A 144,179-nucleotide genomic window follows, 5' to 3' on the forward strand; every position below is an offset into this window, starting at 1 on the left:
ATTCATTTTAAAAGATATTAAGAATATGCATGAATAAGTTCATAATTCCGTTTGATGAGGTTTTTTCCATGTTGGCAGTGGTCTTGCATTATATCTAGAAGCAAAATCTTGTTAAACCTGGAGCTATTAACCTGAGCTGCATAGGTGATGGGTTGGAAATGAATAGTATGGCTTTGATAACCTTTTCTGTGACTAGCCTAACACTACTGAATGTTTTCCATCCATGGAGAGGGACACAGCATCATTTGAAGACAGCTTCATGTCAAAGTTTTTGTGTATATTTAGAACATGCAAAATCAATGGAAATGCACAATGAAAATCCTTCTGCAGAATAATTTACATGCCGAAGTCATTTGTCCAGGTTTAATATCTAGTTATTGATATTTCAAAAGTGATTAAATGCTGGATTGCTTTTTGGAAAAATTTTTTTCAAAGCAGCCCAATTTTTGTGTTGGGGGGCAGATCACCTCTAGGGACCTAAAATCCCACGTTTGGTAACTATTAGAAATGAATTCACTAGGCTAACCCTATTCCTCATTTGTCTGCATTGCAAAATCATCACACGATCCAGCACAACATGAAATCTGTGTTTAAGAGAAGTACACCAGTGAACGTTCAGAGGTGTTACACCAGGTCACAATTGACAAGCCAGGTGAATTGTCAGAATTACAGATGAGAGGTTGCAGAACATCTGCTCACGCTTTGTATAGCTCAAGCCTATGCTATTAGTCTTTCTTTTTAATGAATTCACCCAGTAAAAAAGTGCAAAGAGTAGCAATTATACTTCAAGGGAACTGAAAACAGAATTGCTTAACTGGATTCAACAATGAATTCAGAAATATTATTTCCCACTTAACAATGAATCACCTTAAGTTTCTTCTTTTTCATGATCACTTCGTCTCAGCATTGCCTCTTGACCCCTTATCATTGAGCCCTTCTGAGTATTCCTGTCTGTCAATATCTGCAACTTCTTTGATGGCTTTTAGCTCTCCCCATCTTCCCTTAGGAGTGGGTTAACAGCCCTCTGCTGTTTAAAAAAAAAAGTAAAGCCATAACAGAAACCTATGCTATTGCTCAGCTTTCCAGCAAAATACTGCCAAGGGTGGAAGACAGTGGTGAAGACTCTACGTTGCACATGGAATACAGATGCATAAGTCAAGTAAGTAAGGTTATGTCTACACTACAGCTTATGTCAGCATAATTTATGTCACTCAAGGGTGTGAATAAACCACTCCCTGAGTGATGTAAGTTACACTAACATAAGCGCTTGTGTGCACAGCACTATGTTGGCAGGAGAGCTTCTGCCATTCGTGAAGGTGGTTTTATTATGCTGATGGGAGAGCTCTCTCCTGTCTGCATAGAGCATCTTCTTTAGATAAACTCAAACAGCACAGCTGCATCAGTACACCTGTGCCGCCGCCGCACTGTATGTGTAGACATGCCCTTAGTAAGTCATCCTCACTGCTCTCTTTTATGCTTGCTGTGGTAGAATCCCTTCATTCCTCTCTCCTGCATCCTATGCTTTTTTGATTCTTTTTTCCTCTGCAAATTCTGTCCCTTCAGACCTCATCTGCCGGGACTATTGAGTGTTTCCACATCTGTCTCTTCCACTCCTTCCCTTGAGCCACTGTGCACCTCTGGAGAAAATCCCACCTTTGTCCTCTACAGGTTTACACTTTCCTCCTCCTATTGTGCTATGTTCACTTCCTTCAAATGAAGCTGTATCCAGATCTTGTCACGGCTTCCTCCATAAGAAGATTTCTAAGATCTACCCATTGACTTCTGTCCAAGCAGCTAAAACTCTCATCCAACCCCTCGGCATGTCCTGCCTTGATTACTGTAATCTTATTCTCTCAAGACTACAGCTGAGTGAAATTATTAGGCCAAAACAAATTTCCACCAAAAAAAGAATATTCAGGTCAATAAAAATAGTTTGTGAATTCACAGCAGATTTGCCAAATTATTTTGGCGGAAAATGAACAAAACAACCTTTTCATTTAAACTTTTGCTTCAATTTTTTTGTAAGGTTAAAAAAATCCTTGAAAATTAAACAAGGCATTCTGCTTGACCAAAAACAAAACATACAGTCTGACCTGAAACACGTATTATCTTTTATTTACTTTTTCATTGCAGGTTGACTTGAAACTTCCCTCCCTGCCTCCCATTGTTTTGGTTCAAGCACTGAACTGTAAAACTGGTTATTCATACACTTGTACACAAAACCTACATAACCATCTCTGGTCTATACAAAACACAGCTGATAAATCATCCTTGCTTATTACTCTGACATCATCCATCTCTGTGAATCCCTTTCTTGGCAGCAAATTTAAACATCTTATCCTAACCTTCAAGGCCTTTTATAACTGTGCCTCTAATTAGCCACTTGTCTCTACCAAATCCTCCAATCCACCAACGATACCATCCTACCCCATCCATTTGTCAGCTGTGCATGCCATCACCTCTGTACCTTCTTCCACTTGGCTTCTTACACATGAAGGGCTTGTCTTCACTGCAGGCTAAATCAACACCGCTGCAATCGATGCAGTGGTGTCGATTTAGTGACTCTGGTGAAGATGTGGTAAGTCAGTAGTAGAGCGCTCTCCTGTTGACTTCAGTACTCCACCTCAATGAGCAGTGGTAGCTATGTCAATGGGAGAGCGTCTCCTGCTGACTTAATGCACTGTAGACATTGCGGTAAGTCAATGTAAACTACATTGACTTTCATTACATAACTTAACTTGTGTAACTTACATCAACTTACCCTGCAACGTAGACAAGGCCAAAATTCCCCACCAAACTGATCAGAAAGGCCACTTCCCTTTCCTGCTTTAGATCCCTCATCAATACCTACCTCTGGCATCATGCCTAGGTTGAGCAGCAGTTGGGGACAACTGACTTTTGCTTTATATATTTATGACAAAAAAAGCAAATGTATCTCTGCATAGAAAATGCATAGATTTGAGTATTTCTCTCATCCTTTGTATGTCACTTAGCTATAGACTGTAAATCCTCGGTGCAGTGACTGACTCTTACCATATATTTGTATAGCATTCATCACTCTCTGGCCTCACTGGGACTTCTAGAAACTGCTGCGGCGTAAATGTTACATGATAATAGTTATAATAATAATTGCCAAATTACATTGCCCAGTTTACAGCATTATCATTCCCCCTGTGGAACAAATCAATGAAGCAATATCCCAAGGCCTGCCTCATCTTTATTCAAAATGAAATTCATTCTGAAAGCTGCAAAGCTGGGTGAAAATGAATGCAGCCTTAAATTATCTCTTTCCATAAGCACACATTATTCAGAACCAGTATTAAGTCTGTAAGCACTTGCACTATAATGGATATCTCCTGCCAGATGTATGTGTTCTTTACCTCATCTAGCCTTCCATTTTTTTTCTTTTTACAAGTCATCCATATGGCAGGACCATTAAACATGTCATAAAAAGACTGCTCAAGTGGCAGTCTTGTTACCCTAATGAAATTACATGTTTTTTTAAATCCTTGTCATTCCTACCGCCGTATGGTATGAAAACACAGGCCTGCTAGGATGCCATTTCATGTAAAGTTCAAGTGTCCCACTAGTGAATACATTTAACTGTAACAGCACTTCTGTTAACCAAAGCTAGAATGCAAGTGTGGGGAATCTGCTAAGCAGGAAACTATTATTCCCATCAACACCTTCATTACGGACCTATTGCCCTCCAGAGTGAACACATAGGTACATCCTTAGTCAATAGGGAAAAACTCTATAAAAGATGTTGACACAGGAAATAATCTTTATCTATAGGGAGGGCAGTGGCAAACTGGGAGCAAAACAGGGATGCTAAGTACAGGTGGAGCTGCTGTGAAATCCAGTGAATTGGGCGGCAGCAAGGTATGTGTGGAGTAGACCAGTGACTCTCAACTTTTTCAGACTACTGTATCCCTTTCAGAAGCCTGATTTGTCTTGCATATCACTTAAAAACTACTTGCTCGCAGCACACAATTACTGAAAAATTGCTTAGTTTCTCATTTTTACCATATAATTATACAATAAATCATTTGGAATATAAATATTGTACTTACATTTCCATGTACCATAGATAGAGCAGTATAAACAAGTTATTCTCTGTATGAAAGTTTAGTTTGTACTGACTTCGCTAGTGCTTTTTATGTAGCCTGTTGTAAAACTAAGCAAATATCTAGATGAGTTGATGTACCTCTGGTTGAGAACCACTGGAGTAGCCAGTAACTGGCATACATTGCAACCAGATTCAGGTCTGTGCAGTACTTGTGGGAAACAGATCTAATTTATGTGCAAAACAGGTCTAATTTATGTACAGTATGCAGTTCTCCAATGGCTACAGTATGTGCTTTTCCCAAACAAATGTTTCAATAGTGTTTCTATTACAATAATACTAAGAAAACATTAATTAGCTAATCAGTAGTCACCTTTGAAAATCATAACCCAAACCCACTGGAGGTTTTATGGTCAGGGGAATTGCCAATTAACTTTCTGTTCTCCAACTCTGCACTGGGCCAATGTCTACTAGTAAAAAAACCCACTTATTCTTTAGTGTCTCAATGATAGCAGTATTAATGACATCAGTGGGGGAATTTATGTGTTTATGTGACAGAATGCACCTCTGTATTCACACCCTACACACTATTTTAATAATCTTTGTACAAAATATGCCTTGTAAGGCATCATTTGAAAACTAATAACTCACTGGTCAATAATATCTTGGTGAAATGTATGTAACAATACTACATGTAAAGTTATGAACATAAGCTGAAATCATGACAAGTGTGGTTACCAGGCAAGTTTGAGAAGTGGGTAATCTGTTTCTCAAAGACAAAGGACAAGTTGATGCCTAGCCAATGCCTTCAAAGTGGATGGGCCATGACCTATCAAATGGCCATTCTTTGGCAAGGAAAGGGGATAGGAACAAACAGATCTGAACAAACAATTTAGCAAACTTCCCTCCTACATACACACACCAGATTCTGTATCACCTTGCTCTCAGTTGGAAAGAACTTTATCTAGGGGTCACTCTCAGGGAGATTCATTTCAAAGGGTGACTGAACTATAAAAGTGAGGAGCAAAAACCCCTCAAGTTATATCTTTCCCTGTCCATCTCCCTCTTTGCACTTAAGATAAAAGATACAGCTGTTAGACTTTGGGGGAGGGGTCCTGACTGGAAAAGTTTGGTCAGTAATGCTGTTAGAAGGATGTGGTAAGGACTTGACTTTGAATTAAGTATAGTTTGTTAAGTTAGGTACTAGGAAGCATTGTATCTTTATTTTTCTTGTAACTATTTCTAACTTTTTTATGCCTCATTACTTATACTCACTTAAAATATATCTCTTTATAGTTAAATACATGTGTTTTATTCTTCAACTGAAACTAGTAGAGCGTGTTAAGTTAAACTGACTGGATAACTCCATTTAAGGTGGCATTTTGTATTGTTTCCTTAAGTAACAACAGACCTACTGTCTCTGGACTGTCCAGGAGAGGGCTGGACAGAATAGAATAGAGGGTTTTTTAGGGGAAATCTGGACTGGGAGTGTCTTAGGGTCACTCAAATACTCAGGGGCACCTGCATGCTGGTGGATGTTGTGAGTGATCCAGGTTGGGAGCTAGATGTTGGATCAGAGCCCGGTATGTCACATTTACGCAATTTCTTTTTTTTCTTTTTTTTTTAGTGCCTGCAAGCTCCTTCTTGAAACTCTTCTTGTTGAGTGCTACTGACCACATGGCTCTTGATTCAGTCCATAAAAATGCATTGCAGTGAGCGCAATCTTTTTGCTGTTATGCTTTTGTTTTTATTTATATATACATACATAGATATTATATTATTAATATATAAGAGAGAGAGAGAGAGAGAGAGAGAGAGAGAGAGAAATATTTTATTGATAAAAGTTCCTTTTCATGTCTGGTTAACATTTTTTGAAAAATTTGATAGATTATATGTGAAATGTTTAACCCAGCTGCTGTACTTCCTAGCTCCTCCATAAATTAGGCCCTACATTATGTGATCAACGCACATTTAGAAAAATAATTAATTAATTTTATTTATTCAAGTCCCAGTTGAGTAAACATGAGTAGTCCCATTGACTACAATAATACTACTTCTATATTTAAATTTATGCACTGGCTTAATCACAGAATCGTAGAAATGTAGGTCTGGAAGGGACCTCAAGATGTCTTCTAGTCCATTCTGCCACACTTAGGCAGGATTAAGAATACCTAGATCATCGCTGAGAGGTGTTTATCTAACCCGGTCTTAAAAGCCTCCAAGTATGGGGATTCCACAGCCTCCCTAAGTAATCTTTTCCAGTGCTTAACTATCCTTGGAGTTAGAAACATTTTCCTACTATCCAACCTGAAGTCTTTGCTGCAACATGATTCAGAGCCACAATGCATGAGACAATGAAAATGGCTGAAGTTGGTGCGAAACTTTTGGAGACTATTTTATTACATATGGTCTGATTCTGCAACTCTTATTAAAGCTCAGCACCTACCCAAGACAAGCCAACTCAAGGTCCAATGGCTGGAAGCTAAAGCTAGAAAATTCTGACTAGAAATGAGGCACACGTTTCTTTTCACTGGGAGGGTAATTAACCACTGGAACAACTAACCTGGGGATATAGTAGCTTCTACATCACTTGAAGACTTTAAATCAAGATTGTATGTCTTTCTAAAAAATAGATTGTAGTTCACCCAAAAGCTTGATGCCGGAACCACTTGGTGAAATTATACGGCCTGTGCATACTAGACAATTACAATGGTCTCTTCTGGCCTTGGAATCTATAAATACTGAACAGAGGCTCTTATATTAATTGATCTATGATGTCGCTGCACACAACATTTATGAACCATCCAAAGACATTTTAATGGAGATTTTCAGTAGGACCTGTAGGTTGGAGGGGAGGGGGAATTCCTTGTTTTGTCCAGGCTCTGTAGAACTCCCCAATGCACAGCAAAATCTTGTCCCAAAGTTGTTGCAATCATGTGAGCAACTTTATTTACATGAGTGTTCCCACTGAAGTTAATAGACCACTTGATTTAAGTGAGCAAGGTTATTTCCATGCACAAGTGTTTGTAGGGTCAGACCTGAGAAACAAAGGCAAGACAAGGCATGGAATAACTATTCAGGAAAGTTATAATATAGAGAATATTAGTGAGGGTAGCAGCATTGCAAAGATTCCTGGAAAAACAGGGTTCAAAGGAGGGATTTTTAGGAGAGCTGCTCTTGGTTAGAGGTAAGAATAGGGAGCTAGTTACAAGCATGCAGAGGCGGGGGGGGGGATTAATTGAAGGTACAAACCTGAGAATGAGAGACGGACATGAAAGATTCAGTGAGGGGAGAGGATTAGGAAGATAGTGGAGGCATGTGGGAAGCGAAAGCAGAGGTGTAATTGAGGACAATTTTAGGGAAAGGACTCATACTCTGTGAAGGCACAAAAGAGGAATCCAACGTATTAGATTCTTGACTAGAGCAGGACAAATAATTCATTTTTTTGTTTGGTGGGTTAAACTGAAAGATTAGGGAGCAGAGGGAATACAGATTGACCCAAAATTAATTTTTTTTATGTTTCTCACTGAAACAAAAAACTGGACAAAATTGAAAAATAAAGAGGTCATTAGAAGACCCAGAAGCCTTCAGGATATTCCTTTAAAACTTAAATAAAAAGCATCTGTCCTCTCACTCAAGCTCTAGAGGTGAGTCTGCACAAAAATCCCAGTCCCAAAGAAATCCTATATCAGGGTAGGCAACCCATGGCACACGTGCCAAAGGCGGCACGCAAGCTGATTTTCAGTGGCACTCAAACTGCCCGGGTCCTGACCATCCATCTGGGAGAGGGGGGGCGGCTCTACATTTTAATTTAATTTTAAAAGAAGCTTCTTAAACATTTTTAAAACCTTATTTACTTTACACACAACAATAGTTTAGCTATATATTATAGACTTATAGAAAGAGACCTTCTAAAGATATTTAAATATATTATTGGCAAGCAAAACCTTAAATTAGAGTGAATAAATGAAGACTCGGCACACCACTTCTGAAAGGTTGCCAACCTCTGCGCTATATTATGAGATGTTTGAAATCTTTGGCATTCGGAATGTATCTGATTTTACATACAATCTCTGTGTTTATAGTGGTCAGAACCAAAACCATGGATCTAACCAAATCCAAAATTTGCTATGTTTACAATCCAAATCCTGTTATTAATTTTGTGGCATGAAACTATCTTGTACAAGGTTCCCAGCTTCTTTTTGCTTTACAAGTCACTGCAAATGACGGGGCTGATCCTGCTCCCACATAAACCAAGGATAAACCTCCCATTGAATTAAATGGGAATGGGATCAGTCTCTGGGATTGCTTTTGTCTTTGCCTGTTTATAAACTGAAAGAGAAGATTTTCATGAAGTCCCAGCTGCAATCACTACACTCTTCATTTATTTACATTTATTTTAGATTTTTATAGCCCACTTGAGCCTACCCAGAAAATATATGATAGTGAAGAATCCACATAATACACTATTCAACAATAATAGCTAAAACTGTATGTGTCACTTCTCAAGTCACAGAAATGATGGTATATGACTAACTGGTCTAAACTAAACCATAGTCAATTGTCAGGCAGGATGTCAGAAGAAGGGAAAAGATAAGATAAAGGAAAAAGGAGAAAGCTAACAATGAAAGAAGGAAGTGGGGAGCAGGGTAGGGATGAAAGGTTCATTTTAAAGAAAAAGAGAAGACAATATTTTGAAGGAAATTAATGTGTTACAGTTGTTCCTGAAAAACAGTGTCAAAATCTGTGCAGTGTCACATGCTGTGAGCCCAATATACTGTGACTGCATCTTCTTGATGCCATAGACATTAAAACTTGACAGTATCAAATTAGGCCTCAGCAAAGACTGGGAGTGGCTGGGTCACTACAAAAAATAATTTTCCCTGTGTTGATATTCATCCCTTCTTGTCAACTGTTGAGAATGGGCCACATCCATCCTAATTGAATTGGCCTCATTAGCACTGACCCCCCACCTGGTAAGGCAACTCCCATCTTTTCATGTGCTGTATAGTTATACATGCTTACTGTATTTTCCACTCCATGCATATGATGAAGTGGGTTTTAGCCCATGAAAGCTTATGCCCAAATAAATTTGTTAGTCTCTAGGGTGCCACAAGGTGCATTAAATGGCAAGAGGCAAAGAAGTTTGATTTATGGAAAAAATGATTTCTTATGTATCTTTCAGTTTTGTGTCAAATTTATGTACGTCTATAAAGGTCTCTGGGAACATTTTGAATGAAGATTGTAAATGTAAGTTATAATAGAGATGTGTGACAAATTAATAATGAACTCAAAATCTAAGTTCAAGGTATTTTTGCATTTCATTGTAAACTCAAAGTGGACTTTGCTTTTTCAAGAAAATTTTGTAAGGTGCCTGAATATTTCAAGTAAAACTGATCTCATCTTCCAGTGAAAATATGATTGTGTGTAGCCAAAAGAATGACTATTTCTGAGTAAACATTGGCCATTTTTAAAATGATTTTTCCCTCTTGATCTAAAGAACTCTGAACATTTCTAGTTTTGAAAAAAAAAAAAAAAAGAGGCCAAAAAAATAAAAAAGCTATTTAGGAAGATAGGAATGGCCAGGATGGATCAGACCACACGTCCACCTTCTCAAGTGTCCTGTCTCTGACAGTGGCTGGCACTAAATGCTTCAGAGAAAGATGTAAGAACCCATGAAGGTAGGGGTCCGGGCAGAGACAGATGCATCGTGGAGGTGAATGCCTGGCTGCGAAGATGGTGTCGCCAGGAGGGCTTTGGCTTCCTCGACCACGGGATGCTATTCGAGGAAGGACTGCTAGGAACAGATGGCGTTCACCTTTCGAAGAGGGGAAAGGCCTTATTTGCGCACAGACTGGCTAACCTAATAAGGAGGGCTTTAAACTAGGTTCGACGGGGACAGGTGAGCAAACCCCACAGGTAAGTGGGGAACAAGACCTAGGAGATGGGTTGGAAACAGAGGGAGCACGGGCAATAATGGCAGAGAGGAAGGAGGGTCAGGGCAAAGCTGGGAGGCAAGATCAAACCAGTATCTTAGATGCCTATATACAAATGCAAGAAGTATGGGTAATAAGCAGGAAGAACTGGAAGTGCTAATAAATAAATACAACTATGATATTATTGGCATTACTGAAACTTGGTGGGATAATACACACGACTGGAATGTTGGTGTGGATGGGTATAGTTTGCTCAGGAAGGATAGACAGGGGAAAAAGGGAGGAGGTGTTGCCTTATATATTAAAAATGTACACACTTGGACTGAGGTGGAGATGGACATAGGAGACGGAAGTGTGGAGAGTCTCTGGGTTAGGCTAAAGGGTAAAAAACACGGGTGATGTCGTGCTGGGAGTCTACTACAGGCCACCTAATCAGGTGGAAGAGATGGATGAGGCTTTTTTCAAACAACTAACAAAATCATCCAAAGCCCAAGATTTGGTGGTGATGGGGGACTTCAACGATCCAGATATATGTTGGGAAAATAACACCGCGGGGCACAGACTATCTAATAAGTTCCTGGACTGCATTGCAGACAACTTTTTATTTCAGAAAGTTGAAAAAGCTACTAGGGGGGAAGCTGTTCTAGACTTGATTTTAACAAATAGGGAGGAACTTGTTGAGAATTTGAAAGTAGAAGGAAGCTTGGGTGAAAGTGATCATGAAATCATAGAATTTGCAATTCTAAGGAAGGGTAGAAGGGAGTACAGCAGAATAGAGACAATGGATTTCAGGAAGGCGGATTTTGGTAAGCTCAGAGAGCTGATAGGTAAGGTCCCATGGGAATTAAGACTGAGGGGAAAAACAACTGAGGAAAGTTGGCAGTTTTTCAAAGGGACACAATTAAGGGCCCAAAAGCAAGTTATTCCGATGGTTAGGAAAGATAGAAAATGTGGCAAAAGACCACCTTGGCTTAACCACGAGATCTTGCGTGACCTACAAAATAAAAAGGCGTCATATAAAAAATGGAAACTAGGTCAGATTACAAAGGATGAATATAGGCAAATAACACAGGAATGCAGAGGCAAGATTAGAAAAGCAAAGGCACAAAATGAACTCAAACTAGCTATGGGAATAAAGGGAAACAAGAAGACTTTTTATCAATACATTAGAAGCAAGAGGAAGACCAAGGACAGGGTAGGCCCACTGCTCAATGAGGAGGGGGAAACAGTAATGGGAGACTTGGAAATGGCAGAGATGCTTAATGACTTCTTTGTTTCGGTCTTCACTGAGAAGTCTGAAGGAATGTCTAGTATAGTGAATGCTTACGGGAAGAGGGTAGGTTTAGAAGAGAAAATAAAAAAAAGAGCAAGTAAAAAATCACTTAGAAAAGTTAGATGCCTGCAAGTCACCAGGGCCTGATGAAATGCATCCTAGAATACTCAAGGAGTTAATAGAAGAGGTATCTGAGCCTCTAGCTATTATCTTTGGGAAACCATGGGAGACGGGGGAGATTCCAGAAGACTGGAAGGGGGCAAATATAGTGCCCATCTATAAAAAGGGAAATAAAAACAACCCAGGAAACGACAGACCAGTTAGTTTAACTTCTGTGCCAGGGAAGATAATGGAGCAGGTAATTAAAGAAATCATCTGCAAACACTTGGAAGGTGGTAAGGTGATAGGGAATAGCCAGCATGGATTTGTAAAGAACAAATCGTGTCAAACTAATCTGATAGCGTTCTTTGATAGGATAACGAGCCTTGTGGATAAGGGAGAAGCGGTGGATGTGATATACCTAGACTTTAGTAAGGCATTTGATACAGTCTCGCATGATATTCTTATAGATAAACTAGGAAAGTACAATTTAGATGGGCCTACTATAAGGTGGGTGCATAACTGGCTGGATAACCGTACTCAGAGAGTAGTTGTTAATGGCTCCCAATCCTGCTGGAAAGGTATAACAAGTGGGGTTCCGCAGGGGTCTGTTTTGGGACCGGTTCTGTTCAATATCTTCATCAACGATTTAGATGTTGGCATAGAAAGTACGCTTATTAAGTTCGCAGACGATACCAAACTGGGAGGGATTGCAACTGCTTTGGAGGACAGGGTCAAAATTCAAAATGATCTGGACAAATTGGAGAAATGGTCTGAGGTAAACAGGATGAAGTTCAATAAAGATAAATGCAAAGTGCTCCACCTAGGAAGGAACAATCAGTTTCACACATACAAAACGGGAAATGATTGCCTAGGAAGGAGTATGGCGGAAAGGGATCTGGGGGTCATAGTGGATCACAGGCTAAATATGGGTCAACAGTGTGATACTGTTGCAAAAAAAGCAAATGTGATTCTGGGATGCATTAACAGGTGTGTTGTAAACAAGACACGAGAAGTCATTCTTCCACTTTACTCTGCGCTGGTTAGGCCTCAACTGGAGTATTGTGTCCAGTTCTGGGCACCGCATTTCAAGAAAGATGTGGAGAAATTGGAGAGGGTCCAGAGAAGAGCAACAAGAATGATTGGAGGTCTTGAGAACATGACCTATGAAGGAAGGCTGAAGGAATTGGGTTTGTTTAGTTTGGAGAAGAGAAGACTGAGAGGGGACATGATAGCAGTTTTCAGGTATCTAAAAGGGTGTCATCAGGAGGAGGGAGAAAACTTGTTCACCTTAGCCTCCAATGATAGAACAAGAAGCAATGGGCTTAAACTGCAGCAAGGGAGATTTAGGTTGGACATTAGGAAAAAGTTCCTAACTGTCAGGGTAGTTAAACACTGGAATAGATTGCCTAGGGAAGTTGTGGAATCTCCATCTCTGGAGATATTTAAGAGTAGGTTAGATAAATGTCTATTAGGGATGGTCTAGACAGTATTTGGTCCTGCCATGAGGGCAGGGGACTGGACTCGATGACCTCTCGAGGTCCCTTCCAGTCCTAGAGTCTAGGAGTCTATGAGTCTATGCTAGGCAGCTGTGGGATAATCTGCATCCCACATAGGTCTCAGATAGTGAAAGATGGCTTAAGCCCAGAAACAAAAGGTTGACTATCCCTTCCACAATTTTTGTTGACGTTAATTATAACTCCGGAGGGTCTTCAAAACTCTGGATGAAATGATGTAAAATTGTATCCTTTTGATATTATTATATAAGCACGGGGCCACCTTTACTTAGATTTAGGTGAAACAAAAGGAAAACATTATGTATATGTATATTTTTGTAATATTTAAACAGAGACCATTGCTTATTATGCTGACCAGTGTTGTCTCATTGTTTCCCTGTATTTCCCCATCTGTCTATCTGCATCCATTTGTTATCTCTTGTCTTATCCTTGTGTTGTAAGCTCTGTGGGGCAGAGACTGTCTTTTTGTTCTGTGTCTGTGCAGCACCTAGCACAATGGAGTTGACATCCTGACAGAGATCCACTTGTTTGTGCACTGAGTTGACTTTCCACCTTCCATCCAAATCCAACTCCTGATCAAAATGGCAGACATTGAGCACAGACTGGACACAGGTACAAGCGAGAAGATTCAGCTAAGCTCCCTTATTACTGCTTTTCAGGTCACTAGGGACTTGATTATAGCTGAGGCTTAGGTCCAGTGGCTTCCTGTGAGCACAGTTTACACTCTCACCCCTCCCGCTAAGAAATAATCACTAGGGAAATAATAATTTACAATACAAAGTGGTAAAAAAGTATGACTTTTTCAGGGAAAGTTCTGTGAAACCATTTTTTTAAAACTGGTTATAACTCTAGTTATTACTTTCAAAGAATGCACAAAAAAAAACCGCAGCTCAAGGAGAAGAAATATGGCACTCACAAAATAGTTCTCTTTGCACATTATTCTCTCCATATTTAGCTTAAGTAACTTTTGAATTGATGAAAATCCTAACCCTTAGTTAGCAGAAGTGCCTAGTTATATATACAACATGTAACGCATTGCAGTTGTCCATTTTGCAGCATGCACTCAGTACAAGACACAGTGATTAGAATCATGAAAAGGAAAAAAAAATGTTACAGGGCCAACAGCTAAGCAATTAAAATAACACCTATGTTACGCAAATGGAGATATTTTACATATGAATGCTCTGATTGGGAAAACAAGCTTCCCGGATAAAGTTCTGTGGTACCCTATTGTATCTCAAATGCAAAAAGCTGCTTGACGCAGCAGATAAATGGTACATTGCTGCCGCTGAAATAGCAAAGTGAACACAATCAATGAAATCAAATGAAGCACTAACCACTATGGCTTACCTGCAAGTGGCCTGATACTAATGTGATACGGCAGCTGAGAGCAGCTTCATACAACTTTCTCAGCCTCCCTAAGTAATTGGTAACCTCTGACCTATCTCACATGAGTAGCTGGGGAGAACTACTCCCAGTTAAGCAGACAGGTCAAGCCGAAGCCTGATTGTCTGAACCTTCAAACATGTGACCCTCTTCCTCAAAACTTTCTTTCTCACACCTAAAGATCATGCCACTGGCCCCTGATATTGCACTTTGATCACTGCTTGGAGTCCTTTGTTTACCTTATATATTAGCCCAGTCAAATGTGCATGAACTGTACACTATCAGTTTTTCCCTGGTCCTTTAAGTTTGTGTAAAGAGAAACTAGCCTGATCTTAGTAAACTTCTATCTTGTTTAGCACGGATCTTAGATATCTGCAAAACTGACGGCGTCACTAATATAATCCTGATGTTGGCATCTGTGACTTTAACACTTGGAGCATCCGAATGTAGTTTAACTGAAGTGATTCACTGAACTTTGGATACCAGTGAAAAAAGGATTGCTCAGATTTGGGAAGCAGATTAGGTACAGTGATCTGCTTTGCATATTCAACCTCTAGATGGAATATGGCCAAAAGTATCAATCATGCACTAGTTCTGTGAAAGCAGAATTGTAGTCTAATTGGCCAGTATTCGTTAGTACACACCATAAAAGCATGCTCCCACTGAAGTTTTGTAACTGACTTCAATGAAAGCAGGAGCAGGCCCTGGAATTTGAAAGGAGAACACAAAGGGTACATCTACACTGCATCTGGGAGTGCTTCCCAGCAAAGGCAGACAGACATGCACTAGCTCCGCTCCAGTTAGCACGACAGATAGTAGTGTGGCCACAGCAGCACTGGAAGTGGAAGCTGCTCCCCAGGGCTCAGATGGGTTTATACTGTAGTGACTGGCCCGAGCTGCCACCCATGCCATTGCAGCCAGTGTGCTAACTCAAGCGGAGCTAGCTCATATTTGTCTCCCTTGAATGGGGAGCAGGTTCCCAGTAGTAGTGTAGACTTATCCCAAGGTTTTGAAAGAAGCCAAGGAAAATTAGGTGCTCAACTCCTATCCAGCTCCAAAGGCTCTGGGTGCCTTTAGTCTCTTTGCAAATCTCATCCAAAAGATCTATAAGTGATGCAAGAAAGTTTGGCATCTCCTTCTCCTTTCCAACATCCCCTCTTACTTGTGGGTAAGTGCTAGGTTGGAATACTTTGTGTAGATATGATTTAGTCTCTGCTCATGTACCTGCATTTAAAATAAGCTTTTGCTCTGTGGTTTTCTAATGCACAAACCCTCTCGTTACACAGAATCCTCTGCTGTGGCTCATGTTAAATAACTAATTTTCTTGAATAATTGAGCAGACATTTTGAAAGTAGTTATTTATATTTGCTTCATACCATAAGGAGAAATGATATTTGTCTGCTCTGCCATAATTTACTTTTTCCTTTTTTTTGCTTTTTATAAATAGTTCTCAAAGCAGGCCAGTAATAAACTAATAAACAATACTGTTTGCAATGTTGTTAATAATCATTGCTGTTGTTACACAATGGTGAATTTCACATAGGCAATTAGTGGTGGGCTTTATCCTCCTATGTCACATACTGCTTCAGTTTAGCACAAATGCTATCATTCTGATTTTAGCAGTAAATATGAAACTTCAGGACTCCAAAAATTTAGTACTCACTTAAACTAGTCAAATCCTTTCATAGTTTAGAAAGCCAGCTGCCTTGCAGTGACCATCAATTTTATTGTACGAATCAATTTGTCTCCACTGACGGAAAATAATTGCAAAGCAAACAAATTATCCATGGTACATTGAACTCCATTCACTCCAGGGACTCTGAGCTTCCAGCTTTAGAAGATTTTTCTTTGCATCTCTCAAAAAATAACCCCTTCATAAAAAAAACCAAACAAACCAAGACTCTTATTTCTGGTAGAAATCCTCAAGATTTTTATCCTTGCTTAATTTTACAATATTTGACCAGGCATAAACATACTACACAATACAACTAATCTGGATACAGTAAATCCCAAATCTGCAGCTTTGTGTGGCAGAAGTTTAGTAAAAGCAAAGAAAACTGTAGCTGAAAATGAAGAATCCACATGGAGGGTGAATGTTTGAAAGGCCACACTCAACCTTCTGTATAAATACAATCCACAGGCTACATATAATAGTACCTAACCTTAACTGATATAGATTCACAAATACAGGTTTAGGTACCTACATTTCTGGGCCTGGGTCTGAACATTTTGGCCTTATAACCTATCTTTGATTGTTGAGAAGCACCACTGCAGGGTTCTCAGGGCACTCCAGTTTCCAGCATGAAATCTTTAGCTCCACCACTCAGATTTCAATTGGTGGAGGTGAACTCATTCCTGGCTGCATGACCAGGTCACTTCCTGATATCAGCTGTGGGGGTCTATTTACATCTAATCAACACCAAATGGAGGGGTAGAGGGAAACATATGGCATGTAGGGTGCTCTCTGACATTAGTTAATTAGAAGAGAACATTAAAGGGGCAGTGCCTTAAAAATGTATTTCAGAAAAGAAAAAATGCAAACACGGTCTCATTTCCATTTTTTGCAGTATACAGGCCCAGTCCTGCCATCCCTTTATAACAGTGGCAGTCTCTACTATCTACTGTGACAATTCTCCCCTATGTAAGGACTACTAACGTGAGAGTTATAGCAAAGCCTTCTCTTTGGTACTTAAAACTGAATTTTTGAGTGCAGTTTACTTTGAGCATCAGTGCTTCTTTAAAAAAAAAGTGGCTCTGTAAGCATCTTTAACCAGCTGTGTATTTAAAATAACAAATAAAGTAATGGTATTTTTTACTATTTCCCTGTTTATTGGAGGAAGTGTGATCGAGTGGTTAGAGCATGAGCTTGGGAGCCAGGGACTTCTAGATAGACTTCCATGGCAGTGGGAGCCAGGGCCTGGGTTCTACTAGTCTGGCACTGACTCTTGGTGTGACCTTAGGCAATGGATATAATAATACAGGTATAATAATAATAATAATTAATACTCACCTACTTTGCTCTGTGTTGTCTTATTTAGGGCCAGTTAATTAGGGACACATTTTGTTCTCATATACATCGCTGTGAATTGAGCATAATTACATTGAAGTAAGTAGAGCTACTCTGGATTTAGACTGATATAACTTACAAGAGAAACAAAGCAGGTGATGCAATACCTATAGAAATCCTATAGAAATACAAGATATTAATAAACATCCTATTTCCAATCATCCCCTAAATAAAATGAAATATTGCTATAAACCTTTATAATATACAATATATATCTATTATATTATATAATAGTATATAATATATACTGTACACTTACTCCTTATTTAAGTGGTAACAGTTAAGGTGATGGGAATTTATTAGAAATCACTAACTGGCATATGAGAGCAGGTGGACAAACAGATAACCAAAAGTCATTCATTTCCTCTAGTCTTTAATTCCAGGAGAGGACATTCACTGACCTTATTATGGCTGTAAATTGATAATACTAAATATAGATAGATAGGTTTAAGGATATTTTAAAATGTACTGGAATTAATTTTGATCTGTTCTGTGCACTTTTAAAGAATTAATGGTCATATATTAAATTATTAGGCATTTTTATCCATCTTCCACCATTCAAATCAGCTGATAAATACAGAAATCTGAATTGTGTGGTGGTCATCATAGGTAACCTGGCACCATTATGTAATGGAACCAAAAGGTGTCTGTGTCTAAACTCTGATATGTATAAAGTGAATAAACCACAAACTGGCAGATGGTACATTAGGGACTGATTCTCCTCTATGTAATCATTTACTGCTTTAAACCAAAAAACAGTCTCCACCTATGCTTTGTCAATGTCACTGGCTTAACTAAATCAATTTAAAATGGCACCTTCATTTAAATAGCCAGGACTCTGCGTGGTGATTGTCCTGCTTATCGGGCTATTATACGAATATGCTGGGCCTGATTATTCACTGATTTACAGCAGTTTAACATCAGCATAGCTCTATTAACTTTAGTGTACTGCAGTTACCCCTGATTTATACTTGCAAGAGTGAAAGTATAATGAAGACCATTGTGCTCATTTCAAATTCATATTTATTTTATGGAGTTTTTAAAAAATCATTTCAGGGGAAACACTTTACTACGGTAATTTTGACTCATTTACCAGCATAAAATGAACAAGGAGCCAAACAATTACAAAGTTAGTAATAGAAAACACCAATTCATGGCTCTTTGACTACTGTGAATAGACTACAGACAACTCCAGGAATGAAATGTAAACAGACTTTTCCATTGTTTAGAGTCATTGGTTTCTCTCACATTGGTTTTTACCCTAAGCACTCATCATAATTAATTGGGTATGCCATTTATCATGGACTAATTAAGTGGCTTCTACTGTATTTGTCATTGCCAGCAAAGGAAAAGAGCTCATTTCAGCTTAAATTTTTATCACGGGTAAGCAATTTAAAACAAATAGCTTCACAATTTCCAGATAAAAGACATGTTAACTCCCAGCAATAAGCCCTGCCCATGGCAGAGGGGTGACAGCTCATTCCAATGCTCTGCATCTGAGCTATTTGCATTGCAAACTAATTTTTACAGCGTCACAACTTTCCGCAACAGCAGGATTCACTCTGATGGTGCTGCTATGGGAATTTTTCCCTGAATGCTCTGGTGTTTCATTGTTGCAAAGTTAGAGGAGCGGATAATAACAACTACAAGAGTTGTAATAACAACTAAAAGAGAAATCCCTACAGGTGACCCAGACCCATGCCTTGCCACCGTATTGCTTAAAGGCATGGTGGGCTAGTGGTAACTGCTGCTAGTTCTATTACTCCTTTTGTAGTCATGACAAGGCAATGTTGTTTCTAAGGGCTTGTCTACACTAGAATGTTTTACCCACAAAAGTTCTGCCGGCATACTGCTGTCACCATAGCTATTTCACATTTGGCTGCCCTTGACTGTGCAGTGTATACTTTCTCATAACATCAGGTTGGTTCAGCAAAAGATGTTTGTCACTGTGGGTAGGCATCCCAGTGTCCCCACTGTACCATCTGGTGCACTGTCTTTTGGGAAATTTGTGCAGTGTATTGTGGGATAGCGTCACTTCTCTCAGGAAACTGTGGTAGACTGGAGTCAAAATTCTCACAATTCCCTCTGCTTGCACTGTTTTAAAAAAAATTCCCACAGTTCCTTCCCATAATCCACTCTTTTTTTTTTCTGTTTTCTGCCAAAGACATGGATGCTGCCCAGATCAGAGGAGCTCTCTTGTCTATTTTAAGGCTCCGCCAAATTATTTTTATTTTCAGAACCAAAGCAACTACTACAGCAGACAGTCATGCAACTGAGCTACTGAGGAGGAGTGGATGATAAAGACAGTGAATGAAACTGACCAGCTGTGGATGGTGGAACAATGGTTCTGGGCCCATGAAATGAACATTGTGACACCTTCCATAACCTTGCCTCTGAGTACATATGTTGAAAGGTTTCAGAGTAGTAGCCGTGTTAGTCTGTATCAGCAAAAACAATGACGAGTCCTTGTGGCACCTTAGAGGCTAACAAATTTATTTGGGCACAAGCTTTTATGGGCTAAAACCCACTTCATCAGATGCATGGAGTGGAAAATACAGTAGGCAGGTATAAATACACAGCACATCAAAAGATAGGAGTTGCCTTACCAAGTGGGGAGTCAGTGCTAATGAGCCAATTCAACCTAAGTTACACTACTTCAGTTACATAAGTTAGATAAGAGAAGTCGACATAATTTAGGTCAACTGACAGCCGTGTCTACACTGTGCTTCCACCTCTTGGGGAGGTGGAGTACACACATCAACCAGACAACGCTCTGCCATCTACGTAGTTTGTCTTCACCAGACCCACTACATTGACACCTCAGCGTCGATCACAGCAGTGCCGATTTAGTAGGAAGTATAGACGAGCCCTCAGTATAAAGATGATTTATACTGGAATGTTAGTCCTCTTCCAGTATGGGAATAGCTATACTGATATAAAGTGCCTTTGCATTGATAGAACTGCCTCATTTATTTAGGGCTAGATTGAGTATCCTTTACTCACCTTGGACTACTTGAGAGTGTAAGTGTTCTCCATGGTGAGTAATGGCTGCTTGATCTAGTCCTTTAATAATTAACTCATGATTTTAAAAAGACTTTTTTTCTCCATTACATTCATAGACTGTATGTGCCACCTGAGTTTCTTTCTTTGTGTGTATTCAATTCTATTTATTAGCAATTTACTCCTGCAATAGATTGAAGGTTTCACCTTTACAATCAGATTTTATGGATTATTTGTCAACTGGGTTTTGAATGTGTGAGGCAAAAGGTGATTGAGCCAACCAGAATGTGACTTCGGAACATTCATTTGAATACCGGACACTTTAAAAGTAAATATACATTTTGCTGTAATATCATTGCAGTGACCTTCTATCAGCATAACAGCGATAGTGCATGGTCTTTGTTTTAGCTTTGAGGTTTGCTATTTACTGTGCAAATTTGATTGTGATTTTTATCTATGCAGTTTTATCTTCTGCTGACAAAAGTTATCTTTATTTCCAGTTAAAGATGAATAAAGCAAATAGTCAGTACTGAAGTCATTTTTTATTACTCTAACTTATGTAGATTTTATCAGTCATGTCCTCATTAACCATATATTATTGGTGTCATCTGCAGTCACTGTTATATGTTTTGTTGGAATATAAATCATCATTTTTATATGGCCTTAAATGTAATTACTGTTATTGGACATAAATTTAATATTGTTTAGAACATTTGGGCATCAGTCTGCAGTAAGAATTGGTTGCACCTGGCTAATTACATCTTTTCTCTATGAAGCAGAATGGAGATAAGCGGAAGGGTAACTATGGGGTTGTATTAGCTAACGAATCAGTTATCAGTTGGTTACTGATTAGACATTGAAGCAATGATCCTACTGCACCAACTTTGCTGGGCTGGGCATTGTGTGTGGATGCCAGACTCTTGCCTCCCAAAACAAGTCCTCTACTCTCAGCTTACCTCTGGTCAGAGATCCCATGGTGGTCAGAGGAAACGCTACAAAGACACACTGAAAGTATATCTAAAGAAAACGGATTTGGACATTGCAAGTGGGCAAGAGCAAGCCACCAACCGACCCCAATGGCACCATAGCTTCTATCAGGCAGTGGCCTGCTTCAATGAGAAGCGCCTTGCTCTCCAAGCTGAAAAGAGAAAGAGGAGGAAGGAAAAATAAATAACTTTCTCCCAGCAGGCCGCTGGCCTGCCACAAAATGTTTGTACCTACTGCAGGTGGATTTGCAGTTCCAGGATTGGGCTCCTGAGTCATCTCAGGACCCATATGTAAATCTGTGGTAGAGATCATCCTCGAATCGAGGGATCCCGAATCACTGATTAAACAAAATCATTGATGGACATACGTAATGGATGAAATCCCAGGTGTTTCGCCATTTACTTCAATGAGGCAAGGATTTCATCCGATAAGTTATAATAGAAACACATAAGAACATAAGAACGGCCGTACTGGGTCAGACCAAAGGTCCATCCAGCCCAGTATTCTGACCAATGCCAGATGCCCCAGAGGGAGTGAACCTAACAGGTAATGATCAAATGATCTTTCTCCTGCCATCCATCTCCACCATTTGACAAACAGAGTCTAGGGACACCATTCCTTACCCCATCCTGGCTAATAGCCATTAATGGATTTAACCACCATGAATTTATCCAGTTGTCTTTTAAATGCTGTTATAGTCCTAGCCTTCACAACCTCCTGAGGTAAGGAGTTCCACAAGTTGACTGTGCGCTGCATGAAGAAGCACTTCCTTTTATTTGTTTTAAAGCTGCTGCTTATCAATTTCATTTGGTGAACCTTATTTCTTGTATTATGGGAATAAGTAATTAATTTTTCCTTATCCACTTTCTTCACGTCTCTCATGATTTTATATACCTATATCCCCCCTTAGTCTCCTCTTTCCAAGCTGAAAAGTCCTAGCCTCTTTAATCTTTCCTCATATGGGACCCATTCCAAACCCCTAATCATTTTAGTTCCCCTTCTCTGAACCTTTTCTAGTGCCAGTATATCTTTTTTGAGATGTACTCAGTATTCAAGATATGGGCGTACCATCAATTTATATAAGGGCAATACTATATTCTCCTTCTTATTCTCTATCCCCTTTTTTATGATTCCTAACAACCTGTTTGCTTTTTTCACTGCCTCTGCACACTGCATGGACATCTTCAGAGAACTATCCACGATGACTCCAAGATCTTTTTCCTGATTTGGTGTAGCTAAATTAGTCCCCAACTCAGACTTCATATAGTGAACTGAACATGGGAACGGAATCCAGAAGCTCCCAAATTCTAATCTGGGTTCTAACACTTACTTGATATGTATGGCTTCAACAAGTCATTTAGCATTGTCACTGGACAATTCATTGGAAGGATTCCCACAAATCAGTGGGAGTAGTTTCAGTGTGTGACACTGGCAGGCCAGCTGCCAGCTCATTATTAGGTCCCCATGTCTGAAATGAACACTGACAACTACATAGCTGGAATCAATCTAGCTCACCTGTGTGTTAATAGCGCTAAATGGGTATTAGAATTAGAAGAATGTGTTTACTGTTTAAACTCTATTGAATATTTGTGAGTTGCTGCATGCATAAATCCAGGGGTTGGCAACCTTTCAGAAGTGGTGTGCCGAGTCTTCATTTATTCACTCTGATTTAAGATTTTGCGTGTCAGTAATACATTTTAACGTTTTTAGAAGGTCTCTTTCTATAAGTCTATAATATATAACTAAACTACTGTTGTATGTAAGTAAATAAGGTTATGAAACATTTAAGAAGCTTCATTTAAAATTAAATTAAAATGTAGAACCCCCCCACCCCCCGTGCCCGGATGGTTGGCCAGGACCCAACTGAAAATCAGCTCATGTGCCACCTTTGGCATGTGTGCCATAGGTTGCCTACCTCTGCATTAATCCCATTTAGATAACATCTGTATCCCATACTGCAAGATAATATTTGAGCGGTTGTATTGTAAACCTCTGTGACTATATTACCTAGTGTGAAGGGCTGATCTTCAACAGAAAGTTTTATGTCCTTCCCAAAAGGAAATGTCCATCAATAGCAGCTTGACCATTGTGGGATGTCACAACTGGAATGTCCTACCTACTGTCAACAAGAGGACAAATGCCTTTTTTTATTCTGCCCTCCTCCCTGTGAAGGTGAATCATGCAAGTGGACTTTTCCCATCACCTGAGCTTGCAGCTCAGAGCATGTGGCAGGAGGGGAATAAAACCCCTAACAAGAAGGAACTCATTATCTCTGCTGCTTGAACCTGGAGGGCAAAGTGTTTCTAGCCATAAGAGAGAGATCCCCAGCTGCTTAGCGTGGGTTAGTCCTCTAAAGGACATATAGAGCGTGCTTATTATAGAAGCTTCTGTTACCTTTTGAAACATAAAACTGTAAATCTTGTGTGTATAACCTGCTTTCATCTTGTAAATAACTCATTTTTTTTTAGTATTGTCTTTGGTATAGAATCTAAGATGCAAATTGACCTAAGGTAAATGACTGGTCCTTTGGGACTGGTGGTAACCTGAATATTGCTGTGTTTCTTGGTGTAACGGACCATCTATCACAAAAGTGCACTCACCTCTGGAGTAAGATAGAGCAGAGTACCAAAGGGGACTGTCTGTGACTCCAGGTTAAGACTGTTATAGAGCATGAGGCATTTTCACTCGGTAATTCATTTGGTGAAATCTAAGTATAGAACTCACAACCCATTTGGGGTTTGTGCTCTTGCAGTCTGCCTTGAGGCAGCTATTCAAGCTTTTGAGTCACTGCAGGTAGCATTGCACAGGGCCTTAACCTCTCTGAGTTAATACTGTCATAAACAGATAGCTAAGGGTTAATGTCTCTTTCACCTGAAGCACCTGACCAGAGGACCAATCAGGAAACAGGATTTTTTTTCAACTCTGGGTGGAGAGAAGTTTGTGTCTGAGTCTTTGTCTGTCTGCCTGCTTTTCTCTCAGCTTTGAGAAGTGATTTCTGTTTTCTAATCTTCTGTTTCCAAGTTGTAAGAACAAAGAGATCAAATAGTGAGTTATATGATTTCTTTTCTTTGGTATTTACATGTCTATAGTTGCTGGAGTGCTTTGATTTATATTCTTTTTGAATAAGGCTGTTTATTCAATATTCTTTTAAGCAATTGACCCTGTATTTGTCACCTTAATACAGAGAGACCATTTTTATGTATTTTTCTTTCTTTTTATATAAAGCTTTCTTTTTGAGACCTGTTGGAGTTTTCTTTACTGGGAAACTTCAGGGAAATTGAGTCTGTACTCCCCAGGGAATTGGTGGGAGGAAGAAGTCAGAGGGAGATCTGTGTGTGTTAGATTTATTCGCCTGACTTTGCATACCCTCTGGGTGGAGGGGGAAAGAGAGATTAACTCTCGGTAATTCTGTTCTCCAGGACTGGAAAACGGGGAGGGGGGAGTCCCTCTGTTCAGATTCACAGAGCTTGTATCTGTGTATCTCTCCAGGAGCACCTGGAGGGGGGAAGGGAAAAAGGATTATTTCCCTTTGTTGTGAGACTCAAGGAATTTGGGTCTTGGGGTTCCCAAGGAAGGTTTTTGTGGGGACCAGAGTGCCCCAAAACACTCTAATTTTTTGGGTGGTGGCAGCCGTACCAGGTCCAAGCTGATAACTAAGCTTGGAGGTTTTCATGCTAACCCCCATATTTTGGACGCTAAGGTCCAAATCTGGGACTAGGTTATGACAAATACATATATCAAATACAAACATGCTGATTAAGACAACTTCAAAAGAAGGGAAGGCCCATATACATAATTACAGTTGCCTTTCAAATATATATTATAGTTATGTTACATCCCCTTCAGTAATTCATGTTTTCAATGATGAGCAGTGCTGAGTGCCCAGAAGTAATATCAATAATATAACAAATTTTCTTCATTTCAAAATGTTGTTTCCCTGTTCAAATAGTTTCACATACATTTCTAATAACTGGCCTTTTGTACTACTTAAAGTTTGAGGAAAAAGTCAGAACTGGAGCGAAAAGTGATGATAGTGGGGGAGGGATAGCTCAGTGGTTTGCGCATTGGCTTGCTAAACTCAGGGTTGTGAGTTCAATCCTTGAGAGGGCCACTTAGGTATCTGGAGCAAAAATTAGTAAGTACTTGCTTCTGCTAGGGAAGGCAGGGGGCTAGACTTGATGACCTTTCAAGGTCCCTGCCAGTTCTAGGAGCTAGGTATATCTCCAATTATTATGTTCTCCCAACTCTGCACACAAACCAATTTGGCTCACTCATGACACCAAAATGTGACACCAATTCACAGTATACTGTGCAGTTCTTAATAATATAATCATCCCTCTTCTTTCATGCATGCAACAGTGAAAGAGTTAATGGTGACATTTAGAGTAGCTTCACCTGGGTTCTGGGGTTAACCCACTGAGATGAATAAGGACAATGCCCACCTCTCAGAGATATTATTTCAGTCTGTTTGCAGCCATCATTGGATCAGTTTACATTCTGCTCATATTTTGAAGGCTGTCTTCACTGCCATTTAAAGCAATTATTTAAAAAAAAAATAAACTAAGATCCTAGCAAATGATTGCTTCTGGGAAAAGGAATTGGCTTGCTGAGCTGCTAAAAACCTGCCCACTTCAACAGCTACTTCATAGGACTTTATCAGCATGCAAATGGAGAGGTCATTTAAAAGCAGCCCAGTTCACCTGTGTGATGGAAGCATAGTAGATAGGTGTGAAAATTAGGAAAGCTATGCAAATATAAACATTATATATTAAATTCAAAGAGAAGTGGTCAATCAAAAGTGGCTAATGATTTTGGGTGCCTCCATTTTTGGATGCCCAGCTTGAAACATTTTCTTCTCCTTCCTTCTTTGGAAAAGCAAGAGAATCCTTCAGGAGACTGCAGGGACCATAACTATGGCCACCTCCTTCACAGGGAGGACAAAAGAAAGCATTGCTGCCTGCCTTGCCCCATCACATTGGTGCAAGGGACAAATATTATCTGACTCAGAGTTTCTTTAGAATAATAGGAGTTTTCACAATTCTTGTAAAGTAGAAATTAATTTTCCTTTTCCTTTGGCATTTTTGCTTATTCTGAATTATCTCTACTGTATAATTAAAAGAGAAACTTCAAATATAACAATAGCAAACACTTCTCCCTGTTCTTCACCTTTTTAAAGGCTGTTAATTACATCTGTATACTGTGCATCCATTGCGGAGTTTCTGCACCGGCATATTAATGCTGAAGCTCTCTGAAGAGTGTTCCCTAGACCTTTAGCGGTTCCAAATGCTTGTTAATGAAACAAGCTTTGTGCATGGCATCCTGCTTGAAATGAACAAAAGTAACAATGGAGACTGGGAAATTAATTATTAAGGAAGATGCTACAAAAACATAGGTCAATAATATTCAATATGTGGTTGGAAGGTAATTGAAAAAACCATAGGCTTTGACTTAGAAGGAAAAGAAGTCTCACTAGCATGTGATGTAATTCACATATAAGATGAGCTATGTTTGGGTGTAGAGTTTAGACTGATAGTATAGACCCTCTGAGGGACATGTCACACTCCAAAGTAGTTCTGACATTCTGAAAAAGAGACCAGTCAAGTCTAAATTGAGGCTGTCAGGTAACTTTCATTGCTCTGAATTTCTTTTCTGGGTTCCTAAACCTTTGAGCTGCATGAGGCCCCCCAATTCATCAAAGCACTTAAACACCTTTTTAAATCCATTCCTGTTCAGAAAAGCAGATAAGCATGTACTTAACTTTAATTCCAATTCCATTTAGCATGCGCTTGAAGTTAAACACACATATAAGGGCCTTCCTGAATTAGGGCATGAGGTTTTTTTCATAGTGTCCATTCTCATGCATTTATTATAGTAGTGCCTAGAGACGCCCCAAATGCTGAGCACTACATACACACAGGCCAGGTCTACACTCAAGCTAGGGATGTGATTCCCCTGCTCATGTACACATACTTGTGCTAGTTCTCATCAAGCTAGCACGAGTATAAATAGCAGCATAGCCGCAGTAGCACAGGTTGTGGCAGCAGAAGCATGGCTGACGTGTGCCAAATACAAACCTGTCTGAAAACTGGTAGCTGTGTACTCAGTAATCATACCCCTAGCCCACAGTGTAGACACAGTCATAATAAGAGACAGTCTCTGCCCCACAGAGTTTACACACTAAATAGATAAGACAGACCCAGGATGGGAAATATCATTACTCTCAGTTTATAGATGAGATTAAGATCCCAATTGTAGGGACTACAATCATTTTTAACATCTAACTGGTAATGCTCTGAAAGAATTCGTCAGCTTGCTCAATAAGTGAGTTTGATGGCCCCTCATCACTACATTTAAGCCTGCTACTTACATGTCCACTTGTAATTGTTAGGAAAAAATAGCCCTTCACAGATTTTAGTGTTATTGACTATTATCTTTATTTGTGGTCCTAAAAGAAAATCCTTTTTGTGCTTGTTTATTTAATGTGGAAGCTACTGCATTCTCAACAAGGCATGTTTATTCTTCTTGATTTTAAAAAATATTTTTAAAAAATTGAAAATTATGTTTTCCCCAGAAAATTGTTGTAACTAAAAAGGGAACTGTTTATCTTCCGGAGAATGAAATAACTTAGGAATTCAGGGAGGTTCAGGCTTCATTTCCAAGATTCTATCTGTTGTTTCCTGCTGATGTGCCATAACCCAACCCCTGTATCTGGACTACCTTCATGAAACCCATTAGAGCTTCAGTTCCAACTCCTGATTGTGGTTTGGACAGATATAGCACAGGGAAGGTTATCCTCGCTCTATTTCACACCTAATTCAAATTAGGAAACCCTTGAAATCTCACTCACAGGAAAAGCTTCTTTGCAATATTTCCTGTCAAATTATCTTGTTACATTTTTTGCTGCTGTTTGCCATTTCAGGGGAGGATTTAGGGAAGGAAGTGGATTTTCTGACATGGTCATGCTGCTTTCAGGTTTTCTATGAGAGCTTGCAAAAGGTCTAATTAGCTCTGTGAGATTTTGGAGAATATTAAAATAGCATATAAGGGAAACTGCCACAGAGAAAGTGAGCAGCTAACAGTAAGTAGTTCTGTATAAATTCTGAGTTTGTCAATTCTACCAGTCAATAGGACGGTGGCATTGAAAACTCTATTATAGTAAATAGTTGTAATGGGAGACAATTTTTTTGTCCACTATAGGGAGACGAGAGCATTTTTAGTTTGGAGACAAGAATCTTTGTTTGCTTAGTTTTGTTAAATTTATGTTTCAATAATTCATCTCTATCTCTTAGCTAATCATGGGCAAATGACAGTGATTTATATGGACTGCAGTGTGCTACAAAGTTCACCCTGTACACAAGTCAAAATGTTCTTTGTTGTTAACACTATAAAGTTGTCTTTCCTTCTATCTTAGACTCCGATCCTGTGAACACTTAAGCACATGAGTAACTTTACACATGTGAGCAGATGACTCATTAATGTCAACTGGATTACTCAGGTGAGTAAAGGTATGCAGGATTGGAGCTATAAAAGCATCTCTCTGTGTCTCAGGTAACCAAGGCATGAGATGTGTGTGCACATACCATCCATCATGAAAGATACAGCCTACGCACCATTGACAGAGATGAGGAAACCAGGCTTTAGAGATGACAAGGTGATCTTGAGTCCAGTTAATAGAGCAGTATCTGCATGAAGTATAACTCCAAACAATCAGCTTTTTCAGAAACCATGATATTGGGGCAGATCTGCACATGGTCTGAATTGATGTAGTTCCCCTGACACCTGTTCATGCCTGCTGAAGGTCTGGACCTCCTCATTTCATCCAAATTAAAGATATTTTTAATGGTTCCAAATAAAATACTTACATCAACATGTCTTATAAACCCACTATTCACCCAGCTTTTCTTGTGACTCTCTTGAACAGAAGTTTTATCTGATGATCTTGTAGATTTCTTTGATGTTTACTAAGTTCCATTAACAAATATGTTGAATCCAGGCACACTTCTACAATTAAGTCATTGATTACCCTGGTATGACATATGTCACATTTTAACCTAGTTCCCTCATGAATTAGACCATTTAGTTTTCACCTCCTAGTACTTTTTACTAACAAATGTTTTCAGAAATACAAATATACCTTTAGTATTAAAACTATAGTAGGGTCAAATACTCTGACTCCCATGAATAGTACCATACTCTCCAAGTATTCCCATTTATTTCAGTTATCTACTCACAATGTAAGGCACTAGGCAACACATGGGAGAATATCACAATCTGGCTTTTATCACTTTTATAAAATTGTATGGGTCCTTTTCAAGCATTACCAGATGGAAACTGAATGAGAATTTCTCAAATAGAATTTGGGAAAATGTGACTTTGTTCAATAAGTTTCTTTATTAAGAAATGTCTCTCTCACAAGTAACTCATCCTACTGTAAATGTTCCTAATTCAGAAACACAGATTTCTTCTTTCCATATTTCTCATTTCTAGTGAGTCTTTTCCAAAAAGTAATCCGGAGATCAAATGAAGATTGTTTTTCTCTAAAATCATTTTAATCTATGTTGAAAGATTTATTGTACTAAACTTAGTATGCAGAAATAATGTATAAAGGAGAAAAAGCTTTTCCAAATTTTCCTAAAGGTTGTTTTCAGTTTGCAATAATTAATGTGATAAGACATGTATGAAAATGCATTAAAAGATCAGGAAGATTCCTCTGCAGGTGCTTTAGAATCTAATAAATAATAAATCTGATGATTAACTGCATGGGCATAAAGAAAGCACATTACTAGGAAACTGAATAGAATCCGGCCTTTGAACAAATGCGTACTGTTTTTTTAATATATAAAAGTACTTGAATATAGTCAATTCTATGAAAAGAGTGAAAAAAAGAATTACAGAAATTGATATTGAGTTAACACTGTATTTCCAAATTAAACAGATTTAAATATTGCCATTAGCAATCAGCGTATTAGGATTTTGATGGAACAGTGTCATAATAAGGCAAACAATGATCTGACTTAACGCTGTTTAAGCAACCACAGTGGCTTATGTTGGCCTAGAGAGCTGAAGTAAGACCACCACCAAGGCTTCTCATTGTGCTGTGTAGGCTGCCCTCTTCCTTCTCTTGGTTCTGACTGTGCATGTTGGGCATGAGGATCAAAAAGTTCCAATGGGTCGTATTGTTCATATATGTTTTCCATGGGTCCTAGGAGAAAATTTTTAGGTTTTGTATCTAGAGATCGAAGGACAAAATCTACCCTCCCAGCTCTTTTCATCCTGGCAGGCAGAGTGACCCTCTTCATCACCTTGCTGTATCCGACAGCATGAGCACTGATTATGTATCTTCCTGGAGGCAGGAGTCTCCAATAGTCTCCATCAGCAGCTAAAGAAAACAGGTATCTCAGTCCTTTGTCCAGCGGCATACATGCATAAACACATCTATACACAGATAAGCATTGGACATATGAGGGCAGATTTTGAAAAGAGCTCAGCACACTGGGTCTTCCCCTCTTTTAAAAATCAGGCTGCAAGTGTCAGAGTGGGAGCTGCTGGGAATTAAAAATCTGGCCCTTAGAAATAACTATATTTCCGATCTTGTGAATTGTATTAATATCAGGATAGATGCAGTGTATGTATTACACAGTAGTACGGCACGGCAAACAAAAATGGTGCCTGATTCTGTTTTTGCTTGCAATGGTATGTATACGAAGTAGCTCCAGTGAAGTCAATGGATTTACACCTGTCTGTAGATGATGTAAGTGAAAGAAGACTCAAGCCCAATACAGAGATATACTGTATGTCCAAGGGCATAAGAAATTCCTATTTGTAATATATAATACACATGAGACATGGGGCCAGATCCTCAGCAGGTATAAATAGTTTGTCTCTGATGCTGAGGTGAAAATGTCCCATGAGATGACTACCTTGAAATCCTGCAAGTTGGTGGGCCATTGACTTCAGTGGAACTATAGCAATTTCCTCCAGCTGAGGATCAGGCCTGTGTTTTAATGCATATGCAGAAGGAAGCAGTGCAAACAATGAACATTTATGCATAACTTTATATTTCCTGGATTTTTAATGTTTATTAGCTCAGTGAACATTGTATTAATGCTATTTTTCATAGAATTTCAATGTCTATCTGTTTTGGTTTTTTAATGTGAAAATAAAGGAAAAGGAGGGGAAAGAGAGTTAAAAATCAAAGGCATTCAGCTCCTGGCAATCATAATTTCCTTCATTCATAGGTACTGGAACTAGAGGTGCTGGGGGTGCTGCAGCACCTCCTGGCTTGAAGTGGTTTCCATTATTTACAGAGTTTATAGTCTAGTTCAATGGCTCCCAGCCCCCCCTCTCTACAAATTGTTCCAGCACCCCTTCCTTCATTTTGAATATTTTGGCTTTGCAACTGTTGGGCATATTCTCTCTTAACTAAAGCCTGGTCACCATGAAATTTCAGCTGTACAAACTCTTGTCCATTCTGAAATGAAACTTAACACTCCTTTTTCCTTCATATGGGCACAATATTTGTTGGTTAATTCTTTAAGGGCCTTATTCATAGCCCATTGATGTTAATGGGAAGTTGTTGCCTAGAATGAGGTTTGGAACAGGCCCTAAATCAGGGGTGGGCAAACTTCTTGGCCCAACAGCCACATTAGGGTTGCGCAATTGTATGGAGGGTCGGGTAGGGAAGGCTGTGCCTCCCCAAACAGCCTGGTCCCTGCCCCCTATCCGCCCCCTCCCACTTCCCACCCCCTGACTTTCCCCCTCAGAACCCCCAACCCATCCAACCCCCCCCCCCCCCGCTCCTTGTCCCCTAACCGCCCGCTTCCGGGACCCCAACCCACTATCCAACCCCCCTGCTTCCTGTTCCCTGACTGCCCCGACCCCTATCCACACCCTCACTCTCTGATAGGCCCCCTCTGGGACTCTCAGCCCCTATCCAACAGCCCTCTTCTCCTCATCCCCTGACCACCCCCTCCTGGGACTCCCCACCCCTAACTGCCCCTCCGAGATTCCACCCTCTTATCCAACAATGCCTTCTCCCTGTCCCCTGACTGCCCTCCCAATCCCTATCCACATTCCCACCCCCTGACAGGCTCCCTGGGACTCCCACCCCCAACCCTCCCTGTTTCCCATCCCCTGACTGCCCCCCCCCGAACCTTCACCCCATCCTCCCTGACTGCCCCCCAGGAACCCCTGCTCCCTTACCCAACCCCCCTGCTCCCCACCCCCTTACCAGCAGCAGGAGCTTGCAGCCATGACACCCGGCCAGAGCCAGCTGCGCTCCCCATGCTGCCCAGCGGGAGCGGCGGGCCAGAGTGCGGCCCGTGCGACGGCATGGTTGCGGGGAGAGGGATGACAGCAGGGGAGGGCTGGACAGGCTCCCCAGCTGGGAGCTCAGGGGCTGGGCAGGACAGTCCCGCAGGTGGATTTGGCTGGCAGGCCGTAGTTTGCCCATGTCTGCCCTAAATCATGCCCCAATTTCAACTTCAAAAATTTGCACCATCTCCAGTCTAATTTTTAGGTTTACTCAAAGTAGTGCAGTATTCACTACATTATAAGCCACTCTGGCTTTCCACACTGCTATAAAGCCACCACCAGAGCAAAATTTTACCCCACATGTGACACAATGTACTTCTGGGGTCTAATCCTATTCCCATTGAAATCAGTAGCAAAATTCTCACTGATTTCAGTGGGAGCAAGACTGAGCCCTAAATGCTCAGAGCTTTACAACAGCTGAAAATTAACAGTTATGTATGTTATTGATTAGTTAATACAATTAACATAATGTGTAACTCAGTATTCCACTCTTTTTGCCTCTGACCTACATACAATCAATCATTCATATATATTTATAACATACTATTCACCTGTGCACAGAGACCAAAATATTGCTCTTTCTGAAGAAAATTTCAGTTTACTTAGCCTAGCAAGAAATTTAATATGAAATTAGAGAGATTCTGCAAAAAATTCTGTGAAAAATTTTGCACTCAGTTACAGCCATGCAACTTCATTGGCACTGATAATGGTGTGGGGGAGGGGGTAGATTTTGACCTATGGTTTTTTCTCATAATCCTAGGTAAAGTCACACAGCCAAATCCTGCAATTCTCTTCAGGCAAAATGTCCATTGAATGTAATAGAACTTTTGCCTTAGTGAGGATTATGGTTTTTCGTTCATAGTACATACCATTATTATCATATGAGAAAGATCCAACCAAAATAACATTACCTGTGATAACATCATGTCGGATCCCTTTGACTGTAATTCGGGCATTTTTTATTGGGTTACCAAATGTATCAGACACAATACCCTTTATCCCACGGTGCACCTAACAAGGAAAGGACAAGTTACACCAAATGGTCATATTTTTGTGCCTGCTTATCTTTTCCTGCAAGAAAACCTACAGGAAGAGGAAGTGTAAGAATCTGCAAGGGATACTGAATTGCTGCCAACTCCACATCAACACAAAAGCATAGGCCAGCTCTTGCAGGACGACCTTGTGAGGCTGGGCTCCGCAGGAAGTACTGCCCAGCAGGAGCTGAGTGGCAGTTCCTTGCAGACCACTGATTGGCTGGCACTAGTACTTAAGCCAGGAAGCCATGACAGGAAGCTGTCTGAGCAATAACACAGACTGCCTGCCTGTCTCTGCTTCAGACCCTGTGTTCAAGAGACCCCAGATTCTGACTTTTGATTCTGCATGTCTACAGATACCTGGTTCTTGGTTTGCCCTCTGACCTGCCTTGGACTCTGACCTTCTAGTACCTGATGTGGCCTGACTCCTGCTCTGACCTTTAGATCTGACTGCCCATGTCCTGGTTGTGATAGGAAGCAATCCTCATGAGATTCTCCTCAAAATGAGTCACCATCCTTCTAATTGAGAAGGGTGGTTTGCCTCTTAGGACAACAACTTGGAGGCCTGTGTACAATCTCAGATCACTCTCCCACTCAAGGATCTCCAACCTACAAGCAACTTTCTATTGGACCTGGGGGCAAAGGGAGATGTGGAAGCAAATCACCCCCCTTTGATGATGGGGGAATATGATCTATGCATGGAGCGTTCCACCTGTATATAGATCACGGGTGCATGACCCTATAACCATTATATTCAACTAATATTTTAAAATTTATGACTTAAACTCAACACAGAAAAGAAATTTAGAGTTAAAGTTTTTAAAAGTGACCTGATACTCCCTATGTAAAGGAAAAACACACTTTCATAAACTATGGAGTAAATGAGGCCAATTTACACAAGGGGAGGATCTGACCCTCTAATCTACTAATGGAATTTCCTACAAGGAAAAATGCAGCATTAAAGGATATATAGAATAACTAGATAACTAATAACTAACAGTCAAACAGCATGCTGCCATCATGACGGTGCAACCAATTAATTCAGCTCGCTGCTATGAATAATATTTGCATAAGAAAATCAGAGGCATTAAAACTTGTTGCAATAAAAATAAACAAGCAAATATTTTTCAGTTATATAGTACCTCATATTCAAGGATCTCAAAGTGCTGTAAACTGTGCATTAATTAACTGAACCCCTCAGCAATCTTGTGAGGCAGACATGCATTATTACTATGTTAAAATCTCTCCCTGTCAGAGATAACAGTGATGGAGATACTAAAACAATGACAGATGTCAATAAAAAAACCAGATGTGAATATTTATATTTAATATAGAGAGAGAAAGAGAGAGACACTAGAGCAGCAAACTTGGACTTCAGGGTTGTCATTGTGCTGAACAACATGGCCATTCAGAATGTCATGGTAATAGTGGGTATAGGATTCTGAGGGCTTGTCTCCACTTACCAGTGGATTGACATTGCAGCAATCAATCCACTGCGGGTCAATTTAGTGGGTCGAGTGAAGACCCGCTAAATTGACCTCAGATCGCTTTCCCATCAACTGTGATACTCCACTGGAACAAGAAGAGTAAGGGGAGTCGACGGGAGAGCGTCTTGTGTCGACATAGCATAGTGTGGACCCCGTAGTAAGTAGATCTAAGCTACATCAATTTGAGTCACACTACTAACGTAACTCAAATTGCGTAGCTTAGATCAGCTTTCCCCCGTAATGTAGACTTGCCCTGATTCTCCACCTCTAAAAGTGCAGGATCCTACTGCTTGAGCTAAAAGGAAATACCCCTATCTCCTAGCAAGACTAAGCTGGTGACATACATCAGACTAGTTTTAATTCCATGCACAAGAGGGAAAAGGTGCAGATACAAAATTGCCAGTTCATAACAATCTGAGACGGTCAAAAAGTGGGGGAAAAATCATTTTTTTAGCATTTTAGTCATTTTTGTTCTGCAGGTTCCACAAATGGACAGTTTTTTATTTATTAGAAATTTTTACAAATATTTATTGAAAAAATTCAATTTCAAAATTCTTTTTCTGAATTTTTTCATTTTTCTGAGTTTTGTAGGCTTCCTATTTTCCACTCCTTTTTCTCCTCTTTTCCTTTCCCCTTCAGTGTTTCTCCTTTCCTCTTCTTTCCCCCCCTCACCACTCATTTTGCCCCAGGAAAACCAAGAAAAGCATGAAAAACTAATAAACGATGAAAAAAAGATGATTTTCCCCCCCAGTGGAATTAAAAAAATGGAAATTTAAAAAAAATTATTAACATATACAATTTTTTAAAAAGGCCATTTTTTGGATGAAAAGTTTTTTTAATCTAAAAATGTTGACCTGTTCTAATTACAACATTTATTTAGGACCAGATTCTGCTGTTCCTACTCATGTTGAGCACTACCTTACCCTTTCCATAGTTTAATTTATTTGAATGGGACTGCTCAAGGTGTGAGGTACTATTGAACAGAAGGAACCAGAATCTGTCCCTTCAGAATTATTATAGCAGATTGGTGCAGTTTTCTTTCCAGTCATCCTGCAGCATCAAAGTATGGAAAAATCTTAAATCAGCACGAAGTGTTAAAAATAGTGGGCCTTTCTCTCCACTAATTTGCACCCTCATCATTAACACTCATGCAAAGTAAATGGAAAACACTTCCAAATCAGAAGGACAGAATTTCACTTTCTGAGGAGCTGTACATTCTGTATACAGGGTACAAGGAAAAAAGAGAATCTGCCCCATAATGCAGCAATTCTATTTCAACTTTGCTTTGCTGGATTTAGGACAGATTCTGTTTTAAGTCCCATTTCTGACATCTTTTTCTGACATGACTTCAATAATTGCTAGGCAGTGCAGGTAAGAGTGACAGAATTGGGCCCTTAATTACTTTATTGCTATTGGGTTTATTTTGTTTCCATGAATACAGGCCTGATCATGTATCATTACAGTCAATGGGAGTTTTGTAACTGCTTTCAATAGGAGAAGGATTAGCACATAATTAGCACATATAAATATATGTTTAACTTTTCCTAGTTAAACCAAGTAGATTTATGCACACACCAAATAATCTGGTAAATATCAGAATGAGAAAAGTTTCAATTGCTTATGGCAGACTTAATCCTTATCAGGAGTAATTCAGTCAATCTTATCTAGAGAGTTTTCACTTACTGTTCTGCATTTGCTCAAAAGGCTTTTCCAGCATAGACTTCTACAGTATCTCACACTATAAAAATCTTTACATCTTAAAGGCTTCAAGTGCAATATATATGGATTTAATCCAGTCCCATTTGGACCCACTAAAACTCATTTTCATCAGACAGCTGTAAAATGAAATGAGGTTGGTGGTCTGGATTGTAGTCTTTATCGAATGATGATACTTACCACAAGTAGCAAGAGTTGCTTAAAAAGGCCATAAAAAAAGCTAACACACTCCTAACAACTTTAAATTACTATATAGTCTATCAATATAAGGCATGACAGAAAGCTGATCTGCTAATGGCTGAGAGAAAGATGTCTGCCTTGAGTCTCTGTGATCAGTTACCTGTTACTAGTGAGGCATTTGTTATTGCTGAGTGAGCCTACATAAATTTGGTTTGCTTATTCCTCCATAAGTTCAGGGTCCAGACATTTATCCTAACAGCTTTTGTTCAGAAACTGAGCTGAAATATTATAGGAACAGGATTTCCAATGAATTGTTCAAGATTTCCTAGTTTCAGATGGGTCAAAAACAACACTTAAAAGGTCTCTGTTACAGAATAGTGGAACTTCAGACCAAAAACATGGAATCGGAGAAGCATGTAAAAGTGAAAAATTACCTAAACTTATTGGAAATTTAAATTAAGTTTGGTTTAGTTCTTTGAGAGAGAGGTTGAGTCTTATTTTTCTGAATGAGTTAGTCTGTCTCTAGTATTGGGTTTTGAAGAGTTGATTCCTGAAACCCACCTGAACTGTTTATAGACATTTCTTCAGTCCTATTTTGTGTTGTACTTAAGCACATCTCAATCTTCAACCCATCCACATGTGAGTTAGGGAAATAATATCCACTTTCTTAGACAGCTAAACTGAGGGACAGAGACTGATGTGGGAATATCTGAAGATCAAATGCTGTCATAAGCATCCTCAACAGGGAAAAAAATAACAATGGAATCCCACCAAAGAATGCAGAAGAAAAGCCACAAGCACTAAAGGAATATATATAGAAGCAGAACTCTACCATTTCCATAAAAGTCAGAAGGGATTCTTTGTTTTCATGCCAGGCTGAATACAGTTCCTCCTCCAAAGGAAACTTTTCACATCCCAGCTCCAAGGTGATTTCAAAACAGTTTGTGTGAAGGTAATTAAAATCTGCCATACCTAAATTAATAGAGAGGGAAAAGGGAAGATTATGAACAATCCATGTCACATTTAATTAGAACTATGTTGCTGCAATTAGTTGAGTACCAAATGCAGCCCTGTGGACAAGGATGTATATGTTGTGTAGAACGACTGCATCTACCATATGTACAGTATTCTGTATCTTTGGAGCTTTACTAGCATTATTTTAAACATCAGTTAACTAATGCTCACAACACCTCTTTGAGATGGGTAAGCACTATTATTATTAAAACTCATTTACATTTGTAGAAGCTAAGGGTATGGCTACACTTGCAACTTCAAAGTGCTCCCGCGGCAGCGCTTTGAAATGCAAGTGTGGTCGCGTTACCAGCGCTGGGAGAGAGCTCTCCCAGCGCTGCAGGAACTTCACCTCCCTGTGGGGATTAGCTTACAGCGCTGGGAGCCGCGGTTCCAGCGCTAGGGCACTGTTTACACTGGCGCTTTACAGTGCTGTAACTTGATGCTCTCCGGGGTGTATTTTTTCACACCCTTGAGTGAGAAAGTTGCAGCGCTGTAAAGTGCCAGTGTAGCCAAGGCCTAAGACAGAGGGATGGGAGTTGTACATGATCAGCTTTATACCATAAGGTACCGCTCACAGTCACAGGGAAATCAAGGTCAGAGCTGGGTTTAGAACTCTGGAATTGACTTCCAGGCCTGTGGTCTGAGCATGAGACTTGTTCTTGGACTGGGGAATAAAGAAAATGTCTTTGCTGTCTTATGGTATCTTCTTCATTATTATACCATCTAGCAAAGGTACCATACCCTGTCAGCAGTTCCTTTGGTGGCAGCAAACCTCTAAGAGAAGCTAACATCATGAGAACCCTCTGCCTCTATAGGAAAGGTCATGACATTATTTTGTACTAAAATGTTAATCACAGATAACAGACACAATTTTCAAAAGCACCCCATTTCCAAAAGTTATTAATCACTTAGGAGTCTAAATCACTTTTGAAAATAGGACATAGGTGCTTTTGAAAATTTTACTCAAGTATCAAAAATAGAACAAGCCTGAAAAACCAAATAATGCTAATGATAAAATTGTATTGGAAACTTGAACACCAATGAATTGGATGTCAGTTGTGACATTTTTGCTTATCATGCCTACTACTAATAATCAATTATAGTTTAGTCAATACAGATTAAGCACACTTCAAATCCATAATGTAGAATATATAAAATTCTGCATTATGGATCTGAAGTCCAAATTCATGCTGCTGTTGAGGCATTAATGTTTCATTCCTATGTGCTAGAAAATTTCAGATTTTAACACCAGAGCAGCATTTCATAAATACACAATGCCAAATTCATCCCATGCATAACTCTATTGATTTCACTGGAGTTATGTCAGGGATGAATTTGGCCTGCTCTATTTGAATATAGACTTTGCCATTTAAATCCTCTAAAGACATTTTTGTGCACTGGGGGCAGGGTCTGATCCAAAGCCCACTGAAATTAATGAGTCTTTCCATTGAGTTCACTGCCTTGGATCAGGCCCTTACTTGTCTCTCTTAAGGGTCTTACTCAGGTTTTGCTTCACATGACATAATGGCAAAGAGATTTACCTCCAGTAAAGCTATACCACTGAGCACCGTTTATAATGCCTCCTCGTTTTACGAAGTTTCCACCACAACGGGCTTCCGATTTGTCTGAGATGATTGGATGTGCACCTGCATATGCTTTAGACAGCAATCTGAACATCTGAAATGAAGGATTTTGAAAAATATTTACTTCTTCTGTGAACTGTAAGCACTTCTTCCACTTATCTTCACATCACTGAGATCCATTCCAGCACAATCTGTTCCTGCCCACCAGATGGTGTCCTCTAGACCTATGTGCACAGAGGGAACCTCTATACAAGGATCTCCTTCTTAGATAAAATTGACAGAAGTTCCTGAGTCACCTAGGAGTCCAAATTCTGAGACCTATGCTCCTAAGTCACCAAGGTGCTTCAAAAAAAAAATCCATTATCTGCAATGCAATGACAAAGGATTCTAAATAACGGAGCCACTTTTATCCTAGTCTCTACTCATCTGTGATTTGAGGAATAAATAATAATAACGATAGTAACTTGTTTTCACTTTATCCAAGGTGCCAATGCTCTGGGGTCTAAACAGTTTTTCCACAATGCCTGTAACCTGAGGTAACTAATGCAAGTTACAGGCCTCCTTATTTCTCCTGGTACAAACTAAAATGTTTATAACAGCTCTAGCTTAGTGTCATTAATACTCGGTTGCATGAATGCTGCTAACAGAGACTGAAAAGTGTTACAGAGAGACACTTAGCAGTGCATGTGACCAGGTAGAAGATTCTGATGGTGAAGAGTCTGCTTGAGGGAACTCAGCCAATGCTATAGGCCCATAAAGAGCAAATGTGCCATAGCGATTAAGAAGTGGAGACAGCAAGTCTATGAGTACATGTGACTTCTGAGTCAAGAGCCTGTCTGCAGCTTGGAGGGAGACTGCAAGGAGAGGATAGGCTGCAGCAAGGAAAGAAGAGGTTAGCCTGCAGCTTACAGGGGCCCCGCGCCCGCTACCCGGAGGAACCACTGGAGCTTCCCCGCACCTGCTACCTGGAGGAACCGCTGGAGCTACCCTGGGCCGACTATCTGGAGGAGTTGCTGGACCTGCCACCCAGCCCTGGCAGCAACGAGCCCATGCTCCTGGACCCTGCAGAGGCCAATGTCAGGACCCAGGTAAGCTCTGACAGGGAGTTTGGAAGTAGCCCGGGGGCAGCTGACCCCAGTCTGGCTGCAGCCTTACCGGAGCCTATGTCAGTGTGTTGTGGCCAGGATCCTCGCTGACTAAGCAGTGGATCCTTAGCTGCTGCTAGGGCCCCGGGCTGGGACGCAGTGGAGTGGGAGGGCCTGCGTCCTCCCTGCCACCCAACTCCTGGGTGGCAGACTCCCCCTCTCTGTGGCCCGAGGAGGCCAAAGCCTATCACTGCTGCTCAGCCCTGCCCAAGGACCTGAGCCTACTGACTCAGTGTTTGTTGCCCCGCCCTGACCGAGGGTCAGAGCCTTAACTGCTATTGTTACTCAGCCCTGCCCAAGGGCCTGAGCTTCCTGACTCAGTGTTTGCTGCCCCACCCTGACCTAGGGCCAGGGCCTAATGGGTATTGTTGCTCAGCCCTGCCCCAGGGCCTGAGCTCCCTTGCCCTGTGGAGCAGGCAATTGCCGCGAGGACCGCCAGACTATTTCCCGGACCCACCAGTGTGTAGTGAGCCGGTGTGGCTCCCCTTCACCCCGGGAGAGGGTCGAGTCCCGGCCACACTCGTTTACACTCACCCTCGATATCTCATTGAGGGTCAGACTGAATGAGTGAAGGGTTTGAGTTTGTTATTTATTAGTATTTCTGCTAATCACGTATCAGTGTTGGCAAAGGGACAAGTGAGATAATTGTTGAATGAAGACAAATGAATATTCATGTAAAATTTGAAGGAAGTCCATCACATTGTTTCTGAGTTACAGGACATGAAAAACTACCCCTATTTCAACATCTCAGACAAAATGTTTTTGAGTTTCCCTCAAGCTTAACTGTGATTTGTTGCCACTCTTTGCCCCTTCCCAGATAGTTAAATCTCCTTCATAGTTCAAGGCTGTGTTGGAAGAAAATAGCTAATAATTAAGTACATTTACAAAAAATATTTGTGGATAGTTTGGGATCCAATCCTGATCCTACTAACTTCTACTAAGGGAGTTATGGGCTCAATCCTGCTCCTACTGATGTCAATGGGAGATGTGGGGTAAATTTTTTAGAAGTGCCTGAGGGCTTGTCTACAGTGCCTTGCTAGTGGCTGGCGGCTGCCTTGCTGGTGGCTTCTACTCTGCACTGGGCTCAGCTGCTGGTCCCGGCTAGACTGGGGAGGATGGGACTTTCTCTTCTCCTGCACGGCATCCAGGGCCTGGTCAGACCCACCCCCAGGTTTTCCCCTCAGTTGCAGGAAGCTATACAAACTCTTCCCCACCTCCAATGCCCCTCTTCCTGCACTCCTCACCTGCAGGGGAAAGAATCTGTGTACGGAGAGCTGCTCCGCATCTGCCCAACCCCCGTATACCCTGATCCCTTCATACCCAGACTCCCTCAGCAAGCCTCACCCAGAATCCCCCAATGAGCCCCACTTCCCCTGCACCTGGACCATCCTGACAAGCCCCCCACACCCAGCTCCCCACTCCACCAAGACCCAATCAACTGCACTTGGATTCTCACCCAACTGAGCCACACTGTCCCTGCATCTGGACCCCCCACTGAACCTCCCCAGACCCGCGTGCTGAGATCTATCCCCCACACACCCATACCCTTTCCTGCTGATTCCCAACCACCTTCACCTGGACCCCCTGCAGAGTCCCATTACCATTGCACCCAGAACCCCGCAACAAGCCCCTGTGCATCCAGATCCCCCCCACACACACACCCGGATCCCCCACTGAGCTGCCCACACTCAGATTGCCCCACACAGGACCCCCCTCAACCCACACCTGGATCCCCCCACACCCAGCCCCTTCACACCTGGATTCTGCCTTTCTGAGCCTGCCTGCCCACACCTGGTGCATTTGGTATGGAGGGGCAGGGCCCTGGGATGTTTCTGGGGCAGGCCCGGTCCTTGTGCTGTGTCAGGGTTGGGTGCAGCCTCACTGCTGAGTCTGTGTCCTGGGGTGGGAGCTGCAAAGTGATCTCCCACCTCTGTGCAGCCAGTAGCCTGTACTCCCCAGTGCCATGCTGGAGCCTCCACATTTATTTGACAAATACATTTTGCAGAATTATAAAATAGTGTGCAAAAAATATTTTTTGGCACAGAATTTTTAATTTTTTGGCACAGAATGCCCTCAGGAGTAACGAGCTAATCTGGCAGCTCCCTACATAAACCAGGTACAGCAGTGTCCCACATCCCCAACACCAGTGGAATCAGGAAGGGGTAACATAGGGGCCAAAATGCCACCAGAGAATATATTTACATGGAGGGAGTATCACTGCCTATTTCAGTCTGTTTTAAGTACATTTTGCCACATTGGCTCAGCCAAGAAATGACTCAACAGGCTGGAGAACCTGAGCCTTCAAGTTTAACTTCAGCAGTACTGTGGTGCTTTACTTTTTGCTGCAACCAAGGATGCAAATTTGCCCTATTCCTCTTTGCCCAGGTGATTTCCACCAGCAGTCAGAACAGAGGTTACAGCTAACAGAACAGCAGCTAAAACAGAGCAATGATATTTCAGGATGCAGGTCATCAGACAACAGCAGCTGCAGAGGAGATTAGTTAAATGCAGGTCACTTAACAGGTGTGGCTTTATAACTCTGACATTTAAAGGGATACTGCTTACATTGCTCTCAAATTGGCTTTAAAAATTTATTTTAATCAGAGAGAGATCAACATGTACTCTTCTGCCTGCCATGTCTTTTAACATGGTAATTTTTCCAGTCCTTGTAGCAATGGTGGATCTAGTGAACACTGCTTTGGTGCCCTAGATTTAAATGAGACTCTCTAGGTGCAGAGTCCCTCACACAGAAAGGGGCCTGATTCTCCTTTCCACCTCCCGAGTGTGAGTCAGGAATCAGGAATATCTCCGGTGCAGTCTGTGGAGTCCCATAGCTGGAGAGCTGTTATGTGAGGAGAAGGAAGCTCACAAACATCAAGTCACAGGTTACTGTTTATTTTAGGGGGATTTTAAATATTTCATTACAGCCCAGTATTGGTCAATACGGGCCCAATGCTGCTCCTTTGGAAACGGGTCGCAAAAGAGGGATAAGAGGGTAATTTTGACCTAGACCTGAGCCTCCAAAGGGCTCAGGGTATGTCTACACAGCAAGGGAAAACCCACAGCTGCTGGTGCCAGCTGACTTGACTCACAGGGCTCAGGCTGCGGGGCTGTTTCATTAATCTGTAGGCTTCCAGGCTCAGGCTGGAGTCCAAGCCCTGGAACCCTCCCATCTCGCAGGGTCTGGAGCCTAGATTTCAGCTCAAGCCCAGATACCTACACAGCAGTGAAACAGCCCCACAGCCCAAGCCCGAGTCAGCTGGCACAGGCCAGCCATGGATGTCTAGCTGTTGTGTAGACATACCCTTAGAGGCCCATGACATCACTGGAAGTTGAAAAAGAACAGTTCCTATGCAGGAGGCATTCAGCACCTGACCGTTTTTAAAGGGCTGTGACAACATTGTTCATGTGTAATGATACCTTACTCCACAAGACAGTGCCTCACTGATAAAGAAAGCAAGTGAATGGTGATTTTACAATTCCAGTCACTAAAACCTCAGCTCTTTTCTGTTCTCCAGTGACTTTTCTGAGGCTAGCTATGCTCACCTTTGATTGAAAGTGATTCGCAGAACATGCAGCTGGGTGCTAAATTAGAAATCTTTACCACAGATCAGTGATTTAACATAGATTAAAATCCAATAAAATCCCCTAAATTCACTGGCTATAAACCATCTTCTCCTTACCAGATAAAGAATGGATTTCCCCTTCTTCTTCATAATGTCCCATAGTTTGCAATACCATTCAGTAAACCTATTTGTGACATGCTATGTTCAGCATCCCTACTTTGTGTGGCTTCCCCTGCTAAGTATATCGCTGAGTATCCAAACAGACTTTATGCAGCTCAGAACAAGACACTTAATACCAGTTTCCTAACTGCAGATCTCTGGTGCCCAGCCTGCATAAGGAATCAACCCAGTCCTGTACTCCTCAACACAAGGATCTGTGCATCACACTAAGGAAAAATGGTTTCTTTGTTTATTTGCAGCACTGGTTTGCTAAAGAAAGTGGTGCTTGTTAAGACTGCCAGGCATTTCTGACATAAAAGCAAAAACTTCTCATTACTTGTGTCAAGGACTAGTTTTAGGAAATCAAAAAGAAGTAGAGAAGAGGGCTGAAAATTGTGCAGCATATTTGAAGCTCCCAAAATAAAGAATAATCCAAACCGGGGACTGGAAAGAAAAATATTCACTAATTCATCTTAACCTGGAATAACTATTACAATATTGCCCCCTTCTGGCATCCTTTATTGCCTTTACTTTAAATGAAGATTAGAACTGTATGTTCAGGACCTGTTCTTGTAAAGCCAGTGGGAGTTAGATTGGCCCTTAACTCCTTAAATATTAAGGGGCAGTTTCTCTGTTCCCCTACACTTGGTGGAATTATTTGCACCGGTGCAAAGTGGATGTAAAATGCTACCAAAGCAGAACTGTAAATATGCAAGTGACTCTAGAAGGTGCAGGACAGTGGACAGTTAGGCCCTCATGTATTGTCACTGAAATGTTACGTTTATTGGTTTGGCTACAGGAAGTAAACTTTCTTATGAGCAGATCTGTAAATAGTTTAACTCTGCAAGTCTTATTCTTTATTTCCCCTGAGTTTGACAATAGGAGCACTCAGCATTAGCACATCTCTAGCCCCTTAGAAGCCAATGCATAAACTCCCATTGATTTCACTGGGGCCATGTTTACACTCTGATGCCTAAAGCTGGTGCTATAGCGCCCTAATGTAGACACATCCAATATCGATGGAAGGGTTTTTTCCTTCAATGTAGGTAATTCACCTCCCCAAGCAGCAGTAGCTAGGTCAGTGGAAGAATTCTTCCATCGATCAAACCACATCTAGACCAGGGGTTAGGTCGCCTTAACCCTGGCACTCAGGGGAATGAATTTTTCACATTCGGGCAATGTGAATAAGTTTACCTAAATTTTAAGTGTAACTAGGCCTGAGAGTGATGTTAGACAAACACTGAGTGTTTGATTGCAGAATTACATTCACCCTTTCATGGCATATTTAGAGATATTGTTGCAAGTCAGGAATTCACAAAATCCACATCAACTCAGCGTTAAAAGGATTGGTTCCAAGTAGTTCCATATCTGGAACTGTACTAGTTTATATAGCCATCTGAAAGAAGTATTACCTTCTCATCAGGTGTAGGGGAGAACATTTTCTCTTCCAGTGGATGCCTTGAGAAGTCATAAGGATAGGTAACAACTAATTCACCTCCATGGAGACTGGCAGACAATACAAATGGTATAGCCCTCATCCACTTCATAACTGCTTTTGTCTCCGGTGCTACCTGAAGAGCAGAAAGAAAAATCACTTGAGTGAACATTCTGTTTAGAATGGATTCACTTAAAATAATTTGGGTCCAGCATGGCCCTTCTCATAGAAACACCTGCAGATAGCAGTGTGGTGGGGAAGAAAACTGTGTATGATTCCCAGCTCTCTTGTTAGGGGATGGGGTGGTGGTTATTTGTCCCATGTAACAAGCATGGAGTTTGGACCCCAAAATCCAGGGATCTTCCCTTTCTCCAAGACCAACAAAATTGTTATAACAAAATTGAAAGTCAGACTCACAATTCCTAGCCATCCAGACCCCAAAGGCAATAGCCATTTTTGGAAAAAGAACACAACCTGGAGAAAAGACTGATCTGAACTATCTTTTTGTTCTGTGTTTGTACAACAAGTAGCACAACGGAGGACTGGTCCATGACTGGGGCTCCTAGGTGCTACAGTAATACAAATAAATAATAATATATGATTTGAACTAAAATTCAGATTGCAACAAGATTAAGGGCCATAACAGTGGTCACATTTTAATGAAAATGTAACATGTTGCTTTAAAAATTTTCCCTGGATACACTGGGACTCAACTGCAAAATCCTCGTGTTCACCACCTGTTGAAAGACAAGGTAGAAAACAACTTTACATTGACTCTTGTAAGATAATTAAGGATACGATTTAGTCACAGAAGTCACAGATTCCATGACTTTTCCGGACCTCCGTGACTTCTTTGGTTTTAGCTGTCCATGGCTGTCGCCAGGACTGGAGCCGGGGCTGTGTGCCCCCGCCCATCGGCTTCAGCAGGGGCCAGTTCTGTTCGTGCATGCCCTTGTAGTTTGGGCTGGGGATGGGACAATGTCCCCCCTTCCTGCATGGCAGGGAGGCTCAAGCTGTCAGTCCCCACTTCACGGGGTTCCAACTGTAATTCTCTCCCCATCAGCCCTCCCTCCTGGTTATTTTTAGGAAAAGTCACAGACAAGTCATGAGTTCCTGTGAATTTTTGTTTATTGCCCATGACATGTCCTTGACTTTTCCTAAAAATAACTGTGACAAAATAGACAGAAAAGTGTCTCCATGTCCATGATATGCACTGGTATAGCCATGCATTGCTTGCAAAAGAGTTCAGTGTGTTGAATCTAAGCCATAGGATTCTTCATGTTGCCGTTTCATGCCATGAAGTAAACAGTTTCCTTTGAAGCAGTGAGGGCCTTGTCTGGCCTCAGTAGTTACTGAGGAATAAATTTCATTCAGGGCTATATTATAATTAGCTACTCCTTAAATGCAACAGTGACAGCTGGTGGCCAGTTAGGGTAATCCTTGAAATACAGCTTTCAGAGTGTTAGTTGTAGGGAGGGATTTTCCTTCCATTTGCACCTTGTGGGATCATTGACAGCTGTGGAAAGTGAGTGCAAAGTGGCTGTAAAATGGTACCAAATGAGAACAGCAATGTGTTTGCACAAATGTCAAAGACTACACAAGGTGTAAAGCGAAGGAGGGTCAGGCTTTCTTACTTTGGGCCCAGTTGTGCATGGCTCTATGCAGGGCTGCTAACACCCTCTGCCACCTCATGCTTAAATACAATCTGCGACCAGAAAATAATCAAGGTTGGAGGATGACCATCCCTTGGTCATCTGGTCACTTGCATGAGTGACTTCCCAAGTGCACCCCCATAAGTATTGCAGGAAATGTGTTGACAGTTCAGTAAAGCAAGTGGCATTCTTATCCAAGTGGCATAGATACCACTGTGGAATACTATTATGCCATTTAATGTGTAGTAGGTGCTGGGTAACTGAGGAAGGCAGCTGAAGCAGCATTAGGCTTTATATCCACTGTAGACTAGCCATTGGTATGGATGCTTATAACATATTTGTTGAGCGGGGCTGCCATTTCATTTAGTAGAGGGCAGTATGCACAAGCACACTAACCAGTGCAGAACAACCTGAAAACACCTTTTCTGGTGATAGCCAGGGCAACTGTTTCCCAGGACCCATATGAATGGTCCTTTATACTGATGCCAGTTGCTGATTAGGGCTCTTCTGCAGAGCATGTAGCCATTGGTAGACAATGGGGCTTCATTTATTTTGTGTCAGTATTTTGCCAGGTGGCATTTGCTGTATGTCAGGGTGCCAGGCTCAGAAGAAAATACTGGATGAATGACATCAATTAGATATATCCAACATCTGGCTGTAAGATTTAATAATAACTATTCTGGGCATATACACCAACCAGCAAGGATGCTGTCAGCTGGCTTGAAAACACTAAGAAAAGTTAATAAAAATGAAATCTGAACAGATATTTAGGGGTTGGAGTGCTCAGTGTTTCAACACCAAAGTTATTTAGAAGCTGTTTTAAGAGTGATTTAAGTACTTAGGTGCCTAAATCCCATCAACTTCCAATGGGATTTTGGTTCCTAACAGCGTAAATCCCTTTTGAAAATGAAATTTAAGCTCCTAAATGCTGAGTGTCACAACACCTAAATACCTTTAAAAATCTGGGTCTAAGTGTAACAAAGGCTGCAGTGCTAGCTCTAGGCAGCAGCAGTGAGAAATCTGTCTGATTGTTTGATGTCTCAAAACAGTGAGGGTGTATTTTTCCTACGGCACTGCATAAAAATTCATTAGTGAACAGTTTATAGTCCCAGGACCTTGTGGGACAGGCGGCTATGTGGTAAGAACTAGGGGAGGGATAGTGGTGGACAGAATAACAACACTCCAGAAATCACAAATTATTTTTACTTCATTGTTGTTAGCATTTAGCTGGTAGAAGTACTGTGGAACTGGCAATTAAGTAAAAAGCTAAAAGAAAAAAATTAAGTTAGTTCCTGTCTGATCTATTGAAATCAGTGTTATAGTGATGGAAGAAAAGAAGATACAGCTAATAGAAAAAAATATACTGAGGAGAATGGCAGGTGACCAGAGGACAGACAGAGTTCTCATGGAAGCTATTAAGAGGAAGATGAACTTGGAATTCTTAATGATAGAGAGGCTGGAGAGCACACTTTTGAGGTTGGATGGACATGTGATAAGAATGACCAGCAAAGAAAGCATGGGAGGAAGAGGACAGCAAGTAAGGGCATGGAATACCTAGGATACGATGGGAAGACACTGTCAAGAGAAGTTTGAAGAGAAAAGGACTGGAACTCCAAGACCTATGATCCTGTGCCAAGGACCAGAAGGAGTGGTGAAGAATTGTGGGCACCTATGACCCTGTGTAAACAGGAAAAGGAGTAGAGAAGTGAAGTATTGTTAGCATTTAGGAACATGCGTTTCAGGACTTGGCATGTCAAATTCTTTTGTCATTTATCATCATTTGAGATAACTGAAGTTCTACATCCCCATTATTAGCTATGCTTCAGTTTCCAATACAAAAAAATACCTTTGCATATATTTGCATGCCAGTATCACTAAAAACTATAGTATTACAGGTGAGCCCAGAGAGAAAGACATGCAAGGAGTGGATGGAAACTATCATCTCCTTGCTTCCCCACAATTGACTCTGCGTTTTAAAGTGAACCCAATGCCACTTATTCCTGTGAAAAAAGAAGCAGAGAGGTCCTTCAGAAGGAAGTTATCATTCTCATTTTCATTTGTAGCATTGCAGTAGCACAAAGGATCCCTAGTAATGGACCAAGATAAAATTGTGTTAGGCACTGTTGACCAAAAAGATGATCCCTGCCCCAATGAATCTACAGTAAGACAAGAGAAAACAGGTGAAGACAGTCAGACAGGGGAATACAAAGGAACAATGAGACAATATTTGTCAGCATGTCAGGCACACTGGCTGCCTAACCATTGTCAAGTTTGATAATATGGCAATTCCCCCATATGTTCAAGAGCATGAGAGGATTTTACTCATGGTGCAGAAGAAGGGAGACCATTTGAAAAGCCTTGGGGAGTTGAGTTCCACGGGTAAAGGACGCTAGAGAAATCTTTCAGGCACACATAGGTACACACACCAAAGGTGGGGGAGAGAAAATTGCTCAGAGAGTTTTGTGAGAATGAACTCGGGGAGTCTCAGGGGAATGCTCCCTTCTGGGTTTGCAGTGAGAGTGGGCTTTCCACAAGGAATCTGAGACCTGACTTCCTGGATCCCACGAAATCAATAAGAAAAGTCAGACCCTTCTGGACTGATTCCTGGGCTTCCTTCCCAAGCCTTGGCTCCCTTTAACTCCATCCCTTCTAAGAAGCAGAAACTGCAGAAATAATTTAATACAGCTTGGAGAAGTACTGATGCCCTCATAGGTTTCCTCTTGGGATCAGCTGGATGACCAACGGACCATGCTGTGGCAATTTTGATGCCTCCCAGCTCTGTCAGTGCCCACACAAAAGCTGTTGAGTAATTGGGAAGCCTGCTGCAGAGGGGGCTCAATCCATCTTCTCTGGTTTCAGGACACAAACCTGTCTGCTCTTTGCTCTTCTCTGAAGCAATGGATAGGCATGAACACAGACCCTGGCCTATTCTTAAGGAAATAGATACACTCAGATTTCAGTAAAAAATTTTTATTTAACTGTTATATCAATATTTTCTGGGACAAGCCCAGATTAAATGTCTTATTCAGAAAACTTCTAACCTCAACCTCTCTCCATGTTTCTTTCTAGCCTACTTCCTTGGTAGATACTGACTTACTCCGCAAGATGGTGAGCCCGTTTGTGATGCTGGCAGACCAGCTTCCAGCCCATGCCACAATCCCCATGTCTCAACCGAATACGAACAAATACCTAGCTGGAATCAGTCTGGCTCACCTCTGTGTTGATATTATTAAAATAGGTATTAGAATTACAAGATTGCATTTAGTGTTAAGATTTTCTTGACTGCTGGTGAGTTGCTATGTGCATTAATCTCACTGACAGCACCTGTATCCTATATTGTAAGGTAATATTTAAGCATTTGTAATATAAGCCTCTGTTACGTTCTAAATCACTAGACAGGAGAGAGACATTAACTAGTGTGAAGTGCTGACCTCCAAAGCTGTTACATCTTGGTTAACAAGGAAGGTCCATCAACACCACAAGGACTATTGTGGGACATTGAAGAGAACAAAAGTCTTTGTTTCTCTGCTCTTTCCCTCCACACCTCATGAAGAGGAGTTATGCAAGTTGATTCCACCCATCATATGAGTTCACAGCTTAGAGCACATGGGGGAAAGGGAATAAAAAACCCTAACAAGAAGGAACTGTATCTTTATGACACCTGGATTCTGCGGGGGCACAGCTTCTAAGCACAAGCAAGGGATCTCCTGATGCTTAGCCTAAGTTAGTCCTTTAGGACATATACAGCTTGTTTATTATAGAAACTTCTGTTACCTTTTCAAATGTAAAATTGTGACTTGTGTGTGTGTGTGTTTACCTGCTTTCATCTTATAAATAACTCTATTTCCTTTTCCCTGTTAATAAATCTTTAGATAGTTTATTATAGTATTGGCTACAAGCATTGTCTTTAGCGTGAGATCTAAAGTGCAACTGACCTGGGATAAGTGAATGGTCCTTTGGGACAGACTGTAACCTGAATATTGCTGTGATCCTTGGTGTAAGGGACCATTTATCACAAAGGTAGGCTCGCCTGTGTGGCAAGACAGATTGGAGTATCCAAGGGGACTCTCTGTAACTCCATGGTTAGGCTGTTATAGTGCCTGATGAGTTTCCACTTGATAATTGGTTTGGTGAAATCTAAGTATAGAAAGCACAACTCATTTGGGGTTTGTACCTCATTGCCTGCTTTTGCGTTATTGTAGAACAACTTGACACCATTATTATTTTATCGCTGCAAATTTTGTGGAAAACAATTAGGTTTTGCAACCCATACAGCAATTTAGCTTTAAAGAAACTATATTTTTAAATCTACATCCTTCTGGTTCAGCTCCATCAATGGTATCAGACTCTACCCTTTGACTATTCATAGATTTTTTTTCTTTTATGTGGCTTATTAATTCACCAGAAGTCTTTTGCCTTTCAGTCACAGACAATCATTCTTAAATTATCCATTTTGCAAGAGCAATTTAAGATACAATTAGAAAGGAGCTAGATAATTTGGCCATAAATACAGTGATTGGCCATTACCCTTTTTAAACCTGATTCCAATTTCTGTCAATTATATTGTATTTAGCCACTGTCTATATGGTCTGTAAAGATGCTTTCTTTTTTTCTTTTAGAAACAACTGGACTAGATTTCCTACAGTTTCTGCCAGCCTCCACTATAAGCCTCCAAATCCTCTATGAATCAAGGCAATTTAATTTATTTAATCTCTGATAATGTTTCTCAATTTCAACTCTGACCATTTATTACAATAATTGGTAATAACAGAGAACAAAGCTTGTTGTAAGGGCAAGGATTATGGGAAGGGAAGGGTTTTTTCTGAGTTTATGTGACTGGCAAAGAGCTAAAGAGCTTGCTTTCAATTTTCCGATCTCCATGTGGTGCTTTGGAATACCTGCATAATTACTGTAATAAGCCAAGTAATAAATACTATTAAGTAAATTGCAGTTGAAAGGCTAGCTTTGAAGCAGACATATTAATGCACAAAGCTGAGTTCCATAACTGCCTCCCCTCACTAAGGTAAATGGTTCATATCCCTAGCAAAATTGATGCTCATTACATCAACGACTCATCTGGCTCTTCTGTGCCCACTGCTGTCGGAGTAGGTTAACTCCGGACTCAGAGAAGATTCATGCAGTTTCATCCCTTAGCTAAATGAAACTGTAGTTGCCAAAGAAGTTTTGCGTGTGCCTTCAAGGTCACAGGATGACAGGTTCTCTCATTCTCTCTCTACACAGCACACATCAGAAGGTACTTTGTATGTTGTTGAGCTGCTCGTTATGGAGGGAACAAGTTCTGCGTGCATTTGTGGTGTGTTAAATAGTCACTTCCTTCATGGCTAATTCCCCTGTAAAATGCAATGAAAGGCGTGCAGTAGAACGGTTGTAGCCTCTGGTATGTTGAAAACCCTCAGTAATTTTGTGCATTTTGTTCCTGTTCAGGGCAGGATTAGACAACAGAGAGGTTAAAATGCCAGTGGCTGCCTATTCCTTTTCGTGTTACTAGGGGAACAGAACTTGGGGTAGCAACAGTGGGAAATTTGGGACAAAAATACTAGGGACAAATTCTGTCACCCACCCAGGCCTCTGTATGCTACTGCGATGGCCTACAGGGGCTGTAACGGCACAACAGGAGTCCGGGGAGAATCTGACTAGTGTAGGGCCTCTGTACAAGCTGCTTCACACAGAGCCTTGAGAGAAGTCAGCTGGGCTCAGGGCTCCAGCTACATGGGATAGCTTGCAGGACCAGAGCATAACCAGCACGTTTATCACAGCTGTCATGGAAGTTGTAGGTTTGTATGGCCCCCATTACAGTAATATCTGAGCAACACACACTCTGTAATGTATTGATTCTCACAACACCCCTGTGAGGTAGGGCAGTGCTATTATCTGCATTATACAGATGGGGAACAGAGGCACAGAGAGACTAAATGACTTGCCCGTGATCACATAGGAAGGTCTGCGGAGAAGCAGGGACTCTCCAGAGTCTTCTGCTAGCATCCTAATTTCTGTATCATCCATCCTCTCCGGGACTTTGAACATTTGGGATGGCATGCTGGCAAACAACGGAACCAATTTCACTGAAAACCCACCCAGTTGAAAACAAGGGTTGCATGGGGAGTTGAAGCGAGAGAGGAGCTCCCAGACTCAGGACTAGTATTTTGCCTCACACTTACAGTAGGTGATGGATTCTGTGTTTCTTCTGTTTGTAGGGGGATAAATTGCAACTGCAGCCACTGGAGCTGGGGGATACCGCCCCCTGCAATATGTACAGCCTTTGGTACACTTGTCCTGTGACCGGGGCTAGGAACTAAAACACTCCTGAATATCACACTCTTACTATGCAAGCACGTGCCTTACTTAACTTGCTGATGATTAACTTCAGGCCCAGTGCTGCTCCTGCTGCTCCCAGTACCGGGAAGGAGAGGTAACAGCTGCTTTCTCTCACCCACCTTCCAGTACTGCTGCTGGTGGGTGGGAGTGTGAACTAACAGGCACTGAGATAACAGCTTCAGTTACCTGATCTGTTTGTTAAAATGTGAGCTTGGTCATTTCCAAGAAATGCTGAGGATACATAACTCCCAATGAAATCACTGCGAGCTTCATGGGACAGGGACCGGCTTGGTGTTCTGTCTGCCCAGCACTGAGCGACAACTGGGGCTGACAGGAGCTACCGCAATACAAATAATAAATGTAATAATAATAATTAATTAATAATCAAGTCAATATGAGTTGTGGGTGCTCAGCACTTGTAAAAATCAGGCCCTCCCAAATGGCTTCTATTGTACAATAGCATATAGTTTAATGAAATACTGAAACTTGTGACATTTTTATTTGCTATTCATTTGAGACATCTGCCTTTTCTGCCATGACCAGCCATGACTTATCATACAAATCCTATGCACATCCAACTAGTCCTCCTTATAAGTATAGCATTAAGCTAAAACAAGCATCAAGGATAACTTGGTATTGATTTTTTTCAATATTCATAATTATCTGAGCCTTTCGACAATATATTTGATAAAACGTCTGTAATTCATACCTTACCCTCCCAATAGGATTGTGGAATGGGGATGTGGTCTAGGCGTGCCCATCGGAGCCCAGCTCTGTTGTAAACTTCAGATGTCAAGTCAGGGAAGTTTCTGTTAAGATCAAGGTTCTGAGCAGTTTGACGTCCATTAATCCAACTATTGTAACCAGCTCCCTAATTTACAGTAAAGAAAGCAAGCTAATTAAACAGATCCAATCCTGCCTGTCTCATAATGTTTGGGGTTCTAAAAATGTTATTTGTTAATGAACAAGTGGAAGTTTTAAATGCCAAAAAGGCACCAGAGATTTGTTAAAAGTGTCCAGAAAGTGGAAATAATATATTTATTTATAGAACACCCTCTATCCCAAAGGACCTCAAAAGCACTTCTGAGCACCACTGATGTGACTCTAAGGTGGAACACAGCAGCTGTTAAACAGGGTTTAAATCAGGGTTCAGCAAGCATAAGAAATATTAATATTTAATTACATCTGATCTTCTAGCTGAGAGAGAAAATATATCAAACGACAAGTTAGTACAAAATAAAAGGATCAGCTTCAATCATCAAAATTGACTCATTGGGCAGGCTACTGAATGTGCCAAAAAGACTTTCATCCGTATCAGACCTCCAGTGTACAAGCAGGAACAATGGAAAATCTGGTCCAAATTACCTGTTAGTTTTGTTAATCTGGGCACTACAGAGCAGCTGCCCAGCAAATCAGATGGGAATAAAATCTGTTAATCAATTATTGTCAAACCCCAAATTTCCCAAACCCCAGATTTTCCTCTCTTTTACAAGGAATTTTATAACATATTCACTTAATTGTAAAAGGTCTTTTACCTCTTCTGCAGCAAGTTCATACCCATCTGGGTTCAGTGAAGGCAGAAGGTGAATTCTAGTGTTGTTTATCAAAGTCTGGATCCTGGGGTTTCCAAGGAGATATTCAGAGCACAAGTATTGTGCAAGGTATATTAACAATTCTTTCCCAACAACTTCATTTCCATGCATGTTTCCAATATACTTAAATTCTGGCTTCACTGTGGAAAGATGGAGTAATGAGATGATTTGTTGTAATTCTGAGAACAATTGGATGCCTTCCCAAACCAGTGCAACGCAGATAGCTGACAGATGAGCCAGTGAGTTTTATTTACAGTAATTTAACATGCATTTTCCTGTAAACATCATGTCAATTCCAGATCCATTTGCACCAACTTCAAGTCAGTTAACAAATTGAATATATATTTTTTATACAATAAAGTGAACTATTTGTTAAGGATTCACAAATGTTATGAGGCAATCCCTGTGGTTAATGATGAGAACAGCTAAAACTAACTATAAATAAGAGTATTTTCAGAGGAATGCAAACAAAAACAACTAGGAAAAGAATCTTTGGCTAAGACATCATCTAGACTACACTGTGATGGCATCTATCAGGCCTTCTCTATCCTCTGCGGGAGGCATGAGCACCCTGACACTCCGCGCCCAAGGAAAAACCTTCTAGACCGGGTGACCAACAAGGCAGTCCTCCAGAGGCCTAGAAGGGCCAAGAGGAAATATTGACCAATCAAGAATAGCAGGTCCGTTAGGAGGTTTGGCCTGCTTTTCCCTAAGGGCAGAGCTGGGTGAGACTGGGACACAGGAGGAGCACCTAAGTGCTAACCCAGAGCCCAGACCAGGTCCTCACTCTAAGCTCAGCAAGTAAGTGCTTGCATTCTGAAGGATTTTTTCTTCTTTGTGTAAAGTGGCAGACAGCTGAATCCTGAGCTGGGAGTTATTTTTGCCCTCCTTAAAGTCCCGTTATGCTGTTCAGAGTGGTGTAATTGCTTGCTAAAGTATGATTTTTATGATAAAACATGTTGCCAATTATGGTTTTATTTTAAAACATGTTTATTTACTGGTTTGTAGGCTGGAAGAGGGAACATTATATTATTAAGGACAGTGCTACCACTGTTCCTTTAACTGGAGGCGAAGAATGGCCTAGTGGTTAGGCTTCTAACATGGGACTTGGGAGATTCAGATCCCTATTCTGCTACAGACTTCCTGTGTGACCTTTGATAACAGATGGCTCTTCAGTCTATCAGAGAAAGGTATAACACGATTCAATGGCTGGAAGTTGAACTAAACAAATTCAAACTAGAAATAGGGTAAAAATATTGAAGTGGGGTAATTAACCATTGAATCAACTTACCAAGAGTGGTGATGTATTCTCCATCACTGGAAATTTTAAAATCAGCATTGGATATTTTTTTCTAAAAGATGTGTTCTAGTTCAATGACAGCTATTGGACTTGAAGCCAGAATTAATCTAGGGAAGTCCTATGCAGAAGGTCAGACTAAATGATTAAAATGGTACTTCTGGCCTTAAAATCCATGAATCTATAGGGAACATGATAGAAGTGCGCCATATCTCACCCTAAGAGGATAGCTGTCAGAGTTATGTCTACACTGCAGCTGGGAGCATTATTACTCACTCGGGTCATGATGTCCAGGATTAGTTGAAAACTCAATCACAAAAAGATCTCTCCCTTCAAAGCTACGGCCAATGCTGTAAGTTCTTGCAATGTGGGAGCACCTAGAAGCAGTCTTCTTCAAAATGCTCACCATTTTGGAATATGAATGATGGGTGAACTGAATTAAAGTTGTAGGCACCTCCACAGTTAAATCTTCCTCAGCTAATTCTGGCTCCCCTGCAGAGAAAAATTATAACTGCAACTAAGTGAGGTCAAAAAGTTTGTGCCAGAGTGGGGTTATCAAGTTACAGTGAACAAACACGTGCCCCTCTGTTCATAAAACATACATTTCCAATAATTGAAGTATGGAAATTAGAAATGAACCTGAATCAAAACCTTAGATCTGAACAAGAACCTCCTTCATTTGTTCTTCCGTGTGAGGTATGCTAGTCCAAGTCTCCAAAACCAGCTACTGCACTTGCACAATGACAGATATTTTAAGATGTGCAGCCATATTTGCTGTGAGCTTCACTGACTAAAAACTGGCCTGCAGTACACTGGTAAACTTCAGCCTTAAGCATAGAGACCGGTCCTTTAAATCTATTGGATCAAATTCATCCTTGGTGTAGCTCAACTGACTTCGGTCACCTGCACTATATATCTCTAAACAACAACAAAAAATAACATTCACAAAAGCAATTTAACTTCCATGAGCTAGTTAGTATTGTGTGTTTCTTGTTGTTCTAAAATTTCAGGTAAGACTTTAAGGTATAATACAAAATCTGTAGGTATATTACAGCAATCATGGATAGTTTATTATGATGTGCCTGTATAGCTTCAGTTCTTACCTCGTAGCTTTGCCAGTGGATCAAAGCAACCTTCTTCTTCACCAGCAAAGAAGCGATCGCAGTCTAAGAAGTAGGGCCAAGCCATGTCTATTGTGTCAAATGCAGGAAGGCAATTTTTTCTCAGGTTTTCACAGACGTGCCTGCAGGGCTTTATCATTTTGTCTTTTTCACACCGTGGAGCCAGTATTGAGCAGCTCAGGAGTCTCAGATCAGGATTACATTCTCCCTGAAGCAAGTTGTGTAGCACGCTCATGAGAATATATTCAGAGCTGAATTCAACCACTTCTCTGGACTTCTGATCCAGCAAATTAGGATACATTGTTTTGGTGTAGGGAACATCACTACAAGAGCCTAAGGTGATGTCCGTGCATTTTGCTACGAGAAACGATAAGATGAACATGTGAAAAATACCTTGCTCATTAACTACACTGAATCCAATACAGCTGTATTGAATAATAGGTTCAATTAATTTAATCTATTTGCTCTTCACAGATTGGCAATAGATCACAATATTCTCAGATATAATTATTGTTTGAAACTATTTGCCAGATGATTCTTAGTCTGTGGCTTTTTGTGAGTAGTTCACTGCAAGCAGCCAGTATTCAAAATTTCAATTAGATTTTCAATTTTTGTTGGACACATGGTAATATTTCTTTTCTCTGGTTGGCTGAGTCTAACTCTTAAAATCAGATTTCTGGTATTTCAAATTCAAAATTTGAAATAGTTAAATGGACGGATTCTGACCACCACAGTGGGTGCAAGTCTGGATGCCTGCAGACTCCCCTGTCATATGGAATCCCCATGGGGCCAGAATAGGTAGTGTGGCCAGAGAAAACAGTTGAGAGGGACAACTGGTGTAAGTTAGAGTAACCCCAAGACTGCTCTATATCGCACCAGGGACAAGATCTTGGGCATATCAGCCCCAGCATGATGGAGCTGAAAAGTTGGCTGACATCTGCCTTCTACCATACATTGGAACTGGAGGATATGGGCTAAAGCAGATTCATTTTAAAAATTCTAGCAAGTAGAAATGTTTTTGCAACATTTAACCAGTTAAAGAAACAAAAGGATAAACTGGTATTTATCACCTATAGTAGAGTTATTGGATATGACGACACTGGGCAACTTGGATATCCAAGTCTGAGTCTTACACTCTGTGCTGAGGTCCCGGGCTGGTATGAGATGATGTCACAGTAGTGGCAGCAAACTCTTACCTTGGGAGAGAGAGAACATCTCCCATTGCTCTCTAGTACCTGACTAGGGCTAATGCATGCAGTAGTATTGCCAGGATCCCGGGGCAGCTGCATCCAGCTGAAGGAAAGAATAACAAGGAAATAACTAGGAAATATTCAGGGTGCTGAGAGCCCCAGGAGGGGCAGGTGGGGAGAGAACAAGAAACCACACCATACCTTTTTCTCCTGTTTGGCATTGTCCTGCAAATAAAGAGAAGATAAATAGAGATTAGCATCATGAACAGGAGAAAAGGGTTGCTTCAATACCTGTCTAGTACTGTAGTTCTTGCTGCATCTCAAATGCAGGGCTGGCCTTACCACGAGGCGAACAGAGGTGGCTGCCTCAGGTGCCAGATTTTGTGTGTGTGTGTGTGTGTGTGTGTGTGTGTGTGTGTGTGTGTGTGTGTGTGTGTAGGGGGGCGCCACTAGGACCCAGAGTGTAGAAAATTGTGTCTGATGGTGCATATGATTCTCTCTGCTCTAGATGCACAGAGATGGTGGAGTGCTGTGCTGGAGGAAATTAGAGACATAACAGGCAGGCAGGAGAAAAGTTGAGATGGAATAACAGAAAGCAGCAGGAGCTGCAAGGAGAGCTAGGAGGAGGAGCCTCTTATGTACCTCTCTAGCACCCCCAGGAGCCTGGACTGATAAACACCAGCTTCTCAGAGAGCTTCCTGTTTCCTGCTGCTTCCCTGAACCCACTTGAGGAGAACAGGCACTCAACTGAAGTAGTAGGAGCCAGTTAGGCCCTTAAGTTGATATCTTCCCTCACTCAAGCCCTGCTACCAGCTTGCTTATTTGTCCCCTTCAATTGAGCGTTGAGAGCCACTATAGCTGGCACAGAACAGCAGTCATGAGTGAAAGAAGAAAATGTCCCTCTGGGGCAGCATTCAGGAAAAGAAAGAAAGCAAAGGAAGCTTTTCTATCTAAACAGGAAGTGCTCTCCTGAGATACATAGACACAAATGTTCACGGTGAGCCTTCTGGTCCCAGTAAGGATGTGAGTGGTGAGGAGATGCCTGACCTTCCAGTTAGTCAGAGTGCAGGTGACCTGGCAGCTACTGCAGCATCCATATCTCCATCTCAAATGGACGTAACCATGCAGAAGAAGAAGAAAAATGTAGATCAGAGAAGAGTGTGGTGGAGGCGCTAGAAACAGCTGCTGCTGACTTGAGTTCCTTAAGCCTAGATACAGGACTGTGGATCCACCTGAGCAGTAGTCTGAGGGACTTCCTTGTACTGCATGGGCCACAGCAAGTAAAAAACGTCATGTTCCCCAAAGATAATGAAAATAGAAGTTTCCATCCAACACATTACTGGTATGAAATCCCCAATGGTGACAAAGTGGAGAGGCCATGGCTTAGGTACTCAAAAACTCAGAATGCTATATGCTATTTTTGTTGCAAATTCTTCCAGTCTAATGTTCCAGCCATATTGGGTTCTACAGGAACAAAGGACTGGAAAAACCTTATAGAAATCTGGCATGCCATGAGAAGGCAGCAAATCACCAGAGAGCATTCCATAGGTGGAAAGAGCTTGAGATGAGATTAAAGTTAAAGGCCACTATAGATGATCAGCATCAAGAGAAGATTGCATCAGAGTCTCTTTACTGGCAAAATGTTCTGAAAAGGCTCATTGCCATTGTAAGAATGCTTGCTACCCAAAACCTAGCACTGCGAGGCACTTCAGATCAGCTGTAAGTGCCAAACAATGGAAATGTCCTTAAAATTGTGGAGCTGATGGCTGACATTGATGCTGTACTCCAGGAGCATCTAAGAGTCACCACCCAAGAAATGTACACACACCACTACCTTGGAAAAACAATTCAAAATGAGATCATACAGTTACTGGCAACAAAAGTCAAACAGAAGATTGTGGTAGATCTGAAGTCAGCAAGATATTAGTCTGTTATTCTGGACTGCACACCTGACATCAGCCATCCAGAACAAATGACTTTAATAGTGCTTTTTGTAACAACAACAGAACCTAGTGAAAATGTCCCTGCAATGGTGACTGTCAGAGAGCATTTTCTAGAATTTATTGACATTGATGATACTACAGGAGCTGGTATGACAAATGTGCTTCTTAAAAAGCTGGACGATACGGGAATTCCGATAGCTGACATGAGAGGTCAGGGCTATGATAATGGTGCCAACATGAGAGGAAAGAACAGAGAGGAGTGCAGACATGGATCCGAGAGTTAAACCCTAGAGCTTTTTTTGTTCCATGCAATTCTCATTTATTGAACTTGGTGGTCAGTGATGCAGCATCAGCTTCTAGTGAGGCTGCTGAATTTTTAAATATAATTTAAAGCATTTATGTATTTGTCTCTGTATCAACTCATCGATGGCAAATTTTGAAGCAACATCTGGGAACATCCTCTCTGATACTGAAACCATTGAGTGCCACACAATGGGAAAGACAAGTGGAGGCAATAAAGCCTATCAAACACCAAATTGGGAAGATAGATGATGCCATAGTTGCCATTATGGAGGATAATGCTATGACTGGAACTGTTTATGGGAGAACAGTGGCAGAGGGAAATGGAATCACCAGAAACATACATAACTTCAAATTTCTATGTGACTTAGTGTTGTGGCATGACATACTGTTTGAAATAAGTGTTGTAAGCAAGAGACTCCAAGGTGTTGATCTTGATATATCTGCAGCAATGGAACAACTGGACAAAGCAAAGTCATACCTACAGTCTTACCGGTCAGATGAGGGATTTCAAAATGTTCTGAAGAGTGCACAGAAATTGGCAGAGGAACTTCACACTGAAGCTGTTTTCCCACCCATTCAAGAATACAAGAGTCACTGAAGAAGAAGACATTTTGATTATGAGGCACGGGATAATCCCATAAGAGACCCCAAACAACAATTCAAAGTTGAATTCTTTAACCAGGTGCTAGATTGTGCAATACAGTCAGTTGAAGAACATTTCATGCAGCTCAAGGAACAGATACCAGTCAGCTCTGTATTCTTAGGGAACCAGGGCGCAGTATCTAGCCTGTCTGACTAATGAAAGGACACCCTCTGCCCCAGCCTCTCCTGGAACCAAAACCTATCATAGAAAAGACTTACAGAGAGCAGTGAAGGGCGGTGGGAGACACACCTAGACCCCTCCTGACAAGGGTGACAAGATGAAGACATCCTACTTGCATACCAAATAGAGAGCAGAGACAACTCCCCTAGCCTCATCTGCATGAAAGATGGGACAGGGAGACATCTCAATTTGCATACAGAATGGAGAACAGAGAACCGCGCTGAACTCTGGCACCAGAAAAAGCAGGGAAGCACTGTATCATGGGAATCTCTGCTCCAGATGTTAATGATGTCTGCTCACACCCAGCTCAGCAGTTATAAGACCAATTCTAGTAATGAATCCTTGATTGATTTCCAAAATAGTGAAGCAGCCTAGTTGCATTGTGAGCTCCCTGGAAGAAAACACCACTCACAGCCAAGGTTGATCAGCTCCTATTGTCTAGCCTAAAGAAAACCCTTGAGTCATCAAGTATCAGAGGGGTAGCCGTGTTAGTCTGGATCTGTAAAAGCAGCAAAGAATCCTGTGGCACCTTATAGACTAACAGATGTTTTGGAACATGAGCTTTCGTGGGTGAATACCCACTTCCTCAGATGCATGTAGTGGAAATTTCCAGGGGCAGGTATATATATGCTAGCAAGCAAGTTAGAGATAACAATGTCTGTTCAATCAGGGAGGATGAGGCCCTGTTCTAGCAGTTGAGGTGTGAAAACCAAGAGAGGAGAAACTGGTTCTGTAGTTGGCAAGCCATTCACAGTCTTTGTTCAATCCTGAGCTGATTTGGTGTCAAATTTGCAGATGAACTGAAGCTCAGCAGTTTCTCTTTGAAGTCTGGTCCTGAAGTTTTTTTGCTGCAGGATGGCCACCTTAAGATCTGCTATAGTATGGCCAGGGAGGTTGAAGTGCTCTCCTACAGGTTTTTGTATATTGCCATTCCTAATGTCTAATTTGTGTCCATTTATCCTTTTCCGTAGAGACTGTCCAGTTTGGCCGATGTACATAGCAGAGGGGCATTGCTGGCATATGATGGTGTATATTACATTGGTGGATGTGCAGGTGAATGAACCAGTGATGGTGTGGCTGATCTGGTTAGGTCCTGTGATGGTGTCGCTGGTGTAGATATGTGGGCAGAGTTGGCATCAAGGTTTGTTGCATGGATTGGTTCCTGAGCTAGAGGTATTATGGTGCGGTGTGCAGTTACTGGTTACTTGAGTCATCAGTTTACCTATAAACAAATCTAGTGTTCTCCCTTGAACCACTGTATTTTCTCTACAAAAATCTCTATTCATCCTCCAGTCAGGATTCTGATGCTTAGATCCAAACTATGCATCAGTTCCACTGGGACTCCATATTCTCCTACTGATCATGCTAGGGGTTCTGCCTGTCTCCAGCACTCAGGACCTTGAGCTACCACCATCACCTGGGAACCCCGACCAGTTCAAACTTCAGGAAGCGGTGAGATCCCCTTCTTTTTCTCTCTCTGTTTTCCTTTCTACCTTAGGTGTTAACCTTTAATAATGTATATTATGTTGGTTTAGCCCTCCTTGTGTAGTTATCACTATTATTCAATAAATAACTTGTATGGTTAATCTGGTTGCTTCTCTCTCTCTTGCTGAACTTTACTCTTTTGTGTTTTTAGCTTCCCCCATATACTCTGCAGCAACGCTTCTTTTACCTAAGCTAAAGATCCCTGCAGCGCCCAAAATACTGTGGGGTTTGCTCATCAAGTAGGTTACTGCCAGGACAATTGTGATGTGAGAGTGGGGATAGGGATGGGACAGCTTGAAAGTGCTGCTTGACCCAGTCCATAGAGCCTGGGGGCATATATGGGGGGGCAGCTTGAAAGTGCTGCTTGACCCAGTCCATAGAGCCTGGGGGCATATATGGGGGGGCAGCTTGAAAGTGCTGATTGACCCGGTCTGCTCAGACTTGCTCTGTTAATGTATGTGTGTGAGTGTTTATCCGGTTCTGGGGCTAGAGAAACCCAGCCCTAGGGAACCGAGGTCCTGCAGGATAGCTCCATTGGGAGGGGACTTGCAGCAGGGAGAAGTAGAGCTCCATATAAAAACACAAGTGACACAAGCAGTACACTGATTACAGAACCCTCCTTCCCAGCCCCACAAGCAGAGTAACCCGAATAAATGAGCATACCCCAAAGTAACGGGCAAATCTGGTAACAGAACACAGCAGTATATTTGGGATATTGTATGCTATTCCAAAACTCCTCACTATGCCTGAAGAAGACCTACACCAGCAATGCGGGGCACTAGAGACAGTGTTGACACATGATGACATGTGCAATATTGATGCGAGTGATTTAGGTGATGAACTGAAAGCCCTTTGAAGATACATTTCTGCAGAATCAACTCCAAAGGCTGTTCTGGAATATATGTACACAAATAAGATGACCACCCTCTTTCCAAATGCTTTTGTTGCTCTGCGCATACTTCTAACACTTCCTGTAACAGTTGCCATTGGAGAACGCAGCTTCTCCAAGCTGAAGTTAATAAAAACACATCTACACTCCACAATGACACAGGAGAGGCTTGTCGGCCTTGCAACTATCCCAGCAGAGCATGAGCTGGCCCAGACTGTGGACCGTTAGCAGGAAGTAGTTCAAATCTTTGCAACCAAGAAGGCACGGAAAGCACCACTTTCATTATTCAGACAGATAATGCCAGTGTTTACTATGCAGACAAGAAAAATTACATTTGCTGTTCAGGCGTTTGAAAGTTAAGTGTTACTTACATTTTTTGAACAAGGCAATTTAAGCTGTTAGTTCTCCTTTATTGGGGTAGGTAGCAGAGCAGTACCATGAGAGGAGTAGAACAGGAAGAAGGCAGAATTAAGACCTTTCAAAGTTTTGGCCCAAGCAAGGGGACATGGGGACATCATTTGAGCTCCCTGCCTCAGGTGCCAAAATGTTGTGGGCCAGCCCTGCTCAAATGTTTGAACTCAGAATAAAACATGCCTAGTTAAGAGACTTTTTACAGATGCAAACAAAGATACGTGGCAATCAGTTAGTGGCCTCGAATACCAAAGGGAAACACAATGCAATATTACTGTGGCTTGTAGGGAAGGAAAGGAAAAGTTCCATGTGATGTCAAAACCCCAGCTCTCCTGTGTCCCACTAACATTCCAGCCAGGAAAAATATGGGCATTATTGTCAGGTGTATCAATCTAATCCAGTGGTTCTCAAACTGTGGGTTGGGACCTGAAAGTGGGTCTTGAAACCATTTTAATGGGGTCGGCAGGGCTGGCTTAGACTTGCTGCGGCTTGGGGCTCAAGCGAAAGCCTGAGGGATTCAGGCGGTGGGGCTCAGGTTACAGGCTCCCTGGCTGGGGCTGAAGCCCTTGGGCTTTGCCTTTGACCCCTTCCCCACCTGGGCCAGTGGGACTCAGGCTTTGGCTTAGCCTCCCAGGTGGTGGGACTCAGGTGGGCTCAGGGTTCAGTCCCCCCCTTGGGATCATATAGTAATTTTTGTTGTCAGAAGGAGGTTACAGTGCAATCATATCTTATCTAATCTAATCTAAAGCATTTATATTGTGCTCACCACTGTAGTAACTGAGATCCTAACAAATCTATCAACACCACAGTATACAGGCCCACGCATGATCTATGTCCCTTTCTCTCGAAAGCAATTAGACAAATTTTATTTTAAATCTTCCACCACCTCTTCTACCTTCTTATTTTTTCTAATTTTGGCAACTAAGGCAAAATGATGCTACTAAAATAAGACTCCAACTGTTTGTTTTTTTCAGCGCCCCATTGGAAATAACAATTATGTGCGAGCCTTGTAAATATCAAAGGGTATGTTTCCACTGGCGTGTATTGGGGATCTAGCCATGTAGCTATAGCCAATGGGAGGCTGGCAGCTAGCTCCTCGTATTTGTTCTTATAAAACCAAATGTATTATGTCTACTAAGAAAAGTGTGAATTACTACTCCCAGCATATTTAAGAGTTATTATATGAATTCATTCTGTTAATCACTCTGTGGAAACCAAAGCAAAATCATTAACATGAAAACAAAATTAGCACTGGAATTTGATCTTGACGATGGACAATTTAATGGGAAATGAGTCCGGTTATGTATCCTGAATTATCATCAATTAACATTACTCTGTAAACCATTTCTGCGGCTCTGTGCTATTATAAATATTTAATTTTTGACACCAGCAATTAGTGGTAACCAATACTCTTGTGGCAACTTTTTTAATATATACTATTTATATAGGCTTTTTGTCCTGGCTTGGTAGATAATGGTAATAACAAACAATACTTAGTGCAGCTATATGGTGTCTTCCATCAGGGGCTTTAAGTGTGCTTTCTTTAACTCAGCCCTCGTCCAGACTAACCCACGGCATCGGCGGGTTAAAATCGATTGCTCGGGGATCGATATATCGCGTCTAGTCTGGACGCGGTGTATCGATCCCCGAGCGCGCTTACATCGATTCCGGAACTCCATCAATCCGAACGGAGTTCCGGAATCGACACGGAGAGCCGCGGACATCGATGCAGCGCCGTCCAGACTGGTGAGTACCTCGATTTTAGAAATTCGACTTCAGCTACGTTATTCTCGTAGCTGAAGTTGCGTATCTAAAATCGATTTTAATTCCTAGTCTGGACGTGGCCTCAGCCTCACAATCTCCCTGTGAGGTAGGTATTATTAACTCTAGTTACAGATGAAGACCCTAAGTGACAGAGAGACCAATTTCCTAGTTTTTGTTTTGAGAGCCTCAAATCTGCCTCTTGCATCCACAATATTATGACTGGAGATAACTGTGGGTGCATTTTGTAGCATATAAGCTGGAAAGGAACAATCAGGTGGTCAGATATTTCATACTAGGAAATGCACCAGCAATTATTTCTGCCTATATAATCAGAGGACATTTTTCAAAATCAAGCCTTAAGACCCTCCTCTCTGCACTCACAGTGATTATTAGCGATAGGTCCCTTTGTTTCATGGGTTACCTGTTAGGATGGATGAGACAAAAATCATTTCCAGAAAATGATTGTTCCCTGTCCACTCTAGCTGGTCAGTCAGGTTCAGCAGCAGTGCAGAGGGAACTGCTAATGACAACCATGGCTCATTGTAAATAAAGCTTCTGTGACTTGCCCAAGTTCATGTTCTTCATTGGTCTGGGTCATAATCACAAATCCCCTGTGACAGGGTGTATATGGTCCTTTGTTGCTCCCTGCTGGAGGTCAGGGCTGGCCTTAGTCCAAATGGCACCCCAGGTGAGGAGCATCTTCATCCCTCTCCTCCCTCCATTTGTTAAATTTTTGAATATCTTATTTTTATTGCACCTGTAGCCCATTTCATAACTTGGATGCACAATTTGCATGCAGATTTATCTTCTTATATGTCAGGGATAAATCTGCACACTAGGATCTGTAAATCTGTATTTATTCATGCCATAGATAAGCAAATAAAAAATTTGTTTCTTCTACACTTATAGAAACTTTTAAATTTTAAGAATAATGGAAATGTACTAACATCAAGAAATTAAACTATGCCCCAACATTGGGTAAACCAGTATTAATAGTGTTACAGTAGGTGTTACAGTAGATGATAGGGTTAAAATGTTAACCCTAGTCGTTTAGTTCAAAGGGTCACATTTCTCACCTTTGCCCTCGCGAACTGAAGCACAGTGTCAGAAAGATCCAAAGATTGGCCAATGGCATTTTGAAGTAATAAAATAGCAAGTGATGTCAGTCTCTCATCAGCCATCACTGATCAAAGATATGTTTTAATAAGCTTGAGTTTTGAAAAGCTGTGCTCACTACTCACAATTGTGACCAACAGGCTGAGCATATTCCTCAAAGCTTTCCACACATTAGGAAAAGTGTCATTCAGCTCTGCATCATGAATGAATTGTAGAACTTGGAGCGGAAAGTGCTTCTTGTGTGGCAAAGTGTGATGGATGTTGTCCAATTCGACACAGAGGTCTTTATTATGCATGCATCTGAGGAAGTGGGTATTCACCCACGAAAGGTCATGCTCCAAAACGTCTGTTAGTCTATAAGATGCCAGAGGATTCTTTGCTGTCTTTATTATTGACATCCAAACATTCCCCATGAGTCAGCATCCGATGAAACTCTGTACGATTGTTCAAGAGTATTTTCCAGTCGGCCAGCAATCTGCTAAGGTCATACCAAAACCCTCCTGGTCTTTTTGTGGTGCTTCCTTTGTCCAAACCTGTCTTTGATGGACACTCGAGCGGTGTCAACACACAAGCAAAAAAACTCTCTCTTGAATTTTTCTTCCAAGCTTCCCATCAACCCATCTGTACTCTTGTAACCAAACTATCTCTTCTTCTGATGAATACTAGTTTCCTTGAAGACAGGCTCAACTCCTACATTTTCCACCATTTCTTTGGCAGCAGTGATGACATCTTTGAATCCGTTATTTCTGTAGGCCACAATGAAATTAAGGCAGCTTCTTATCAAAATAGTAGCAGTCACGATGTCCACTGACTGATTTTGTAATGCCTTGCTTAGAACATTTACTTGGAACAGGATATTATGCCAACCCACAACTGAGGCCAGAAATTTAAAGTCTGCTGTATGGTTTGCCAGGCTTTGCACCTTGTCTCAGATTCCAGCCTTGGCTTTACTCGACTTCACCAGCTCCATCAGAGCATTGTAAACCTCAGTCACTTGGTACCTCACAGGTCTTACGCAGTCAATGTGGCTCTCCCAGCAAGTGTCACTTAGTGGCTTCATGGTCAGATTTGTAACATTGTCTGTGAGGCTCCACAGGCTCAGATAAAAGGTGGTGAAGGGCCTTAGCAGGTCAGTTCCTGACTGGGACCAGAAGGGTGAGGAAAGGTGCTCTACTCTGGCCACAGGAGCTCATATGGCTACATTCACTATTCCTAGGGGAGAGAGGATGTTAGAATGCTAACCTCAAGGTAATGACCAGAGGTAAAGGGACAAGGTGGGAAGAGACCCTGGGAATGCAGTAGCAACTAATCAAAGGAAGCAGTACATGACTGCTGTTCATAGGGTCCCTGAGTTGGGATCCAGAGTAGTGTCCAGGCCTGGATTTCTCCACCGGCCACTGGGAAAGTGGCCTATGCTCCAAGAAAGAGGACATAAGAACGTCCATATTGCATCAGACCAATGGTCCATCTAGCCCAGTATCCTGTCTTCCGACAGTGGCCAAAGCTAGGTGCTCCAAAGGGAATGAACAGAACAGGTAATCATCAAGTAATCCATTCCTTGTCGCTCACTCCCAGGTTCTGGCAAACAGAGGCTAGGGACACCATTCCTGACCATCCTGGCTAATAGCCATTGATGAACCTATCCTCCGTGAATTTATCTAGTTTTTTTTTAACCCTGCTATAGTCTTGGCCTTCACAATATCCTCTGGGAAGGAGTTCCACAGGTTGATTGTGCATTGTGTGAAAAAAATACTTCCTTTTGTTTGTTTTAAACCTCCTGCCTATTAATTTCATTTGGTGACCCCTAGTTCTTGTGTTATGGGAAGGAATAAATAACACTTCCTTATTTACTTTCTCCACACCAGTCTTGATTTTATAGCCCTCTATCATATCCCCCCTTGGTTGTCTCTTTTCCAAGATGAAAAATCCCAGTCTTATCAATCTCTCCTCATATGGCAGCCATTCCATACCCCAGGTAATTTTTGTTGCCCTTTTCTGAACTTTCTCCAGTTCCAATATATCTTTTTTGAGATGGGGTGACCACATTTGCACACAGTATTCAAGATGTGGGCATACCATGGCTTTATATAGAGGCAATACGATATTTTTGCTCTTATTATCTGTCCCTTTCTTAATGATTCACAATACTATGTTCACTTTTTTGACTGCCGATGCACATTGAGTGGATGTTTTCAGACCTGATCCTGTGCTCCACTTAGGAATAAATCAAGACTTCCCTTTCTTCTTGTGGGTTCCAGGACTAGCTGCTCCAAGAAACAGTCATTTAAGGTGTCAAGAAACTTTATCTCTGCATTTCGTCCTGAGGTGATATGTGCCCAGTCAATATGGGGATAGTTGAAATGCCCCATTATTATTGAGTTTTTTATTTTAATAGCCTCTCTAATCTCCCTGAGCATTTCAGAGTCACTATCACCATCCTGGTCAGGTGGTCAGTAATATATCCCTACTGCTATATTCTTATTATCCAGCATGGAATTACTACCCATAGTGAGTCTACATTCAATGTTCTATGGATAAACAGACAAGGCTTGTTTAGAAGCCCAAGAGAAGGATGGGATTTAAAGGGCCCAGAGACTGGGCTTAAGACCCAGGTGAGGGCTGACAGTTTATTGAACTCTTTACTACACCGTAAGGGGTTCATTCCTTTTTGACTGTATGACTTGGCTGGAGGGCCGAGTCACCAAAGACCCGCATAGTGAGGTTGGCAACCTACAGGGGGAGAAAAGATTGCAGCACCACACCCAGCCAATAAGGGACACTCATGAGAGATGAGTGTCTCTGTCATATTCCCCTGGTGTTTTTCTTTCTAACAGACCTCAATCATTAAATGAGACAGTTGGGCATGCACACTTTGCCAAACTCTATTCCATCGCTGACCAGGAATGTTACACCCATCAGTGAGTGTGATATGTGGCAGTCTCAGTGGAAACTCAGTATTCTTCCCATTCAACTGCAGTAAACGGTATTTTAGCAGCAGCTGGGGACAAGAGGAGAAACCCAAAGAGAAAAACATAGCAAGCTTAAACTGCTATAATATTACTGGTTCCTTCCTCCCTGGCCATTCAAGAAGCAGCAGACTTGCTAAATTTAGCAGCTACCTAATCCCTGCCTTGCTGGCCAGAAGGAAAGTTGCCATGATGGCAATTGATGGAAGAGATGGAAACACTCACCAAGTTATATACAGTGGCTCGATTCACACAAGGGCCAGATAATTTTGGGAGCAGTAATATATGTAAATATACTTTTTATGAGAGGGAGTATACTAGTCTTGTGCTTCAGGGCATAAATTGATCATCTACATCTCTCCCCCATTATAAACAACACTGAATATTTGCTAGATGCCTTATGGATTGGTCTTGGACTTCTTTTCTTCACCTGAAACTTCACATACTGACTAGAAAAGCAGCAAAGAGTCCTGTGGCACCTTATAGACTAACAGACGTTATGGAGCATGAGCTTTCGTGGGTGAATACCCACTTCATCAAATCCATGTGTCTAGACTAGAGTTGGTCAGAAAACAAATGTTCTGCCCGTCAACATTGTTGAGATTTTTGGAAGGAAAAGCATCACACATTGGGAGGAAAAGCCAAAAATTTTAAATATTTCATGGAACAAAATTCTATTTTTTTCCTCAAGTCAATCAAAAACTTTTGTTTTGATAAATTTGAACTGTTTAATTTCAATTTCAACCTTTTTAAATTTTAATATAATATAAAGTAAGTTTAAACCTTTTTGTTCTGAAAATATTGAGAAAGAACATTTTAACATTTTCATAGTGCTTTTTCCATTTTCTTCTAACAATTTCATCAAATCAATACAATTTCTCACAAATAATGGTTTTGATAAAAAAGCATTTTCTGATGGAAAACCGTTTTGATGAAACTTCCAACCAGCTCTAATGTTGACTGCTATTCTAGAGGTTTCATAGAGTTGATGGTCCAGAAATATGATCTCCTATAACAAACTCTGGGGCATATTCCCATGAAAATGAGCTAATTAGTCAGTTAAGTTAATGAATTAAGTTAGTTCTCATGCTGTTGGTTGGACAGTATGGAGGACAGCAAATGCATTATGTGTCTCCATCATTTTCTGTCTTGATCCTGATAAAGCACATTAGGGGATAGAATGCCATCTGTTGACATCATCTTGCCATCGTGTTTTAAGTCTTCCAGGAGTCTTTTTCCATCCTGCTTTCACTAGGTCAAAGTTCAAGATGATTCTCACCGGAAAGTTGGAAGGAACTCTGAGCAAATGACCACACTGTCTTAGAGAGAGTTGAGTGACCGTTTGAGAAAGCAGGACCTGATTAGTTAGAAAATGGATCTCTTCATTCTATTGGAATTCATACCATTTGATGCTTCATCTGTAACCAACTTCTTTTCAATCTTGACAGTGAGAGACCTTTTTTCAGTCCCATCGGTCAGAATACTGACTACCAAAACATTATATATCCTCAGCTTCATCTCTGTACTTATCAGGGTGTTCAGTTAGCAAAAGACATTTCTAATGAGACACGTCATTACTGATGACACTCTTGCAGTGCAGGCTTCAAGTTTTTTCTCAGTGCCACCCACATTATGAACAGTAGAGTGGAGGTAGGTGATATCACCAACAATCTTGACTGGGTGGTCACCCACTAGGGGGTTAGTGCCTACAGTCTGTTGAAAATACCTATCTGGAAGAATTTTGGTTTTATTCCAATTAATTTTGAGGCTTACTTTTGCCACTGACCTTTCTGGGCTTTAATTGCTGCAACCAGCACTATATTGACAGCAAAATCAGTGTCAGTGAGGTTCCTGTCATCAAGATGCCTAAACTGCATTTACTTAATGTGTGGTCTAGCATGTAATCTATGCTGGCATTGAAGAGATTTGAGGCAGCAATGCATCCTTGTCAAACACCTTGTCAAACACCTGACCTACTTCAGAAGATGGCAGTTCTTTTCCCACTTACAGAATGCAGCTTGAGGACTTATCATATAGAAGACAGAATATTACGCAAAGCTTGCCAGGGAGGCATACAAATTTCAAGCTCAGCCAAAGCGATAGAGTCAATCATGGCCTTGATATCCACAAATGCCATGTGAATAGGTCCTTGAATTCTTACGCCTTCTCGATATGCTAGTGCACTGTGAAGATTTGCTTTGTCATGGAATGAAGACAGCTTGTTGTGGTCTTCTCTTAACTCCTTAAAATATCATCAGCTCAGAACAACAAGAGAGAAGGAAAAACATTCCCTGCGACAGACAGAAGAGTAATTCCTGAATAGTTATAAAAGTCTTATTTGCTCCCTTTACATTTCCAAAGTGGTAAAATATTACCATTTTGCCAGTCAGACTGGACTGACTCTTCTCCAGATGATAATGAACAGTGTCTGCAGCCACAAAAGAATAGTTGGTCCTGTACTTTTTAATAATGCCACAGGAATTTCACAGATTCCTGCTGCCTTATTTCACTTCAGCGTCTTTACAGCACTGTGATTTCAGTGATAGTGATTTCACCAGCACGGTTCTGTGAAAAATGGGTCAACTTGGCAACAGCCTTAATGTCAGGGTCCAAAGAAACTGGGGTGCATGTAGCAGCTGTCGGAAATGTTCCCTCCAACCTGCCATGAACTCCACTTTTTCAGCGATTAGTTGACAAAAACTGGAGTAGACCACACCAAGTTAATGACCTTTCTCATGAGTGAGGTTGCACAGGTATTTATAGAAGGGAAGCCACATTGTTCCTGGCAGAAGCTTCCTGAAGTGAGATGGTGTAGCAGGGTGGTCCCCTGCTCCTGCCCTTTGGGGCTTAAAACAGCCCAGGGGAGGGCTGAGGCTGGGGCAAGAAGCTTGGGCTGATTGGGGAAAGTAGGCTCAGCTGTGGCCATGCCCCAATCAGGCCCAGCTGGCCCCTATAAGAGGCTGTGAGCCAGAAGCCCGGGAAGTCTCCCTCTGCCTGTAAAGGGAGAAGAGCCTGGCTGCAGGGAGCTAGAGACAGGGTACCTGAGTGAAGCAAGGCTGGGGAAAGGCAGAGGAGCTGGGGAGCTCCGGCCTGGAAAGCCCCAGGCTGTGGCCTAGCACAAGGCCAACAGGTACTGGGGGTTGCAGAGGGCAGCCCAGGGGTAGGCAAAGGCAGCAGGTCCAAACCCAACCTTGCCAGTGATGAGTAGGCTGATATTGCAGTCTTCCCCAGGGCGCAGGGGCTAGACAATGACTGGCAGTAGTTGTATACTGAGGCGAGGTGGGGATAGAGGGTTGGGGGGGTCCTCAGGGAAGGGAGACCCAGATTGGAGGGGTTACTGCCAGGGGGCAGCACCCCAGGTAAACAGGGCACTGGGGTCCAGGGAGGGACACGGGGGCCAGAGGACAGGCAGATCACCGACCTGCAGAGGGCACTCTGGAGCTGGAATGAGCTAATTCCCAGAAGTCACCAGCAGAAGGCGCCGCAGGGGTGAGTCCGCATGTCTACAGATGGCTTTGGCTTTCATAAAAACTTTTCAGTTAGTGCGTATTGATTTATTATGGGAGCCATTTAGCTTACGACATACGGTCGTATCACCTCTCACATGTGATGCTGTTCAATGATGATTAAGATATTAACAGAGATTCAGGGCTTCCTGGCTTTTTGGGAGGTACTAATGAGAGTCATGTCAGCATCAATTATCTGAGATCTAAAGTCTGTCCAGGTGGATTCAGCATCAATATATTCTGACAGCCTCTCCAACGTGTTCAAGATCTTAACTCCATAGTGGTTATGAATGCTATTGATTTCTAGATTAGATAATTCAAATTTTGGTAACCCAATGGTTGCTTTACCTATGCTCTTTTGTCTGAAATTGGTGAAGACTAATTTGTGGTCGGTGTTAATGAGTGCAGTAGACCAATAAGTACTGCAGTTTCTGATGGATGATCTCTTGCAACAAAGAGATTATAATGTAATCAATCATCATCCTTGTTCATTCCATCATTCAGCCAAATAAATCGGAGATTTTGCTTCCTATAAAACCAGGGGTTCTTAATGACAGGCTCATGAGAAATGCACAGCTGTACAAGGCATTTGCTGTCATCCAAGATTCAGGTATCCAGGATAACTGGTCCAATTTTTTCCCATGCTTCAACAGTATTACCAACAGTAGCATTAATGTTACCAAGCAGAGTGATGATTAGATAGATCTATTAATAAACAAATAAAGTTGACCCCAAAAGATATTCTAATTTTTAGATAACGAGCAGAAATCTGCTATCAGTAACATGGATGCAATGCCCAAGTCAACTTAAGTTACTTATGTCATCATACAATTGGCTCCATAGATAACTCTACAACAGAGATGGCTAAAGATTTGCTACTTAATTTGCTGTGTTTCTGATAACGAGATTAGAATTTCATATACATAAAAACAGAGGATAGAAATGTTGCAAGGCCCATCCCAAATATGTGTTTCTGATTAAATAGTTCTTTGGAAACTATCATGATGCCAAATTCCAATGCTTGCACATAATCCAGAAGTTATGGTTCAGCATGGGACAAAAATAATTGTCCAGAGCCCATGCTTCAAAATAATCAGGGTTGCACTTACCTGGGCCAAACCCTCCCTGAAGTTGCTGCTGTGCACTCTCCTCCCCAGGGAAGGGTCTGTGGCCCCTGATCCCCACACAGAGGCCAAGGATCTGTAAGGAAATAACACAGGTCCTGGGGCTCTGCACAGAGATGACCTATGTTGCAGTGCTCCAGCTGCTGTGTTCTGTCACACAAACAGTGCCACTGACCATACCAGATCAGCCTCTCCACACAGACTCTATTTCAGAGACCCATGAAATTGGAGGTGATGCACAGAGCATTGATAACTGCCAGCTCCTGTGGTTAATCCTGAGCCCTGCTCCTAGTGATTCACAGGTGTCAAGGAGGGACTTCCATAGGGTGAATGCTGCAGAGACATTGCTCCCTTTCATGTCATTGATCCCCAATTTTAGACCCTTCCTCAAACAGAACTGGATGGATACGAAGAACCGTTTGTCTTCCAGATCCAGTGGACCCTGTATGTATTGTGTTTATTGTTATCCCTGGCTGCTCTCCAGGACGTGCAATACAATTTGGGACAGTATATCTTCTATTTAAAAATATGGATAAAACCCCACTATTGAAGAACTGGTTGGAGCTGCCTGAGTGCTTTCTATGATATACTCTTCTACTTTCAATTTGCAAAGGCAAATTTTGAAAATCTAGAATGCAGCATATACACATTCCAGCACCAAGCTTAAATCAGATGATTCAGTGGGTGAAAGATGCAGGCTGCTAGGATTAACCCTCACCCAGCCAATGTGACCCTATAGATATTTCCAGTATCATGGTTTAGTGTATAGTGGATTTTAATGCAGTCAATAGTGAAGCCAATGGGGATCTTGTGTGAAGAAGGGTTGCAGGTTCAGTCCCAGAGTTGTTAATGAATCTAGACCCACAGAAGAACCTCAGTGCAATAATGTAACGGTGTCATTATGGCTTATAGACCGAGCCAGATTAGCTCATTTGTGTTATCATGACTGACACATGCACTTCTTGGGTCACTGAGTTTCTTTGTGAGTACGAGAGGAAAACCCTGGGCTTCTGTTGTTGGAAATATTCATTCCTTTTCTAGAAGGGTTTCTAGACAAAACATCTGCTTTTTAGAATATACACAAAGCATTTAAATTCCATGGATATTAGCTTTGGTTTGGTTTTGTTTTTGCCAGACTATCTCATTAACCAACTCAGTTTTCACAATGAATGTTTTCCTTGAAAGATTATGTAGACAAAAGCTGCTATTAAGCAATAATACACAACAAAACAAATACTGTTGGGTAATTCAGTTTTGCAAATGAAAGCACAGAACAGCAGCTGGAAACAATAAGTGGAAGGCTGCCTAGCTGCTCTACATGGCCACTGATAATAATAGGGGAACTGAAGAGATAGGAGCCATTTTCAGGGACCAAAGCCACCAGTGAGAATGGAGGTGACAAATGCCAAAGGAAGAGGAATTTCCAAAAGACAAGGGAATGAGGCAGCTGGGCAGTACGTCCCGCGAGAAAAGGATTAGGTGGCCAAGCAGTGTGTCCAGGGCAGAAGGGAACCAAACAGCAAGACAGCATGTACAGGGAGAGAGGAGGAAAAAAACACAAGAAGCAGATAAATATTTCCTGGAAAATAGGACGAGTGAGGAACAGAGTGGAGCGGGTATCACAGGGAAGTGGTGTGATTGCAAATAAGAAGGGGTAGGCAAGATTGTGAATGGCAGGCGTGAAATCCATGAGAGAATGTCCTCTCAAGACCTGGTCCACAGTTTGAGGAAGTTTGAGAACCAGAGATATAGATTAATGCCTAATCTCCCTTTGCTTTGAAAAATAATTAATAGCAGTATGAGAGGAAGAAGTAATTATCTCTCCTCTAAACCATACATATTTGGAAGTTTTCCCAACATTATCCTTTATTTTATTACCACTCATTTTAGGACCCTCTGTAAGCCTAGAAGATCAAAGACCAAAGATATTGTGGGTTGGAGACATGGCCATAGTCTCTGTCCTCCTTGAGGCCGAAGCAATCACCCACCCATTGCTTAACAGTGTTGCAGTTACTCTTTCCCTCAAACCACCAGAGGCATTTGCCTCTCTCCTCTTCAGTCTGAATGCCTCCAGAAACAGGTCCTTGGGTGCTATCCTCCATGTCTGACTGGTTCTTAAAGTCACTCTATGAGGATCTCTTCCAGCTGAATCTTTTAAACAGAAAACAACAGCAAAATAAATGCATTTTGGCCTCACATAAGGTGCTTTTGAAATCTGTGCTTGGGCAACTACCAGTTTAAAAACAGGGACTGCCAGATTGGCTGGAGCTTTTGACAATGACGCATGTGGCCAGGCTGCTTTTCAACATGCATTTTCCATGAACAATGCTAAATTAGAGGCCTGCAGATCCTTTCTTTTAATGCTTCTTTCATAAGGGAAAGTTAAACCAGCTCAGCTGCAGGTGCAACAGATTAAAATAACAGGTGAGATGGGGTCAGGGAGCATTCAGAACCCCAACAATTTAGAAAGGGATCTAAATAACATGGTGTTACTGAAAAGGAGGGACAGTCTTGTGGCTCAGGCATCGGACTAGGAATCAGGAGATGTGAACTGAGTCCTTGGCTCTGCCACTGTCTTATTGTGTGACCTTGGGCAAATCATTTAACCTCTTTGTGCCTTATTTCTTCAATTTGTGTTCCTTTCTCTGAGCCTTTAGCCCGAACCTCTCTAAGGTTTTCAGGGGAGGGGCTGTCTTTAAAGTGACTGGCACAGTGGGGTGTTCTCCATCTTCCACCAGCTGCATGGAACCAACCCAAGTCCCACCTTGGAAGCATGAGTTTGTAGCATGAATTCTTTGGTAAAATCCAGGCTCAGCAGCACCAGTTTGCTGCAGAAAACATGCCTGAGTGGGCCAAATGCATCTAAGTAGCTTGAAGTCAAGTGGACCTTTCGGGGCAGCCTTATACTTCAGGAGGTCCATGGAGGAGGGGGGCATGATTGTCATAAACCTAGTCCCAGATTTGGACCTTAGTGTCCAAAATATGGGGTTTAGCATGAAAAACCTCCAAGCTTAGTTACCAGCTTGGACCTGGTAAAGCTGCCACCACCCAAAAAATTAGAGTGTTTTGAGGCACTCTGGTCCCCCCAAACCTTCCCTGGGGACCCCAAGACCCAACTCCCTTGAGTCTCACAACAAAGGGAAATAAACCTTTTCCCTTCCCCCCTCCAGGTGTGCCTGGAGAGAGACACAGACGCAAGCTCCATAAATCTAAACAGAGGAACTCCACCCTCCCCGTTCCCAGTCCTGGAGAACAAAATTACCAAGAGCTAATCTCTCTTCCCCCCTCACCCAGAGGGAATGCAAAGTCAGGCTAGTAAATGTAACACACACAGATTTCCCCCTGACTTCTTCCTCCCACCAATTCCCTGGTGAGTACAGACTCAATTCCCTGGAGTTCCCCACTAAAGAAAAACTCCAACAGGTCTTAAAAAGAAAGCGTTATATAAAAAGAAAGAAAAATACATAAAAATGGTCTCTCTGTATTAAGGTGACACATACAGGGTCATTTGCTTAAAAGAAATATGAATAAACAGCCTTATTCAAAAAGAATACAATTCAAAGCACTCCAGCACCTATAGACATGTAAATACAAAAAGAAAAACAATGGAAACCTTACTGTCTTACTATATTGTACTCACAACTTGGAAACAGAAGATTAGAAAGCAGGAAACAGAAATCACTTCTCATAGCCGAGAGAGCATACAGGCAGAAGACCCAAGAACAAAGGACTCACACACAAACTTCCCTCCACTCAGAGTTGAAAAAATCCTGTTTCCTGATTGGTCTTCTGGTCAGGTGCTCCAGATACTTCTTTCCAGGTGAAGGAGACGTTAACCCTTAGCTATCTGTTTATGACACATACAGTGGGAAACCCAGGGAGAGACCACATGATATGCCCCCCAAATTGCAGACAGTGGGGAAGCTCACTGGCAGCGATTTCCTCCTAGAACTTTAAAATAAACAGATTAATACAACACATGCACCTTTACATATACCACTAAGTATATAACTAACAGACTTTTACATTCTAAGAACACTTTAACTACTGGATTCTGGGAAACTCTCATGGGAGAGTGCATCAGCTACTTTGTTAGAAGCTCCTGAGATGTGCTGAATTTCAAAATCAAAATCTTGGAGAGCTAAACTCCAACGAAGAAGTTTCTTGTTGTTCCCCTTGGCAGTATGAAGCCACTTTAGTGCAGCATGGTCAGTTTGTAGCTGGAACCGCCGTCCCCAAACATATGGGCGTAGCTTTTCCAGGGCGTACACAATAGCATAGCATTCCTTTTCACTGACTGACCAGTGACTTTCCCTCTCAGACAGTTTCTTGCTGAGAAACACGACAGGATGGAAGTTGTGATCTGTTGCTTCCTGCATGAGCACTGCTCCTATACCACGCTGCTTCACCAACTGTAACGGTCCCTTAACCTCGTGACCATACACAAGTTCAAATGGTGAAAACCCTAAACTGGGATGTGGTACAGCCCTGTAGGCAAACAGCAACTGCTGCAACACTAGGTCCCAATTATTGGAGTATTTGTTGACGAATTTATGTATCATGGCCCCCAAAGATCCATTAAACCTTTCCACCAGGCCATTGGTTTGATGGTGGTACGGGGTGGCAACCAAGTGGTTCACCCCATGCGTGTCCCACAGTTTTTGCATGGTCCCTGCCAGGAAATTAGATCCTGAATCTGTAAGGATGTCGGAGGGCCAACCTACCCTGGCAAAAATGTCTGTTAGGGCCAGGCACACAGTGTTAGCCCTGGTGTTGCCTAGAGCTACTGCTTCCGGCCATCGGGTAGCAAAGTCCACGAACGTCAGTACGTATTGCTTTCCTCTGGGCGTCTTTTTCGGGAAAGGACCCAGAATATCCACAGCTACTCGCTGAAATGGGACCTCAATTATGGGGAGTGGCTGGAGAGGGGCCTTGACCTGGTCTTGGGGTTTTCCCACTCTTTGGCATACCTCACAAGACCAGACATACTTGGCAACATCTTTGCCCATCCCCTCCCAGTGGAAGGACTTCCCCAACCGGTCCTTGGTTCTGTTCACCCCAGCATGGCCACTGGGATGATCATGGGCTAAGCTTAAGAGCTTCCCCCGGTACTTAGTTGGAACCACCAACTGTTTTTGCGGCTGCCATTCTTCCCAGTGTCCACCAGAAAGAATTTCCTTGTATAAAAGTCCTTGGTCTATAACAAACCGGGATCGATTAGAAGAGCTGAGAGGTGGTGGGGTGCTCCGTGCCGCCGCCCACGCTTTGTGAAGGCTGTCCTCTGCTTCCTGCTCAGTCTGGAACTGTTCCTTTGAGGCTGGGGTCACCAGTTCTTCCTCAGACTGTGGACTTGGGCTTGGTCCCTCTGGAAGCGATGTAGGTGATGGGGTTGTTTCCGTTGCTGGTGAACCGCTCTTCGCTGGTGCACCTGAGAGTATTTCAGGCTCTGGCTGAGCCTTTTGGGTATGGCTGTCTGTTGCTTCTGCCAGTTCTGGCTCGCTGGTGCCCTCTGGCGTTGAGTTTGAAAATGTGGTTGCAATTGCTGGTGCTGGTTGCTGTTCCAGTTCCGGGCCTGGGACTGGAGGTGCTGTGGCTGTTTCAGTGGTAGGCATGGAATCCGGGTCCACTACCTCTGTCTGGGTCTCTGGTAACACAGACGGGGCGTCTGTGGACAGCTCAGGTACAGGAATGGGTCTGGAAGCTTGCCTGGTTTGGCTACGTGTAACCATTCCCACTCGCTTGGCCCGCTTCACCTGGCTGGCCAAGTCTTCCCCCAGTAGCATGGGGATAGGATAATTGTCATAGACTGCAAAAGTCCACATTCCTGACCAGCCTTTGTACTGGACAGGCAGTTGAGCTGTAGGCAAGTCTACAGCTTGTGACATGAAGGGGTAAATTGTCACTTGGGCCTTTGGGTTGATGAATTTGGGGTCTACGAAGGATTGGTGGATAGCTGACACCTATGCCCCCGTGTCTCTCCACGCAGTAACCTTCTTTCCGCCCACTCTCAAATTTTCCCTTCGCTCCAAGGGTATTTGAGAGGCATCTGGGCCTGGGAATCTTTTGTGTGAAGATGGTGTAATGAATTGCACTCGGATGGCGTTCTTTGGACAGTTGGCCTTGATATGTCCCAGTTCATTACACTTAAAGCATCTTCCATCTGATGGGTCACTGGGTCGAGGTGAGTTACTGGAGACTGGTGAGGTGGAAGAATAGTGTGTCTGTGGCTTTACTTGGGTTGTAGGTGGGGTTTTTGGCTGCCCTCGGTTGTAGGGTTTATGGTCGGTGTGCCCCCTGGGGTATTCGTTCCCCTTGACCGTAGCTTTCTTGCTTTCTGCCACTTCCATCCATCTGGCTCCAATCTCCCCCACCTCAGCAAGATTTTTGGGTTTTCCATCTTGTATGTACCGTGTGATGTCCTCAGGAACACCATCCAAGAACTGCTCCATTTGTATGAGGAGGTGCAGTTCTTCCAAGGTTTTAACATTGTGTCCTGATATCCAGGCCTCATAATTTTTCCCAACGTAGTAGGCGTGTTTGGGAAATGACACATCTGGTTTCCACTTTTGGGTTCTGAAACGCCGACGGGCATGATCCGGAGTTATCCCCATTCTGTATCTGGCCTTGGTTTGAAAAAGTTTATAGTCATTCATGTTCTCCTTAGACATTTCAGCTGCCACCTCTGCTAAAGGTCCACTGAGCTGTGGCCTCAATTCTACCATGTACTGGTCTTCAGGGATGCTGTACCCAAGACAGGCTCTTTCAAAATTTTCCAAGAAGGCCTCGGTGTCATCACCTGCCTTATAGGTGGGAAATTTCCTGTGCTGTGGAACAATCATTGGCGCAGGGTTGTTAGGGTTGGCTGTGTTTTGCTTAGCCTTTTCTAATTCCATGGCCTGTCGGTGGGTTTCCCTCTGGAGTTCCAGCTGTTTTTGGTGGTCTGCATCTTTGGCTGCTTGCTCTCTTTTGTAAGCTGCCTCTCTGTCTTCTTGTTCTCTTCTGTGTGCCGCCTCTCTTTCTCTTTCTCTTTCTCTTAGCTCCATCTCTCTTTGTTTTATTTCTAGTTCCTGTATTTTTTTCCCATATCTCGCTTGTGCTCTGCGTCTTTTATTTGTTTCTCAGCCTCCATTTTTGCCTTAGAAGTAATGGTTCCTGTTTTCTTGTGTTGGGGTGCCCTCTGGTGTTTATCTTCTGAACTGCAGGTTGTTGCCTCCTGGGGTCTGCCTAGCAACAGTGCCTTTTTCCCTTTCTTTCTCTAGCTAATTTTTTCAATGTAAAGTAAACCAGAAAAACCACTTTATTTGCATGAGTATAGTGCTGGTATCTGCCTCCTAATGGGAGTGCTATTGTGTGACAAAAGACCCTTAATAGTCTCTTAATGGTTTCTTGCTTAATATGCAAGCCACAACTGCCAGAGAGAGCAGAGAAAACAAATTCTCTCTGGTTCCCTTTTAAAACCAAACTGTTTCTCTCTGCTAAAAAGCCCCTAGCAGAGAAAAGAAAAATATAATATTCCTACTGGCTTCTGGATTCTATCTCACCACTGCCACTCATGTCATAAACCTAGTCCCAGATTTGGACCTTAGCGTCCAAAATATGGGGTTTAGCATGAAAAACCTCCAAGCTTAGTTACCAGCTTGGACCTGGTAAAGCTGCCACCACCCAAAAAATTAGAGTGTTTTGGGGCACTCTAGTCCCCCCAAACCTTCCCTGGGGACCCCAAGACCCAACTCCCTTGAGTCTCACAACAAAGGGAAATAAACCTTTTCCCTTCCCCCCTCCAGGTGTGCCTGGAGAGAGACACAGACGCAAGCTCCGTGAATCTAAACAGAGGGACTCCACCCTCCCCGTTCCCAGTCCTGGAGAACAAAATTACCAAGAGCTAATCTCTCTTCCCCCCTCACCCAGAGGGAATGCAAAGTCAGGCTAGTAAATGTAACACACACAGATTTCCCCCTGACTTCTTCCTCCCACCAATTCCCTGGTGAGTACAGACTCAATTCCCTGGAGTTCCCCACTAAAGAAAAACTCCAACAGGTCTTAAAAAGAAAGCTTTATACAAAAAGAAAGAAAAATACATAAAAATGGTCTCTCTGTATTAAGGTGACACATACAGGGTCATTTGCTTAAAAGAAATATGAATAAACAGCCTTATTCAAAAAGAATACAATTCAAAGCACTCCAGCACCTATAGACATGTAAATACAAAAAGAAAAACAATGGAAACCTTACTGTCTTACTATATGGTACTCACAACTTGGAAACAGAAGATTAGAAAGCAGGAAACAGAAATCACTTCTCATAGCCGAGAGAGCATACAGGCAGAAGACCCAAGAACAAAGGACTCACACACAAACTTCCCTCCACCCAGAGTTGAAAAAATCCTGTTTCCTGATTGGTCCTCTGGTCAGGTGCTTCAGATACTTCTTTCCAGGTGAAAGAGACGTTAACCCTTAGCTATCTGTTTATGACACATACAGTGGGAAACCCAGGGAGAGACCACATATAGTATCTTGTTAGCCCCAGGAACGACTTCACCTGCCTTTTGGTAGTAGGGAACTGGGCACTCTAATAGGGCTGTTCCCTTGCTGGCTAAGGGTCAGATTTGTTCATTCCCCAGGGCACATCCTAAGGAGGAGCGGCGCCAGGGTTTTTGGCGCCCTAGGCGGGGGTTCTTCCGCACTCCTGGTCATTGGCGGCAATTCTGCAGCGGGAAGGGGTCCTTCCACGGCTCCCGGTCTTCAGGGCACTTCGGCAGTGGGTCCCGGAGAGAGTGAAGGACCCTCTGCAGAATTGCCGCCGAAGACCCGGAACGCGGAAGGACCCCCCACCACCGAATTGCCGCCAAGCGTAGCAAAATGCCGCCCTCCCAAATCCTAGTGCCCTAGGCAACCACCTAGGTTGCCTAAATGGAAGCGCCAGCCCTGATCCTAAGCATTTTGTTTCAGCACAGCCCACCTTACACTTTCCAGAGCTAGCTGTTAGGCCTACCTTCCTTTGAGACGGCAGGACAGTGGCAATCCACTTCAGATGATGTTCCCTGGTGTTACAATAGACAACAGTGTAATTGAGATAGGCCTCAGAGTACTGCCAGTGGGGCTGCAGTACCCTATCATTAACCACTGGAAGTGGCGGGAACCCCTATAGAGTCCAAATGGGAGCGTTCAAAAGTGAGAGACGCTAAAAAGGGTGGCAAAGGCTGTATCATCTTTAGACTCTGGTGCCAGTAGCCTTTCATAAGGTCTAGCATGGCTATTAAGCAGGCCCTACCCAGCCTTTCCAGCATCTCATATATTCTGGGCATGGTATATGTTCTGAACCTCAACATGACATTACCCTCTCTAAGATCAATACAAAAGTGAACACACTTGTCAGGTTTGGCTACTAAATCAATGGGGCTACCCCATTCACTTGGTGTCTCCTTGACTACCCCTCGCCCTAACATATTTTCTAGCTCCCTTTTCACCATCTCTCACACTCAGATCCGGAATTTCCTTTTCTGTACCTAACATCTGGATAATTTGTGTATGGTGCTCAGTGAGGTGTGTCCGCCCAAGCTTGATGGTGAAGATGTCATAAAAGCTATGGACTAGCTTGTGGGCTTGCTCTCTCTGCAGGATGGTGAGGTTGTTTCAGGGCCGGTGCAAGGAAGTTTCGCGCCCTAGGCGAAACTTCCACCTTGCGCCCCCCCAGCCCTGCAGCAGCTCTCCTCTGCCCTGAGGCGTCCCCCCCTCCCGCGGCAGCTCCCTATCCCCAGGCCTGGGGAGCCCTGCGGTACCTCCCCACCCTAGCTCACCTCTGCTCCGCGTCCTCTCTGAGTACGCTGTCCTGCTCTAATTCTCCTCCCAGGCTTGAGGCGCCAAACAGCTGATTGGCGCCGCAAGCCTGGTAGGCGGGAGAAGAGAAGCAGCGACTGCGTGGTGGAACCTCCGGGCTCCCGGCAGAATGCTGACCCCAGGGGAACCCTTGGGCTGCTGGCTGCCGGCAGCGGCGCGCTGACCCAGGGGAACCCCTGGGCTGCCAACTGCCGGCGTGCTGACTCAGGGGAACTCCTGGGCTGGCAGCGCGCTGACCCAGGGAAACCCTTGGGCTGCCGGCTGTCGGCGGTGGCCCGCTGACTCAGGGGAACCCCTTGGCTGCCGGCGGCCTGCTGACTCAGGGGAATCCCTGGGCTGCCGGTGGCAGCTCAGACTCCCTCTCTCTCCCAGGGCAGCAGCCGCTCAAACACTTAAAAAAAAATTGGAGAGCGCCGCTTTTTGGCACTCCCAAATCCTGGCGCCATAGGCAACCGCTTAGTCTGCCTAAATGGTAGCACCGGCCCTGGGTTGTCTCTCAGAGTTACAGCAGGACAGACCCCTACCTCTGGCCATAGGCTCCAGGGGCCAGACGAAATCTACCTCAGTGCAGAAGAATGATATATCTACCAGGGAAAGAGGAACCAAGGGGCCCCTTTGAATAGATTGGGGACTCACCAGCTGGCACAAGGAGTGCAATAGTTCTTAATCTCTTGACATATCTCTAGCCAAAATAAATTAGCCAATACTCATTTCTGGTTTGGTTTGTTTTTTCACGCCTAAGTGACCAAACCAAGGTATTTTGTGGGCCAGCCTGAGGATCTGGGAACCAGCAGTTGTGACTGGCATATCCCAGTTTGGACTCTTTGACCACCTGAATCAGAACATCTCCCTCTAGTTCAAAGTGAGGGTACTGTCCATCCTATACCTCATCCACTAGGGTCCTGTTCACCCTGGCTAGATGTCCATAAAAATGGCTACACTCCAGCATTTGTTCTTGCACAAAATACTGGAGTTGGTGAGAGACTAATTATGCATCAACAGGGTCACACAATAACTCTTGTGTGGATCTATCAGGGGTGTCCGAATTACTCTGGGTCACTGTGCCCTTCTTTATTTGTTGCACTGGATCAGGATCTGTAGGGCCCCTGAGACCTTGAGTTGCCCTAGCCTGTGGTATCTGGGAGTCTGACCTCCGCAGGGTTACCCACAGGGGATTCGAACCACAGTGGGTGGCAGTGGATTTATGGGCCCACCTCCTCAGATCTTATGTGGTAGCAGAATTCGCTTCTGGGCAAGATTCTCCTTATGGGTTTTCTACATTAGTATTAATTAGGTCAGGATCAGCAAAGAGGAAGCTCTTCCCAAGTGGTGCATCAGCCTCCTCCTGTGGGATGGGATCCAGACAGGATTGGTTTGCCTTCTGTAGCAGGCCCATTACTGGTCCCCAGACCTGACCCAGAACCACTAGATATGACAGTTATTTTGCCCCAGCCACTACTAACTTCACCGCTCTCCTGTTTATGGATAGCTTAAGTTGGACAGTGGGGTTAGGCTGGAAATCCCCATAAATACAACCTATCAGCAACACCCCCCAACACCCTATCCTTGGGAAATTGGGTCCCAATAGCTGCTCATGGAAAAATGTCTGGCCAGATCTGGAGTCAACCAACCCCATTGACTGTAATGGGGATAACTAGAGCACTGAGCTCCCTGAGGAGTGCTGAGGTCTTGGAGAAGCAGGCTATGACATCATCACATTCCATAACGGTGCAGGAGCTGTAGCCATGGCCCTCCTGCCCACAGCTGAAGCAGATCTGGGCTCCTTCCTGTCCCTAGGGTTGTACCAGTACCCCTCTGATCGTTACTGGCTGTCAGCCAGGAAGCAGCTTCTGCAGCTCCTGTCTGCTCCCCTTCTCTCATGGGCCCCTTTAATCCTCACCCAACTTACCCTTTGGGGACCATTGCCCCAAAGGAGGAGGAGTCTCCAGTGGGGGGCTGTCCCAGCCCATGGAACAGCCTTCCCATGAGCCTCTCAAATCCCGGCATTGTCTCCTCTTTCATGACACCAACACCTTGCACGGGGAAGCCAGTGGACCCACTTCTCCTGATTCAGGTCAGGCAGGTGACCAACAATCTAGGTTCAGCCTCCAAAAAGTTCTCAACCAAACACACTGCGGTCTCCAGTTTGTCTGCCCCATTCCAGTAAATTCACTCCCAGGGTCCCAGTGGCATGATATAACAGAACTGTTTGAGAACCACCTACTCGATTATTTCCCTGGGGAACTCAGATTCTGGCCTTAGCCACCAGCAGCAAAAGTCTAGAAGGCATTGTGCTGCAGCCCAGGGTGAAGGCTTCAGCCTGGTACTGTTGGTGGTAACTCTCTACAATGAGACCCAGCTGATTCAAAATAGCAGCCTAAGGGCTCTATAATCCCTGACCATTGTGCAGTCTTAGGCCCTATATGCTGCCTGAGCCTCCTGTCAGACGGGGGCCAGCTGGAAGGACCATTGCCCCTGGGACCACTGGTGTGCCAGGGCCAGCTACTAAAATGTCTAAGTACCGTTCCTGATCATCTTCTGGTCCCATCTCGGTTAGGGCCCCTTCCACACACAGGTCTATAGGGACAATGTATCTACCCCTGCTCCTTGGACTCCAGGGGGTCCCTGGCTCACAAGACAGAGGAGGATTTGTAAAAAACAAATCGTGTCTAACTAATCTGATAGCTTTCTTAGATAGGATAACGAGTCTTGTGGATAAGGGATAAGTGGTGGATGTGGTGTACCTAGACCTTAGTAAGGCATTTGATATGGTCTCACATGATATTCTTATTGAGAAACTAGGCAAACACAACTTAGATGGGGCTACTATAAGGTGGGTGCATAACTGGATGGATAGAGAGTAGTTACTAATGGTTCCCAATCCTGCTGGAAAGGTATAACGGTGGAGTTCCGCAGGGGTCTGTTTTGGGACCGGCTCTGTTCAATATCTTCATCAACAACTTAGATATTGGCATAGAAAGTACGCTTATTAAGTTTGCAGATGATACCAAACTGGGAGGGATTGCAACTGCTTTGGAGGATAGGGTCAAAATTCAAAATCATCTGGACAAATCAGAGAAATGGTCTGAGGTAAACAGGATGAAATTTAATAAAGACAAACGCAAAGTGCTCCACTTAGGAAGGAAAAATCAGTTTCACACATACAGAATGGGAACAGACTGTCTAGGAAGGAGTACAGCAGAAAGGGATCTAGGAGTTATAGTGGACCACAAGCTAAATATGAGTCAACAGTGTGATGCTGTTGCAAAAAAAGTAAACGTGATTCTGGGATGCATTAACAGGTGTGTTGTGAGCAAGACACAAGAAGTCATTCTTCCACTCTACTCTGCACTGGTCAGGCTTCAGCTGGAGTATTGTGTCCAGTTCTGGGCACCACATTTCAAGAAAGATGTGGAGAAATTGGAGAGGGTCCAGAGAAGAGCAACAAGAATGATTAAAGGTCTAGAGAACATGACCTATGTAGGAAGACTGAAAGAATTGGGTTTGTTTAGTTTGGAAAAGAGAAGACTGAGAGGGAACATGATAGCAGTTTTCAGGTATCTAAAAGAGTGTCATAAGGAGGTGGAAGAAAACTTGTTCATCTTAACCTCTAAGGATAGAACAAGAAGCAATGGGCTTAAACTGCAGCAATGGAGGTTTATGTTGGACATTAGGAAAAAGTTCCTAACTATCAGGGTGGTTAAACATTGGAATAAACTGCCTAGGGAGGTTGTGGAATCTCCATCTCTGGAGATATTTAAGAGTAGGCTAGATAAATGTCTATCAGAGATGGTCTAGACAGTATTTGGTTCTGCCATGAGGGCGGGGGACTGGACTCGATGACCTCACGAAGTCCCTTCCAGTCCTAAAGTCTATGAATCTATGAATCTGCTGCAGTTGGTCCATAAATCACTGGAACTGGAGTTGCTGCTGCTGCTTCACAAGCCATTGGACATGGGATTCCCTTTCCATCTTGACAGTACTGGTGTTCAGTTTCAGGCCAGATCAGCTGCCCATGTTCTCTACCATATGAGATCTAGTGTCATTTTCCCAGCCCAAATAAACAGTCAGATGGCCAATCAGCCAGTCCTGGTCCCTTCCCCTGAGCGACCCATTTATGGGAACTTATACAAAGTTCAAATTAGCACAATAGTAGCAAACCAAGGCAACAGCCACATTCACCATTGGGCATTCCCCACAGCTCTACAAACCTGAGGGCACCAGTGCAGCTCATACCCAGCTATTTTCCCCCACTGCTTTCTCCCAGGCAGCCCTTTAATCTGCTTCACCTAATAGGTCAGGGTTAATTGGCTGCTGCCCGAACCCTATAGGAGCTGGGCTAAGGAGTGTCCTTGTACATGGTCACAAGGCGTAATTCAAAAATCCATGACCCAACTTTCTATAAACATTCAGAGGAAAACGTCATCACTGGGCTGAAATCATACTTGAAAAATTTCAGCAGAAAAGGATCTGTTTGGAAATTAAGATTTCCCTATCGGGTAATTTCCCCATATAGTTAGTAGTTTCTATTCCTGCTTTCCTTGTTAAATGTAAACCATAATATATTACTATTTATATTATTTAATCTATACCAGTGGTCCCCAACGCGGTGCCCACAGGTGCCATGGCGCCTGCTGGGGCATTTATGTGTGCCCGCCTACTGCCCAGCAGGGGAGAGAAGCCGCAGCCCCACATCTGCTGAGCACAGAGAACTTAGGCTGCAGGCACAGTGTTCTCTGTTCCCGGCAGGCGTGGGACCTGCCTTGTGTCCAGCAGGGGAGAGAAGCTGTGGCTCTGTGCCTGCCAGGGACAGAGAACTCCGGGGCTGCAGGCTGCGGGTGCTGGTGTTCTCAGTCCCCGGCAGGCATGGAGCCGTGACTTAAGCCAGAGAGAAGCCGCGGCCCTGAGCCTCCCGGGGACAGAGAACTTCAGGGCTACAGGCTGCGGGCGCCAGTGTTCTCTGTCCCTGGCAGGCACGGGGCCCGCCTAGTGCCCAGCAGGAGAGAGAAGCTGGGGCCCTGCGCCTGCTGGGGACAGAGAACTCTGGGGCTGCGGGCACCGGTGTTCTCTGTCCTCGTGGCTTCTCTCATCTCTCTGGATTCATATATTATGTAATATTAAATATGATGATTTTCATATTATTTAATGTAAAAATACAAAATAAGCCTTGAAAAATTGTTGGCACCCACCACACTCCTCTCAAAACATGAATATGCTACTGGCCTCAAAAAGGTTGGGGACCATTGATCTATACCATATATTGCATGGGATGTCCATTGTGGCTGGGTTAATATTGATGTAGAATTATTGGGCCAAATTCTCCTCTGAGTTACAGTGGTATAAATCCAGCATAACTCAAATGAATCAATGAAACACTCCAAATTTGAACATGTGTAACCAAGACCAGAATTTGGCCCATTAACTTAAGTATGTTTGAGTTCATAATTTTAGCATTAGCATTTGTTTTCGCATGTTTTCGTCTGTGTGTGTGTAGATATAGACATCAAGGGAAAAGTAGTTTAGAAATACCTAAGGCAGATAAACCACTATTTATGTGTACTATATGTATATTCATTCACACACAGAGATAGGGCCTTTTCCAAAGCCTATGGAAGGCAATGATTTTTATGGGCTTTGGATTAGGTCCATAGAGAAATATATGTTTTGAAAACATTTTTATAGAGATAAAATATAATTCCAAAAATATTTGGTTTTACCTGCCTTCTCTGTGCTGGAAAGGGTCATCGTGGGGGGAGTTATTTTTGATATCAGGGGCAAAGTCAAATTGGCCCTGGCTGTCTAAGTTTATTATTTAACTAAGCTTTCTGAAGTGTGAATGTGAATGTTCTGGCCCAGCTGGACAAGGTTATCTGTAGGATGTGTCTGGCATATTGTTAATAGTGAGATACCTGAATATAGATTTGTGGTGGAGGTTTTCCACTGAAAGTCAGTGGGATCTGAATGCCTAAATCTCCTTTGGAAATCTCCTGCTTAGGTGCCTAACAACTTTAAGTATTTTATATCACAAATTGTGATAACAATATCTAACACAATTCTGCCCTTTAACCACTAGGTGGCACCAGAGACAGCTGCGAAGATAGCAGGTACATTTTCTTCAAATACACATACACAAAGACTCCTTCCTATCCACCTAAATATTTTATATATTCTCAGCAGTAGCACTAGGTATTTGGATAAGCAAAGTTTTTGCTATAGAAAAATTGCAAAATGTATGCCTCTCACAGCTCAGCTGCACTCATAAATAACCATTTAAGATGCGCTTTTCAGAAATGTTCAGCATTGCCCTAACTCTGTTCCCACTGAAGCTGTTAAAGCTCCCATTTACTTCATTGGGAGCAGAGTTAGGACAATGCTGAGAACTTTTGAATACCCCATTCTTAGTAAACATATTATCTTCATTAATTTGCCCCCTAAAGCTTTATTGCCTATAGTGTCTCAATAGCAGAGCTGGCTCAATCTCCAAGGAAATCATCCACTTTTAGTATTTTAAGCAATGTGGATTGCAGACTGCCTCTGTTTTGTTTTTATTTTTCCTGACACTAAGGATAAAGTGATGTACTCCAGTTACAAGTGAAATATACCATTTAGCTAGGGCGTTATCCACGACCCTCCAAGAAACAGGCTGTGTGCCAGAATGGAATCTCTTCCTCTCAACTCCCTGTCTTGTTCTTGGTCTAGCTTATTCCCAATTTACAGATGGGGAAATGGAGGCACAGAAACTTGTCCAAGGTCACAAAAAAAGATCAGAGGCAGAGCCAGGGATGGAATCCAGGTCTCTAGAATTCCAGGTTAATGCTCTACTCCTTTGCCAGTGGCAGATGCAACTTCCTCACCTGCCCCTCCATAGGGAACTAAAACCATCTTACTCTGGACCCATTGGCCAGTTTCTTTTCCATCTCTACCACCCATCTGCATTGCCCTGTTCAGGGCTGGTGCATAGCCTAGATCACCACATGCAGGGTGTGCATAATCTGTGAGCCTCACCACAACTATCTTCCCCTTCTACTCAGAAAGGTGGCAGTTCTGCTGCAGTGAAGGCGTTTTGCAGGCCCGTGCTGCCAGTTGAAATTTATGTATCATGCTTGCCCACACTGAAGTCAATGGCAAAACTCCAAGTGACTTTAATTGGAGCATAATCAGATCCTACAAAGAAATTATATACTGTACCCTATATAGTCTCTTCCCATAACTAGCTCTGAATATTCTGTGATACTTATCTTTGAGCAACATGATACAAAAATAAACCTCTTCAGTCTATAGTAGACGTCACTTTGAGGTTTGTGAAAGCTGCACTGACAGATTGTATGCAGCATCGCCCATTAATTGTAGTGTCTGCCATTTCAGCCTCAGAATAGAATCTATGGGTTATATTTAAAAACTCAAATTGTAGCTGAACTTCTGTGGGTAACATTTAGGTCAATTTCAGGTTAAATTCCTTCCTCTTCTGACAAATTCCCAGTTATAAAACAAAATATAATGTCTTTTATGAACCATTTTAAATTGAAATCTATCGGATGTAATTTCCATTCCCTTACCTTTGGGTTTTCTTTGGTGTAACTCTTGGTTCCACTAGAATTACTCTGTATTTATGCCCATGTACATGAAATCAGAATTAAGCTAATTTTAAAATAAATGAATAAAACACTGTATACATTTTTAAAGGCTACTGAAGTTTTTCAGCACTTGTCAGTTTTAAGTGTAACTTTAGTTTCTGAAATAAAAGGTTTCATTTCATTTTAACCAAGTGCTCCTATATAAATCTAGCTTTTATTTCAATGTGTATAAAAATAAAAGTGTCTATCAGATCAATCTATCCAAACTTTGTATAACTTATAACATGCTAAAATCTACAGCTATCCAGCACACTTAGCTCCTCATACAATTCATTTGGACTAGATAAAAGTTCCTTTGGACTTAATAAGTAACCAAAAAGTAAACGTGAGAAGATTTTCATAAGCACAAAACCACACACCAGATCGAAAGTTCATCTTCCAACAATCTGAGGCTCACTTTCCTAGAAAGAAAGGCCAGAGCGAGAGAGAATCTTCTGTGTTCCCCAAAGCAGGAATTAGAGGGTCCTATTATCAGGACTATCCCAATATTGGGGGCTTTGTCTTATATAAGCACCTATAACCCCCTCCCGGAAAAAAACATGTCCCAATTTTTCACATTTGTTATCTGGTCACCCTAGTCCTTTCAATTGTAACTTTGTAAGTACTTCAACAAAGAGACACAGCCACACATGCTCTATGAAATGTTGAGGGGAAAACATTTTACATCCACCAACATCAGATACTTGGTTCTCTATTACAAAGCAACACAGTTGGCTTCCTTCTCACTCCTGCTTAGAACATAAACACGTTACTAGCATTGGCACTTTGTGTGTCTTCCAAAGAGCAATCCGATCCCCACATGGGGGGAGAAGGAGTTGTTCATTTCTCCCCCTCCCTCAGCCTGAAGTTTGCTCCCTGTTTACCTCCAGAAGCAGGGCTGAGGGAAAGGAATGAAGGGGGGCTTGTTAGTTTTTAGCCTTACCTAAAGTTTCCTGGCCAGGTTCACAGCGTGGGGCAGGCTCAGTGAGCCTAACCAGGGCACCAAGAAGCAGCAGGAGCTTCCGAAGCATGCTGGAGCTCCTTTGTGTGCAGTCAGAATAGTGATGTGGCACTAGCTGCTGGAGGAGTTTCTCCACTTTGAGCCTCCACGCCGCGCGCTCCTTCGCTCTCTCTTTCCAAGCTGCAAACGAAATTAGTGCAATGCAAGTGCATGCCCACGTCTTACAGGATATACGGTCCAGGAATCATATTACAGTTGGCCTTAGTGTTTTGAAAGCAAAGGGTTTTAAGACAGGAGGGAGAGGCCCCTCCCCCCTGGCAGGCTGGCGTTTGATTTTGTTAAAAGCTTCAGGGGGGTCCCACAAGAATCCAGCCGCCTGCTCCTTGAGTGAGGGCCCCTCCAGCGTGTTTGCTCTTTGTACAGCAGAGCTCCCAAGGGAACAGAGAACTTCCCTCCAGTGTGTGACACAAGAGCTTGCTGAAAATAACTGACTGTAAGTGCCTGGGAAGGCACCGATTAAAAGAGAGAGGAAACACAATGGACTCCTGTCCTGTAACTATCTTCCCACAAATGATATTTCATGTGCTAGACTAATTACACATTTAAAACAGAATACACATTAAACAATGCAGAGCCTTGATGTGGTTACCTATAAGAACAGCCATAATAGATCAGACCAATGGTCCATCTAGCCCAGTATCTAGGGAGAACATATTTCCCAAGAAGGAAAATGGAACACTACCTGGGACTAGCCCCCAAGGGCTCCCTTCCCTCCCTCTTCTCCCCCTTCCCCTTCCCCTTCCCCTTCCCCTTCCCCCACAGCGCAGGGCTAGCCTGAGCCCTGCATCACACCCCACACAGGGCTGGTGTCAGTCCCTATCCTGACCTCGCCCCCATGCAGGGCCGGCCCAAGATGCTCCCCAGACACACACGGGGCTGGTGTCATCCCCCGCTATCCCCACAAGTTCCTGCCAGGAGTGCTTTTTTGGCAAAACTGGGCATTTGTCCCATTTGTTCTTGCCAAATGCTGATGATCAATTAGCAAGAGCAAAAGGGACAAATGCCCAGTTTTGCCAAAGCAGTTGAGACGGCCAAGAAAGGGCGTTGAAAAGGGACTGTCTTGGCCAAAACAAGACATATGGTCACCTTACTCGTATCCTATCTTCCAACAGCAGCTAGTGCCAGATGCTTCAGAGAGAATGAACAGAACAGGGCAATTATAAAGTGATCCAGCCCTTCTGGCTTAGTCCTAGGTGCTGGAAATCAGAAGTTTAGGGACACCCAGAGCAGGCAGTTATGTCTGTGGCTATCTTGCCTAAATTGATGGACCTATCCTCAATGAATTTATCTAATTCTTTTTTGAGCCCACTTATAATTTTGGCCTTCACAACATCCCCTGACAATGAGTTCCACATGTTGACTGTGTGTTGTCTGAAGAAGTGCTTCTTTATATTTGTTTTAATCCTGCTCCTTATTAATTTCATGGAGTGACCCCTGGTTCTTGTGTTATACGAAGGGATAAAACACACTTTCTTATTCACTTTCTCCATGCCATTTCTTCAGCGCAGCTAGAATGCAAAGCTATAAAATAGTGACCAGCTTCCTTCTGTGCACATCCCTCATGCATATACTGTTTTGCTTAATATAAAAGCCACTTTACATTTTTTTAAAAAGTCGACAGATGTTTAATAGGAATATTTCATGTCTACTTTTTCCAGAAGCTGGAAAAAAAATCTAGAAAAAATGTTTTAATTGCTGTGTAGATCTGTATTAATTTCCCTTTTAAATTATTTTGAGTCCAATTTTATTTTAAAATTGAGAATATACCTTACATATTTTACACTGATCATAAGTAAGTGTAACCTGGGAACTAGAAGAAGGTTTCTAACCATCAGTGGAGTGAGGTTATGGCACAGTCTTCCCATAGCAAGAGTGAGGCAAACAACCTGAAATAGATTTTGATAAATTTATGAACAGGACTATATGATGGGGTTGCCTACGATAGCAGGGGACTAGACTCAAAGACTCTTTCCTAGCCTATGTCCCTATGTTCCCATCTTAAAAAGTTTACATTAGAAAAATTTGTAGGGCTATATTCTCAGCTAGTGAAAAGCAAGTTAGTGTCATTAAAGTGGAATGGACCACCTCCAATTTGTAACAGCCAATAGCTCAAATGGAAGTTATGGGTTTGATGGAGAAAGTATTGGATGAAGGTCTGTTCGATTCAGTTAGATAGGTTATGTGGGCTAAAGGGTTAACATAACCCAGTCACTGTTCAACATTAAACAATATTAAACAAAGTCCTGGGCCTCGTATACAGAGACCTCAGCTGCTTAATTCCTTGGCAAACACACCATTAAAAATCCCTTTCATCTTTTATAAAAGATGCGAAAAAAAAAGAAAAACAATGAAAGCATTTGAAATAGAAAGTATTCAGTAAGGCTTTCATTTTAACAACATCCCCTGTTCCCTTTCCTTAGCTGGAGAGCGTTTTAGCAGGAACAATCCAGTCTGAGATGGGTTTAAAGATGATAATAACTGTCCTTTTGTGTAAAAGAGAAGAAATGAGTTGAGATGGGCTGGAGTTGTTGTTAAAGTCCGACCATGTTTCTTCCCAGATGTGTTTGAGATTTAGCCAGAGCCACTAGGGATGGCGATGTTGTCTGGGTCCCTCTCTCTGGCCCAGTCCGGTCAGGATATCCCTCAGGATTAGGACAAAGAAGGTCCAGAGTCCCAGGAGCCAGTGGGGACAGCAGCCATGATGGTGAAGCTCATTCCAGTAGCATTTGTCTGTTCTTCCAATTGTTCTCAAAGCCTCTTTCTTTAAGGACCCACAAGGGGAGTGGTGGGTGGGGAATAGTCCATTTCCTCGTTATTTAGCCCACCATTTAGGTCTAATAGTCAACACACCAATTTTGGTTCTTTAATTTCCAGTTCCACGTCTTCTGTTTTTACCAAGCGTGATTTTAACACAGTTATTTCAGCAGGCCTCTTTTGTTTAGACTAATTCACATTTTCTGTCTCCTTTACATACCTTTTCCCATGAACATTTATTATTATGTGTCATTGTGACATTTTATGAACTTTCACATACTTTTTACAGTTGATCTTACAGTTAGGGTTAATTTGTCAGCCCAATCATCAATCAGTTCTACAGCCTGTTTTCTGGAGGAGATCAGCCTAGCTGATCATCATGGTCCCTTCTGGCCTCAGCAGCTAATAAACTATAACTTCTGAAACAGTGATTCTCAACCAGGAATATGCATACCCCTGAGGGCACACACAGGTCTTCCAGAGGTACATCAACTCATCTAAATATTTGTCTAGTTTTACAATGGGCTACATAAAAAGCACTAGCGAAGTCAGTGCAAACTAAAAATTCATACAATGACTTGTTTATACTGCTCTCTATATTATACACTGAAATATAAGTACAATGTTTATATTCCAATTGATTTATTTTATAATTACATGGTAAAAATGAGAAAGGAAGCATTTTTCAGTAAGACGGTGCTGTGACGCTTTTGTATTTTTATGTCTGACTTTGTAAGCAAGTGGATTTTAAATGAGGTGTAACTTGGGGGTAGGCAAGACAAATCAGCCTTCTGAAAGGGGATCCAGTAGCCTGGAAAGGTTGAGAGCCACTGTTCTAAAATAACTTCCCTGATGCTGTGATAAAAGGAAGACAAGCTAATCATCTGCTCAAAATTAAATGATGCATTTATCTGTATCTTTCTGAGTGAACCCTTGGACATTAGTTAGTTACAGTCAGCTATATGATATGGATAGTTACAGTCAGTTTTATGACTGACTAATTAATTATGGGTAGGTAGTTGCAGTTAGAACATACATCCAAAATTTGAAAAAAAGAAGCTAAAACAACGTGGGACTAATGATTTTGTGAGTACCCTGATCATGTTGTTCACATGTGGCATCGTATTCCCTCCCTTTTTGTCTTTCAGCTTGTAAAGTCTATATGGCAAGGACTGTAACTTCATAAATGTCTCTACAGTGGCTAATATGCAGTGTAGTTGTACGTAGAGAGAAAAGGTGGATGAAGTGATATCTGACCCAGAAGTCCTCATCCTCAAAGGGAACCTGCACAACACTTTCAAAAAGATGAGCCTGGACACTTGAATGTATTGCTCAGCTAGACACTAAAAATAATAGACTGAACAGAGATACTGGATTTATGGCTTATTACAACAATCTATAGCCCACTTAAGCCTCTTTGTCCTGTGACTGCAGAGAGGTTAACGGATAAACATTATGGGGCAGATTCTCTTTCCTGCTCTGGCCCTTCTGTGCCATGATGGTGATGCAAGAGCCTTGAATAGGCCGTATCTAGCCAGGTGAGAAATCCCCAGCTCTATGGGAGATCTCTGGTGGCATAAAGCTACTTTCCTCTCCTTGCCCTGTGTAGGAGATGGTGGGGGAGGGAGGAATGCTGTAATAATTGGGGCCTCATAGGGCTACCCCAACTGTCGGAAAGTGGAGAAAAGTTTATAAAATGTTCCAGTCATCTACAACAAAAGTTGATGGGAAAAGGGAAGCAAAAGGTTTTGTTAGTCCAAGCAAAAAGTCTAGTGATATAACTTAAGGACTGTACTCAGGTCATGTCTGGTAAACAAGAGCGGCATGGGACTCAACCCCATGCTCTGAGTGTCCCTAGCCTCTGCTTGCCAGAAGTTGGGAATGGGTGACACAGGATGGATCACTTGATGATTACCTGTTCTGTTCATTCCCTCTGGGGCACCTGGCATTGGCCATGGTCGGACGACAGGATACTGGGCTAGACGGACCATTGGTCTTACCCAGTATAAACATTATTTTATTCTTAAATCAATGGACAAAAATTGGTGTGTCAAAAATTAAACCTAATTGTTCAGCAGAATAATGATCCCATGGGTTATTCCAACCATCACTGCCTTTTGAGATCCTAAAAAAAACTTTGGAGGAGAACAAGCAAATTAACTGGTTGGTTGGTGGAGACAGTGGTCTGGGAAGGAGCAAGCATTACCATAATGGCTGCCATTCCCATCAACTTCTGGGTCCTAGAGATCCACCATGGCATCACTGGGCCTTTGTTGACCTGATCCTGAATGATGTCCTCATCAGACTGGGCCAGTGAAAAGAACCCAGATGTCATTGTCACCTCCATCGGCTTCTGCTAAATCCCAAATGCCATGTGGCTGTCACACACCCCTGCATAGGGCCTTTTCTTTCCACATTTTATTTCTTCTCTCTCCTTTCCCTCTCCTTTTGCCTTCTGTCTAATAAGATCCTGTCCTAGCCAGACAGGTCTGTATATTTTCCTACACTGCTGTGAGCCTGTGACAAGTAAGGGAATTACAAGCAATGCCCTAAACAGCCCAATGCAAGTATCACTTTGCCAGGTTTCAAAGTGGCTAAGACCATATGCTGTGTCAATGTTTTTCCAGCAGCGAGGTTGCAAGTGAGAGTCAGCACCGGAGATGGAATCTGTGTTTCTCTCTTCACTGTTCTTCTCTTTTCCCTCTTGTGTGTGTTTGTCTTGTTTGGTCTTCTTACAAGTGGGCTGGAATTTAACAACAATAACAATAGCAATGACAACAGCTCCAGCCCATCTCAGCCTACTTTTCCTCTTTACCCCCAAAACAATGATATTTTCCTTATAGAAACTCTTTACCGCTAAAGGCAAAGGGAATAAGGAGTATTGTTAAAACAAAAGCCTTTACCTAATATTTCATATTTCACATACTTTAACTGTTTTTCCTTCTTTTTTGTATCTTTAATAAAAAGGTTTAAATGATGTTTAATTATGTGTTTGCTGTGGCACTAAGCAGGCTGAGATCTCTGTATTTGAAACCCTGAGCCATGTTTAACTGTTTAGTGTTGTATAGCGACAGGGTCACGTTAACACTTTTGAATCTTGAATTTTGATCATAGTAATGATCACAACAGGGGCATGGAAGGGGTGTGGCCAGAGCATGCTGCGCACCAGCTAGCATATGGTCCTTTGGGGACAATAACCTGCTTGCAGAGTGTAGAACATCCCTGTAGTGCTGAGTGGATCTTGGCCAAACAGAGAATCAAGCCCTCTAATCATAGTAGATTGACTCACACTGATGACTATCAAATATAATTGTAAGCAAAATACGACACAGTATGGTAATGTAATCAAAGGGTAACTACTCCCTCCCACAGATAAGCCCACAGGAGGGGCCAACAGGACAGGAAAATGCCGCTAGCGTCTGCTGAAGCATATGATTCCTTGTGGAATTTGGAATGGGTGAGGCAACCAGGTAGGTTCTGGGGATCAGCAGAATAGGAACCCCTGTTGCTCCCTAGATGTGCAGAGGCAGGAGACATTTACATGAACATCTCCTGCTTCCTTGCTGCTCCAATACTTCCTTCTAGATCTGAGGAATGCAAGTTCCATGCTGGATACCAAAACACTATGGTGAAGTGCACCATAGACATGTGTGATAGCTTCAACAAAGGTCATAAGCAATTAATTAAAAAAAAATTTCTAGGGAGAGGCATTCCATTTGTATGGCTCTTTTCCAATCATGTCTGGGTATGCTCCACTCTAAAAGAGCTCCACTCTAGCCCTGGTAACCTTCCTGAAACTGATGGGATTGCTCAGATTTTATTTGATGGTTGAATTTGGTCCAAATTGCCTCTAGAACTGTTGATTTTTTCCCCATTAAATCTCTTAGTTTCCACCAGTTAAAAGGGCAAAATCTACAACCCTTACTCACCTCGAGTGGCACCTGATCACATGATTAGAATGTTCATTTCAATACTATTCAAGGTGAGTAAGGGTTGCAGGACTGATCCCTAAATGTGTGGCTCATAAAAACTTTCCTATGTCCCACTGCTTTTTCTACAGTGCCTTCTGATGTCCTTCCCATTGTCTTCCATTACTATGCCTGGACCAAATTTCTTCCCTGGATTACTTTTTCCTCTCCACAATACAATTTTTCAGGTTTCCTGCACATATTTACATACCACAGATTCTGTAACATACATTTTCGGCAGCTAAGCAGATCAGCAAACAGAAGCCCAGTTTATTGGGTTCTGCCAAATCATTCTGTAAACCACTGTATCCAGCTTTCAGCAGCTGCATTAACTCTGCTTTTGTTTTTATAACAACTTGACCCTAATGTCAAATACTAATAAAATAAAGTAATGATTGCCTGTCATTCTGGGAATACTTATTCCGATTATTTTGGAAATGACCACAGCTATCATTATTTCTCTGAAGGAAGTATTCTGGGGAGCCACTACATTAGATCGACTTTCTTTCTGAAAAAGATTTTATGCATTTAAAATGGTATTGTATGTTGTATACAGTTCATTTGCCTGTCCCAACAAACAAGCTGTCATGTGCAGTGAATGACATCCTATATAGCAGTATCAAACAGAAGACAATAAAGGGCCAACTCCTCAGCTGACTTCAACAGACCTCTGCCCATTTACACTAGCTGAGAATCTGGGCCCCAGTGTTTTAACAGAAATTCTGTACCTGATTTGACTGTCTTTGCCTTGTGAGCATCTGACACTCAGAAAGTTAAAGGGCCAGCATTCTGTATTAGAGCCGCACTTAGAGACCCCAACAGAGACCATGTCCCCATTGTACTAAGCACTATACTAAACATGTAATGTGAGACAGTTTGTTCACTTTCCTTTTATTTAGGGGAATTAAGCTCAGTGGATCAAATTCTGCCCATATTTATATACATTCACCCCTCTGGCCTGGTCTGCCCTGGAAGGCACAGTGCAGGATGGCTCAAAACACATTCAAGGTAAGTAGAAAACAGTATAACCCAGGCCCTGCACTTCCCATAGTGTGGGTGGGATCTAAGGTGTAAGGAGGGGATTCAGTTGTCAGAATTAAACTCTAAAAAACATAAATAAATAAATACCCACTTCCCCCCAAAGAGACTGGATTGTAGAAATGTATGTTTAAGACTGAGAGAATCAATTGCAGATAGTCCCGGGAACAGTTATACTCATGTCTGGTGGATTTTGTCAGTTTGCAGGAAGCTCCTACAGTTTTATTGCTATTTCATTAGCAATAAAACAAATTAGCCCTGGCAAAAATCTGTTACCTACCACCTCCACCATAAATATAGGTGTCTCCCTTCCTCACGCTCAGGCACCCCCTACCTACTGCACACCTCTGAACAGACTGTCTATGTCTCTCACTCGCTCACACCTCTTATGTCACTCTCATGCATTACACACCCACATACACATTCTCGACTTTCTTATGTGTGGACGCATGCTCGCACCTCGACTATTACACACAAACATGCACACTCCCTGCATCACAAAAACACACTTACCATATGTTTCTCACTCACCTCCATCCCCCACATGACACCACCTCATCTTTCACTCACTGATTTGACTCACTCTGATTTACCCCATTTGTTCTCACCCACATAGTCATACGTACACAGGAATTGTCACACTGGGTCAGACCGAAGGCTCATCTAGTCAATAGCCTTTCTCAAACAGTGGCTAGTACTGGATGCTTCAGAGGAAGATGCAAGAAACCCCACAATAGGCAGAAATGGGATAATCTGCTCCCATGGAGGTCTCATCTTAACCCAGAATACCGAGAGACTGTCTTAAACTCTAATGCATGAGATTTAATATTCCTTCTAAATTTTTCTTAGCATTAACCATTATAACGGATTATTCTTGTTACTGTACAAATGACCAATCCTTCTGCGAATCTTGCTAAATTCTTGCCCTCAACAACCACCTGTGGCAATGAGTTCCACAGTCTGTGCATTGTGTAGAAGTATTTCCTTATATCAATTTTTAATTTGCCACCTTTCACCTTATTCTTTTTTTGGGAGAGCACAAACTCCCAATGTCCCTTCTCTAGGCCATTCATTATTTTATGTACTTTTATCAGAATGCCTCTTATTTGTCTCCTTTCTAAGGTAAACAATCCTAATCTTTATATCCCAATCCCAATATCTTTCTATAGGATTAAGTATCAGAGGGGTAGCCTATCATACCTTTAGTCCCAGATTTGGACCTTAGTGTCCAAAATATGGGGGTTAGCATGAAAACCTCCAAGCTTAGTTACCAGCTTGGACCTGGTACTTGCTGCCACCACCCAAAAAATTAGAGTGTTTTGGGGCACTCTGGTCCCCCTGAAAAACCTTCCCTGGGGACCCCAAGACCCAAATCCCTTGAGTCTCACAACAAAGGGAAATAATCCTTTTTCCCTTCCCCCCTCCAGGTGCTCCTAGAGAGATACACAGACACAAGCTCTGTGAATCTACACAGAGTGACTCCCCCTCTCCGTTCCCAGTCCTGGAAACAAAAGCACTTTCCTCCTCACCCAGAGGGAATGCAAAATCAGGCTAGCAAATCCAACACACACAGATCTCCCCCTGATTTCTTCCTCCCACCAATTCCCTGGTGAGTACAGACTCAATTTCCCTGAAGTAAAGAAAACTCCAACAGGTCTTAAAAGAAAGCTTTATATAAAAAAGAAAGAAAAATACATACAAATGGTCTCTCTGTATTAAGGTGACAAAATACAGGGTCGATTGCTTAGAAGAAATATGAATAAACAGCCTTATTGAAAAAGAATACAAATCAAAGCACTCCAGCACTTATATTCATGCAAATACCAAAGAAAAGAAACCATATAACTTACTATCTGATCTCTTTGTCCTTACACTTAGAAACAGAAGATTAGAAAGCAGAAACTACTTCTCCAAAGCTCAGAGAAAGCAGGCAGACAGACAACAAAGACCTCAGACACAAAATTCCCTCCACCCAAAGTTGAAAAAATCCGGTTTCCTGATTGGTCCTCTGGTCAGGTGCTTCAGGTGAAAGAGACATTAACCCTTAGCTATCTTTTTATGACATAACCGTGTTAGTCTGGATCTGTAAAAGCAGCAAAGAATCCTGTGGCACCTTATAGACTAACAGACGTTTCGGAGCATGAGCTCATGCTCCAAAACGTCTGTTAGTCTATAAGGTGCCACAGAATTCTTTGCTGTTTTTTCTATAGGATTGGCTTTTTTCATTCTCCTACCATTCTGGTTGGGTCCTGCTTCATATCTAGGGCTCCTATGTGCTACAGAAATAGAAATTGTTATCCTCATCATCTGAGATGGGTGACCTGGAATCATTACCAGCCTAGTCACTTACTCCTCCAATCATCCAGTATTTATCCTAATCTAATAAGCCATTCTTTGTTATCCAGATGTGACTCTGTATGATTGAAAAATGACCAGTTATATCATTAATCTTGCCACTGTTTTACAACTGCAACAAATCTTGTACAAAGTATGTCATGTAAGATATCAATGGAAAAGTTACCTCTTTTCTGCTCTGATCTCTGGACTGTGGACGTACACTAACAGGAATATTACAACCAAAGGACTGAGGACCTTTCAATCTTTTGGAAGTTATCAGAGACTTTACAAGCCAGAAGTCTGTAACATCACTGCTACAAACTTGATCCAAGAACTTTGCAATGATTATATGTACATGATTTCTTTGAACATTTCAATGCTCTCCTTATTCTTTTCTCTTACAAGTAAACCTTTAGATATTAGATATTAAAAGATTGGCAAAAGAGTGATTCTTGGCTAAGATCTGAGTTATATATTGACCTACGTATGTGGCTGATCTTTTGAGATCTGAAAAATCCTTTGTTTGATTAAATTGGTTTTAAGTAGCCACTCATCATAAAGTCTAGGGTCTGGGTGGTGAAACAAGGGCTGGGATCCTAAGGAGACTACAATTTGGACTTCTTGTGAACCAGTGCGGTGAGACAGAAGTTTACTTTTGTTTCTGGCTTGGTATATCTAATGATAGAATAATCACTAGTTTGGGGTGATCTGCCCTATTTCTCAGTAGTTTGTCCCAAATCTGGTATCCTCAGCTGTGACCCACTGAAGCATGATGACATTTGGTGTATTTGGCAGGATCCATAGAACCTGGTCAATTAAGCTTTGGATCAAAACCCCATGCTATTCAAACACTTGCAATTTGATATTGAGAGTTTTGGTGGTTGAAGAGGACTGACAATGAGTGAATCACAATCATATTCGGATTGTGACTCAAAGTTTAAATAATTATGTAAAGAACGAAAAATAACCCTTAAAGGGGAAAGCTCAGATCAGAGGATGAGAGATTTGCTTATGGACAATGACCAGGGAGCTGGCGCTCTGCCTTCATCTGCCCCAGATGCAGCTGCTGAAGCAGAAGCAGTGAGAATGCTATTAGTGAAAAACAAGCTATGGTTTGAACATGAATAAAAAGTGGCAGATCTTCGATTGCAGGAAAAGCAAAATATAGCTGATGTGGACAAAGAAGCAAGCCCTGATTTAGGGGGTGACCCTAAACTGAACCTCACTTGCTAACCAGGGGGTAAGGATGCTAAATCCCAGTGAAGGAGAGAGTTGGTGGGGGAGACAGGTGTTCTTATCTGGTTGCATAGACTTTGCCCAAAGACTCCTTTCCAGAATTCAATGATAGAGCTGATTGGACTCAATTGAAAGTCCATGTTTCAGGCTAGTGATTCCCAGAGGTAACATCAAGGCCTTGTGTGAGGACAGTGAAAGACAGCATAGAGACTGTACTAGCCGTGAAGTTCCCCACTAATTGCTGAAATCACTGAGAGCAGGGTTAAATGTTAGAACCTCAGAAAGTGCTATTGTGGGAGGACGTAGCAGCAGAGAGACCGTGGCAAGCAGTGTCAGGGAAGCAATGGCAGCAATAGCCAGCAGCTGCAGAGGGACAGCAGCCAGTAGTGGCAGCAGAGAGAGGCAGCAGAGGCATGGCTTGATTCCCCTGCTCAACCCCCGCTCCAGGAGACAGAGGTGAACCCCCATGAGCTCTCCTCCTGACCTCTGGGTCTTCACTAACCAAGGACCGCCAACTGTGAGTAGGGTGCTGCAAGAAAGAGGGGAGTGATGTCTTAAAGGGACATTTATTCGTTGGACTGAGGCAAAGGACAATGCCCAGTACCCGCTGGGGTTGAGTTTGCTTACAGTGACATGCTTTTGCAAGTGGTTGTGGTGTTTTCCCAAATTAATGCCAAGTTCCCTTTCCCTCCTAATGAAAGTTCTTTTGTTATACACAGACTCAGTGCTTGAGAGAGGGGAAGTATTGCCTTGTGGACGCACTCAGAGGTGGTGTTAATTGTTCCCCAATTATTACCTGGTAGCTCAAGCCAGTTCTGTTTTGTATAGTTAAGAGGAACCCCGGCAACTGAACCCAGCCATGTTGCTGCCAACTGCACCTGGAAGAAGGATTGCACATGCACACAAGTGTTTGCACGTTTGAGACCTAAAAGTGTTTGCACTAAAAGCAATGGTGTCCATTCGCCCCTCTGGCTACTGCTAAACCTTCCATGCAGGGGAATTCATTGATATCTGGCTCTGGCTTCAGGTTAATTGCATTACCAATGCATTTCCCAGCAGTAGCCAAGAGAATCTTAAATAAAAGATTGGCTCTAGTTGGATGCAGCAGAATAACTCGCATCAAGGGCTGACTTGAGCAGAGCCACTTGCAGGTTATTGTAAACATGCCAGGAGACAGTGTTACTAATGCTTATTACTGATCTATGTCACCTATGCCAAATCCATTCCTTTCCCTCTGACCAGAGCCAATGGGCTGTGACCATCATTAAAGGCCACCTGAAAATCACATTAGGATTTCTTTGCTGCTCCATGCTTCACAACACTGCAGCCACAGAAAGGGCTTGATTCTTATTTACCCGAACACACTCCTCCGGCTGTGCAAGGGGGGCTTATTTACACTCCTCTAGCTGTGCAAGGGGGCCTCAATTCTAATTTATTCCCACTTTAAGGCCCCTTTAAATGGCCAGAAAGACGTTATATAAATATTCAGCTGGAGTACTGTGTCCCATTCTGGGCATCTCACTTTATGAAAGATGTGGAGCAACTGGAGAGAGTCCAGAGGAGAGCAAGAAAAATGATAAAAGGTTTAGAAAACCTGACCTATGAGGAAAGGTTAAAAAGACTGGGCAGATTTAGTCTTGAGGAAAGAAGACTAAAGAGTGACTTGATATCAATCTTCAAATATGTTAAGGACGGTTATAAAGACAACTGTGATCAATTGTTCTCCATGTCCAGTGAGGGCAGAACAAGAAGTAATGGGCTTAATCTCAGCAAGGGAGATTTAGGTTAGATATCGGAAACACTTTCTAACTAGAAGGGTAGTTAAGCACTAGAATAGGCTTCCAAGGGAAGCTGTGGAATCCTCATGATTGGAAATTTTTAAGAACAGGTTGAAGAAACACCTGTCAGGGATGGTCTAGATTTTCTTGATTCTGCCTCAGCATATGAGGCTGGATTCAATGACCTCTTAAGGTCTCTTCCAGCCCTCCATTTCTATGATTCTATAAGAATTAGGCCCAGAATATTTTCCCCTCTATGACTGTCTGCAAAACCTGTATAGGCCACTTGTGCTCAAAAATCACACTTGTTAACATTAGGGGAGGAGAATCTGCCAAAGCCAAGCAGTCTAGATTAGTGTTTCCTCGATCGTGGTTTATGGACTACAAGTGGTCTGAGCAGGACTGGCTAGTCACATGGCTCTGACTCTCCTCTCTGCTTCCAGTTGCTAAATTGTGTTAAAAGTAGCTAACAACCCATGAACGACTTGCTCATTTAATTACCATTTCTATTTATTATTTAACATGATTAAGGACACCAGAATCTGGACCTGTTTATTCTATGGCACCAAAAAAATGCAGGAAATGTTAAAATTTAGACCAGCCAAATGACTAGAGAAAAATCCTGCACTTGCCAAGAGAGAGGCAGTGGGTGTTTTGGTCAGTTCCCCTCCACCCCACACATCTCTGCCTTCTATAATAATTTTCACAATATTTAGCAAAGTTGGAATTTTTCTGCAAATGTGGCTTTGAGCAACATTTATCTCAACATTCTGTTTATCCTCCTTTGTGAACCATGCCACTGTCTCATTCTTAGAAGTTACTGCATACAAGTATCTGTAGCAGAGGAAGAAACTGAAATTTAATTTATGGATTAAAATAGGAGGGTATTAGAAAAAGAGGAGTGGAAGAATTTGCTTTCCCTAAATTGTACCTTAGGGTTTTTACCTCTAATGGGCTAAAATCATCTACTCATCTCAATTATGACTCTGAATCTCTGTCAACTAGTAATTATTTTTATCATTATCGATCTGAGCCCATATTTGAATCAGTTCACTAATGGTAAAAGGATAACTGTTCTGTCAGAAATCCTCAGAGCAATTTAAAAATTAGATTTTCTGCAGTGAGTTTAAAATATGACTTTAACCACTTAATTCTTTTACAGTTTTTTCCCTATTTCTCTTCCCCTGAATTTTCTCATATATTAGAAAGGAAACAAATATATAATTAACAGGCACATTTAATGCTAGGATCAGAAAAAAATGGCTCTTTCTGGATAAATGTAATAACAAAAAATGAATTTGCCAAAATAAAATAAAATAAAATAAACCTTTAAAAGTACTCCATCTCATCTGAATTCAATAAAAACACCTACCATGATAATTATATTTTATTTTGCATTCTCTGCCCAGCTGGTCACAGATTAATAAAATAAATGACCCTCAAAATAAGGTCCTCAAACCCACTTCCTTGTGGTCCACAGAGCTGATTCCTCTATAGTGCCGAAACATGCTATTAAAACAGAAAACTGTCTTATCATCTTAGAAAGATTCAATTGTGCATATGTCAGTCTACTGTAGAGCCCCGTGGGTGCCAGCCACAGTTCCCTTGTACTTGTCTGCTTTTTTGGGCTGATGCATAAGAAATGAAGTCTCTTAAAAGGTCTTTTTCTTTGTCAGATAAAAATTCTCTATGATGAAAATTCACCTGCAATCAAATTTATGGATGACACCAGAACTGGAAGAGGAACAAACACATGAGGACAGAACCATGCTGCAAAGTGATGCAGGATGGGCTTTAAGTGACAGTGAAGAAACATTAAGTATTAATACATACAAAGTTTTATGCCCAGAGAGATGAAATAAGCAGCAGAGATACAAAATGGGAGGACATCAGTGTGACCTTAAAAGCAGCCCAACACCAGTTGGCACATTGGTGTCATAATATATACCAAAAAGATGGGTCATAAACATACAGCTAAGGGTAGCATAAAATCCCTCTTTACCCTGTAAAGGGTTAATTCCTCTTTTACCTGTAAAGGGTTAAGAAGCTCAGATAACCTGGGTGATACCTGACCAAAAGGACCAATAAGGGGAGAAGATACTTTTAAATCATTGGGGGAAGGTGTTGCTCTGTATCCCTCGGAGCCAACCAAAAAACCAGGCAGGGAAATTACATCTTCTTTAGTATATCTGAACTAAGCATCTAGTCTTGTAGAAATAGTACGTAATAGCAGAAAAGAAATGCATTAGATTACCTTTTGTTTTAGCTTGTGAATTTTCCCTGTGCTAAGAGGGAGGTTTATCCCTGTTTTTGTAACTTTAAGGTTTTGCCTAGAGGGGAAATCCTCTGTGTTCTTGAGTCTTTTGTTACTCTGTAAAGTACTTACCATCCTGATTTTACAGAGGTGATTCTTTTATCTTTTCTTTTATTAAAATTCTTCTTTTAAAAACCCGATTGATTTTTCATTGTTCTTAAGATCCAAGGGTTTCACCTGTACCAATTGGTGAGGATATTATTATCAAGCCTCCCCAGGAATGGGGGTATAGGGGCTTGGAGGGGATATTTGGGGGAAGGTAGAGCTCCAAGTGGCTCTCCCTAAATGTTTGTTTAAATCACTTGGTGGTGGCAGCGATATAACGGCTCGAAAAGAATTTGTGCCTTGGGTAAGTTTTTAACCTAAGTTCATAAAAATAAGCTTAGGGGGGTCTTTCATGCAGGTCACCACATCTGTACCCCAGAGTTCAGAGTGGAGAAGGAACCCTGATAGGTGGCATTGGAAAACTAATAACTCACTGATCATTCATATTCTTGCATGATGTCTGTACAGTAACCCCACAGAGGAACTGATAGACATGTTCTTAAAATATATTTGGCAAACAGTGCCTAAGCCATGCAGACCAAGGAATGTGGTCCATTTTCTTGAAAGTGTGTCTCCCATGTAAATTAGGCAAGGTTTGACCAAAGACAAAAGAAAGCACATTTACATGCCAGGTAAACAAAGCGATCAGGAAAGCAATTAGGAAGGATGACTACTTAACAATTTGTATAGGGGGTGGAGACTGAACTGCCCCAGTAGTTATTCCTGCCTCTTGGAGCAGAGTCAGTGGACTTTGGGAGGATATAAGGAGAGAGAAAAAGATGTTTTTGCATCCATCACTTGATGGAGTAAAGAGGCCAGAGCCCTGGAAATCACAGAACATTGGTGCCTCCAACCAAGGGAGCTGAAGTCTCTGGGAACTGAGCTTAGATGAGAAATCTTGTCAGGCTGAAATTAAGCTTTAGTCTTAGAAATGTATTTTTACTATTGTTACTATATGTAACCTTTCTATCTTAATTCCTCATGTGTGGTATCACTTAAATCTATTCCTTTTTTGATTAATACATTTGCTTTACTTGTAACATAAATCAACACAGTTCTGTGATTGAAAGAAGAGATGTTAGTCAAACCTCACTTAAATGAATGAGAGGCAGTTTGCTGTCTCTTTCCAGGAGCAGCAAACTTAGTAACTTCTGTGAGTGTTGCAGGAAAAGGCTGGACACTACACCATGGACAGTTTTGGAAAAATCTGGGTTTGGGAGGACATTGGAGTCATGCTGCAAAAAGTTACTGGGTGGTGGAAGCCAGGGTGTGAGCTTCAGGCGTGTTCACTGTCTGTTGGTGTCCAGGCTGTGAGAGACAGTAGCACAGCATTTAAGACATCCATAGCTGCATGGTAGGCAGTGATACAACCCCTTACTGGTCTGGGTTTCAGACAGCTGAGCAACACGTGTTATATGCATTATAGCAATACTTAGAGGCTGCAGCTCAGGGCAGGGCCCTATTCTGTCAGGCATTGTATCCATAGCATGAAACAGTCCCTGCCCTGGGCAACCTACAATTTAATTGAAAAAAAAAACAGATGAAGGATGGGGGAAAGGAATCAATGTTATTTACTGATGGGGAACTGAGGTCCAGCGGGAGAGAGAATGATTTGAACAAGGTCACAGAAAAAGTCTGTGGTAGATAAGGTGACCAGACAGCAAATGTGAAAAAATGGAATGAGGTGGGGAGTAATAGGAGACTATTTAAAAAAGACCCAAAAATCGGGACTGTCCCTATGAAATTGGGACATCTGGTCACCCTCGTGGCAGAGCTGGAAATTCAACCCAGAACTTCTGAGTCCTCCCCTTAATGTTACTACATTGCTTTTTAGATGCCTAAGGGCTTGCATGAACATTGTTAAGGGAAGTTGTGGGCACCCAGTCTGGGTTGTTAGGAGAGATGAGATCCATGAGTGACGAATCTCTATCTCCCTTACAATGAGACTGAAAATTTGAATACATCTGAGTACCACAGAACTAAACAAGGGGAAATAAGTATGTTGAAAAGATTTGTGCTGAGAAACAAAGGTCTTTCTCTTCTCCTGATCACAGAAGGAATATTAAAAATTAATATAAGCTGTACCAGGAAATAACTTAACAGTTCTATTTTGAAGTTGAGTTCAATTACTCTCTCTTTCTCAGATCAGAAAGCTTTACAGTCAAAAGATGTAAGAATATTCTCCAGGGCTAGCTTGGGATAGGGCTGTGACATTGGCAAACCTGGTGCCAGCTTATGCCAAGGCCCTTAGTTCTCAGCTGAACACTGATCAATACCTAGCTGGAACCAGTCGGGCTCACCTGTGTGTTAGTACTGTTAAAATAGGTATTATAATTATTTTAAAAAGAGCATAGTGCTTAGACTTTATGGAATGCTTGTAAGTTGCTGCATGCATTAATCTCACTTATAATATTTGTATTCCATGTTATAAGGCAAGGTTTCTCAAACAGGGTCACCGCTTCTGTAGGGAAAGCCCCTGGTGGGCTGGGCTAGTGTGTTTACCTGCTCCGTCCTCAGGTCCGGCCGATCACGGTTTCCACTGGCCGCGGATTGCTGCTCTGGGCCAATGGGAGCTGCTGGAAGCAGCGGCCAGTATGTCCCTCGGGCCGCACCACTTCCAGCAGCTCCCATTGGCCCGGAGCAGTGATCCGCAGCCAGTGGGAGCCGAGATCGGCCAGACCTGCGGATGCGGTAGGTAAACACACCAGCCCAGCCCGCCAGCGGCTTTCCCTACAGAAGCGGCAATCTCTGTTTGAGAAACCCTCTTATAAGGTAATATTTAAGTGTTTGCTCTATAATTGCAAAGCACCAATCAGGAAAGAAGCATTAACAAGTGTGAAATGATAGTTTGCCACAGGCGATGTTATATTCTGTCTAACAAAAGAAGGCCCATCAACATCAGACAAAGCATTATGGAATATCAGAGGACAAAACGACTTTGTTGATTGTTTCTCCCTCCACTCCACCTCTGTGAAGAGGGCATATGCAACTGAATTCCTCCCAAAAGCTGAACTTGCAATTTGAAGCATAATGGGGTAGAAATAAAGGGCCATAACAAAAAGAAACTATCTTTTATGCTTCTTGAACTCTGAGGGGAAAAGATTACTAAGCATGTAAAAGTTCCCCAGTACTTAACCTCAGTAAAGGACACATACAGCTTGCTTATTATAGAAGCTTCTATTACCTTTTGAAACTTAAAACTGCAACTCATTTGTGTTTATACGTTTACCTTGTAAACATATAAACTTTGTATTTAACCTTGTAAATAACTCTCATTTCTTTCTCCTAGTTAATAAATCTTTAGATAGTTTATTATAGGACTGGCTACAAGCATTGTCTTTGGTGTGAGATCTTATGTGCAATTGATCTGGGGTAAATGACCAGTCCTTTGGGACTGGATATGAATACTTCTCTGATGATTAGTGTAGGGGCCATCTATCACAAAGGCAGGCTTCCCTATCCTAATCAATGAGAGCTTTCTGATTGGCTTCAATAGGCATTGGGCCAAACCTATATATAGCATCTCTTCCCTCCAAAGAAATATGTGTACAATGACCTCCAGATGCAGTGATTCTGGTCTGAGCATTAGCAGGAAGCTCATTAGGTCCTGCACCTGAAAAGAGAAAAAATATACTGGTTGTAATGGTATCCAGTGGACTCAATGGCTCCTGTTATGTGGTTCAGCCTAGAAAACAAAGTTCAGACTTATTAGCACCACTGTGAATCACTCCCTTATTTCAGTACCAGAAATGTCAACAAATTGAAAGGAATTTGTAGAAGAGCAACAAAAATTATGAAAGGGCTTGAAGGAATCACTCATCAGTAAGTAGTATATGAACTTCAGTATATATGTTTTCCTTGGCCAAATGATGATAAAGGGCAGATGTAAGAACCATTTACAAGTATTGGATGTATGTACAAAACCATGGAAGTAAAGAATTGTTAAGGCTGGCCCAAGTGGGGATTAAAATGAGTGAAAAGAAAATGAAACTGAATAGCAGGATATTTTTCATAGGAAAATAGGATCTGCAGTATCAGCACTGACCTTTGGCTAAAGTTTCATCTTAGTTACATGTGTACATCTCCCACTGGTCAGTCAAGTCAATCCTCCTGATTCTAGCAGTGGCCAGTATTTAGGGTCTGATCCTCAGCAGATGTAAGTCATTTATATCAATGGAGCTACACCAGTTTGTACCATTTGAGGATCTGGCCCTCACAGATGGTGTTTGGAAAAAGATGAGATATTCCAAATAATCCCCCTATACAACTCAGTTTGATAGTAGCTTTTCCTAATTAAAGATTGAGGAAAAGGCCCACAATGGGCACAGCTACAACTGTCATTAGTAATCTTAGCATGATCCATCCCTTTTTAATATCTAGCCATACTGTTTAACTCCATGACCTACTATGCCAACAATTTCTACAGGATGACCATACACATTGCTTATTCTAAATTTCCCAGCCATTAGTTTCCATGGGTTATCCATTGTTGTTCTTTCCACAGGGAAAGGGGAAGAAAGAGGAAGACTTACTCATCTAAATGCTTCATTGTGCCCTTCAGAATTCTGATGATTTCAGTCAGGTCCTACCGGGGGAGCCAAAGCACTGCTTCCCAGCATACCTCTGGAGCACTGTTCACATCCTGAGAGGGGAGGACACCTCATTGCCTCCTGGGGAATAGCTGCAGAGCTGCTCTGAGGCTGAGCCTTGAGATGATGTCCCAGACTACAGCGGCCTTGCTGCTGGGTCACAAGGGAGTAGTGATCCCTCCAGTGTCCCTTTGCGGAGAGCAGAGTCTCCTGGCTGAATAACTCCCTATCTCAGTGTTGGACTCATATGCTACCTCTCAAGGGGTGGTGTCAGCCCAGCCATCAGGGTCAAGTTGTTCCCTCCTGGGGGGAGTCAAAATATCTGCATGTCAAAAGGTTGTCCCTCCACCCCAATGTAATTTCCAACACCCCCTCCACAGGGCACTCAGCTGAGAATAGGGGATCCCAAGTACAAATCCCTGCTCTGCATCAGGCAGAAGGGAGAGTTGACCACAGGTCTCCTGTATCCTAGGTGATTTCCCAAACCACTGGACTAAAGGTTACAAGAGACTTCTCCTCCCTTGCCCATGTCATTTTGTGTGGAGTTAGGAGTACTCTGAGTACACTTACCAGATTGGCCCCTGCAGGATAGATAGGATAGGCAATGCCTATTCCACCCAGTCTGAGGATCCTTCTGGGGCTTAGGTGTGAGATAAGCACCAGTGTCAGGACTGAGGCAATAGTGTGTGTGCCCAGAGGCAGAAATGTAGGCATCTCAAGGACTTTAATGTCAGAAACTTAGGTGCAAAGGGCTTTAGTACTTCCATAGTTAGGCAGTAGCTGATCAGGCATTGACAATCTCAGTGGCATTTAAGTTTTGGAATTAGGCACCTAAAGTGAGAGTTAGGTGCCACGTCTTTTGTGGATCTGGGCCCCAGTCACTTTGGAACTGCTCCTGCTCCCCTTTAAGTCAGTGAAAAAACTCCTATTGACTTGAATGACATAGAATGAGTCCCTCCAACTCAGGTTCCTATTGCTTTACCAGTTTTTAAGCCAGGTCAAGATTTTGACCCTTACTTTTTAGTTATTTGTGAACAAGGTGTGGGGAAGGATCTTTGTCAATGCAGCTAGGCAGATGCTCCACAGGGTGTAAAAGTTGCAAGAAGAGGCTTTCTGGCCATATTTAATAATACCATGTACTCAAGTGCTCTTCATCTCTGGCTCTCAAGATGCTTCATAAAGGTGACTAAACAATATTGTGCCCATTTTACAGGTGAGGAAACTGAGGCACAGTGCAGATAAGTCAAGGAAATACAGTGTCAGTGACGGAGCCAGAAATAAGGCCCAGGTATCATAATGCCTAATCCAATGTCCTCTTCAGAGCATCAAACGTATTCCTGTAATGGTTTTTATATTTTAAAATGAAATGCAGTACAATCCAAAATCATAGATTGTACTTTCCCTTGCAGATCACAAAAATCACAATCAAACAATAAACACAATTCAAGATCCTATTTACCAGCATTTACAAGAACATGTTAATGCAAACTAGGTACCTTTCAAAGTGTACCAGCCTGGTCTACATGGGCAGTTAACACATTAGCATGCTTTACAAATCACACCACTCTAACATGTTTTGCAAGCATCAAGTAGACAAGCCCTGACTCCTGCATCAAGCCTGTTACACAGCTCTGAAGGCAGAGGACCAGCATGTTCCATGTGTCGTTGGACTGAGGTCAGCTCAGTGCTTTATATCAGAGCCTGGTGCTTTGAATAATCAGATATAGCAGTCAAGACTTATTTCCCAAACCAAACGTATTGAAAATAGATTGGAATGTCTGTTATTGCAAAGAAAAAAAATGGCTTTACTGGTCCCCTTTAAGTTTTCCCTTTGCCAGTTGTACAGCAGCGTTAACACACTGGATACCTTCAGTGCTTCAGCAATTCCTTGGCCAAATTTAGGGCCCATCTCGCCCTTGTGATCTCTCTGATCAGTTGTTTTTCCCCTCACTTGCTTGGAACAGTCTGAATAAAGAGGCAGTGTTTGTTTAGCCTGCAGAACAGATTCAAAGATGAATTCCAATCTGAGCTTTGCAAATGCAAGGTGGGTTGTAGGCTAATTCCATTGCACAAAGGTCATGTAGCACCAATTAACATTTTCTGCTGGTTAAGTACAAGTCTAATGTGTGAAGTCAATGGTATAAAAAAAATCAGTATTATTGATGAAATACCTGGCCAATCCGCGAGCGTGCTGCTGCATTCTCAGTGTAATTCACAGGACAGTTATTTACTGTGTTTGAACAAAACACTCTGAAAAGGAGCTGCAGCAGGTGCCTGCTGCAAGAAAGAAAACAGGGTGTTTGGGTGTATAAAGAGCGGAATTAAAAAGTGAAGTGAAGGTGCTAATGAAACTGTTGTATAAGGGCCTCATCAGGCCTCATTTGGAATATTGTGGGAGTATTAAAGCTTGAGCTTAATACTTAAAAAAAAAGACATTTGAATGTTAGAAAAATGTGTCTAGATAAGTGAAGCAAAGCTAATTTAGGGTATGGGGAGAATGTCTTCTTAGTAAAGATTTCACATCGAACACATTTATCCTAGAAAGAGAAAGGAAGCTTAGTTGCATAGCTAATTAAGGTTTTCAAACACCTGACATGATGCCACAAAGGCTCGAATAAGAATCTGTTCACAAGATGTGAAAAGGGCAAGATTCAGAGTGTAGCCCATGTTAACCCCCAAAAAACAGGCAACAAGGGGAATGGACACAGGATGCAGAAAGAAAAGTTTAGGCTGGATAGCAGAAATGACATTTTTGCCCAGAGGGTCTTTAACATACACAATAGGACTCCTAGCAACCTAACAGGGGCCATTAGTGCTAATGGACTGAAATCTAGGATGAGGACTTCTTCAGTAATCAATAACATTTCTAACATTTTACACCTGCTTAAAAAGGAGAAGGCAGGAGTGGACTAAAATGATTGATGGTTCTTTCTGTTCAAATGTGTTTTTGTTCACATTTATACACACCAAAAATCCTAACTACTTTATTTACAATGAATGAACACGTTTCTGGTTAAGAGCCACTGAAGTTTATTGCATACTCATAAAAGTCACCAGAAATTATTCAGCCCTTACTCTGAATCTGCTATCATGCTGACCTCCCTGCATGTCTGGGGAAAAGGGGAATACCAATGGTGGGAGGAGGACTGGGAAAGATGGGAGTGGGACAAATCGTAATGCTCTCCACTACTGCTATTCTGGATTGTGTCGCTGCCGTAAGTAGTGGGGAGAGGCTGCTGTAACTTAGAGCATCCCCTCGGCTGCATAAATTATGTCCGTTGCCATTTTGCCAACATTGGGAAGCCACAAAGGTGGTTTAAATCCTTGCCTCAGCCTGCTGTGCTTTGTCAATGTACAGAACAGAATCTGACCCACAGAATGGAGAGATTTACTTAGACCTGCTTTTCAAAAAATCAGATGCACAACTGTGCACCTAACCTGCTCGTGCAGTTACCATGATAAGATACACACACTGGCTATACATATTAATTACAAACACACCAGGACACTTGCAGATACAAATACCTGAATCATGCTGAGTGTCCATGAATTTGTACACATAACTGTACAGGAATTTCTGTATGCGCAACTGCATATGTAACTTTTTTGGGGAAAAAACCATGCTCATTGTGTCATCTAATCCCCAGCTCCCTGCTAGTACAGGCTTTTTTCTCTACAGTATCTTTTCAAGGGCTTTGTCTAGTTGAGTATTAAGTAGCTCACAAAATGATGAACTGCATTTCTAAGGATAATTTTAACACATTAAGATTCAAAGCTGCTATTTTTTCCAAGCAACCTTAAGTTTAACCCCCACTCACTGAACTCAAGATCACTTTCTAAATGCACTGTAACACGTGGGTTAAAATGATGCTGAAAGAATTCTGATTCCACTGTAGTTTTCATATAGACAGCCTGAAACAGAAGAATATTGCATATGTCTGTCAAAGTGAAGTTAAAAATCTCTCTGTGTTAGTCAGACTAAGGTGGGATAATTCCATATTCAGTAATCATTCTGTGATGATGATTATTCACAAAGGTACATCAAGTGCTAATTTATACATCGGAATTATCTGCTCTTAGGGCTCCATCCTGAAAGGTGCTTAGTAACTTCTGGAACTGAAGATCACGGGAACTGAGGGCACTAAGCCTCTTGCCGCATTGAGCTTCTATTACAAAATATATGCCTGACACTCTATCCTCAGCTGGTATGAATCAGCATGGTTCATTTGACTTCAAAAGAGATGCACCAGGCTTCACCCGATTCTGGCTCTTGATTTTTAAAAGAGTGCTGTCCTGATTTCAGATATTGTCATAATATCTTATGTTTCCCCTCTCATATTTATTTAACACTAGAAAATGTAAACACAAATAATATATTTATTCATTTCCATATTGTTTTGGAGGTCACATTTTGCAATACATTCAGCTAAGTATGAAATGTAATACTCAAAGGGAGCAGCATTGTCTTTAAAAAACTATAGCTCAGCTAAACATTGCAGCTATCATCAGATGCACTGAAGTTTACAGATCAATGTCGTAGTGACAGATGTTAGAGCACATCAAAACTTTTTGGCACAAAAATGCTTGACTCTAAAACAAATTAGCATTCCTCCAGGAGAGATGTCTCATTGTTACACTGCTGATGCAGTTGCTATAAAAGATTTTTTCTGAAATATTGTATTTACACAAAATCGGCGAGAGTACAAATATTTTACTTAGTAGGCAAAATCATGATAGAGCACATTCAGCCTTAACACTAGCCAGCTATAGGTGCAGAACATGGAGGCCTAATTTACTTGCATGGCAATAGAGCATTAGAAAGACCTCAGCTTTTGAAAGCAGAGGATAACATGATGAAACTGTATTTGCTATGCAGGATGAGCCTTTTCACTGACTTAACTGAGATTTTAATAGGGCCCTCTAATCCTCTCAGATTGCAGATAATGGGCTCAGTCTTTAAACTGCTGAATGCTTGACCCTGGTCCTGCAAAGTGGTTAAACATATGCTTAGCTTTAATCATGTGCATAGTCTCATTGACTTCAATATGACTTACCTAAGGGCTTAAAGTAAATCACATGCTTAAGTGCTTTGCTGAATCAAGATCAGAATTCTCAGTTTATTGCAGGATCAAGGCCAATATTCTGTCCCTAATTTTAATGCTACTATAGCCTAAAAAAAAAACTCTATACTTTGCCTTATAGGTATTCTTCTTAAAAATACATTTTAAAATTGATTTTGTTTGGTTACAAAGCATTAGTTTATTGAGCTCCACAGAACACTGCTCATTCATATCCATTATAGCATATAATTGATGGACTACTGTTCATAATTTGTTCCAGTATTTTCCAAAGACTTTTTAGATGAATAATAATAAGTAATAATAAGTAATAATTAATGAAGTAATTAAATAGGTAAATTAAAGGCAAAAGCTCATACCATATTGCTGCTTTTCACCAAATTTACCTGATGTATGAAAGATTTTTTCCCATTATATTTTCTTTAAAAATAATTACTCTATTTTATCCTGGTGTATGTTATCAGATAGCTCTTGAACAAAAAATATCTTAAATATAGCGTCACTTCTACAAACTAATTGACCTGATTTCCTCCTAATAAAAGGTGTGTTGTGTGGACCTGTCTCAGTGACATAAATTACAATGCTAGTTAAATATCAAAGGGATAGCCGTGTTAGTCTGGATCTGTAAAAGCAGCAAAGAGTCTTGTGGCACCTTATAGACTAACAGACATTTTGGAGCATGAGTTTTCGTGGGTGACTACCCACTTCGTCGGATGCATGTAGTGGAAATTTCCAGGGGCAGATATATATATGCAAGCAAGAAGCAGGCCAGAGATAAGGAGGTTAGTTCAATCAGGGAGGATGCTAGTTAACTAAATTCTGATTATGTCTTTGTTGCTGTCACTGCGATTATTGTAATTATGTGGTATCACAAAAGTGCTAAATATTAGTAAGTCAGATACATGGTAACAAGATAACTTTGGTTATGCTTGATAAAATACTGGCATACTGAATACACATACCACTTTTAAAGTCTATGTTACAATCATGTTGCCTTATAATAAATAATAATAATCTCATTTTCAAAGTGCTCATCCATAATACCTATTCTAGGCATCAATACAACAAGCCATCAGTTAAAATACTCTTTTAAAATGTTCTAAAACTAAGACAAATCCAGGATTGCAGATGCAAATATATTGTACAAATGGTGCTCCAACTATCTGTTCATGCCCTAGGCTCCAATGGTCCCATAATCTTTGCTTGAAGAGAGTTGGATGCTAGATCCTCAGTAAAATTCCAGACATCTGGAATGTTATAGGCTTTAAAAGTTAAACTCAAACCTTGAATTTACTCCATTTGCCAAGAAGCAGTCAGTGCAGAAGGCAAAGCAGTGACTAGGCAGAATCACCTCTGCCCATCCTGGACAGTCTCTCTGCTGCTACATTCTGTACTAAATGCGGACAATGGAAGAGCCTGTTTTGAAAGCCCACAATGAAATGCATTGCAGGAATCCAGCTTTCATATTCAGAAGGTATGCTTCACCAGTGTCCAGTCCACGTGATAGATCAGGTGATATCGTTCTGGTGGCAAAAGTCAGACCTAGCTTGAAGACTAATGACTGTCAGGATTGTTAGCATGTTCTGTGTAAGCAATAATCATTTTCAGTGTCTAGAGAGCTGTTGTAGCCAGATGAAGGATACAGGTCCCTTTTAAGTATCCTATTGACAATGTTGATCATGACTTTCTTGTACTGTTGACGTAAAAGAGAATAAACAAATGGATCTGATGCAGCCTTACTGTAGGTGAGGCACTTGCTTACAATCCCCCAGTAGTAGTTTATGGTAACAAAAGGAAGAAGTTCTATCAACCTGTTAAACATTAACGAAGAGGAAAAGTTGAAGGTTACATCCACACTAGCAAACCATTCAACTCACATTTTCAGGCATAATATCATCTTAAGAATTAATTTTTATACTATGCAGCGCCCGAGGGGATGATCCTGCAGTCATTACACAGGTAAATTTATGGGAGATTTTCCTGAATAAAGACAGCCATGAGGAGGAAAAAGTGTATTAACTATATATTTAAACACTGAGGTCACATACTCCCATGTCTTGTATTCAAAGAAGTGTAGCAACTTATTGCAAAACCTTCTGCCTAATTCTACTTGGTGAGCTGTCCTAGCAATTGGCAATATATTCGAGATCTCAGTGCTGTCTGACAAGGTTTTGCCTTCCTGACTGCTTCCCTCTCCCTAGGCAAGCTGTAGAAAGACGTGTAAGATGTACTATAGAATATGGAGCTATATATTAATATATCCTTATGTAATGTTACTGTGAAATGTTATGTACACCTCTACCCTGATATAACGTGACCCGATATAACACGAATTCGGATATAACGCAGTAAAGCAGCGCTCCGGGGGGGGGGGCAGGGTTGCTCACTCTGGTGGATCAAAGCAAGTTCGATATAACGCAGTTTCACCTATAACGCGGGAAGATTTTTTTGGCTCCTGAGGACAGCGTTATCTCAGGGTAGAGGTGTATGAAAAGAGAATACATGATGCACTGGTGTGATATAAAGCACCTCAAGATAATATACATTGTCTCATGGACATTTGCTCTCATTCTCGATCATTCAGACTACTTCCCCTCTCTTTTGCAATCACAAGATATCCATGTGAAAAAGACTGCAATTGCTTACTTGGAAAAGTGGAATTAGGAAAGTATTTATGCATTTTTAACCATCAGTTAATATTATTTAGCAGATGGAAACAAGGAAGAGATGTCATTGCTATGTGACCAGCTACCTGTCTTTACAGCACCACCATGTGCTCTGTGAATCACCAGTAGTCACTGAACCACAGGTTTAGAATCTTGGGCATAAAGACTTTGTCAGCATGACTTTGAGATGGGTGTGTTAATCATGAGTAAGTCAATGAGTCTGTCATGGAGGTCATGGAAGTCACGTATTCTGTGATTTTCTGGGATCTCTGTGACCTCTGCAGTGGCTGGTGCGACTGACCCAGGTGCCACCTGAGCAACTCGGCCTGCCCCTGGGCCAGCTGCACTGACTGCTGCTCAGGCAGTCTCAGGCCACAGCACCCCCTACACACACACAGCATCAGCAGGAGTTTTGAAGTGTGAGGGGGCTCAGGGCTGAGGCAGAGGGTTGGGCTTTGGGTGCGGGACGGAGTGAGGGCTCAGGGGTGAGGGGCTCCCCGGAAGCAGCAACATGTCCCTCCCTTGGCTCCTAGGTGGAGGTGTGGCCTGATGGCTCTGTGCACTGCCTCCACCTGCAGCACTTCCCCCTGCAGCTACCATTGGCCATGCTGCCAGCCCTCACCTCCCCCTCAGCAGCAGCAGGGGTCCCAGGCCACTCCCCTAGAGCACCCACAGTGCCCCCAGGCCACTCCCCAGAGCACCCACAGTACCTCTGGGCCTCCCAAGTTTTAGTCAGGGGTATATAGTACAATTCATGGACAGTCACAGGCCATGAATTTTTGTTTAGGGCCATGACCTGCCCATGACTTTTACTTAAAATACCTGTGACTAAAATGTAGCCTTAATCATGAGGGGTGAAATTGTAACTGAGTTAAGCAGGTCATCTCAAATGAGTGACAATAAACGGCATACAGAACACCATACTATAACATCATGTATTCTGCCTATGTCACATCTGCTACTGAAAAACTCTTTAATAAAGTGGAGAAGTTTCTTTACAAAATTATTTGTATAATTTTTCATATCTATTCACCCACAAAGCCTTAATTACCATAGGGCAGGCTGCACAGAGCTCGGAAGACACCATAAACACCTTTGAGATTGACCTAACCTAGCTTTTCTATACATTAAAATGTAATGATTTTGAAGTGTGATCTCCCAGGCATTCCCAGAGCTAGGAATGAAGTCTTGGTCTCTTTAGGAAGCTTGGAATTTCCTTTTTTTTTGTAGTACAAAGCTCTCATTTTTCAGGGCTGAAGAATATTGGATTTTAAAGTTATATGCCTATAAAACCTGGCACACATTCAGGACTGAATATAGCCCATCCTGGGCCTCAGAGAGGTGAAATACTGCAGCAAATTCCACAGCTGTGTGTGTGTGCATAGGGTGGGAAGAGGAGAACACTTCTCTGGCAAGTGCATTTAAAGAAAGTAGCTGATATCTGTAGCTTCTCCAGGGCTTGGAATGTTAGAACAAGTTTCAGGGAGATGGATTAATGACATAAAGCAGGCAAGGAGGTCAAAAAGTGCATTATAAATAAGTGTATCATGTGGATCTGCAATTTATCACATGGTACGTGGTTCCTCGGTTTATCCTGTATTGGATATCACCTCCACATATGGTATTTATGCTTGATCTGTACAAAATGAATATTTTTGTAGAACACTGTCAAACAGAAGAACTGTATATATAGATATACTTGAGTATGTCTGTGTATTATATAATAAATTATGGTCCCAATCCTAATCTAAAGTAAATGGAAAAACTCCCATTGACCTCAGTGAGCTAAAGGGTAGTGATGATAGCAATGCTGTTATAGCAAGGATGAACTTCATCCATTGGGTTTAGTCCCAACAGACAAAATTTATTGTTGATTTCCAAAATCTCATTAACATTTCTGAAGTTAGGGGCAAATCCTGATCTCAGAACATAGCCTGAGTAGCCAGGCAATGTGCTGGGGAATCCTCTATCCCAGATCATCCATGAAGACTATTCTAACTCAAAGGCTGGTGTGGTCTCTGTGGACCCGACACCGCCCATCAAGTGGGGAAAGAACGGAAGGTCTACATGGCAACAAATATTCCAGCCCTACCCCAACCTTCTCCCTGGTCTAACCCTGCAAGGAGCCCTCATAGATGCCTATGTAGCCCTCCCCAAATCCTTTCCATTCTGCTGCCCTCTGAGGCCATGGGAGCAGGGACAGAATTCACCCCTTGATAAGTGCATTTTAATTTTCTTGCTACTGACATATGCAGTGTCACTTAGTGCATTAAGAAAATGCATTATTAGCTGACATTTACATAACACCTTGTCTGGGGAATGGAGTGGCTTTCTGTTTCAATTGTTTATGGGAAATATTTCAGAATTAAAAAGTGTCTGGAGGCCGGAATTTGCTGAACAGGGTATAATACAGCCTGAATGAAGATGGCAGAATCCATCCTTTGCTTGGTATAGAGTTTTAGCTTGATGGTCACAATAATGAACAGAAAATAACTCATAAGGTACTGAACATTAATCAATTAACCTTTTAACTTTCTGGTGTCAAGTTAATATTTGTAACAGTTCTTCCAGAAGAGGGGAAATTCAGCTGCCTAGCCAGTCAAGCAAGAACCCTTCAACTAATAAAAAAGTGACATAATAAAAAATGTCATCTCAAAAGTTAAAACATACATAAGCTAAGGCTGGAAAAATTGAGAACAATTTATATGGTCTGTCCTTCAAAGCTTTCTTTGGTCCAGCTGTCCCATTGAAGCCAAGTGTGGTAGGAACAGGATGAGTGAAGATGATAGTATATGGCCCTACTTATTCAAAATCAGCATACTAAGCTCAAGATTTTCAAAAGTTAGTAGTGTTTTCAGTGGTTGGGTCTCCAGCCTGATGTGTTTTCAAAGGGCCTGATTTTAACACTTTCTGAAAATCAGGTCCCTTCAAGGTATCATAAATTGGTCACCCAAAAAATTCAGGCTCCCACAAAACACAAGTCACTTTTGAAAATCATGACTCAGTTTCATCCTTGTTAAAAATAATGGGCTGGATTATCAGTGGTGTAAATCAGTGTAGCTCCATTGGTTTCTACTCTGCTGATTTACACCAGCTGAAGATCTAGTCTGTTGACATTTTAACTAACCTCTGATTTAAACTGGATATTTTTTCGTATTTAGGAGCTGAGACTTCCTGGAAAACTATCCTGCACCATTGAAGTTAGTGGGGGTTTTGCCACTGACTTCCATGGGCACGGGATTAAATCCTAGTTTATTTTTTCAATAATATTTCCCGGCACAGCAACTATAGGCCAGATCATCAGCTGTTGCAAACCTTTGTGGCTCCATTTAAGTCAATGAGCTTCAACCAGTTGAGAATCTAGTCATATGCCTCTAAAAAGCACGCACACACACACACACATATATAGATTGGAAAAACTGTCCCTGCTTTACTGTTTATTTTATACTTCAGTGCCTGAGTCAATCTTTGGACTAAGTAATGGAGGTGCTACTGATAAGCCAGACTGTTAAAAACCCCCAATGGGATGTGATGAACTCCTGGTTTCAGTCCTAAAAGCCTACTCTTTCTGAAAGAGGCATCTATACCTTGTTGTAAAAAAACAAACAAAAAGATCTTATAAAACTGCACGGTCTCATATTACTTTATCAGTTTACCAATTAATCTGGTTTAGCATGATTTGGATCCCTATGTTTATATGTTCATATTTCCCCAAATCTATCACCCTTCCTCCAACCCAATATCCCCAATGACTTTTAAGGTTTGTTTGTTTATTGTTATCATCTCAATGTCTTTTTGCTGTCCCAGGAATCTTGGGGTACCTTATTCTTGATGGCATATTGCTCCCGGAAGAGGCAGGGAGTACTAACCTGGTGATAATGTAAGGAGCAAAGCAGATCACGAAAGACCCTATAAAAATACTGATTTTCTTAGTAGCCCGCTGCCGCCTCCTTTTCTGCTCATTAAGACAACGCTGTTTGACGCTGAAAAGGGAAAATAACAATCACTGCGTTAAGACAAGACGCGAGGAGACTCTTGAGACAACAGTAAAGTCTATTATCGAGACTCGGGTTCAGATGCGGGAACTTGTCAAATGCAGGATATGCAAACATGCCGAACAAAAGCCCCGAACCCACCAACCCTCTGGATACTGTTAGCGATATAAACACCCACGAGGGACTCAGCCATTCAGTGTCCTGGCTTTTCTGGGAACCTTCGCTTCCCATTTAAACAAAGCTGCCTATCCATATATCGTCACAGGCTTCTGACACTAAATGAACAGATGAATTAATTAAACAGCCTTTGAAGTTAGAAAAGAAACGCTGCAGGAGAAGGGGCCGTCATGTCCGTAGGACATGAATGAAGACGCCAAAAGGAAAGCAAGATATGGCTTTTGGGTCCTTAAGGGAGAGGGTGATTTCAAACACTGTGAACATATCGGAATTAACACACACACACACACATTACCTGGGATGGATATCTACCAGCAAAACCAGCGTTTGCATTGTAATAATGTCTATCCTTTTACAGTGGAACCTGGCCACTTTGAACACCTTTAAGTAGGTGAAACACAGTATCACCAGGGACAGCATGAAACTGGTGGCGTGAAACACGATGGTGAACACGGTAAACCTCCTCCTCTCTGTCTCTTCTCCCAGGTGCAAGGTGCAAGAGGCATACACGTTGCTATAATCTACCCAAGAGAAAAACAAGGAGACCAAAGGGAAGGTCAAGGAATGAATCCAGGAATAGCTCATCAGAAGCAGGGCGTCTTTATACCGCATCTTGCTGGTGTAACTCAGGGGGAACACCACGGCAATCCACTTGTCTATGCTGAGGGCTGCCATGCTCAGCATGGTGTTGGAGGTGAGGAAAGTTTCTAGGAAGCCCACCGCTTTGCAGATGCAGTCACCGACTGGCGGCTGGTTTCTCAGGATCCCCAGCAAAGTGAAGGGCATGTTTAAGACTGTCAGGAGCAGGTTGCAGAAGGACAAGTTGACCAGGAAGACCCCGGGGACTTGCTTGCGGAGCTCGGTACTGTAGATGAAGCATAGCAGCACCAGCAGGTTGGACAGCAGAGAAATAACCAGCACCAGCACCAGGATAAAAGCCAAGAGAACTCCTGCCAAGTCCATTTCTTACCAGGTAGCCATGCGCCCCTTGGTGAGCAGAGGGTAGACTTCAGAGACGGAGCGGCAAGGGGACATGGCAGGTGCCTCTCGGGGGGACTTCCAGCGATTCCCAGGCATGTTGCTGGAGGCTCTGGGTGGATCTGAAGCTCAGGCTGCCGGAAAACACAGGCGACCGGCCAGCCGGCGCTGTCCAGGGTCCTGACACGATCCCACTTTCTCCCCAGGTCGCGCCCGACCTGCCCGCTTCAAACCACCCGCAGAAGTTCCTCCCTTCCCATTCCCCGACCGACCGACCGACCCGGGCACAGGGGGGAGGCACCTGCTCAGCTCCCAGCCAGTCCCTCCGGCTTCTCTCGGCCGCTCGGCAACTCCGCCGCTCAGCCCCTGAAATAGTCAAACCTCCCCAGCCTCCCGGGGTGACTCATGCGCAGACGGGGAGCGGCGAGCCACAGCCTCAGCCGGGGAGCGCGGAGCAGCTCTGCCTCCCCTCTTCGCTGGGCACAGATCAGCTGGGAGAGCCGCCTGCCAGCGAGGGCGAGACAAACTTCCCGCTAGCGCGCGGCAGAGAGGGGAGCCGTGCAGCCAGCTGCCAATTAGTTATTAATCCTTTAGCGATTACTAATGCTCATTCATCACCGGCAAGGTGCCTGCTGTTTGGCAAGGCGCGCCAGTACCCTAGCAGTTATGATGACTGTGTGGGGGAGGGGGTTATTTCATTTATTATTATTTGGGAGGGGGGATGTGGCTGTAGGCAACTTGGCCCTCATGTCCCATAGCAGGTGTCCCTTGCTCGTTTTGAGTGATGTCTTCTCTGGCACCATTTCCCCTTCTACCTCCTCAAAGAGCCCACAGATGCAGTCAGCATTCAGGGACGGGGGTCATCTCCCAGGGATCATCACCAGAGCAAAGAAATCCAGCAGTGGAGAGTGTTAACGTACCGCAAAACCCGAGCCTTGCTATTCCTGGACTAACCCTTCTATTAAACCTGTAGACCCTGTTGGCCAAAGAAGTGACAGGCCCAAGGCTGTGATAGCACTTTCAGTAGACACCTAAGGTCTCTCTGAAACCACTTTCAAATCAACCTGTTAGTCGATAGGGAAAATATTTCCATAGCTAGGAGACTCCGTTCTTTTTCTTTCATTTAATAGTCACAGGGGAGAGCCAAACAAGATTTTAAAAGGCATACTTAAGGAGGACCACAGTACTTTAGGGAAAGTTTGGGGGTTATTGGCAGAAATGACATGTGGACAGAGACTGTCCCTACATGCCTCACAGAAGGTTGATTACACAGAGACACCACAAGCCTTGTTCTTACATAAGAAAGAAATGCATTTATTTTGTTGCATCAAAACAATGGCACAGAAATAAATTGCCAGGTCTAACCACTGTCACAGCACTGTCCAGTGCTGAAAGGAAGAAAGAAGAGAGAGAGCTTGCTTGCCACCAAAAATGAGCATTATGATCCTAAGATGGTGCAATACATATGCAATTACACAATGTAGACTTGTAAAGTACATGTTCTCACAGTAGGAATAATGTTATTTTTAAAATGCTCTTTAAGGGCCTGATCTAAAGCCCATGGAAGTCAACAGGAATCTTTCCATTGATTTCTGTGGGGTTTGGAACAGGTCCTAATTGAAAGGGTTGCCATGGTAAGGTTTTATGTTTTAATGAAAGCACAGAGCAGGGTAGCATGAAGTGTGTTATCTGGAAATGTGTGCTGTGTTATACTTGAGGACAACACTGAAGTAGGATGAATGTTTTCTCTCATTAGTAAGGCGTCACTTCCCAAGTCACAAAATGGTGAATAAATCTGACTGTCAATATAGTTGTAAATTCATATCAATGTTTCAAAAAATTCTATGAAAGAAAGATAATATGAACACCTTTGCTGCACAGCCTGTGAATTGGGCTGCTAAATCTGTAGTTTCAGGGGGCCACTCAAAGCCATAGCTGGTAGAGAGCCTGCAGGGAAAGAACCATCATTTAAAGAGCCTTGTGTATCCACGAAGAGCAGTGATTCTCAACTTACTACATATCATGATCCCTTTTTCCACACCAAGATCTCTCCAGGACTCCACTCCCATCTAACTGGGGTTAGCCATGACCCACATCCCATCTAGTAATATTGGAAGGGTAGGGTGCTTGTAAATGTCTGACACCTGATGATAGTGACCTCCTGTTTAGTAGTGCGAAGTGAAGCAGCTCTAACTTTTAATTATGACAAGGTCAACTATTTATATGTATAACACTCTCCTACAACATCTTCAAGAGCAGCCCTTTTCTGTCAGTTCCAAATGGAGGAGTTGAGAAGCTGAAAGGACAGCTATAGATATATAATCATTTGTCTATACAGTTTTTGAAGGTTTCCCCCTAAAACCTTTTGTCTAAAGCAGTGATACTCAGACCTCAGTGGTTCAGGATCCAAATTAATGATCAACATTACCCAAAAGAGCCACAGTAGTGTGAATTCATTGTTTCATTTAATATGGTACTATATTCTCATATTTAAACAGTATGACAGGAAAATATTCTCACAGCAAAAGGACTGAACCAAGTATTATTACTTTATCAACTACAGTTGGTTAATAACATAGTAAAAGCTTCCTTTTTGGTTAATGACTTAGATTGGTTAATAATTAAATCACACGGTGGTTTAATATCATGTGCTGCAAAGAGCCCCTGGTGGTTCCTGAGCCTCAGTCTGAATATCACTGTTCTAAAACAAGATTTTCAGAGGAAGAATGGATTGTTTCTATATACTGGTGATGAGATGAATAAATTAAAACAAGCTGGAAAAAATGGGAACAGTAGCAGGAAGTAAAACAAAGAAATACAAGTTCTTGTTAGATACGTATGTCTCCACCTTGCAAAGACTTATTCATGTACTTAACCTTATGAATCCCAAGTAGTCCCTTTGGGTGAAATCCTGGCCCCATAGAGATCAATGCAAGTTTTGTCAGTGACCTAGGATTTCACCCTTTGACTTTTGTGCGATTACTCACAGTGTGTAAAGTTAAGCAAGTGTCTACATTTCTGCAGGATCAGAGTCTTATATTGGACTGTCTATATTAATCCATTCACACCAGTCACTAAAATATTCATTCCACTTCACTTCTGATTCATGTACACATGTAACATAAGACAAGGGTCACACTAAACAAACCCTTACGCTATTCAGAATGTCTTTTCCCTGACCCACACTGCAATATTTCAGCTTGTTCGTCTTCTTTGAACTCACACCTCTCTGTGTGTCCCCCTCTGAAAGGCCTGAGGCTGTTGCTCATTTTCCCTACTTTACAAAAATTTCCCCTACTCTGAAAACATCTGTTCATATAATTTCCTAAAGGTATTTATTGCAGTTTTATGATGGGCTTCCTAGTTTTGTTACAGTTTCCTTACACACAGGTACTCAGACACAAACACAAAACTAAACCCAGAAGATTATACTTCAATAACTTTTATCAATGCTAATTGTTAACTCATGAATATAACTGGAAAGAGACTGGAGGCTGTTTGAGATAAGGATGGTCTCTTAGGCCTTATCTATGGGGGTAAGTTGACTGAATTTACACAGCTTCAGCTACATGAATAATGTAGCTGGAGTTGACATAGCTTAGGTTGACTTTCTGCAGTGTTTACACCATGCTGCATCAATGGGAGATGCTCTCCCGTCTACTTCTCTTACTCTTCTAGTTCCTGTGGAGTACTGGACTTGACGGGAGAGTGATCTGAGGTTGATTTAGTGGGTCTTCACTAGACCCACTAAATCGACCCCAGGTCCATCTATCACCACAGTGTCAATCCCCCGGTAAGTGTAGACAGGTCATTAGGCCCTAATCCTGCAAAGACTTATGCACGTGCTTCAATTTATGCATGTAAATGGTCGCATTTAAAATCGACAGAACTACTTGTGAGTTAAGTAAAACAAGTGTTAGCAGGATCAGGCCCTTACTGTATGTTTGTTCAGCACTGAGCACAACAGGCCCCAGTCTTCACTGGGGTCTCTGGGGAATACTAAGGTAATAATTGGAGATATTCCAATCTTCTAGAACTGGAAGGGACCTTGAAAGGTCATTGAGTCCAGCCCGCTGCCTTCACTAGCAGGACCAATTTTTCCCCCAGATCCCTAAGTAGCACCCCCCCAAAGACGGAACTCACCACTCTGGGTTTAGCAGGCCAATGCTCAAACCACTGAGCTATCCTTCCCCCCTACTGTAATACAAATCATAAATAAGAACAAGTTGTTTATAATTAAGTATTCCTTAAAAGTAGATACCATCCAGTAGAGACAAATCAGATAATTATTTTATTCTTTTTCTTTTAATGGATGCATACATTCTTAAATCTTCACACTAGTCCTTTCTAAATATTGACTACATTTTATTCGATTTAGTGTTAATGGACTGCATTAATTGGAAAGGAATAAGGGACGATTCAAATTCCCTTTGAGTTTCACACCAGGAGAGATGTGTCATGCAGAATTCCAATATAGATCACAGCTGAACATAATGTAGCTGTAATCCGTGCGTTTGCAATAGCTAGGAATGCATTCAATTTGCTTCTATTTTTAATGAAGGAGAGTGAAACAGGCAGAAGACCTCAGACAAATTGCATCAAATTATGTGCACGTAAAGGCAGGGACGAGGACGGAGGGGAAACTTTTCACTTCCTTACAAATTCTTTTTCTTTCTTTCTTTCATTGGCAGGTTTAAATTAAATGAACTGTATCATGGAATGGAATGACTCAGGAGACTGTTAGTGAAAACAGTATCTTTAACCTACAGGTCACTGGTTTAAATATGACCCAGATCAGGAGTGAGCAAAAGACGTAACCATGTGACTGGTTTTCAAATGTAGAATGATGTACTGGTTTCAGTGCACTTACCAATAGACAGATGTGAATGTCATGTAATCCTCATCACCACCATTATAACAAGGCATGTTGGCATCATATCACTGGCTTTAATTAGTGCTACAGCATTAGTATTGCTAGCTTAATTTGCACAATCCCACCCGAGCAGCAGCAAGGCCTTGTTCTGTGTACTACTTTCTCTATTCCAGTGTCCTGTTTCATCGTGTCTGATTTGGATTGTAGGCTGTTTGGGTCAAGCAGTGTGTCCTTATCTGCTAGGTAAAGCACTATGCATACCTATAATGCTATATAGAAATATGAAATAATAAAATAAATAACAATACAATACATAATGATAATGGTATGCTAATTAACACACCAGCAACTGCATAGAAAATTCATAAGCCTTATCATCAGTCTAATGCAATTCCTTTACCTTGCACTCCAGCCCACAAATAGCAGATTTAGTACCTGGGGAATAGCTCAGTGTAAAGATATTCCTCATGTCATATAAACAGTATAAGACCTCTACACTGTCCCTCTTGCAAACCCCGGCGCAGGATAGGAAGAAGAGAAGCAGAAGAACATACACATATATTCTAAGAAACAGTCTTCTTTAATAGGGAAAGGAGAAGAACAGAAAATTCATGAAGTCCACTAGGCAACTTGCCATGCAGACTGAATTTACCTGGGAAACGCTTAGATATTATACTGATGTGCTCTGCGGAGACAAAATATAAAAATAATGAATTATTAGATTTTTTTAACATAGACAAACTGAACTAATTCCTTTAGGTCATTACTTTACAAAGTTCAGTGATACTGTAACAGTGAAGAAAAAATAGAATGATGAAGGAATTTCCCTGATATTCAATAGGTATTATAAACAGAAAGTAGAGAGTATATAGCTTTCCTTCCCTTTTTCTGGCTCTCAATTTTGTCAATTCTGTAGTTCCTAGGTGCCTCACATTAATTTGTTTAAATCAGATAGGAATATATTAATATCCCTCTTTCATACCATTTTTCTGCCACTGCTTCCCAGAAATACAATAGTTCATGCTAACAGCTTTGCATTGTCCCAGCTTGTAATAAAACTATTGTGACTGCAGGCATGCTGATGAAATTCCTGGGGGTCTATTTTTTTTTTGTATTTTTCAATGAATGTGACAATGGTTAGCACTCCCAGGAGCCAGCAAACATTAAGTGGCATTTTCTGAAACTGCTGAGACAATTTATTTACTATAGAGCGTTCCAGGAGCTGGAATATGAAGACGCAGCCTATGAACTCCTATCTGACTACATCATCATCATGGCAAATCTGAAAGGGACATGGCCTCCTTGCAAATGTGCTGGCTCACAGAATAATCTCTGGTCAGGTGCTTAAGGTGGTCTGATTGTATATTCAGTTTATTCTATCACTAGCAGTCTTGTCATGCAACCAAAGCTTTTGACAACCACATAACTGATAGCTGTCTAGCTGCATTCCTTGGTACACGCACTTCAGAATTTGTTGCTCTTCCATTTTTATAACATGTCCATGCTAAGAAAATCACTAAAACGGAACTGTTACTAATGGAGTCAGTTTCTGAGTTTGACTTCAAATATCCACATTTCTGATCTTCTCTTATTACAGACGACCCTAAATTCTCGGTATAAACCACACCATTCTCCTTTCATAGTGCTAGTGTAAATCAGGAGTAACTGCATTAAAGTCAATGGGATTACACTGTAGAAAACTAAACCAGTGTAAATGAAAGTAGAACCAGACTTGTAGTACAAGGCTGTGTTGTAAAGAACACACCTGTAAACACAGGATGCAGTTCGGGGCATGCACTGGACAAAGCACAGAGAAAGATCCACCCCCTGGATTTTCAGTTCTAAGGGGCATGTTGGCAGAGGCCTTTGCATTCAAGGGCTGCTCACAATATTAGTATTTCTGAACAGGAGCAAATTGGGGTGGGAAGAAGAAGAGGTATTAGCAGGGGCAGCTCCAGCGTTTTTGCTGCTCCAAGTGGTGGGAAAAAAAAGAGACATGATTGGCGGCACTTCAGCAGCAGGTCCTTCTCTTTGAGAGGGACTGAGGGAACCTGCCTCCGAATTGCCGCTGAAGACCCGGAAGTGCCACCCCTTTCCATTGGCCAACCCAAGCACCTGCTTGCTGAGCTGTGCCTGGAGTGGCCCTGGGTATTAGAGTGAGGCCAGCACACCAGGGGCATAGGCCTCCTGGGTAGAGCTGATGGCACAATTTCTCTGGTGCCATCCTGGGCCAGTGCAGCTCTATACAACTCTATGCTGGGCAGTGACATAAGTGACATAAGTGTTGTCGTCTAGCCCTATTAAATCATAGATTTCATAGATTCCAAGGCCAGAAGGGACTGCTGTGATCATCAAGTTTGGCCTCCCTGTATAATACAGGCCACAGAAATTCCCCCCAAATAATTTCTAGAGCATATTCAGGCCAATGAAATCACTATCCCTCAATATACACAATTAACCAGGTTGCTTTTCCCCCCTCCTTTAACCCTCAAGTTTAGTCTTGCAGAGGTATGTCCAGGAAAGCATTTGCTTGAGCCTTCTAAGCTATAGTTTGCCTCAGAGGTGCTGGAATGGGGGGCCAGGAGGCCATGGGCCTCCCACTTTTGAAAGTGAACAACTCAGCCCCCTGCCCCTTCTCTTCTCTCCTGAGACTCTGCCCTCTGGCCAGGCTGGAAGCTGGAGCCCAGCCCAAGTAAGAGCAGCCCAGGGAGTCCAGGCAGCTGTGGGGAGCTGCAGACCCTCCACTTGCCTGACGTGGGGGTGCCCAAAAACAGTCCCTGGCCTGTGTCGCTGTCCCTGGGTACCCTTGCCCAGGGCAGGTGAAGAGTCTGTGGTTCCCCACAGCTGCACAGGTGCAGGGCCACCCAGAGGATTCAGGGGGCCTGGAGTAAAGCAATTTTGGGGGCCCCTTTCATAAAAAAAGGTTGAAATATTATAGAATACTATATTCTTGTGGGGGCCCCTGCAGGGCTTGGGGCCTGGGGCAAATTGCCCCACTTGCCCCCCCTCTCTGAGCGGCCTTGCACAGGTGGCTCTCTTACCACGGCTTGACTGCAGCTATTCAGCTCCCAAGGCCCCTGAGGCCCATCTCCCAGGCCAAGCAGAAAGCTGGAGCTGGGTTGGGGTAAGACCCAGCCCATGCTGGCTGCTGTGGGGAGCTGCAGACCCTCCACCTTCCCTGGGCAGGGGCCCCAGGGATGAGGACATGGGCTGGGGATGCTCATAGCCCTCCTGCCCCCGGTAGGTGGAGGAGCCTGGGATCCCTGGCATGACTCCAGATTCAAGCTTGGCTGGGGGCAGGGCCATGAGGGGAAGAGGAGGGGTGGGGTGGGGCCTCATCCCCTTCCTCCTCCTATTAGGAAAAATCCATCACCCCTGGCTGCCTTCATCTCACTAATCACTGTAGACTGGTTTTTTCACACACCCACTAATGGGTGCAGCCTCTGTTGGTGAAGGTAAGCCACGGGCATTATCTGCTTCATGAGAGAAATAGTGAGCTATTTTCAACCTAAATCTTTCTTGTGATACCTAAGTATATTCCTCCCATCATCCTCCTTCAGCCCCCCCCACTGACCCACTCTCACACATACACAAACACATTCTCATGGGAAAATTCTAACTCAGAAATGACGTCAGTTTAAAAAAAAGTGATTGGCAAGCAATAAATCAGTCTATAATTTGCTACTCTCATAAAAATGCTCTAAATGGCCAAGGCATTTAAATTTAAATAGTGGCTATTGTGTACGCACAGCTGTTTCAGCAATCACTATTGTCATGCACCTTTCCCGGTATGTTTCACTGAGACAGTTTATTTTTTACAAAAACTCCATCCATTACAGTAAAGAAAGAAAAACGAGGAAGTGCCAGGTTAAGGCTGACATTCTATAACAAGCTACTGTGCCTTGGTATAGCAGGGGTTCCAACACATTGTGTGATGTTGCCTAGGAACAACGATAGTGCTAACAACAATACAGTCCCAAGTCATCCCCTCCATTACTGCAGAAGGAGAAACTGAAACCCTTGCCAGGAAGCATAGAAGCAGGGAGCATGTCTTTCACAGCAGCATTGTTCCTTCCCTCGGATTCTGCTAAGGTCCCAGCTTTGGTCTAGGGCTCTATTTGTGGAGAGTGGGTGGACTCCTGCACTAGCTGTGCCATGAATCCACCCAAAAAGTAATGCTGCTTGTAAGCTTTTGTGCAGAGCCCCGCATGGAGGTCACATGATCCTCTGTTCTCATACAGTTCCTATTCAACAAGTTTACTTATAGCAATCTATCTAGATATAAGCTCCTGGGACAGATTTCACACCCCTTTGAACCCCTCCACACATAGCTAATACTGTTTTATTGAGGGGAAGGACTAGGTGAACAGTTAATCTTGTGTCTCCCACCAGCTTCTTTCCCATTTGATGTGTATGTGGGATCACCTCTTCAATTCTTGGTCATCAGGGTCAATAATGACCCTCTCATATACACTAAAAGAAGAACCACCACATGGATCTTCTCTCCTGCGATCACCAACATTTTGTTTGAACCGGCTTAGGGAAATCACATAAAATACAGTCACTTCCTCTGAGCTACTGAGGCAAAATGGCTTCCACTAACCAATCACAGCCCCAGAAAATATACTGTGTGGCTCATTTGACCTTACTTTGTTGAGAAACTCATGATTTAGTTTATTTTCAGCAAGGGGTTTCTTCACTTACCTAACTTTATACTGATCTGACTCATGAAAAGGCCTTTTGTCTGAGCTGTCTCATTGAGCAACTTTTGTAATTTATATTGAAACAAACTAGTAAATTATTGATTGATTATGAATTGTGAAATTCATTTTTGCCCCTTTGCAGGTCACATTTAGCCCCTGTGTCTGGACTGCACAGTCATTTTCATTAACACAGCACCAGCTCTGGATCTGGATTTCTGTAACCACATATCTAGCAGCAGCAGCCAGTGCACACCTTTATCTTATCAAAAAGGGTAATGGAAATTCTATGTGGCAAGACAGGAAAGTGAAAAATCACTGTTCCCATTTTCTCATGTGAGACAACACCAGACAAAGGTCTTCTAGGACTGTTTAGCTCTACCGTCTGTATTCAGAAGAATACTGAAACTGCAGCTAGATTTTGGTTCCTATGGCTATCAAAAAGAAAGAGAAAATGTCACTGATTCAGAAATAGAGCTCTTCAAAAAGTTTTTGGTGGAAAAAAGTGTCCTTGAAACTGAAATGTTTTGCAGAATTCATCCTGTGTAAAACAAAACAAATAAAAAAATGTTGGGAAGGTATCTGTAGCAGGAGAGTGAGATTCTTTTGAGTCCAGTGGTTAAGGTACTTGGGTTCAGATATGAGAGAGGTTTGAGGGCCTGCTTCAGAGTGATCTTGCATATAAACTTTGCTCTGACTCAGTCAGAGCAGGGATTTGACCGTGGTCTTGAACTTTCTAGGCTAGGGTCCTAACCACCAAACTATAGGGACTTCAAACCACTCATCTTTCCTCCTGCCAGATTTTCCCAAAATTTTTTGAAAGGTCTTGTTTTCATTCCAGTGGGAACAAAAACACATTTCAAAACCTCAACGTGTTTTAAAAAATGAAATTGTTTGCCAGCCAGCTCTCTTCAGAAACAATCAGCCTGACCTGCCTACTCTCTGGCGCTGCATTATTTTGTCACTATTAATCTCAGACGCTTCCCCGTCCCTCCTTTTGTTAGTTTAAGCAACTTCTTGTGTCTTGTCTTATATTTAAATTGTAAAATCTTTAGGCAGAGACTATCTTTCAATCTAAATTTATCCGAACCTACACCTACTACAATGAGGCCCTGATTCAGATTGAAGTGCAGGCACTGCTGTGGTATAGATAATGAATTATTATTGCTGTTGCTATTATTATTCCAGTAGCTCCAAAATGTGATTGGTACTGAACCAACACAGAAGAGTTTATAGTCCCTGCCCCAAAAAACTTACATTTTTTGGATAATATATTGATAATATACTGGTAATATATTGATAATATACTGATAATATATCGACCTGTCACATCTTTAGGCCCTTAAACCAGAAAATTTACAGGAAATATTCTCTTTGCATATGCTTAGCTAAGCCTAGTAGAGAATATAACAGCCAGTTCTGTAAGCTATTTTGTATAAGATATTGTACATGATTTAAGGGCGTATAAATGTCATTGCACTCAAATTATTTTGCAAAAGTGGCATTTTAAAACCTGGAGGTTCATTAACTTTACTAATTTTAGGGTTATGTAGCATCGGAATTACATTTAAAAAATTGTTAACATTAAAAATCAGTAGTCAAGATACAAACAGGATTCTAGAGGAGATGCCAATTCAATGAATACATATATTAATTTTCATAGTAACCAGATAGTATCTAAAAATTGATAAGCTTATTGTGCTTTTTGGAGAAAATACCTTTCCAAACTTTAAGCCTTCAGATCTGATCATTTACATATTCAGAATCCGCAAATAATAAGGTGTGATACACTCTACCTTTAACTAACTTAGGATGCAAAATGCATATGTCACTAATAACAGGTTACTTTATTTAGGCGGCTACTTGACTATTTGTTATTGGAAATGAGATTGCTGAGTCATTTAGAGAGAGACATGAAAACTTTATTTAGTACTTAAATATATACACATATAATAGCAATTATAGAAAAGTAAGGTAAGCATAGCAAAATGATCCCCTGCATTGTGCATAATCACAGCCTTATGTGAGGTCATCAGAAGTGAAAATGGAAAGAACAAGAAATGGAAAAGCACCATATATGGGAATGATGATACGGTTTACACTGTCCTGTCAGCGGTTGTTCTTACAATCTTTTATAACCTTTTTTCATTACATCTCCATACATTTGGGACTATATTTGAGTAGGTCTCAACCTCTTGCCCATGTTTATTATTCTGGGGGACCATAATTAAGGTTCTGACTGCTGGCTTCAGCTAATTACATCAATACATTTCCCAATAGTTTTGGCACATAAACTCCAGGGTTACATGTACCAAAAGGTCCCTAAAAATCTGCTAATTTAAACTCAGTCTGTTATTTTGTTGTTTGTGTGTTCATCACCAGATATATATTGCTAAATCTTATAACCTTAAGTCAAACACTTAGGCTGTCTATTCAGGCCTTATATAAACTATGAGGCCCTATGAGGCCTCAAGCTTATTACAAAGTTTATTTCAAATACTTTTGCATCATGTTTTCCCCTATTTGGGTTATAGCTTTAATTGTTTTTAGTATCACTTCTGTAAGCATTTTAGCTTTTCCTAACATATAGGTGATAGTTTGTTCCTAGTCAAGGACCTCCCAAGAACCATTCAGGAGTCAAATGTCAACAGTACAATTATAGCGGTCAGTAATATTCGATACTGTACGGGAAACAGCTGTAATCTAATGAATAGTATGCATTATTGCCTAAGGCTGAGATCAGTGGGAGCCGGACACCTAACTTGGAATATCCCAGGCTAATGTGTTGTAAGCACTTTTTATTTTTCTTCTTAATTCACATAGTAAGACAATCCTGTATATTATACAATACATGATATTTGCATTTACAATAAAACCATTTACACTTTTGAAAATTATGTTCTATATGTTTGAAAGACAAGTGACCCCGATCATTATCATAGCCCCTTTCTCCTTCAAGTGAGAGCTGGTTCTGTTCCTTTTCAGCAAGCTTAGGGCTAGCCACTCTGCAGCAGCCTCAGTTTCCTTTTTCTCACTTTATATCACTGTCCCACACACTCAGCAAGATTGAGGTTGAGTGACTAAGCATATGCCCTGCCTTTCCAAACCGGTGAGTCTACATTATGTGACAAGTGCAATCCATCCTTTCTGCTAATAAAGCTGGTGCTGACTCATGATGTAAGCAGCAAAAATAAAAAAAGATGAGTTTAGAATCGATATGCTGGAAAGAGAGGAGACCTATGTGTTAACCAGGAGACAATTTTAGGCTACAAAAATGTGTAATTCATCCATTTTATCAAGTTCTTTTGTTTTTATTTTTTGCATGTGAAGTTATTTATATGGGACAAAGTTTTTCAGAAAAAAAAACGAGAAATTGCTCTCAATCCATGTATATTCTTGGGTGCACTATGAATAAACTGCACCATATTCAAATATTCTCTTTTTCATTATCGATTGCCTCTAATTATTCTCAATGTATAACATTAGTGCTGGAGAGTAAGGGGCTATATTTGGTGTCTCTTTCCACTGGATGAGCACTAATGGGGAATGATTAACAAGAAAACCACTCTGCCTTGCCAATCAAGTCTTAACGCAGATTGGCCATTTGGCCAGTGTGTTTCATGATATTGCACATCTGAAAAGTGAATACTATTAGGATGTAGATATATAAATGTATGGTGAGTTAATTAATATGGGTAACCGAGGGATCTGTTTTATCTTTGTTCCTCTTCCAGATACAAGTTCAGATTTTAAAATGGATTCAGCATTCATCAGCATTTTATCCTCTTTAGTTTGGATGAGAACACATATGAAAATATATATTTAAAATGTGCATTTTATCAAACTGACTCAAAATAGGAAATGATAAATCCTGGCTTTTCTGGTGGGAGGAGGAGCTGTAGAACTGTAGTAGCTCAGCAGAGGAGGTCGGGGTAAAGGGCTCTGAAGGACAAATGAAGCCAGAATAAATCTGTGGGTGCAATTAGCAGTGACATTTGTTGCTGCCCTAGAATGTCAGTCCGCTCCCACTGATGTCAATGGGAGCGCAAAATGCTCAACAATTTGCAGGAGATACTTAACATCTTGTCCAGCCATGCCCTGTCTTCAAAGTTTCATAGGGACCGTTATGATCAATTGGTCCAACCCGCAATATAACACAGGCCACAGAACTTCCCCAAAACAATTCCTGTTTGAACTAGAGCATATCTTCCAGGGGAGAAAAATCCAATATTGAGTTAATATTTGATAGTGATGGAAAATCCATCACAACCCTTGAGAAAAATACAGCTAGAGCATCCTCCTTTGCCTATCACAAAGGTATAAAGGAGGGCAGGATCATGGACATAACCCATTTAGCTGGCTACAAGCCTTTGAGGCCATTGGAGCACCTCCAATCAAGCTATCTCACCTCTCCAGAATACAGGAAGTGTAGTGTCAACATTATGCCTGGGTCCTGCATAAACATACTGGAGGGGAAGAGGCTGTCTGCACCTTCTCCCTGCATTTCCCTCAACAGAGCAGTCAGAATTTAATCTTGAATTTAGTTTAATAAATACATTACATTGGGCCAGATGTATCCCTGGTGCACCTCCACTGTCTCCAATTGTTTTATAACATATCCAGACACCCCATTTAGCACAGTATATTGACAGTTTAATAAACAATTCTTACCTATTTTCTAGCAGGACTACCCACATTGTGTGACTCATGAAACACTGAGGTGGAAAATCTCATTTCAATGAAGGATTATTTACTATGCAGTGATATCCTAGTCAAAGAGGCCTTGCACCACCCCTTGATAGACTATTCCATGTCTTGAAGACTGTAAAATGTTCCTAGTACTCAATGCAGACGAGATTTTTCCCTCTTTTAATTTTATCCCATTGTTCCCATTCTTCTATTGTTCCCTAAGTCATTCCTCTTGATCCTTGGACATTTACATCCATCAATAGTTTTAGATTGTTTGCTCTTCAGGGCAAGTATTATATCTGCTTTTGTGTTAAAAAGACATCTAGCACATTTTGAGTGCTACTTCAACCTAAATAAATAAATACAAGCCAGCCTCTGCCACACTTGTTCATGCCAAGTAATACTTTACTTCACAAGTAGTCCTATATAACCCAATGGTGTGCAAGCACAAGGAAGGTGGAATCTAGCCCCATGTTTGCAAATTATCATCATATCCATATTGTTTCATCTCTACATGGCTTAAGCTCCACATATTTGGCTCTTTCAGTCTTTCCCCATGAATCAGTCCTTTCCATCCCTGCTCATTTTTCATGTTCTCCTCTGAAATCCCTCCTACTTATTAATATCGTCTGGTAATGTGGTACTCAGAAATAAATGCCGAGTTTTGAGTACGTTCATACCAAAGCTGTATGGAAAGGCGTTGCCTTGGGGCTCTAGTCATGAACCAGAGCCCCATTTTGCTAGGCACTTTACAAACACAGAACAAAAAGACAGTCCCTGCCTTGAAGTGTTTACAGGCTAAATATAAGATCAGAGACAAGAAGTGGATGCAACCAACAGATGGGCTGAACATAAGGAAACAATGAAATGATACTGGTCAGCATGCTTTACAGTGGTCACAGCTGCCTCCTTAGTCCTTCCCTAGTCTACGACATGCCTCTGCAGCTCCAGATTTCATTGGCCTGTTTTGCTCTTTTGTCATGTTGCAAACTCCAGTCAAATACGCTGTTCACTGTTAATCCTATGTCTCCTTCATCACTGCTGTTCCCCCGCCTTCTTTAGCCCATTGAATATCCATGTTTCTGATTATTAAACCAACAGAAGAGCTCTTTTCCGTTGGCTTAGAGTAGCTACACAGCTGCACCGCTGTAAGTTCTCTAGTGTAGCCATAGCCTAATTTTTAACTTGTTCTTTTTCTATTTTAGCCTCAGATCCTACCCCATTTACACTGATGTTCACTATGTTAGTCATCTAATCATGGCTAGCTTTTTTGGTAAAAAGTGAAACAAAAAAGGCATGTTTCACCTATTGCTCCATTTTCTGTTATTGTTTCTCCCTCGTCATTGAGTAATGGGCCTAACTTGTCCTTGGTCTTTATCATGTGTTTGTAAAATGCTTTCCTGTTACTCTTTTGTCACCTTGCCTCAGTGGGTCACAACTGAGGATGCCAAATTCAGGGCAAACTGCTCAGAAATGGGGCAGACTTACCCCAAACTGGTGGTTATTCTTTCATTAGATTATACCAAAACAGTAACAAAAGTAAACTTCTGTCTCACCACACTGGTTAAAAAGAAGTTAAAAATGCAGTCTCTGCAGGCATTCCAGCCCTTGGCTCACTACCCAGACACTGGACAAATAACTTCAGATACACAGATGATACATGCATATAAACAGGATAATCATACTTAGCAAATCAGAACTTTTCCATTGACACCTTACATGACATACTTTGTGCAAGATTTGATGCAATTGTAAAACAGTGGGAGCAACAATGATATACATGGTCATAATCAATCATGCAGCATCACACCATTATTCCACTAGCTTGTTTTATCTCATTTTGTGCTTTTGCTTTTCTGATTTTGTCCCTGTATGCTTGTGTTGGGTTTTTTTATATTCATTCTTTGTAATTTGGCCTAGTTCCCACTTTTTATAGGGCTCTTTTTTGAGTTTCAGGTCGTTGAAGATCTCCTGGCTAAACCAAAGTGGTCTCTTACTATACTTCCTATCTTTCTTATTCACTGGCATAGTTTGCTCTTCTGCCCTTAATAATGTCTCTTTAAAAAAAGATCTGCCAGCTCTCCTGAACTATTTTTCCCTTAGACTTGCTTCCCATGGGATCTTACCTACCAATTCTCTGGGTTTGCTCAAGTCTGCCTTCTTGAAGTCCATTGTCGTTATTCTGCTATTTTCCTTCCTACCATTCCTTCAAATCACAAACTCTTGTCTTCATGATCGCTTTCACCCAAGTTGACTTCCACCTTCAGATTCTTAACTAGTTCCTCCCTGTTTGTCAGAATCAAATCCAGAATATCCTGTACCCTAGTTGCTTTCTCCGCCTTCTGTAATAAAAAGTTGTCTCCAATGCACTCCAAGATCTTGTTGGATAATCTGTGCCCTACTGTATTGTTTTCCCAATAGATGTCTGGGTAGTTGAAGTCCTCCATCACTACCAGATTCTGTATTTTGGATGTCAAGTATCAGAGGGGTAGCCGTGTTAGTCTGGATCTGTAAAAGCAGCAAAGAATCCTGTGGCACCTTGTAGACTAACAGACGTTTTGTATGATTTTGTTAGTTGTTTTAAAAAAGCCTCATCCATCTCTTCTTACTGGTTAGGTATAGCGGACACCTACCATGACATCAGCTTTGTCTTCCAACCCTTTTATCCTTATCCAGAGACTTTCAACAGGACTTACTCCCATATTTATCTCAACCTCTGTGCAAGTGTGTACATCTTTGATATACAAGGCAACACCTCCTCCCTTTTTCCCCCATCTCTCCTTCCATAACAAGCTGTATCCACTATGCCAATATTCCAGTCTTGTGAATTATACCACCAGGTTTCTGTGATGACAATAATGTCATAATTGTGATTATTGACTAGTATTGCTAATTTTTCCTGTTTATTCCCCATACTTATTGAATTAGTATATAGACATATTTCCCCTCATAGTCCCTTTTTGTCTCTCCTTTGTCCCTGCTGTGATTGTCCATGTTCCCCTCAGATTCTGAC

General features: G+C 42.0%; 2 protein-coding genes across 2 annotated transcripts; both read right to left on the reverse strand.

Moving 5' to 3' along the window:
• Positions 1 to 30,018: 30,018 nt before the first annotated feature.
• Positions 30,019 to 94,247, reverse strand: CPZ (carboxypeptidase Z). Its single transcript, XM_030563638.1, has 11 exons — positions 93,874 to 94,247; positions 59,353 to 59,376; positions 57,944 to 58,318; positions 57,117 to 57,332; positions 55,487 to 55,683; positions 54,661 to 54,822; positions 45,941 to 46,099; positions 39,617 to 39,752; positions 37,894 to 38,033; positions 33,556 to 33,655; positions 30,019 to 30,710 (listed from the first exon to the last, which is right to left on the reverse strand). The coding sequence occupies exons 1-11, from the start codon at positions 93,959 to 93,961 to the stop codon at positions 30,346 to 30,348; spliced, it is 1,962 nt and encodes a 653-aa protein (XP_030419498.1). The 5' UTR covers positions 93,962 to 94,247; the 3' UTR covers positions 30,019 to 30,345.
• A 25,581-nt stretch (positions 94,248 to 119,828) lies between these two features.
• Positions 119,829 to 127,337, reverse strand: GPR78 (G protein-coupled receptor 78). Its single transcript, XM_030564051.1, has 3 exons — positions 126,222 to 127,337; positions 125,624 to 125,737; positions 119,829 to 120,899 (listed from the first exon to the last, which is right to left on the reverse strand). Exons 1-3 carry the CDS (start codon positions 126,887 to 126,889, stop codon positions 120,662 to 120,664), a joined length of 1,020 nt encoding a protein of 339 aa, XP_030419911.1. The 5' UTR covers positions 126,890 to 127,337; the 3' UTR covers positions 119,829 to 120,661.
• Positions 127,338 to 144,179: the final 16,842 nt, after the last annotated feature.

Source organism: Gopherus evgoodei, chromosome 5 (genome assembly GCF_007399415.2).
Source record: "Gopherus evgoodei ecotype Sinaloan lineage chromosome 5, rGopEvg1_v1.p, whole genome shotgun sequence".
Taxonomy (NCBI): Eukaryota; Metazoa; Chordata; order Testudines; family Testudinidae; genus Gopherus; species Gopherus evgoodei.

Excerpts from the sequence above, each read along its gene's own strand:
- CPZ (XM_030563638.1), bottom strand. The coding sequence starts at position 93,961 with ATGCTTCGGAAGCTCCTGCTGCTTCTTGGTGCCCTGGTTAGGCTCACT. Across the intron at positions 54,823-55,486 it reads ATGAACTTGCTGCAGAAGAG|GGAGCTGGTTACAATAGTTG; the intron begins GTAAAAGACCTT and ends ACTGTAAATTAG. Across the intron at positions 39,753-45,940 it reads CCCCTACACCTGATGAGAAG|ATGTTCAGATTGCTGTCTAA; the intron begins GTAATACTTCTT and ends CCTTCATTTCAG.
- GPR78 (XM_030564051.1), bottom strand. The coding sequence starts at position 126,889 with ATGGACTTGGCAGGAGTTCTCTTGGCTTTTATCCTGGTGCTGGTGCTG. Across the intron at positions 125,738-126,221 it reads CTGGTAGATATCCATCCCAG|CGTCAAACAGCGTTGTCTTA; the intron begins GTAATGTGTGTG and ends TTCCCTTTTCAG. Across the intron at positions 120,900-125,623 it reads GCTCCTTACATTATCACCAG|GTTGATAGAACTTCTTCCTT; the intron begins GTTAGTACTCCC and ends AATGTTTAACAG.